The 144,179-nt window shown below is 28.4% G+C and overlaps 5 protein-coding genes and 2 long non-coding RNA genes across 9 annotated transcripts; 3 read left to right on the top strand and 4 right to left on the bottom strand.

The window, feature by feature from the left end:
* Positions 1-9,536: 9,536 nt before the first annotated feature.
* hebe lies at positions 9,537-60,377 on the bottom strand. Of its 3 annotated transcripts, none has more exons than XM_075309473.1 (2): positions 60,191-60,377; positions 9,537-12,321 (listed from the first exon to the last, which is right to left on the bottom strand). In XM_075309473.1, coding segments are annotated over exons 1-2 (1,548 nt in total). In that variant the 5' UTR covers positions 60,192-60,377; the 3' UTR covers positions 9,537-10,774. The 3 variants fall into 3 exon arrangements, with proteins under 3 accessions (XP_075165588.1, XP_075165589.1, XP_075165590.1); XM_075309474.1 differs by lacking the exon at positions 60,191-60,377 and adding an exon at positions 48,358-48,510; XM_075309475.1 differs by lacking the exon at positions 60,191-60,377 and adding an exon at positions 48,087-48,220.
* Positions 60,378-66,029: 5,652 nt separating this feature from the next.
* Positions 66,030-68,953, top strand: ND-B14 (NADH dehydrogenase (ubiquinone) B14 subunit). Its single transcript, XM_075308935.1, has 3 exons — positions 66,030-66,228; positions 66,331-66,446; positions 68,704-68,953. The coding sequence occupies exons 1-3, from the start codon at positions 66,099-66,101 to the stop codon at positions 68,830-68,832; spliced, it is 375 nt and encodes a 124-aa protein (XP_075165050.1). The 5' UTR covers positions 66,030-66,098; the 3' UTR covers positions 68,833-68,953.
* LOC142239507 (uncharacterized) lies at positions 68,841-91,451 on the bottom strand. The gene is made up of 24 exons (XM_075311298.1): positions 90,917-91,451; positions 90,747-90,855; positions 86,821-87,387; positions 86,553-86,756; positions 84,454-84,591; positions 82,603-84,075; positions 82,407-82,535; positions 82,289-82,342; positions 79,506-79,598; positions 79,423-79,440; positions 79,058-79,336; positions 78,089-78,565; positions 77,753-78,005; positions 77,554-77,679; positions 73,560-73,563; positions 72,940-73,453; positions 72,475-72,882; positions 72,146-72,283; positions 71,955-72,080; positions 71,855-71,890; positions 71,685-71,795; positions 71,493-71,633; positions 69,336-69,864; positions 68,841-69,283 (listed from the first exon to the last, which is right to left on the bottom strand). Exons 1-24 carry the CDS (start codon positions 91,250-91,252, stop codon positions 69,019-69,021), a joined length of 6,528 nt encoding a protein of 2,175 aa, XP_075167413.1. The 5' UTR covers positions 91,253-91,451; the 3' UTR covers positions 68,841-69,018.
* A 2,207-nt stretch (positions 91,452-93,658) lies between these two features.
* Positions 93,659-94,216, top strand: LOC142241426 (uncharacterized). The gene is made up of 2 exons (XR_012723629.1): positions 93,659-93,945; positions 94,003-94,216. It is a non-coding gene; the product is annotated as an uncharacterized LOC142241426 (long non-coding RNA).
* A 2,630-nt stretch (positions 94,217-96,846) lies between these two features.
* LOC142241178 (uncharacterized) lies at positions 96,847-97,332 on the bottom strand. Its single transcript, XR_012723516.1, has 2 exons — positions 97,117-97,332; positions 96,847-97,060 (listed from the first exon to the last, which is right to left on the bottom strand). It is a non-coding gene; the product is annotated as an uncharacterized LOC142241178 (long non-coding RNA).
* A 4,256-nt stretch (positions 97,333-101,588) lies between these two features.
* LOC142239091 (uncharacterized) lies at positions 101,589-110,605 on the bottom strand. The gene is made up of 10 exons (XM_075310853.1): positions 110,470-110,605; positions 110,341-110,403; positions 110,029-110,277; positions 109,602-109,965; positions 109,334-109,525; positions 106,647-106,835; positions 106,014-106,145; positions 105,883-105,936; positions 104,003-104,131; positions 101,589-103,947 (listed from the first exon to the last, which is right to left on the bottom strand). The coding sequence occupies exons 2-10, from the start codon at positions 110,376-110,378 to the stop codon at positions 102,046-102,048; spliced, it is 3,249 nt and encodes a 1,082-aa protein (XP_075166968.1). The 5' UTR covers positions 110,379-110,403; positions 110,470-110,605; the 3' UTR covers positions 101,589-102,045.
* A 14,168-nt stretch (positions 110,606-124,773) lies between these two features.
* LOC142239508 (uncharacterized) lies at positions 124,774-130,083 on the top strand. The gene has a single exon (XM_075311299.1). It carries the CDS (start codon positions 124,774-124,776, stop codon positions 130,081-130,083), a length of 5,310 nt encoding a protein of 1,769 aa, XP_075167414.1.
* Positions 130,084-144,179: the final 14,096 nt, after the last annotated feature.

Here is a 144,179-nt window from a genome sequence, read left to right on the forward strand (position 1 = left end):
AAATCTATGTTTCAATTTGAAATTTATCCCTCCTACCTAAATCACCTGACTTATCAAATTATGTTGGAAGATATGTATTTTTTTGTATTAGAACATAAATCAAAATCCCATGATTTCATATGAGTAGTACCACACCTTCGTCATCTATGAGTCCCCGTTGGAGGAAAAAAACTACTACCATTCCCATAACTTGTTATCGGCGAATCAATGACAATGATAATCAATCAAAGGCATTTTAACTCTTTTGACCTCGTGCAAAAATAGAAACAAACCGTTTCAACAAAAAGAAAAGACGAAGAAAAAACGCATTTAACCTTAGCTAGGAATTCTTCATAGAGAGAATTGAAATGTACGGGCTCAAACTAAAAATTAACACCAACAAATTAAGACATAATGTTTAAATGTTGTGGCTCTACCACAAAATTGAACAAAAAAAAACAAAAATGCACAATAAATACCCCCAATTAGATTACAGTTTTATTCTATCGCATACGAATAAAGTGTTTGAAAAATCTCATTTTTTTTGTTACTTCCGATAACAAACCATGACCAAGACCGCTATCTGCTCAGTAAAGATCGCATAGTATTCAACTACATAAGTAATCGAAGGGAAGGTAGGTAACAACAATCCATTGACCATAAAATTCAAAAATCAAATCATCACTGTCAATGTCAGAGTCAAATTGAAGCAGGCTATTGATTACCTATAATATCGTAATGAATGTAGTAACCAAGTGTGAGAACTAAAAAACTTAGATTTTTATATTCTTCACCATAGGATGGGGGATATACAAAGTTTGTCATTGCGTTTGTGACACATCGAAATATATGTCTCAGATCCCACATTTTGAGGTGAAATTCGGAGCCGATCTAGCAATGTCCGCCCATATGTATGTTGAAATCAGGCTATCTTCCAAAACAAACAGAGCCTGAAACTTAGCACAGTTTCTTATTATTGATGTAAGTCGGATGGTATTGCAAAAAAATAGGGCCACTACCTAAAATAGTCCTCATATAAACTGATCCCTAGATTTGATTTGAAAAATTTCCTTTAATTTTGAAAAGTTATCCTATAAAAATGAAATTTTGACAAAATTTCTTATAAGAAAGAAATTTTGAGAACATTTCGAATATGAATGAAATTTTAGCAAAATTTACTATAAAAATAAAATTGTAACAAAATTTCCTATAGAAATAACATTTTTAGAAATTTTCCTATAGAAATGAAATTTTAATAAAATTACTTATTGAAGCAAAATTTTGACAAATTTTCCTATGAGAATGAAATTTTGATAAAATTTCTTATTAGAATGAAATTTTGACAAAATTTTCTATAGAAATAAAAATTTGACAAAATTTTCTATAGAAATAAAATTTTGACAAAAATGTTCTATAGAAATGAAGTTTTGGATAAAATTTCCTGTAAAATGAAATTTGGACAAAAATTCCTATATAAATAATATTTTGAAAAAGTTCTTATAAGAATGAAATTTCGACAAAAAATTTTTATAAGAATGTAATTTTGACAAAATTTTTTATAGGAATGACATTCTTACAACATTTTCGATAGAAATAAAATTTTAAGAAAAATAGAAGTAAAATTGTGAGAAAATTTTCTATAGAAATACAATTTTGAAAAAGTTCTTATAAGATTAAAATTGTTACTATACTTTCTATAGAAATAAAATTTAAAAAAAAATTTCCTAAAGAAATTAAATTTTGCAAAAATTTTCTATAGAAATAAAATTTTCAGGAAATTTCCTTTAGAAATGACATTTTCTATAGAAATGAAATTATCAGAAAATTTCCTAAAGAAATTAAATTTTGCAAAAATTTTCTATAGAAATAAAAATTTCTGAAAATTTCTTATAGAAATGGATTTTTCAGAAATTTTCCTATAAAAATGAAATTTTCAGATAATTTCATATGTAAATGAAATTTTCAGAAAATTTCCTATAGAAATGAGGAAATTTCCTATAAAAATAAAAATTTCAGAAAATTTCCTATAGAAATTAAATTTTGGAAAAATTTTCTATAGAAATGAAATTTTAATACAATTTCTTATTAAAACAAAATTTTGACAAATTTTCTTATGGAAATGAAAGTTTGATAAAATTTCTTATAAGAATGAAATTTTGACAAAATTTTCTATAGAAATAAAAATTTTACAAAATTTTCTATAGAAATAAAATTTTGACAAAAAATGTACTATAGAAATGAAGTTTTGGATAAAATTTCTTGTAAAATGAAATTTTGGAGAAAAATTCCTATTTAAATAATATTTTGAAAAAATTCTTATAAGAATGAAATTTCGAAAAAAAATTTCGTATAAGAATGCAATTTTGACAAAATTTTTTATAGGAATGACATTTTTACAACATTTTCGATACAAATAAATTGAAATAAAATTTTAAGAAAAGTTTCTATAGAAGTAAAATTGTGAGAAAATTTTTTATAGAAATACAATTCTGAAAAAATTTGTTATAAAATTAAAATGTTTACTAAACTTCCTATATTTTAAAAAAATTTCCTAAAGAAATTAAATTTTGCAAAAATTTTCTATAGAAATGAAATTTTCAGAAAATTTCCTTTAGAAATGAAATTTTCAGAAAATTTCCTATAGAAATAAAAATTTATGAAAATTTCCTTTAGAAATGAAATTTTCAGAAAATTTCCTATAAAAATGAAATTTTCAGATAATTTCATATGTAAATGAAATTTTCAGAAAATTTCCTATAGAATGAGAAAATTCCTATAAAAATAAAAATTTCAGTAAATTTCCTTTAGAAATTAAATTTTGAGAAAATTTCCTATAGAAATTAAATTTTGAGAAAATTTCCTATTGAAATGAAATTTTAATAAAATTTCTTATTGAAACAAAATTTTGACAAATTTTCGTATGGAAATGAAATTTTGATAGAATGTCAAAATTTATAAGAATGAAATTTTGACAAAATTTTCTTTAGAAATAAAAATTTGACAAAATTTTCTATAGAAATCTAGTTTTGGATAAAATGTTCTTGTAAATATGAAATTTTGGACAAAATAGAAATAAAATTTTGAATAAATTCTTATAAGAATGAAATTTTGAAAAAAAATTATAGGAATGACATTCTTACGACATTTTCGATAGAAATAAAATTTTAAGAAAAATTTTTATAGAAGTAAAATTGTAAGAAAATTTTCTATAGAAATACAATTTTGAAAAACAATTCTTATGAGATTAAAACTTTTACTAAACTTTCTATAGAAATAAAATTTAAAATGAAATGAAGTTTTGCAAAAATTTTCCATAGAAATAAAATTTTCAGAAAATTTCCTTTAAAAAAATTTTTTCAGAAAATTTTCTATAGAAATGAAAATTTCAGAAAATGTTCTATAGGAATGATATTTTCAGAAAATTTCCTATAGAAATAAAAATTTCGGAAAATTTCTTATAGAAATGGAATTTTCAAAAAATTTTCTATAGAAAAGAGGATATTTCGTACAGAAATAAAAATTTCAGCAAATTTCCTATAGAAATGAAATTTTCCGAAAATTTCTTATAGAAATGAAATTTTCCAAAAATTTCCTATAGAAATGAAATTTTCCAAAAATTTCCTATAGAAATGAAATTTTCCGAAAATTTCCTATAGAAATGAAATTTTCCGAATATATCCTATAGAAATGAAATTCTCCGAAAATTTCCTATAGAAATGAAATTTTCCGAAAATTTTCTATAGAAATGAAATTTTCCGAAAATTTCCTATAGAAATGAAATTTTCCGAAAATTTCCTATAGAAATGAAATTTTCCGAAAATTTCCTATAGAAATGAGAGAAATGAAATTTTCAGAAAATTTCTTATAGAAATGAAATTTTCCAAAAATTTCCTATAGAAATGAAAATTTCCGAAAATTTCCTATAGAAATGAAATTTTCCGAAAATTACCTATAGAAATGAAATTTTCAGAAAATTTCTTATAGAAATGAAATTTTCCAAAAATTTCCTATAGATGTGAAATTTTCCGAAAGTTTCCTATAGAAATGAAATTTTCCAAAAATTTCCTCTAGAAATGAAATTTTCCGAAAATTTCCTATAGAAATGAAATTTTCCGAAAATTACCTATAGAAATGAAATTTTCAGAAAATTTCTTATAGAAATGAAATTTTCCGAAAATTTCGTATAGAAATGAAATTTTCTGAAAATTTCCTATAGAAATGAAATTTTCTGAAAATTTCCTATAGAAATGAAATTTTCCGAAAATTTCTTATAGAAATGAAATTTTCCAAAAATTTCCTATAGAAATGAAATTTTCCGAAAATTTCGTATAGAAATGAAATTTTCAGAAAATTTCTTATAGAAATGAAATTTTCCAAAAATTTCCTATAGAAATTAAATTTTCCGAAAATTTCTTATAGAAATGAAATTTTCCAAAAAATTCCTATAGAAATGAAATTTTCCGAAAATTACCTATAGAAATTAAATTTTCCGAAAATTTCCTATAGAAATGAAATTTTCCGAAAATTACCTATAGAAATAAAATTTTCAGAAAATTTCTTATAGAAATGAAATTTTCCAAAAATTTCCTATAGAAATGAAATTTTCCGAAAATTTCTTATAGAAATAAAATTTTCGGAAAATTTCTTATAGAAATGAACTTTTCAGAAAATTTCTTATAGAAATGAAATTTTACGAAAATTTCCTATAAAAATGAAATTTTCATAAAACACCTTATAGAAACAATTTTTTCATTAAATTTGACATAAAATTAAAATTTTCATAAAACCGATCTGTTTTCAAATTTGGTTCGTTATGTCAGCATTCTTCCTAAACCATGTCATAATTGTTCCATATGGGTCCACAATTATACATGTAAACTAAGCCTCAGATTTTATTTTTGCAGCCTTCTGAGCGAAGTTTTAAGAGATCTTGCCAATCTTGTATATGTATTCTTCAATAAATTAAGAAATTGAACTTTGATTGATGACAAATACCATTTATTGCAGTTTTAATGAATACCTTTTTTTATTATTAGTTAAACAATGTCTTCCGTTTCAGATTTAATATGTCGGAGTTAATTACTTACCACGGGTGTCTATAAATAACGAGCATTTAATCAGTTAACCACGAGACTGCAATTTATATATTGTTATATTTTTATATTTGTTGACAATCAATTTTTGAATAATCGTTTATATGAGTTACTAATTGAATGGATATTTTTCAAGGGGATTTTTTTTTATAAAATTGGAAAATTGAGTTAGAGTAATTTATTCGATGTACAAAATTCATTTTTGTGTTGTTTTTTTTTCTATTGATTTCAATTAATTATTTAATTGATGTAATTAATAAAAAATTAAACAAATAATTTTTCCTATCATTATAATTTTATACGAGCTTATTGGTCAAGCAAATTGGTTTAATTACGTTATTGTAAAGAAGATGCAAGATACAAAACTACACAAGCCTAACTATACATTTTTCATCGCAGGTTAAAACGAATTTCCATAGTCTTTAGTATAGATCTGGTGGACAAGAGATGACTGATTTTGAGTCTTATATGTTAATTTCTAATGGAAATTACATATGCGAATTATTCTTCCCGAATTGAAAAAATTCTACTACCATTGTACATAACATTTCCATATAATTACAACCCCTTACAATTAAAATTGAAAAATTATTTGTTAGACAGCTATGACAACTAATGCCTTAAGGTCGATTTTAGTTTACAATACGACCGAATTTCATTACACCGCTCTCATTACATCCGAACCGTGCAAGTAAGCCCCTAAGAGAGTTATAGAATGCGAAGATACATTTCTACCCTAATCCGATGTAAGTGAATAACATCAAAAAGATATTGCAAAGGGAATCCCCAGAAATAGAAACGATCGTCTTGCGATTACTGTTTGCCGCTCGAGCCAAAAATAATCTACCCAAATTTTGAAGAAAATTTGACCAAACAACTACCAAATAAAAAATCCTATTTTCAGGTTTTGATCACATTTTTGTGGTGGTTATGAAAATAATTTTTTCTGCGAAATAAATATTTTATTATTTTATTTTAGAATGTAATTAAATATTTTATAAGAACTCTTAACGACAAGAAATTATTTGGGCTATAATTATGCCTTGAACTGTAAATGTATCTAAGTTTTAAATATTTGTAGCTTTCACCAACAAGGGATAGTTAATATTTCTACAAAAGTAAGAACTTACCCAATGGACTTCTACAAAAGTAAGAACTTACCCAATGGACTTAGATGGTATGAAAATTTTATTTTCATATTTTGTCAAAATTTTATTTCTAAAAAAAATTTTGCCAACATTTTATTTCTACAGAAAATATTGTCAAAAATTTATTCCGATAGAAAATGTTGTCAAAATTTTATTTCTATAGAATATTTTGTCAAAATTTTATTCCGATAGAAAATTTTGTCAAAATTATATTTCTATAGAAAATTTTGTCCAAATTTTACTTCTATAGAAAATTCTGTCAAAATTTTATTTCTGTAGAAAATTTTGTCAAAATGTTATTTCATTAGAAAATTTTGTCAAAATGTTATTTCATTAGAAAATTTTGTCAAAATTTTATTTCTATAGAAAATTTTGTCAAATTTTTTTCTATAGAAAATTTAGTCCAAATTTTATTTCTATAGAACATTTTATCCAAATGTAATTTCTATAGCCATTTTTATCAAAATGTTACTTCTATAGAAAATTTTTTCAAAATTTTATTTCTATAGAAAATTTTGTCAAATTTTTTTTTCTATAGAAAATTTAGTCCAAATTTTATTTCTATAGAAAATTTTATCCAAATGTAATTTCTATAGCCATTTTTATCAAAATGTAACTTCTATAGAAAATTTTGTCAAAATTTTATTTCTATAGAAAAATTTTGTCAAAATTTTATTTCTATAGAAAATTTTGTCAAAATTTTATTCCTATAGACAATTTTGGCAAAATTTTATTTCCATAGAAAATTTTGTCTGTATTTTATTTCTATAGAAAATTTTGTCAAAATTTTATTTCTATAGAAAATTTTGTCAAAATTTTTTTTTTCTATAGAAAATTTTGTCAAAATTTTATTTCTATAGAAAATTTTGTCAAAATTTTATTTCTATAGAAAATTTTGTCAAATTTTTATTTCTATAGAAAATCTTGTCACAATTTTATCTATCTATAGAAATTTTTTTCAATAGAAAATTTTGTCCAAATGTTATTTTTTTTGTTAAAATTTTATTTGTATAAAAAATTTTGTCAACATTTTTTTTCTATTTTTTCCATTTGGTCAACATTTTTTTTCTATAGAACATCTATCAAAACCTTATTTCAATAGAAAATTTTGTCCGAATGTTATTTCTATAGAAAATTTTTTCATAATTTTATTTCTATAGAAAATTTTGTCAAAATTTTATTGCTGTAGAAAATTTTGTCAAAATTTCATTTCTATAGAAAATTTTCTCAAAATTTTATTTCTTTATTTAATTTTTTTATTTATTTTATTTATTTCTATTGAAAATTTTGTCAAAGTTTTATTTCTATAGAAAACTCTGTCAAAATTTTATTTCTTAGAAAATTTTGTCAAAATTTTATTTCTATAGAAAATTTTGTAATTTTTTTTGTCTATAGAAAATTTTGTCAAAATTTTATTTCTATAGAAAATTCTTTCATTTTATTACTATAAAAAATTTTTTCATAATTTTATTTCTATAGAAATTTGTTTTCAAAATTTTATTTTCATAGAAAATTTTGTCAAAATTTTATATCTTAAAAAGTTTTTTCAAAATTTTATTTCTACAGAAAATTCTGTCAAAATTTTATTTCTATAGAAAACTTTGTAAAAATTTTATTTCTATAAAAATGTTCTCAAAATTTTATTTCTATAGAAAATTTCGTTCAAAATTTTATTTCTATAGAAAATTTTGTCAAAATTGTATTTCTATAGAAAATATTGTCAAAATTTTATTTCTATAGAAAATTTTTTCAAAATTTTATTTCTATAGAAAATTTTGTCAAAATTTTATTTTTATAGAAAATTTTGTCAAAATTTTATTTCTATAGAAAATTTTGGCAAAATTTCATTTCTATAGAAAATTTTGTCAAAATTTTATTTGTATAGAAAATTTTGTCAAAATTTTATTTCTGTAGAAAATTTTGTCAAAATTTTATTCCTATAGAAAATTTTGTCAAAATTTTATTACTATAAAAAATTTTTTCATAATTTTATTTCTATAGAAAATTTTCTCAAAATTTTATTTCTGTAGAAAATTTTGTCAAAATTTAATTTCTATAAAAAATTTTGTCAAAATTTTTTTTCTATTGAAATTTTTGTCAAAATTTTATTCCTATAGAAAATTTTGTCAAAATTTTATTTCTATAGAAAATTTTGTCAAAATTTTATTTGTATAGAAAATTTTGTCAAAATTTTATTTCTGTAGAAAATTTTTTCAAAATTTTATTCCTATAGAAAATTTTGTCAAAATTTTATTACTATAAAAAATTTTTTCATAATTTTATTTCTATAGAAAATTTTCTCAAAATTTTATTTCTGTAGAAAATTTTGTCAAAATTTTATTTCTATAGAAAATTTTATCAAAATTTTATTTCTGTAGAAAATTTTGTCAAAATTTAATTTCTATAAAAAATTTTGTCAAAAAATTTTTTTTTTATAGAAAATTTTTTCAAAATTTTATTTCTATAGAACATTTTTTCATAATTTTATTTCTATAGAAAATTTTGTCAAACTGTTATTTCTATAGAAAATTTTGTCAAAATTTTATTTGTATAGAAAATTTTGTCAAAATTTTATTTCTGTAGAAAATTTTGTCAAAATTTTATTCCTATAGAAAATTTTGTCAAAATTTTATTTCTATAGAAAATTTTGTCAAAATGTTATTTCTATAGAAAATTTTGTCAAAATTTTATTTTTATAGAAAATTTTGTAAAAATTTTATTTCTATAGAAAATTTTGTAAAAATTTTATTGCTATAGAAAATTTTGTCAAAATTGTATTTCTATAGAAAATTTTGTCAAAATTTTATTTCTTTAAAAAAATTTGTCAAAATCTTATTTTTATAGAAAATTTTGTCAAAATTTTATTTCTATAGAAAATTTTGACAAAATTTTATTTCTATAGAAAATTTTGTCAAAATTTTATTTCTATAGAAAATTTTGTCAAAATTTTATTTCTATAGAAAATTTTGTCAATATTTTATTTCTATGAAAATTTTTTTCAAAATTTTATTTCTATAGAAAATTTTGTCAAAATTTTATTACTATAGAAAAATTTGTCAAAATTTTATTTTTCAAATTTCTGGGCCAAATTACCACAGAGGCACTTTCGTACAGCTTGTAATGGCTTTGTCGCCAGTTTGAAGGCCATAGTTCGTGCCACAGAACAAATCTAAACTGATACGTAGAGCCCTCCTTGTGTATCGAACTGGCCTTGTATTTTGAACCCGCCAGGTCGGTACTGTCAGTCCAATCTGTCATTGGTTGGCTATCCAGCACTAAAATCTGGTCTAATGTCCATCCGCCTTATATAAAACAATTTCTGGTTTTATTTTTATAAATTTTATTTAAATAATAAATTTATTATAATTTAAAAATTTGGCAACAGTTTAAACTTAAAAACTAAACAAAAATAATAATAAAATACATACAAATATAATAATTGTCGTACATAATAATAAAATAATAAAAATAAAACAATAGACTAATGCTTTATATCAGGGGAAATCGAGATCTCATATCCATTGAAGAATCATATATAAAAAATATAGATTTTCATAGGAAATATTTTCACTCGATATTCTTCTCGTCATTATATTTATACAAATTTAAAATTAATTCATTTAACTTAATAATTAAAGGGAATTATAAATTTATAAAATGCCAATTTCAAATGGTTTCTGGCATAAAACTATGGAAAAGGATGGATTTTTTGTAATAAGTAAATAAAAAAAATTAAATTTATACTACACACAAAAAAACATTTTTTGTCTTTAATCACGAAATTAATTGATCCAATTTTTAATTGAAATGTCTTTAATTACGGAAATGATAGTATCAATTAAAAAATTCATTGATCCAATTAAAAAATTAGTTGATACTATTAATTTTTGTGATTGATTTTTGTTTCAATTAAACAATTTATTGAATCAATTAAATTTTTTATTGAATATTTTTAAAACTCATTTAAGACTATAATTGGAAAAATTTTCGTGATTTTTTTTCTATGTATATTAGGAAAGCTGTAGAAGGAGACTTAAGTTAATCTGTCAGCTAAAGAATTTCAAATTATGGGTTTTTGTATGGAATTGCAAAGAAATTAATTTTTATATCTTTAAATGGCTTTACAACCATTGCAATGGAATGTAAAAAAATCTGTAATTGATAACAGAATAAAAAAATTCTATCAAAAACTATCCAGCGCCATCTAGAGATAGCTTTAATTAAAGAATTTTTATATTTGGAAAATTCCCAGATTTTTTTAGGATTTCAATCCAAGCTATCAATTTATATATTTTTTTACGAACAATGGGAATTGTATCTAGAAAGGCCACTGAATGGAATATGAAAATTTTCCAATAGATAACAGACTAACTAATTTCTATTCAAGCGACATCTAGGAAAAGCTTTGGAACCAAAACTATTATATTACAATTTTTCTATTTCCATTTTTTTTTTTTAATTTTCCCAACAAAAAAAATTGGAAATTTTTTTATTATTCCTTTTTCTATTATCTTAGGCTATATTTTTTACTGTGTAAATATCTTTTGTCCCCTTCTATTCAACCTTCAAAACCGGTGTCACTTCTATGTCTGCTGTTTCATCTCCCTTAATTTCGAATTTTAATTTTGCCAATTCCTTCAGTTCATCACTACTCGAATTATTTGACTCAACTTCTTTAACAACTTTTACGGTATCGGGATATTTATTGGGTTCACCTAAATCTTTGGAAAAGGAGACAACAGTTTTAGGTTCATAGTTGACACCCTTTTCTCCACTGGGATCGGGTGATGGTATACTGGGTGTACTCAAGGCATTCGTATGGGAAATTGTGATTTCATCATGACCATTTTGTTCAGAGACACCATTGGTTTTGGGTACTTCCTCGGTAACAAGGGCGCTAGTTACCACAGCTTCAACATGGCCATTTTGTAGGGGTTTTTCCACTTCTTCTTCTTCTACCATTAAAGCTGAGGTGACAACTGCTTGGACAGCGGCTATAGGTTCCTCGATTTTCGATTCTTCTTCTAAGGTCAATGAAGTAACAACAGCTTGTACAGTAGCTTCACTGGAGTCTTCAACTTTAGTTTCCTCCTCGGGGGCTGAGGTGACAACAGCAGTTTGCACTGAGCTTTCACTTTGAGGTTCCTCAACCATAGCTGAGGTAACAACGGCAGCCTGAACAGGGGTTTCATTTTGGGCTGATGATTCTTCCACCATAGCTGAAGTAACGGCAGCAACTTGCTCGGGAACCTTATCTTCTTCCACTACTTCTTCCGGCTTAACATCATCATCTTCGCCAGCCACAGCTTTGTTAACCTCTTCAATGGCTTTGTTCACCTCTTCTTCTTCTGCATCATCATGACCATTTTGTACAACAGGAGCAGCTTCTACTACCTCTCCGTTTTTAGGTTCTTCCACTATCTCTTGGGCTATTTCCTTCAATAACTCATCCTTCTGCTCCTCATGTTTCTTTTCCTCTTCAGACTCTTCAATTTTAGCTGGTTGTACAGGAGGAGGAATTTCAAGACCTGGTACTATAGCCGGACTGGACATGGTCTCCACAAATGATTTACGATTGGGCGAAGAAGGCGATATAACAACATGGGTAAAGTAACCGCTGCGTCTATTCTCGAAATCCAAATTCTCTTTGGCCAAACGTTCTTGAATACGACGTTGACGTCTTATGAATTCTGGAACATTTTCATCCTCGCCCTCCTTTAGTGGTGGTTCAGGTACCTTGGTGCGTCTCAATACAACTTTGGCGGCCTCATTATCATCACCATTTTGTTTAAGGGAATTTTTAGAGGCCACACTAATATTCGAGGGTTTAAAGACTCCATTGAATGTGGTACTCTTGACGACAAATTCATTTTTCGTAGAAATTTGATTCGACAAAGGGCTAACACTACCATTGCCATTTTGTATTTTAGGTGATCGTTGTATGGTGAAATTTGGTTTGCCATGACTGATCAAAAGTTTGGTAGCTGGTGAGGGACTTTTATCGCCATTAATCGATAGAGTGGGGCGTAACTGAATTTTGGGCTTGTTATTGATATCAGCCATGTTTAGGTTGTAGTAGCTACGTTGATAAACGGGCAACACTGTAATGGTAAAGGAAATAGGAGAATACTAAATTATTTTTATTATAATAATAGGGGTTATAGAAAATTAATATGGAAGTTTTAATAAAAATCTCCTTGATTGCTGATGATAATTGAAATTATTTTAATTGGTAGAGTTAATTATTTAAATTGCAAGTTTTACAAAATAAATAAATAAGATTAAGATTATTGATTATAATACTGATTATAAGATATATATCTTTTATATACTACCGACTGACGGACGTACTAAATCGAAAATATTTATATAAATCTACCGACTGACGGACAATCTAAATCGAAAAAATTTATATAAATAGGATCTACCGACTGACGGACGGACTAAATCGAAACAAGTATATACGGCCGTAAGTTCGGCCAGGCCGAATCTTATGTACCCTCCACCATGGATTGCGTAGAAACTTCTACGAAAGACTATCATCCACAAATTTCAACTCACTCGGATGAAATTTGCTCCTCCAAGAGGCTCCAAAACCAAATCTCGGGATCGGTTTATATGGGGGCTATAAATGATTATGGACTGATATGGACCACTTTTGGTATGGTTGTTAACTATCATATACTACCACCACGTAGCAAATTTTAACCAGATCGGATGAATTTTGCTTCTCCAAAAGGCACCGGAGGTCAAATCTGGCGATCGGTTTATATGGGAGCTATATATAATTATGGACTGATAGTAACCAATTCCTGCATGGTTGTTGGATACCATATACTAACATCACGTACCGAATTTCAACCGAATGGGAAGAATTTTGCTCTTCCAAGGTGCTCCGGAGGTCAAATCTGGGGATCGGTTTATATGGGGCCTATATATAATTATGGACCGATATCGACCAATTTTTGCATGGGTGTTTGAGACCATATATTAACATCACGTACCAAATTTCAACTCAATCAGATGGTCAATCAATTCAATCAATCAGAGGTCAAATCTGGTGATCGGTTTATATGGGGGCTATATATAATTATGGATCGATATGGACCAATTTTTGCATGGATGTTAGAGACCATATACTAACACCATGTACCAAATTTCAGCCGGATCGGATGAAATTTGTTTCTCTTAGAGGCCTCGCAAGCCAAATCGGGGGATCGGTTTATATTGGGGCTATATATAATTATGGACCGATATGGACCAATTTTTGCATGGTTATTAGAGACCATATACTAACACCATGTACCAAATTTCAGCCGGATCGGATGAAATTTGTTTCTCTTAGAGGCTCTGCAAGCCAAATCAGGGGATCGGTTTATATGGGGGCTATATATAATTATGGACCGATATGGACCAATTTTTACATGGTTGTTAGAGACCATATACTGACACCATGTACCAAATTTCAGCCGGATCGGATGAAATTTGCTTCTCTTAGGGGCCTCGCAAGCCAAATCGGGGGATCGGTTTATATAGGGGGGCTATATATAATTATGGACCGATGTGGACCAATTTTTGCATGGTTGTTAGATTCCATATACTAACACCATGTACCGAATTTCAGCCGGATCGGATGAAATTTGCTTCTCTTAGAGGCTCCGCAAGCCAAATTTGGGGGTCCGTTTATATGGGGGCTACACGTAAAAGTGGACCGATATGGCCCATTTGCAATACCATCCGTCCTACATCAATAACAACTACTTGTGCCAAGTTTCAAGTCGATAGCTTGTTTCGTTCGGAAGTTAGCGTGATTTCAACAGACGGACGGACATGCTCAGATCGACTCAGAATTTCACCACGACCCAGAATATATATACTTTATGGGGCCTTAGAGCAATATTTCGATGTGTTACAAATGGAATGACAAAGTTAATATACCCCCATCCTATGGTGGAGGGTATAAAAATGTATATAAATAGGATTTACCGACTGACGGACGGTCTAAATCGAAAAAATTTATATAAATAGGATCTACCGACTGACGGACGGACTAAATCGAAAAAATTTATATAAATAGGATCTACCGACTGACGGACGGACTAAATCGAAAAAATTTATATAAATAGGATCTACCGACTGACGGACGGACTAAATCGAAAAAATTTATATAAATAGGATCTACCGACTGACGGAACGTCTAAATCGAAAAAATTTATATAAATAGGATCTACCGACTGACGGACGTACTAAATCGAAAAAATTTATATAAATAGGATCTACCGACTGACTGACGGACGGACTAAATCGACAAACTTTATATATATAGGATCTACCGACTGACCGACGGACTAAATCGACAAACTTTACATAAATAGGATCTACCGACTGACGGACGAACTATGATGAGCACTGATATATCGAATCATAAAGAGATTGGCAGTCATTTTTAATACAACACAAGCTGCCTTTTATACCCATTTATAAAGAAAAATAATAGAGAAAGTTCTTAACCAGAAACTATATCAATTACAAGAATCAATTCCATCTAAGATTTTTTCCACAATTGGTTTCGACGAACGGCCAGATGAGCATCTATAAACTCAATGAAAAAATAATTCTGAACCCCCCATAATATGATATCATAGGTCTATTTGTCTTCCTGCTTGATTTTGCAACTTTATAATACCTGTGCAACAAGATAAATCTTGCAAACATTTCATACCAAAAATTCGTCTCTCTCTATATGTTATCTTATATTTCCTAATTATACCCGCAACATTTTTGTGGAAGATTAAAATATATTTAATTAACAGAGAAATTAAGTGTTTGATGTTCCATTTTCGTATTTGCAAAGTTCAAAGACCTTTTTGCCGAATAAAAACAAATATATAATTTGAGCTTATATTCTTATCACTTAAAAACAATGCGTAATGGCGATGTATCATCATTGGAAAGGTTTAATTGTCTGTATGGATTTAAATAAAATCGCACATTTTAAATATGAGGGTAATTTTAAAAGGGGAAGGGATGTCAAGAGATGATAATGTTTGAACAATTTCGAGAAAAAAAAAATCTGAAAAAAAATCCAAAACTCTTCGATTTATATCAGATTTTAAGATTGCTCATCACTTCGATGCAAATTTGAAAGAAGAAATGAATTGATTTTGAAAAAATATTTACTACAAATGGTCTTCTGTAAAGTTTTTCATACAAATGTTTTAAAATTTTCTATGTGTGCAATATTTGAAATACAAAATTTTAATTACGAATGAAAAATTTGATATTTACATATATATATATAGGATATTGTAAACATAATGTTGAGATTTCTAAAATTTAAAGAAAAATTATCTCAGAGCAAATACCAAAACTATTCAATTTATAAAGATTTTAAAATTGTCCATCACTTCGTTTCAAATTTAAAAGAAGAAATTAATTGATTTTTACTACAAATTACTACAAATAATTACTACAAATGGTCTTCTGTAAAGCGTTGCATACAAATGTTTTAAAATTCTTTATGTGTGCAATATTTGATACTCCAAAGTAATATCAAAAATTTAATATTATAATTAAAAATAAAAAATCTGATATTTACATATATAGGATGTTGTAAACATAATGATAAGATTTCTAAAATTTAGAGAAAAATAACTAAAATAATAATAAATATTTAAAGATTGTCCATCACTTCGTTTCAAATTTAAAAGAAGAAACTAATTGATTTTTTAAATAATTATTAAATAAAAATGGTCTTCTGTAAAGTGTTACATACAAATGTTTTAAAATTCTTTATGTGTGCACCATTTGATATTCCAAAAATACAATTTTATAATTACGAATGAAAAATCTGATATTTAGCATACAAACAATCTATGATCTTGTATGAAATCATTTAAAATTAGAATAAATAATGCTTTTAATCAGCCAGAATAATTAATACTATTGATTTACAAGCTAAAAAAATATTAATTTCGGCGCAAAAAAATCAATTAGTTGTCATAAATACTTTAATTAGAATGATTTAAAAATTGTTTAAAATTTATATAAAATTTTAAGATTGTCCATCACTTCGTTTTAAATTTGAAAGAAGAAATGAATTAGAATTATTTAAAAATTGTATATCCATTAATTTCAAACCTAAAGGAAGAAATGAATTGATATTGTATTGGTAATTCATACCAAAGGGTTGCTATAATATGTAAGTTTCAGCCGCGTTATATTTCATTATGTATGCAAAACTATATGTACTAACCTATAATAAAATTAATTGATTTAGTCAAAGCAATTAATAGAAAGGTTTTACTACAAAATGGAAGATACAACTATGTTTTATTCTTTCATGTGTGCAAAACTAAATGTACCAAAATAAGGCAGTTACTGAAACTTGGACCCTCTGAAAATCGGACACCTCCCAAAAACAAAACTTTATATAAAATTTTAAGATTGTCCATCACTTCGTTTTAAATTTGAAAGAAGAAATGAATTGATTTTTAAAAAATAACTACAACAAATGGTGTTCTGTAAAGTTTTTCATACAAATGTTTTACACCTCTTGATGCGTGCAATTTTTAGAACCCCAAAGTAACAAAAAACTATAGTATTATAGTTACGAATGAAAAAACTGATATTTATAAACAATCCACGATCTTGTATGAGATCATTTAAAATTAAAACAAATAATGGGTTTAATCCGCCAGAAGGTGGACAACCTCGTTGATGTATATTTTCGAAGCTAAAAAATATATAAACCACCATTAATTATCATAAATCTTCTGATTAGAATGATTTAAAAATTGTTTATCCATTAATTTCAAACCTAATGGAAGAAATGAATTGATATTGTAATAGTAATTCATACCAAAGGTTTGCTATAATATGCAAGATTCAGCCGCGTTATATTTCTTTATGTGTGCAAAACTATATGTACTAACCTATGATAAAAAATAATTGATTTCGTCAAAGCAATTAATAGAAAGGTTTTACTACAAAATAGAAGATACAACTATATTATATTCTTTCATGTGTGCAAAACTAAATGTACCAAAATAAACTTGGACACTCTGAATATCGCACACCTCCCAAACAAAATTTATAGAAGATTTTAAGCTTATCCATTACTTCGTTTCAAATTTGAAAGAAGAAATGAATTGATTTTTAAAAAATAACTACAACAAATTGTGTTCTGTAAAGATTTTCAAACAAATGTTTCACAACTCTTGATGTGTGCAATTTTTGGAACCCCAAAGTAACATAAAAATATAGTATTATAGTTACGAATAAAAAATCTGATATTTACAAACACTCTATGATTTGTATGAGATCATTTAAAATTAAAACAAATAATGGATTTAATCCGCCACAAGGTGGACAACCTCGTAGATGTAAATTTTCGAAGCTAAAAAATATATAAACCACCATTAATTATCATAAATCTTCTGATTAGAATGATTTAAAAATTGTTTATCCATTAATTTCAAATCTAAAGGAAGAAATGAATTGATATTGTAATAGTAATTCAAACCAAAGGTTTGATACAATATATAAGATTCAGTCGCGTTATATTTCTTTATGTGTGCAAAACTATATGTATCAACATATGATAGAATTAATTGATTTCGTCATAGCAATTAATGAAAATGTTTAACTACAAAATTCAAGATAAAACTATGTTATATTCTTTAATGTGTGCAAAACTAAATGTAGCAAAATAAGGCAACAGTATATATCAAAAAGATTTTAAAGTTGTCCATTACAAAAATTTATAAAATTAATTGATTTCATCGTAATATTTAATACCAAGATTTTTCGATAAAATAGAAGTTACATCTATATTATATTCCTACATGTGTGCAAAACGAAATGTATCAAAATAGTATCAAACATTTTATAGTTGGAAAATAAAACAACATTACACAGAACAAATTTTCACCAAATTAATCAAAATTCAAATTTTAATTGATTTTTTAAAAATATTCAATAAATTTTTTAATTAAAACAAAAATCAATCACAAGAATTAATAATACCAATTAATTTTTTAATTGGATCAATTAATTGTTTAATTGACTTTGGTGACTGATATTATCATTTCTGTGATTGAAGATATTTCCATTAAAAATTAATTGGATCAATTAATTTTGTGATTGTATCAAAAAATTATTTTGTTTGTGTGTATATATCAACAAGATTTTAAAATTCTTTATCCATTAATTGCAAACCCATATGATAATAATAATTGATTTCATCATAGCAATTAATAGCATGTTTTTGCTATAAAATATAAGTTACAACTATGTTAGATTCCTTCATGTGTGCAAAACTAAATGTACCAAAATGGTACCCAAAATCTTATAGTTGGAAAATAAAGCCAGAATATATAAACTTGAGATATACTCTAAAATTCCCTCAAAACAAGACAAATCCTGATGATTTGTAAATGGTTTAACCACTATTTTAAATTTATTTATAACACAAACAAAAATTTATTTATAACACAAACAAAAATTGATAGTGAAAAAATACTGGAATATTTCAATTCTAAAGGGTGATTTGTTAAGAGCTTGATAACTTTAAAAAAAAAAAACGCATAAAATTTGCAAAATCTCATCGGTTCTTTATTTGAAACGTTAGATTGGTCCATGACATTTACTTTTTGAAGATAATTTCATTTAAATGTTGACCGCGGCTGCGTCTTAGGTGGTCCATTCGGAAAGTCTAATTTTGGGCAACTTTTTCGAGCATTTCGGCCGGAATAGCCCGAATTTCTTCGGAAATGTTGTCTTCCAAAGCTGGAATAGTTGCTGGCTTATTTCTGTAGACTTTAGACTTGACGTAGCCCCACAAAAAATAGTCTAAAGGCGTCAAATCGCATGATCTTGGTGGCCAACTTACCGGTCCATTTCTTGAGATGAATTGTTCTCCGAAGTTTTCCCTCAAAATGGCCATAGAATCGCGAGCTGTGTGGCATGTAGCGCCATCTTGTTGAAACCACATGTCCACCAAGTTCAGTTCTTCCATTTTTGGCAACAAAAAGTTTGTTAGCATCGAACGACAGCGATCGCCATTCACCGTAACGTTGCGTCCAACAGCATCTTTGAAAAAATACGGTCCAATGATTCCACCAGCGTACAAACCACACCAAACAGTGCATTTTTCGGGATGCATGGGCAGTTCTTGAACGGCTTCTGGTTGCTCTTCACTCCAAATGCGGCAATTTTGCTTATTTACGTAGCCATTCAACCAGAAATGAGCCTCATCGCTGAACAAAATTTGTCGATAAAAAAGCGGATTTTCTGCCAACTTTTCTAGGGCCCATTCACTGAAAATTCGACGTTGTGGCAGATCGTAAGTCTATTCATGATGAAATGTCAAAGCATACTGAGCATCTTCCTCTTTGACACCATGTCTGAAATCCCACGAGATCTGTCAAATACTAATGCATGAAAATCCTAACCTCAAAAGAATCACCCTTTATCTTCAAACACCTATTTCGAAATTTTTAAATATTCCTTGTGTGCAAAGGCAATATGGGATTTTGAAAGCTAATTACATTGAAATTGAATTGTAAAACCTATTGACCCTCAACCAGAGTTCATTGCCAATGATATAGTAGAGTATTCATATCATTTCATTGTAATTTGATAATCTATTTTGGTAAAACACACATTGTTTTGCCAAATAACAAATCTTTATTGAACACATTTAGCCTTTACTTTAAATTGATTATTTTTATTGTCAACAAACCATGTTGGCAATAAAACCAAAATGCATTCCATTTTGCCCCTGATATTATTGCTTCTATGCCAACAATGATTTAACCGATAAGAACCAATGGCTTACCTCAATGAAAACAAATGTCTGTAAAAGCTTTTAAATAAAATGCCTCAAGAAAAAAGGTTTTAAAGGGAATAATTACTTTGAAACTCTAAAGGTATTGTCCATTAAAATCATTAATGTGATCATTTTTTGTATGACTGTCAACCGCGTTTTTGGAAAACCCTTACTTGCTTCCGAATTGTTTTCTGAAACCTTTATCTGATCACTCAACTTGCCTACTCACATGTTCATAAAAATATAATTAGAATTTAATTCATTACATTTATTTAATTTTGTCAACATAAAATGATTAATTGGCAATGAAGTCAAAGACACGTGATGATTGGTAGGCTAACACTATCGCCTGATGTCTGGTCACCTATGCATAATGGTTTTAATGGCCATGATTTCGATATTAACTCATATGAACTGTAGCGAAACACATGCCAATTTTTCATGCCAAAATAAAAATGATGGAGTTGGCTGACCACTACCAATCGATCGTTCAATCCATCTTACGATTGACAAAATTATTGTCCCGCCACATGACTATACTGTCACGTTGAATTCGAAAATTCAATCAGTTTATCTGTCAAGCTACATTTCGTTTAAAATTCATAGCATTCGTGTCACAATCTATGTTATTGTGAATGATGAGGCGATAATGTTGGGCGCCAATTATTGTGGTTTGATTAAAAATTTGACTTTATGGCATTTGGATCCCATGGAATGGAAATGGAATTTATGTTAATTTTTTTTAAGAATCAAAGTATAAAGGAAACCCTCGGAAGTCAACAATAGAAAATTTTCTGGGGTTGGCTTCAATATAACGGAAGACTTCTGACGTTGCCTCTAGTATAAAGAGAAACATATGAACACGACTCTAATATGCGAGGAAGAAAGATTCCAGTACAGAGAAAGATCTATAAGCGCGAGTCTAATAGACAGAAACACATCTGAAGTTGACTATAATATAGGAGGAAGACCTCTAAAGTCGATTCTAGTATAGAGGTAATCTCTGAGTTGTTCTAGTATAGAGCAAGACCTCTGAGATTAATCTTAGCATAGAGAGTCTGATCTGGGAAGAAGATCTCTCATGGCAACTCTCGTTTTGTAGAATTCTTTCTACAGAGGTAGATATCTCATATCAACTATTGTATAAAGGAAGGTCAACTCTAGTATAGAGGAAAATTTCTGGGAAGGCTACTCTAGTTTTGTAGATATCTCTCCCAACAGAGGAGGATCTCTCAGATCAATTGTAGTAAGAGGAATACCTCTGCGATCGATTCTAGTACCGAGGATGGCCTCTGTCGTCGACTCTAATATGGAAGGGAGACATCTCAAGGCGACTCTAGTATAGTGGAAGACCTCTGAGGAATTCTACTCGATCCTAATATAGAGGAAGGCCTCTGTGGTCGATTCTATTATGTGAAGAAGACTACTCAAGTTGATTCTAGTTTAAATGAAAATTTCTGAGGTCGACTGCGGTATAGAGGAGTACCTCTTATGGCCACTCTAGTTTTGTTTCTTTACCGAGGTAGACATCTCATATCAGCTATAGTATAAAGGAAGGTCGCTGATATCGATTCTAGTACAGAAGATGACCTCTGTCGTCGACTCTAATATGGAAGGGAGGCATCTCAACTCTAGTATAGGGGGAAAGCCTCTGAGGTATTCTAGTCGATCCTAATATAGAGGACGACCTCTGAGATCAATTCTAGTTTAGAGGATGACCACTGACGTTGACTCTAATATGGAAGAAAGGCATCTCAAGGCGACTCTAGTATAGGGGAAGACCTCTGAGGTATTCTAATCGATCCTAATATAGAGGAAGACCTCAGTGGTCGACTCTGATATAGAGGAAGACCTCTGTGGTTGATTCTATTATGTAAAGAAGGCTACTGAAGTTGACTCTAGTTTAGATGAAAAATTCTGAGGTCTTAGGTCTCAGATCAACTGTAGTATAGAGAAATAGCTCTGAGATCTATTCTAGTACAGAAGATGACCTCTGTCGACGGCGCTAATATGGAAGGAAGGCATCTTATGGCGACTCCAGTATAGGAGAAGACGTCTGAGGTATTCTAGTCGATCCTAATATAAAGGAAGACCTCTGAGATCAATTCTAGTTTAGAGGATGATCACTGACGTTGACTCTAATATGGAAAAAGGGCATCTCAAGGCGACTATAGTGTAGGGGAAGACCTCTGAGGTATTCTACTCGATCCTAATATTGAGGAAGACCTCTGTGGTCGATTCTAATATGTAAATAAGACCACTCAAGTTGACTCTAGTTTAGATGAAAAATTCTGAGGTCGACTATAGTATAGAGGAATACTTCTCAAGGCAACTCTAGTTTTGTAGATTTCTCCCAACAGAGGAAGACCTCTCAGATCAACTGTAGTATAGAGGAATTCCTCTGAGATCGATTCTAGTACAGAAGATGACCTCTGTCGTCGGCGCTATGTGAAAGGAAGGTATCTCCTGGCGAGTCTAGTATAGGAGAAGACCTCTGAGGTATTCTAGTCGATCCTAATATAGAGGAAGACCTCTGAGATCAATTCTAGTTCAGAGGATGACCACTGACTTCGACCCTAAGGAAGGCATCTCAAGGCGACTCTAGTATAGGGGAAGACCTCTGAGGTATTCTAGTCGATCCTACTATAGAGGAAGACATATGTGGTCGACTCTGATATAGAAGAAGACCTCTGTGGCCGACTCTAATATGTGGGAAAGACTACTCAAGGTGACTCTAGTTTAGATGAAGATTTCTGAGGTCGACTATAATATAGAAGAATACTTCTCAAGGCGACTCTAATGCAGAGAAAGACATCTGAGGTCAATTCTAGTACAGAAGATGATCTCTGTGGTTGACTTCAATATGTGAGGGATACATCTCAAAGCATTTAGAGGAAGACCTCTGTGGTCGATTGTTATATAGATTCTCACCTCTGAAGTCAACTCTATTATAGAGGAATACCTCTGATGTGGACATTAAAATGGGACAAATATCTCTCAGGTTGACATTACTACAAAGGAACGCCTTTGAGGGCGACTCTAGAACAGAGAATATCGACTCTAGTATAGAGCAAGACATCCTAGATCGAATTTATTAAAGAAGAAGGCCTCTTTGGGCGGCTATATTTGAGAGAGGGTCGACTCTAGTATAAAGGAAACATTTGAGGTCGATTTTAGTCCATAGAAAAACATCTTCAGTCGATTCTAATATGGGAGCAAGACCTGTCAGCGGCGATAGTATAGAGAAGACATCTGAGGTCTGCACTGAAATGGGACGAAAACCGCTCATCTCGACCCACTACAGAAGAAGACCTCTGAGGACAACGTTAGTACAGAGAAGGTTGACTCTAGTATAGAGCAAGACCTCTGAGGTCGGTTCTAGTACATAGCAAAACGTCGGTGGTCAAGTCTTATATGGGAGGAAGACCTGTCAAGGCGACCTAGTACGGAGGAATACCTCAGTGATTGACCATAGAATGAAAGAAGACCTTTGAGGTGAACTATAATATGGAGATAGACCTCTGAGGTGGCACTAAAATGGGACGAAGACCTCTCAGGTCGACTCTACTACAGTGGAAGACCTCTGAGGACAAATTTAGTAGGGAGAAGGTTAACTTTAGTATGGAGGAATCCTCTGAGGTCGACTCTAGTATAGAAGAAACCTTTGAGATAGATTCGACTATAGTATAGGGAAGACCTCTGAGGTCAACTATAGCATGGGGGTAAACCTCTAAGATGGGCACTGAAATGGGACGAAGACTTCTCAGGTCGACCCTACAGAGGAAGACCTCTGAGGACGAATTCAGTAGAGAGAAGGTTAACTTTACAGAGCAAGACCTCTGAGGTCGATTTAAGTATATAGAAAATCGCTGTGGTCGACTCTAATATGGTAGGAAGACCTAACTACGACAATAGGTAGTATAGGGAATACCTCTGAGGTCGACTATAGAATGGAGGTAGACCTCTGAGGTGGACACTGAAATGGGACGAAGACCTCTCAGGTCGACTCTACTTCAGAGGAAGACCTCTGAGGACGACTTTAGAAGAGAGGGTTAACTTTAGTATAGAGGGTACCGCTGTGGCCGACTCTAGTATATAGGAAACCCTTGAGGTCGATTCTAGTACATAAAAAAGTCTTCAGTCGACTCTAACATGGGAGTAAGACCTGTCAACGACTATAGTATAGGAAGATCTCTGAGGTCAACTATAGTATGGAGGTAGACCTCTGAAATGGGACGAAGACCTCTCAGGTCACCTCTACTACAGAGGAAGACTTCTGGGGACGACTTCAGTAGAGAAAAGGTTAACTGTCAACGACTATAGTATAGGAAAGACCTCTGAGGTCAACTATAGTATGGAGGTAGACCTCTGAAATGGGACGAATACCTCTCAGGTCAGCTCTACTACAGAGGAGAACTTCTGAGGACGACTACAGTAAAGAGAAGGTTAACTTTACGGAGCAAGACATTTGAGGTCGATTCCAGTATATACAAAATCTTCTGTGGTCAACTCTAATATGGGAGAAAAATTTGTCAAGTCGACTATAGTATGGAGGAATACCACTGTGATTGACTATAGAATGAAGGAAGACCTCTAAGGTCGACACAAAAAATGGGATGAAGACCTTTCAGTTCGTCTCTACTGCGGAGGAAGACCTCTGAAGTCGAATATAGTATAGAGGAAGGCATCTGAGGTCGAATATAGTATAGAGGAGGACCTTTGAACTCTAATATAAAAAAAAATCTGGGGCTAATTGATTCAACAAATTTTTTAATTGAAACAAAAATCAATCACAAAAATTAATAGTATCAATTAATTTCTTAATTGATACTATCATTTATGTGATTGAAGACATTTCAATTAAAAATTAATTGGATCAATTAATTTCTTGCTTGAAGACAAAAAATATTTAGTGTGTAGAATAAAAGAAGACCTCGAGGGATTTATATAGAGAAAGATCCTTCTGAACGTTTCTGATATCAAGGAAGTGGTACAAATTGGATTCTAGTATTCGGACAAACTTTTGTGATCTCCTTTATGGTCATTACTACTTTAATTAAAGACATCTGAAGTTATTAATAATTAAGTTGCCTTATATTTACAACTTTCAAACATTTGTTTGACTATGGATTGAGAATTCAAATTGTTGTGCAACTTTGTATTGCTTTTATTTTGATTTTTTTTATATAATTATCTTAAGTGCTCGTCTTTTTCTATAAAGCCATGCTAACAATGTATAAATGTAACTTAATGGGAATAGCAATGAATATGGATCTGCCCTCCCTCCTTTGCAAGATAGGTATTTACTGTAAATATTTATAAATATGGTCGTTAAGTAACCTTAAACATGTGGCTTTTAGCACACACCCAAGGAAAAATGGGAAGTAAGTCATTTTAATTATTGGCAAATATTTGTTCTAGCTAAATGATTTCCATTTTCACATGAACGCCTAGCGCAAAATTGCTACATTTTATGTAGAAGACTAAGGGAAAATAGAAACATTCCTTTCCTAGGTGGAATAAGAAAATTTTTGGCAAATTTAACAATAGACTTGGATAATTTTAGAATAATCTAATCAGGAATCTAATTTTTAAATTTCGAAGTTAATTAATAAACGGATATGCTAGAAGTGTGTTCTACATATTTACTCTTAACTAATTTTTAACCAGGAAAACATTATTGTTATTTACAAGTTTATTGTAAATATTCATAGACCATTTACCTTTGAACTGTATTTTATTATATTTTATATTTTGCCGGACATAAAACGTGCTTTGATGCTAACTCATGCCTGTAATTCCCCCATATAATATATAACGAGGAATGCAATACATTTATTTAATAATAATAAAATTCAAAATAAATTATTTACGAAATGATTCACTTGAAGTTATTAGGAAATATTCAACATTAAAAAAAAAACAATAATAGACTTTATCACTTCCTAAGATTATGAACTGTGACGTCAATAGATAATAGCTTTGGAAGTAAATTAATTGCCATAACTAAGCAGTTATTAAATTTTTATTTTTTTATTTAAGAACATTAAAAATGAATAAAAGAAGCGAAATTTTATAACCCATCAACCACAAATTGAAGATGAATTTGCTTAAAAATATGAAGACAATGTTGAAGGTTTTATCTGACATTGGATGAGTGAATGCAATAAATCATGTTGTATATCATAAGAAGTGAATAAATTTGACAAAAATGAATCATCTTCAATCCATTTTTCTCAAAGATTTTAACCATATTTTTGTATAACTAAAATATATAATAAATATAATAATAATAATAATAATAATAAACATAATAAACATAAGTGTCCATATGCGAAACAATTTATTGACATTTTATCGAATGAATTTATATGGTAAAAGTTGGCTTGAAGTTTCTTTTACTTTTGTGTATGGGGGAAGGAGTGAAAAGGTTTTCTTTTTTTTATAAATTCTTAAGAAGTGAACAGTAAAAATTCATTTTTAACAAAATCATTTATAAATTGCCTTCGTGAATAAAAAAAGGTTATATACTTATGCTTTCAATTTGTTTTTTCGTCCATTAGGTCGTATGAGAATTTTCAATTAAGTATATACTTATTTTTAGAATCATATGAATTGATACAGCAAATATGCTAAAATTTTCTTTAATAAAACTGACCTGCAAATTATCAATAACCTCTTTCGTCTTTAAAGGAAAGGAATACACAGGAAAAATATTACCTACATTTTTCCAATTAAAATCTTAATTGAATTGTAAAAATTTTCGAATCTACAATTTATTCATTTAATTTTATAATTAAAAAAAACTCATTAAAAATATAAATTGTGTGAATTAAATTTTTAATTGACTCAATCAATTTTTTTACGTTGGTGATTGATACAATTTCAATTAAAATTTAATAGGATCAATTAATTATATGATTGAAGATAAAAGTAATTTTTTCTGTGTGGTTTTCTTGTTTTTTTAAGGAAAAATATTACCAAAATTTTTCCAATTATAATTTTAATTGAATTGTAAAAAATTTCGTGTCTAAAATTTATTCATTTAATTTTATAATTAAAAAAAAAATCCATTACAAATATAAATTGTCTGCATTACATTTTCAATTGACTCAATCAATTTTTTTACGTTGATGATCGATACTCATAATTTCTTGTTTTGTTTTAATAGAATCAATAATTTTTTTTAATTTTTATTTTTTCTGAAACTTTAGTATTTAAAAATAGCAACATATCACACAAACAATTTTTTTTTCATATTCAATCACAAAATTAATTGATCCAATTGATTTTTAATTGAAATGTCTTCAATCAAAGAAATGATAGTATCAATTAAAAATTAATTGAAAGTCAATTAAAAAATTAATTGATCCAATTAAAAAATTAATTGATACTATTAATTTTTGTGATTGATTTTTGATTCAATTAAAAAAATTGTTAAATCAATTAAATTTTTAATTGAATATTTTTTTAAAACTCAATTAAGATTTGAATTGGAAAAATTTTCATGAAATTTTTTTCTGTGTATAAAAAATATATTGTATTCAAAATTATTGTACGTATTTAAATTCGGCAATATATTGTATAATATAATTTAATAAATCAAATAAAAAATATAATAGAAAACCTAGAGCGAAAAGGAGCTTAATTCATGACTACCCCCAAAAAATTGAAAATTCCATTAAAATCCCGAAAATTTTGAAATTTTTATATGAAAAACTTGTTTTGCTCATATCTCCTAAACTATGCGTCCTAGAGCTAAAAGGACCTTAATTCATGAACAACCCCAACAATTGAAAATTCCATTCAAATCTTGAAATTTTTATATGAAAAACTTGTTTTGCTCATATCTCCTAAACTATACATTCTAGAGCGAAAAGGACCTTAATTCATGACCACCCCCAAACAATCGAAAATTCCATCGAAATCCTGAAAAAATTGAAATTTTAATATGAATTGATTTGAGAAAATGTAAAGAATTTGTAAGCTTTTATAAAATGTTTAGCTATCGGTTCTTTGGATCAAATGAAATTAGGGAAATATATTTCTTCATAAATAAATTAATTGATAAAGCTTCAGAATAAATTTTGATATTTTATACTTAAATTTTAAAATCAACGAAAATTTAAATTGGTCATGTGTGCAAACTTAGTCACGATTTCTAAGGGCATGGTTATACCAGGACCATCACCAAAATGAGTATTAAATCTTCTTTCCAAGAAATATATTTTTTGAAACCTTTTTTGAAAAAACTCCTATTGTAATATTATTTATCCCAAATTTGAGCAAAACGTTTTGCTGGTTTGGCTGTGGTGACGAATATTTTTTCCATTACTGTCAAATATTCGCCTAGTGTGACCGTACCGTAAATTCTCAAAATTTTGAATCAATGTAAATTCAAATTAGTCATGTTGTGCGTACCTGACTAATTTGAATTATGAATATACAATTTTCATAATTTTGGAAATATTCTTCGTATCAGATTCCCTAATAATTGGAATTTTTTCGAATTTGCCAATAAAATTTAATTTTTTTTTTTTAATACTATCATTAAAGCCAACATAAATTATTTATTTAGTAGGATGTAATTTATATCAAATTTATTATTCGAAAATTAAAAAAAATATATTGTTTCCAAATTGTCAACTGCTATTAATAAATTTCAATTCATTTTTTTATGTTTCTTAATTTATATTTTTATAGAGCTATTGTGATAAATGGGGGTATTTATTATGGTTTTATTTTCCCAGTTTTTATATGAATTAAAACATTTTTAATTAACTTTAACAATAAAACTCTTAATACATTATTCGCATTTTAATCTAAATTACGTGGAGTTTATAACAACAAGTATGTCAGTGTGTTTTGTTTACCATAATAAAAACCATTAAAAAAAATTAAAACAAAAAATATGGCAAAAAAACCTTAAAGAGGTTTCACACTCCATACATTACGCCTCTCACACGCCTCACTTACCCTCCATCATTCTCAACCATCTTAGAAAATATTAGTTCACATACTGTTTCATTATTATTGCCTGGAGCAGGGGTATTGGCATGAAGGAGTTAAGTTGTGGGCAGTAGCGGTGAAGCGTATAACAGGGCAGACTATACGCTCGTCATACCTCTTTTTAGTATAATATCCAGTAATTTATGTGACCTTCAAGGTATTGTAGCGTAGTTTATGTTGTCGTTGTTTTTTTTTTTCTTCATTTCGCTTATAAATACTTTTCCTTATTTCAAGCTGTTTACTTCATAAACTAAGTTTATTTGTTGTGTGATGAAAGCAAAAAAATAAAAATTATACATAAGAACTACATACATCCATTGATCAAGGGAGAGGTATTTCTAGAATATAAGGTAGTGTGCCAATTATCAAGTTCAAATTATGATACGAGTAACTAAGTGGGTGTGAGTGAAATATAATTATTGTATAAATACTGTTGATATACTCTACAATATAAATAAGTTTTTCCCCATAAATTTCTAATATTGGAACGACGAAACCTAGGTTAATTAGGCAAAAACTTATAATCCTTGACCCATGAGTTTGACTCATCTGGTTGGCGAAATACGACCATATTTGCTAAGGTCATGCGTAGCCATTTTAGAGCCTATTGGCTTGGAATGGAGTTTGGCTAAATTCATACTTTAATTTATACTCAAATTAGATTTCTTTTTATGCGCTTTTTTTGGTATCAATTTTTATCGGTATCAGTTTTATTGAGACAAAATCGAGTATATAACTCAACATTAAAAATATTCTTCAACAAATTTTCTACATTGCACACATAATAGGTATGAAATGCTAAATACTTCACGTTTCAATGTGATCGATATAAGCTAAAATTCATGCCCAAATCAATTTTCTACTTCATTTAAATTAAAGTTATTTTAATTAATATTACTTATACGACCTATAGGACTATTCAAGGCCCTAGGGTTTGACTAATCTGGCTGGCGAAATGGGACCATCTTTGGTATGATCATGATAGGCCATAAACTCATTGTACCGAATTTATGTTGAATAGCCATTTTAGAGCCTAACATATTGAGAACAATATGAAAATCTTTAATGGAAGGTGAAAAATTGATCTAAGTATATATTTTTTTGAATATAGCTGATTTCATAGTTTAATGTGTACTCAATGTCTACTCAGAAATAAAATTTTAACAAAATTTTCTATAGAAATAAAATCTTGACAAAGTTATCTATAGAAATAAAATTTTGACAAAATTTTCTATAGAAATAAAATTTTGACAAAATTTTCTATAGAAATAAACTTTGGCAAAATTTTCTATAGAAATAAAATTTTGATAAAATTCTCTATATAAATAAAATTTTGACAAAATTTTCTATAGAAATAAAATGTTGACAACATTTTCTATAGAAATAAAATTTTGATAAAATTTTCTATAGAAATAAAATTTTGACAAAATTTCTAAAGAAATAAAATTTTGACACAATTTTCAATAGAAATAAAAATTTTGACAAAATTGTCTATAGGAATAAAAATTTTGACAAAGTTTTCTATAGAAATAACATTTTGACAAAATTTATTATAGAAATAAAATTTTGACAAAATTTTCTATAGAAATAAAATGTTAACAAAATTATTTATAGAAATAAAATTTTGACAAAAATTTCTAGAGAAATAAAATTTTGACAATTTTTTTTTTTTAGAAATAAAATTTTGATAAAATTTAGCCAGCTTATGCCGAACCCTTTTTTCGGAGGGTTCAAGTGTGGTTCACTTTGGGTTTAATGAACTGCCTGAATTTATTCTGATAATTGGTTGATAGTTTTGCTGCAAGTAGAGGATGCTGATGAGGAGCGTGGTAATTCCGAAACGTGCGTCCATCCAACCATCTTGCAGTCTATAGGGCTTTGCCCAAATAAATTTGACAAACATTCTTTTCCTCTGTTGGTTAAGCTACACTTGTAGTTTAGTCAATGCATGGCTTTAAGCTGAAATCAAAAACCAACAACAATGAAATAAAATTTTGACAAAATTTTCTATAGAAAAAAAAAATTCTCTATATAAATTAAATTTTGACAAAATTTTCTTTAGAAATAAAATTTTAACAAAATTTTCTTTAGAAATAAAATGTTGACAAAATTTTTTATAGAAATAAGATTTTGACAGAGTTATCTATAGAAATAAAATGTTGACAAAAATTTCTATAGAAATAAAATGTTGACAAAACTTTCTATAAATATAAAATTTTGACAAAACTTTCTATAAATATAAAATTTTGACAAAATATTCTATTGAAATGAAATTTTGACAAAATTTTCTGTAGAAATAAAATTTTGACAAAATTTTTTAGAGAAATAAAATTTTGACAACATTTTCTATAGAAATAAAATTTTGATAAAATTTTCTATAGAAATAAAATTTTGACAAAATTTCCTATAGAAATAAAATTTGGACAAAATTTTCTATAAAAATAAAATTTTTACAAAGTTATCTAACATATAGAAATAAAATTTTGACAACATCTTCTATAGAAATAAAATGTTGACAAAATTTTCTATAGAAATAAAATTTTGACAAAATTTTCTAGAGAAATAAAATTTTGATAAAATTTTCTATAGAAAAAAAAATTTGACAAAATTTTCTATAGAAAAAAAAATTTGATCAAATTTTTTATAGAAATAAGTTTTTGACAAAGTTATCTATAGAAATAAAATTTTGACAAAATTTTTTATAGAAATAAAATTTTGACAAAATTTTTTATAGAAATAAAATTTTGACAAAATTTTTTATAGAAATAAAATTTTGACAAAATTTTTTTTAGAAATAAGATTTTGACAGAGTTATCTATAGAAATAAAAATCTGACAAAATTTTCTATAGAAATAAAATTTTGACAAAATTTACTATAGAAATAAAATTTTGATAAAATTTTCTATAGAAGTAAAATTTAGACAAAATTTTCTATAGAAATAAAATTTTGACAAAATTTTCTATAGAAATAAAATTTTGACAAAATTTTCCATAGAAATGAAATTTTGACAAAATTTTCTATAGAAATAACATTTTGACAAAATGGCAATAAAATTTGGCAAAATTTTCAATCGAAAAAAAAATTTGACTAAATTTTTTATTGAAATAAAATTTTTTCTATATAAATTAAATTTTGACAACATTTTCTTTAGAAATAAAATTTTAACAAAATTTTCTTTAGAAATAAAATGTTGACAAAAATTTCTATAAAAATAAAATGTTGACAACACTTTCTATAGAAATAAAATTTTCTCTATATAAATAAAATTTTAACAAAATTTTCTTTAGAAATAAAATATTGACAAAATTTTCTATTGAAATTAATGTTGACAAAAATTTCTATAGAAATAAATTGTTGACAAAATTGCTATAGAAATAAAATGTTGACAACACTTTCTATAGAAATAAAATTGTCTCTATATAAATAAAATTTTGACAAAATTTTCTATAGAAATAGAATTTTGATAAAATTTTCTATAGAAATAGAATTTTGACAAAATTTTCTATAGAAATAGAATTTTGACAAAATTTTCTATAGAAATAAAATTTTGATAAAATTTTCTATAGAAAAAACAATTTTGACAAAATTTTCCAAAGAAATAAAATTTTGACAAAATTTTCTATAGAAATAAAATTTTAACAAAATTTTCTAAATTGTGTGTTGTTTTCTCGGTATTAAGTTTATTAAAATAAAAAGGAGTATTTAACACACTGTTAAATATATTCCTTAACAAAATTTTCTACATTGCTCGCTGCACACATAATGAGTGTAAAATGCCAAATATTGAACTTTTCAATATGATCTTTATAAACTAAAATTCGTGTCCAAATCAATTTTCTACTTCCTTTAAATCAAAGTTTTTTCCTCATTAATATCACTTATACGACCTATAGAACTATTCAATATCCATAGATTTGATTGATCTGACTGGAGAAATATGAAATAAAACTTAATGTATCAAATTTCTATTTGATAGCTAGAGCCTATAGCGAACACGTAAGCTAATAGGCAAAACATCAAATTAAATACTATAAAATATAATTTACCAATGATACTACCTACATAAACCAAGTGACCTTTTTCTAAAAATCCTAAACTTGATGTAGCAAAGTAGTAAAACGTTTAAATAATTCGTTAGCTTAAATAAAAGTATTTATTCAACATTCACTTTTTTGAAGTTTAAATTTTGAGATTATTCTATGTTATATAGTGGTCAAGTATTAACGCATTTGTAATATTGTATTAACTGGAGGAGATCTTGTCTAATGGTATAAATCCTATTACACAATAATCATTAGAAAGAGAGTGCGATTGAAAAAATGAACGAGAAAGAGAGAGAGAAGATATTCGAAAACAGCTATCGAATTAGCAAATAACATATAAATATTTAAATAAATGAAATGTATTTAACTGAATACTAATTGAAGCCGGTAAAATATTAGCAACAAAAAATATAGGCAGCTACAATGACGTTTAGCTACGTTAGTCGCTAAGCAAACAAAAAAAACAGCTTTTTCTCATTTAACAAAAGCTGAAAATGTATATTTTTTGTTAAATAAAACAAAAAGGAAAAAAAAGTTAAGTAATTATAATATAAATGAAAACTTTAACAGCTAATATAGTATGAATACAGATCTGTATTGTTTTCAGGTGAGTCATATATTTTCTGGGGAAAAAAATTAAAAGGTTTAAATAGGTTAATGGAACATTTAAGTTATCGTTAAGGACAATTAAAATTTTATTTAATTATTATTTTTTTTTATTACTTTGATAATTTTTTATTTTTAATTTTATTGTATAGGTTAATTAAAAATAATAACAAAGTAAATTAATTATAATATAAATGTGAACCAAAAAACGTCAACAGCGAAAACATTTATGTTTTATCAGGTGCATCATACATTTTCGGAGAAAAATTTTAAGGGTTTAAATTGGTTTATCGTTATGAAAATTTTAATAATTCTTTTTAATTGTTATTACTTAAATAATTATTTTTTATTTAAATTTTATTGCATATTTTTCTTAATTAAAAATAGTATATAAGTAAAGTAATTATAATATAAATGTAAACCATAAACTTCAACAGCAAATATAGCTCTTATGAAGATCACATTTAAGTAATCGTTAAGGGCAAGTAAAATTTACATCATTTTTTTTAATTACTTAAATAATTTATTTTTTATTTTAATTTTAAGAAAATTGTAATTAATAAGTAAAGTATAATATAAATGTAAACCATAAATTTCAACAGCAAATATAGCTCTTAAACAGATCGCATTTAAGTAATCGTTACGGACAATTAAAATTTACATAATTTTTTTTTAATTACTTAAATAATTTATTTTTTATTTTAATTTTAAGAAAATTGTAATTAATTTATTTTATTACTTAAATATTTTTTTTTTAATTTTAAAAGAGGCGCTATAAAGTTTTATTTAATTTATTTTTTATTACTTAGATATTTTTTAGATATTTAATTTATATAAGTAATCGCTAAGGGCAATTAAAATTTAAATAATTTTTTTTAATTTAAAAAAATGTAATTAATTAATTTATTTTATTATTTAAATACTTTTTCAATTTCAAAAAAAGTTTTATTTAATTTATTTTTTATTAGTTACATATTTTTTAATTTAATTTTATTGCATATTTTTGTAAAAGTAGTATAAAAGTAAAGTAATTATAATATAAATGTAAACCATAAATTTCAACAGCTTATATAGTAGGAATACAGATCTGTACTGTTTTTAAGTGAGTCATATTTTCTAAGACAAAATTAAAGGTTTTAAACAGGTTTATGAATTATTTAAGTAATAGTTGAGGGCAATAAAAATTTTAATAATTTTTTTTTTTTTTAATTACTTAAATATTTTTTTTTCTAATTTTATTTCTATTTTAATTTTATTTCTATGTTAAAAAATTTTAATTAATTTATTTATTTTATTACCTAAATATTTTTTTTTATTTATTTTTTTTTATTTTTAAAAGAGGCACTGTTTTAATAAATATGTGTCGCTAATTTGCAATAATGAAAAATAAATATTATTTTTTTATTTTTTATTACTTATTTCTTTATTTTATTGTTTTATTTTATTTTTAAAGAGGTGCTATTTTAATAATTATGTGTCACTAATTTGTAATAATGATAAAATTATTTTTATTATTTATTTATTTATTTATTTATTATTTTTTTTTTTAAATTTTGTCATGCTCTATTTATTATTTAATTTCTTTTATAGGCCTTTACAACTTATTGCTACAATGCCATTTATAATATTGTATTGTATTTACACGTACAAGTATACAAAAAATTTAATTATTATTATTTTCACTTCATTTGCGAGAATACTGTGTGGACGCTGAATGATTCAAAGCTCAAATTCTCGAATATTTCGTTAATCAAAAGAACATGGAAAACTTTGTTGATTTACACGAGACCACATGAAAGCCACGTAAATTTGTTTTATTTAATTTATACAGAATTGTGACACTAATAAATATGCTAATTAGTTAGAAAAATAAAAAAATTGACAGATATTATGAATCCCATCTTATATATGTTTTTCTTGAGTGAGAAATTAGAACGACATTTATTTAAAATGTTTTATACAAATAATAATTTACTAAAATTCGATGGATTTATTAAATTCTTTTAATAATGTTAGAAAATTGTTGTATTTAGTAGTTTGCAAAATGTCATAATTTTGTTATGTCTTAATCAAAACTTTAAACAAATTAAATCATCTATCAACAAAAAAATATTTTTAAGAATCGTTGCACAAATTTATCTCATAGTCATAGTATTATGGAGATTTATAAAATAATATGTTTTATTTTGGAAAGACAAAAAAAGCACATGAAAAATATATTTAATAAAAATGAAAAATGACAAATTAAATTTTTGGGGCTCTCAATTTACACAAAATTCCTTTAGCCTGAAATTTAGGTTGTTATTTTTCATTTTTATTAAATAAATTTTCAGTTTTTTTTTTCAAAAAAAAAATATTTTATGAATCTCCATGACTACGGGTCATAGTAGTCTGAATTCTTTATTTTTTTTTTTTTTGCTTGATGATTTAATTTCTTTAAATATCTGTGTTAAAGTCGTATGTCCTTGAAGTTAATCAAATTTTCATTAAATAAGAAACAATTGTTTTTGATATAAATAAATAATCTTTAAGTTGCTTGACTATTGAATAGTTGTAAAAAAAAACTATAAATATGTTATAGACCTAGGCTTTTTTAGGATTTTGCATGATTGGTTCAAATTTTTGTTTTGATATTTTATACTGAATCTTTCCATCTGAATAAATCGCAAAGAGAGAAAAAAATCTATGTTAAATATTTTCCTCAAAAATGTTCTGTATTTTTCTTTGCACACATAGTAGTTACGAAATGGCAAATATCGCATATTTCAATGTGGTCTTAAAAAACTAAAATTCGTGTCGAGATCAATTTTATATTTCATTTAAATAAAAGTTAATTTAATTAATATCACTCATACGACCTAATGGACTAGTCAAATAACTGTGAAAAACAAAAATAAGTTATGGACATTTTACCAATAAGAACTATGGTAAGGAATCTATAAAATGGAGCAATTGTAGTGGAAATTGTTGCCATGTTCGATCAAAAACCAAAAAAAAAAATCAGCGGTGGATTATTCAAGTCATTTTCGGAATTTCTGGAAAATTCTGGTCGGTATCTTGCAAACAACCAAACCATTGGCTCAGAATCAACTTCTGGTTTCAGGGAGATACATTTAGATATAACAGTTAATATGGCTTTACCATTTAAGAGTTTAAGGTACACACATAAAATAAAAACTATAAATATTTCATATATACTTTTTTAATTTTGACATTTGTTTATTTCAAAATTCCTCTTTAAATAAAACTTAAAACAAAAATAGAAGTTGCCTTTTTATTTGTTATACAAAGAAGACCATCTAATTATGAATCCAAAAAAAAAAAATAAATTTCCGCCAAAAAAAAGTTTCTCAACTTAAAACATTTTTAAATTATCGATTGCAAACAACCATTACTAATACGTCCGTAATTATTGTTTACCCAACTATATTACACTCGTAGAAAATTTGCCGTTAATGTGACATAGTTAGCGCATGAAATAATGGAGAATCGACATTAGTTAATCGATTTTGTGCAAAAAAAGTGTATATCATTCAAATGATGAATATATTTCTGAATTATCCACACAAATATATTTCAACAGCCCTTGTGAAAATGTCTTAATGAAGGGTATGAAGTTCAATATTGTATAACAAATAAACACAAGAAAATGATACTAATTTGTTTTATATAAACAGGTGTTTATATTTTTGAAGTGTATCTGTTTCAAGTGGGTAAATGTTTGCATTTTTAAAAAATAAAATTAATAATTATACCCTCATCTTTCAAGGTATAAGGCCATAATTTATGTTTTTGTTTTTCAAAGCGACATATTCGTATAATGCCCTTTGAGTGTGAGTGTGTATTAGGGAAATTAAATTAATGGAATTTGAAAAAATACAAATCGTTTTAAGATAAAGTTTGAAAATTGCAAAATTTGTATAACAAATAGAAATCATAATTCGGCAAATTCGAATTTAGAGGAAAATTCTGATTATTATAACAAAATTTGCAATATGTTGATATAACACAATGTATAAGTGTTATAAACAAACATCCTCTTGGTTTTCTATCAATATATTAGATTAGAATTATGTTGTAAGATCAAACCAAATACAAACATGAGTATAACACTTTATAAAACTGTTATACATTTGTAGGAGTTAAAAAAATTTACAATATTTCGAATTTAGAGGAAAATTCTGATTATTATAACGAAATTTGCAATAAGTTGATATAACACAATGTATAAGTGTTATAAGAAAATATCCTCTTGGTTTTCAATCAATATATTAGATTAGAATTACGTTGTAAGATCAAACCAAATACTTTATATTTGTATTATAACAGTACACGAATATAACACTTTATAAAACTGTTATACATTTGTGTAGGAGTTTAAACATTTTTAAAACATTTCGAATTTAGAGGAAAATTCTGATTATTATAACAAAATTTTAATAAATTGATATAACACAATGTATAAGTGTTATAAACAAACATCCTCTTGGTTTTCTATCAATATATTAGATTAGAATTACGTTGTAAAATCAAACCAAATACTTTATATTTGTATTATAACAGTTTATGAAACTACCATACACGAGTATAACACTTTATAAAACTGTTATACATTTGAATATGAGTTTAAAAAAATTTACAACATTTCGAATTTAGAGGAAAATTCGTATTATTATAACAAAATTTGAATAATATATTGATATAACATAATTTATATGTGATATAAACAAACATCCTCTTGGTTTTCTATCAATATATTAGATAAGAATTACGTTGTAAGATCAAACCAAATTAAAATATAAATTATAACAGTCTATGAAACCACCATACACAAATATAACACTTTATAAAACTGTTATACATTTGTAGGAGTTAAAAAAAAATTACAATATTTCGAATTTAGAGGAAAATTCTGATTATTATAACAACATTTTAATACATTGATATAACATAATGTATAAGTGTTATAAGCAAATATCTTCTTGTTTTTTTATCAATATATTAGATTAGAATTACGGTGTAAGATCAAATAAAATACAAACATAAATTATAACAGTCTATGAAACCACCATACACGAATATAACACGTTATAAACATTTGTAGGAGTTAAAAAAAACATTTCGAATTTAGAGGAAAATTTTGGTTATTATAACAAAATTTTATTAAAATGGTATAACATAATGTATAAGTGTTATAGGCAAACATCTTCTTGTTTTTTTATCAATATATTAGATTAGAATTACGTTGTAAGATCAAACCAAATTGAAATATAAATTATAACAGTTTATGAAATTACCATTCACGAGTATAACACTTTATAAAACTGTTATACATTTGTATAGGAGTTTACAAAATTTTTTGAAAACATTTATTATACAATACTGAAGCAAATCTGTTATATTCTTGCATTTTATTAGCTTAACTTTTTTTCTATCTATACTACAAATATTAAAAACAAATATTATACAATATTAACGGCGTTTTCAATTTGGGAAAAAGTGCGACATTCTCGAAATTGACACTATCTTTTGGACGAAAATGCAATGAGTGAAGAATGTAGTGTAACACCAAGGCAACATATTGTTTGCGAAGCAAAAACATCATAAATGAAAATTGTTATACTCTTGTATTATTATTAGCTATTAAATTTTTACTATCACCAAAACTTTATGGAATTCGGAGACTCATCATTAGTCCATGAATTTTTTAATTTCTATAAAAAAAAAACAAATTCAATTGAAAACCCTAAATTCCACCTTCTCTATTACAAAATTTATTGTAAATATATTTTAATGGATTTTATAATCCCTCATTAAATTTCTATCTCCTCCACATGTTATGGGAAACTACACAAAATATTTATTCAAAAAAAATATATATATTATGTAACGAAATTTATTCAAAACCCCCCAAAAAAATTAAATCTTTCACCACAAAAACAAATATTTAATCTGGCAATGAATTAAATTCCTGTTTAATATTCCATAAGTCTCACATTTTCCACCCACTCCACATTCTCTGAAATATTAATGACAGGTCATTGATTTGTCTCTACCTCTTTGTTAGGTATATGACCTGTGAAAGGCCGCAAAAATACATACCAAAGATGAGGCATAAAAAAGTAAAAGTGTCTTAATATTTTGTATTGTATTACAACATTTTTTGAAAAAGATCTTTCACCTAGTTTTTGTGGTTAATTAATAAAAACCAGAAATATACAAAAACGAGGTAAAAAGTCAACATAAACAAAAGTAACAATTTTTTTATAACGATTTGTATACTATACGCAGTAGCAAGGCAATATCCCAGATGAACTTCACTATTCGAACTATAGAAATTTGAGATGGTCGCGGAAGAAATAAAAAAAAATCACATTGATGATTATGATCATACAACAACCACAATATAAGGGGAACTTAATATTGGGTGACGATTTTCTGCATACAATTAGTAAGGTTGAAGCAGCCCAGACATAATTTACAACCTCTTTTATAATGATTCGTTTATAGATCTTTAAATCTCACTGAACTGTACACCGTGCCGTTACGGTGAAAAATTTATTCATTGTCAGCTATCGTATTTCCCAAAAGGGAGATGGAATACACTAAGCGTAAAAATGTTGATAAAGGGGAAAAAATAAAAGATTAAATATTTCTAAGGATTAAAAAAAAAAAATATTTATATTTAGAAGTTTCAAATCGTATCACAAAACTATTGTATTTTTACATTTTGAATGTTGATATAAAAATTATAACAGTTTACAATTTTTCTGTATTCTTTATGTATATAAATATAATGACAATTTTGAGGATAGAAATCATTTGGAAAACTGCCATACAGTGATGTACATTTACATACAATGATTTCAAGGTATTTTATATGGTTGCATAAGAGTTATAACACTTATAAAAAATTATAACAATTTGTGATACTTCTGTACTTTTTGTGTATATGTAAAAAAAAATCACATGGAAAACTGTCATACTGTGATGTATACTTCTATGCAATGTTTCCAATGGATTTTATGTGCTTATAGAAGAGTTATAACACTTATAAAAAATTATAACAGTTTATGATACTTCTGTATTTTTTAGATATATGTAAAAAAATCATATGGAAAACTGTCATACTGTGATGTATACTTATATACAATGCTTTCACAAGATTTTATGTGCTTATAGAAGAGTTATAACACTTATAAACATATTCTCTTATCTACCCCCATTGTTGCTTCTAATATTATACGTTATAGCTAACAACAAAATCCTTGCATTTTGAATTTCCTAAAAGCTCTTAACGATTCTGTAGAGCTATAAATTGTTTATTCATAGCATTCCCCTTAATCTAAGTGTACAACTGTTTTTTTTTTGTATTTCCCATAATCTTTTTATTAGCCGGCTTGGTCTCAACTAATTTAAATATACAGATTTATAAATATCCATGCAGCATACACAAAAAAGATAGAAATGTGCATTTTTCATTTGTATAGTTTACGTCACAAGTTTCCGAACCCTAATTATTTTGTCCGTCCGTTCGTCCATATATCTACCGCCAGTTCAAATGATGACCATTCAAACAAAGGCATAAGGTTTTATCAGAAAACCTAAAACCAATGTAAATTTCACTTTCTATTTCGATTGGATTCTATGGGATTCATGCATTCGCTATAGTTGAGTTTTATGTTAATTTTTCGTTCATCAATACATTTTCATCTATAGTTTAAGCAACAAGTTTTTGTTTTTTTTTTTGTATTTTGACGAAGAGGATTTTCGGTTTCTTAATCACCTGCAAGTATTTTATATTCAAAGAAATTAATCACATGATTAAAATAATATTTCTTCCGTCATATTATTATGGTGATGGCCTGTTTGTATTGAGTTTGTTTAATGAAATTTTTATTATCTTTATATTAGGTACGTACCTTTCCCTATATACGTATATGTGTGGCAGAATATGCCACAACCCTATACTCTAAATTTTTATTGAACAGTAAATATTAAATTTAGTTTTATTAAGATATTTTTTTTTTTGCACAAATATAAAAAATTAATGGAAAAAAATTTACAACTTTCTAGTGATTAGATTAGCCCATAGAAAAAAAAATTATTTTCGATTATTTAATAAAACTCTGAGTTGTTATCACATAGAGTTGGGGTTTTTTTCTTGTTTTGCAGTCAATTTTTGTCGATGGACTTTGCTATTTGAAAAGAAGTTTAGAAACTTTTATAAAGTTAAAAATATGAATACCCCTTCATGCAGATAACTTTAATCTGTATGGAAATTTACTTGCCTAAATTCACACACATTGTATATACTGACCGATTGAAATTAGACCAGCTATCAAGAAAACAGATCTCCTCATTTTTACTATTTTTTAATTCGATTTGCAACACGACTGCCACTCGAGCCAAAAATAATCTACCAAAATTTGGAGAAAACTTTATCAAAAAACTACCATTTCAATCAAATGTTATTTTGCACACTTTTGTAAAAATTTTTGTCAAAATTTCATTTCTATAGAAAATTTTTTCAAAATTTATTTCTATAGAAAATTTTGTCAACATTTTATTTTTATAGAAAATTTTTGCAAAATTTTATTTCTATAGAAAAGTTTGTCAACATTTCATTTCTATATAATTTTATTTCTATAGAAAATTTTCTCAACTTTTTATTTCTATACAAAATTTTGTCAAACTTTTATTTCTACAGAAAATTTTGTCACAATTTTATTTCTATTGAAAATTTTGTCAACATTTTATTTCTATAGAAAATTTTGTGGCACGCGCTTGTCAAAATTTTATTTCTATAGAAAATTTTGTCAACATTTTATTTCTATAGAAAAATTTTATTTCTATAGAAATTTGATCAAAATTTTATTTCTATAGAAAATTTTGTCAACATTTTATTTCTATAGAAAATTTTGTCAAAATTTTATTTTCATAGAAAATTTTTGCAAAATTTTATTTCTATAGAAAATTTTGCCAAAATTTTATTTCTATGAAAAATTGTTTCAACATTTTATTCCAATAGAAAATTTTTGTCAAAATTTTATTTCTATAGAAAATTTTGTCAAAATTTTATTTCTATAAAATAATTTCGTCAAAATTTTAATTCTATAGAACATTTTGTCAAAATTTTATTTCTATGGAAAATTTTGCCAAAATTTTATTTCTATGGAAAATTTTGTTAACATTTTATTTCTATAGAAAAATTTTATTTCTATAGAAATTTGATCAAAATTTTATTTCTATCGAAAATTTTTGCAAAATTTTATTTCTATAGAAAATTTTGTCAAAATTTTATTTCTATAGAAAATTTTTGCAAAATTTTATTTCTTTCCTATTTTGCCACAATTTTGTTTCTATAGAACATTTTGTCAAAATTTTATTTCTATGGAAAATTTTGCCAAAATTTTATTTCTAAGGAAAATTTTGTCAACATTTTATTCCTATAGAAATTTTATCAAAATTTTATTTCTATAGAAAATTTTTGCAAAATTTTATTTCTATAGAAAATTTTATCAAAATTTTATTTTTATAGAAAATTTTTGCAAAATTTTATTTCTATAAAAACATTTCGTTAAAATTTTAATTCTATAGAACATTTTGTCAAAATTTTATTTCTATGGAAAATTTTGCCAACATTGTATTTCTATGGAAAATTTTGTCAACATTTTATTTCTATAGAAAAATTTTATTTCTATAGAAATTTGATAAAAATTTTATTTCTATAGAAAATTTTTGCAAAATTTTATTTCTATAGAAGATTTTATCAAAATTTTATTTTTATAGAAAATTTTTGCAAAATTTAATTTCTATAAAAACATTTCGTTAAAATTTTAATTCTATAGAAGATTTTGTCAAAATTTTATTTCCATAGAAAATTTGGTCAACATTTTGTTTCTATGGAAAATTTTATCAACATTTTATTTCTATGGAAAAATGTGTCAACATTTTATTCCTATAGAAAACTTTGTCAAAATTTTATTTCCGTTGGAAATTTTCCCAAAATTTTATTTCGATAGAAAATTTTTGCAAAATTTTATTTCTATAGAAAATTTTTGCAAAATTTTATTTCTATAGAAAATTTTTACAAAATTTTATTTCTTTTTTATTTTACCAAAATTTTGTTTCTATAGAACATTTTGTCAAAATTTTATTGCTATAGAAAATTTTATCAAAATTTTATTTTTATAGAAAATGTTTGCAATTTTTTTTCTATAGAAAATTTTGTCAAAACTTTATTTCTATAGAAAAATTTTGCAAACTTTTATAACTATGGAAAATTTTGCCAAATTTCACTTCTATGGAAAATTTTATTTCTATAGAAAATTTTGTAAAAATTTTATTTCTATAGAAAATTTTGTCAACATTTTATTTTTATAGAAATTTTTTGCAAAATTTTATTTCTATAGAAAATTTTCTCAAAATTTTAATTCTATAGAACACTTTGTCAAAATTTTATTTCTATAGAAAATTTTGTCAAAATTTTATTTCTATAAAGACATTTCGTCAAAATTTTTATTCTATAGAACATTTTGTCAAAATTTTATTTCTATAGAACATTTTGTCAAAATTTTATTTCTATAGAAAATTTTGTCAAAATTTTATTTCTATGGAAAATTTTGTCAAAATTGTATTTCCATAGCAAATTTTCTCAACATTTTATTCCTATAGAAAACTTTGTCAAAATTTTATTTCCTTTGGAATTTTTTTTTTCAAATTGTATTTCTATAGAAAATTTTGCCAAAATTTTATTTCTATAGAAAATTTTGTCAAAATTTTATTTCTATAGTAAACTAACTGATTCCATTAATTTTTTATTTAAATTTAATTGAACATTTTGTGATCCAATTAATTTCTAAGTTTGAATTATTTTTATCAACTTCAGTTGCAATCGCAATTACTAATTTTTCTACAGAAATATTTTTCTGTGTACTGCAACTTATCTAGCAAAATTGGTCCTTCAGTTCACAAGTACTTGGAATTTCAAAACTTATTGTAAGTGTCATTTCCCCAGGTATTGCTACATTCTTCATCATCATATAATAACACTTGAGAATAGAGCACAGAAAAACAACCCCATATCTTTTGATTTATCAGTTCGATAACATAATTTTATCATATCATCAACATTTGTTTATATATTAGCCAATATGATAGGTCATAAAGATGATATGATAAAAAAATAATTAGCTCATCATAGACAATACGAATAATTTGCTATATTTGTAGGTTAAGAGAAGGATTTTTTGGGGTTTAGATATTTTTGTTTTCGAACGTATAACATAGAATTGGGAATCAGAAACGACTTTTTAAGTATTAGACATTTTTCCAAATTGACTTTGAAAGTTTGCCGTCGACATTTAGGCCTTTTTCAAAATTTGGAATGCAGATGTTTTTTTAGCATTTTGCATATTATATATTTTTTCGGAGGAATCGATGATATTGTGCACTACTAAGGATTAAAATTAAACCATCGAAATCATTTCAAAAATACAATGCAAAGTTTCGTCAATACAATTGTTCTTATTTTAATTAACGAAACATTTCATTTTATTAATGAAAATGTTCATTGTCTCAATGAAAATTTTTCGTTAAGCCTATGAAAAAAAATCATTTGCTGAATTTTAATGCAATTTTCTTTTTGAGTACTCTCTGAATTACCACAAAAAATATTAGCAGCAAATTTAACTTTCAATTTAATATCGACATTTCGACTTTTTTTCTAAAAATTGGTTTAAAACAAAACCAAAAGCCGAATTGCGTCGATTTTCAAAAAACTCAAAATTCGATTTTGAAGATTTTTAAAAGCAGTCTTCCTCTTACAATTTGAAAAAAAAAATCGAAAAAATCGATTTTGAAGATCACCAAAAGGTGACTTCGACTTTTCGATTTTTGTTGTTTTTAACAAAATAATCGATAAAAATCGTTTTAGAGGGTTACGTTTTAGAAGATGACTTCGACTTTTCGATTTTTGTTATTAACAAAATAATCGAAAAAGTCGATTGAAAAGATTACTGTACTGTATTCGAATTTTTTAACAAAATATTGATTGGCCCAAATATCGATTTTTACATCTTTAGGGTTTTACAAAAAAAATCGATTAGTCGAAAAATCCAAAAAAATCGATTTTAAAGATTACCAAAAGGTGACTTCGACTTTTCGATTTTTGTTTTTAACAAAATAATCGAAAAAAGCCAATTGAGAAGATTACTAAAAGTCGATTTTACTCTTCGAATTTTTTAACTAAGGAATTGATTGGCCCAAATATCAATTTTGTACATCTATTGTTTTTTTTTTTTTACAAAAAAATCGATTGGTCGATTTTTGAAGATTACCAAAAAGGCGACTTCGACTTTTCGATTTTTTGACGATGTTTATCGACGATAATAATCGAAAAAAGTTAATTGAGAAGATTATTGGATTTTTTACATTTTTTTGAAAAAAAATTGGATTTTTCGAAAAATAGAAAAAAGTCGATTTTGAAGCTTACCAAAAAGGCGACTTTCACTTTTCGATTTTTTGACGATGTTTTGAACATAATAATCGAGAAAAGCCAATTGCGAAGATTACTAAAAGTCAATTTTGACTTCGAATTTAAAAAAAAAAAACCTAATTGGTAATTATCGATTTTTTACATATTTTTGAACAAAACCAAATCGAAAAAAGTCGCTTGAGAATATTACCAAGAGATGATTACTATAAGTCGATTTTGACTCTTCGAATTTCTTAACTAAGAAATTGATTGGTCCAAATATCGATTTTTTACATTTTTTTGAAAAAAAATCGATTATTCGAAAAATAGAAAAAAGTCGATTTTGAAGATTACCAAAAAGGCGACTTTGACTTTTCGATTTTTTGACGATGTTTTGAACATAATAATCGAGAAAAGTCAATTGAGAAGATTACTAAAAGTCAATTTTGACTTCGAATTAAAAAAAAAAAAACCTAATTGGTAATTATCGATTTTTTACATATTTTTGAACAAAAACAAATCGAAAAAAGTCGCTTGAGAAGATTACCAAGAGATGATTACTATAAGTCGATTTTGACTCTTCGAATTTCTTAACTAAGAAATCGATTGGTCCAAATATCGATTTTTTACATTTTTTTGAAAAAAAAAATAGATTATTCGAAAAATAGAAAAAAGTCAATTTTGAAGATTGCCAAAAAGGCGATTTTGACTTTTCGATTTTTTGACGATGTTTTGAACATAATAATCGAGAAAAGTCAATTGAGAAGATTACTAAATGTCAATTTTGATTTCGAATTTAAAAAAAAAAACCTAATTGGTAATTATCGATTTTTTACATATTTTTGAACAAAAACAAATCGAAAAAAGTCGCTTGAGAAGATTACCAAAAGTCGAATAAGACTTTTGGAGTTTATAAAGAAACAATCGATTTTTTACTTGTTTCTATCTAATATAAAACTACGTGATTTTAATATATACCATAATTTTATTTATTAAGTCTACGTTTTTTCCTCATACTACAATAAAAAAAACATCCATTACAACAAATTTTATAAAATTTTATAAAAATTATTTAATTATTTTTTTAATTAATTAACTAAATTTTTGAACTAGGTTAGGTTAGGTTAAAGTGGCAGCCCCATTAAGATTTTTTAACTAAAATCTTCATAATTACATTTGAAAAAGAATTCAAAAAAACCTCATTGATCCATTTCATTTTTTAATCACTAAAAAATTAAATAAAATCAAAATAAATTAAATGAATACAATTTTTAATCAAATCAATTAATTTTTTAATTAACATCTGAGAATGTTATTATCATTATCATCATTAAAACAATTTCAATTAAAAATTAATTAGGTCAATCCATGATAGAAGCCAAACAAAAAATATTGTCCTATATATACAAGTCACATAATTTCTAAATATCAAACTAAAGTCCATCTAGTTTGTTATAAAAACCTCTCATTTAAGTACTAAATTTTTCTAGTAATTGTAACATTTTTTTTTTTTTCATTGTAGTTACGCTTCAGTTCCAAAGATATTAGTTACTTAATTGAAAAATATAGTTCAACACCTTACAAACGTAACGTTTCGAAAAAAAAAAAAAACAAAATAAATAAAACCCCCATTTACTCATAAAATTTCACACAAAACACCTTCGGAACACATTTTTTCAATAACCGTTAATTACTTTGGTTTGCCAAGAGTCAAAGTCATGGTCATAAGATAGTTTAGTTCTAAATTTTTTTGACCATAGTTTTCCGGCATTTTTTTTCAACTTCTAAAAATTGTTGATGTTATTAGGGGTATATGTGGGACAGAACACTCATATATAAGTTTTTGACTCCAAGATATATAAAAAATAACAACAAAAAATAACACATTGAAAGCTTACAAACTAAGGTGTGAATTGGAAGTTAATAGATTGCTAGGTATTCTCTTTTTTTCTAATAAAATTTTTAGTTTTACACTCATAGGCATATTTAGCACGAAGTCGTTATGTTTTCATATTTAAGATATTTGTTATTTTAAATAACGTTTTTTTTTATTTTTAAAAATTTCCGTTTGTTCTTTTTTTGTGGTCACTGTTTATTCCGTTTTTTTTTTAGTTTTTTCTATATTTGTTTTTGTTTTAGTTTTTTTTGCACCATGCCAACTTTACTAACCGTCAAAATTCGTTTATTTCTATTTAAAAAGAAAATGTGTTCTACAAAACACAGCAGAAACGTAACTGAAATAAATTCTCTGAAAGGTATTGCTTGCTGCTGGCAGCAGACTTGTAGACTGGTATTGACTATCGCTTATAGTATGCTAGGCGCTTTGTTGAATGACTGGCGGCGTTTGAACAATACGAAAAAGCTACACAATTATGATAAATAAATGAGCGTTCCAGAGAGCTCCTACACTAGGTCGAATAGACATAGAACATGGGTAGTTAGGAATAATTCACGGAAGTTTGGCAAATTTTTCTTCAATGACAAAAATGAAAATTCTAAAAAATAAGAAAAAAGTCCATCTGTTTAATCCATTGTAAAACCACTGAAAACAAAATTCTATAATGAGAAAATTTAATACTGGGCATCGTTTGACTTGAAAAAGTATCAGACTTTTTGTTTAAATTTTTGCAGGCACGTTTTGGCTCAACCTTAACCAATATTCATGCACAGAAAAAAATTATCACCATAATATTTCCAAATAAAAATTTTTATTGAATTTTCAAAAATATCCAATAAAAGATTTAATTGATTCAAAAATTTTTTTAATTGAAAAAAAAAATCAATTACAAAAATTAATAGTATCAATTAAATTTTTAATTGGATCAATTAAATTTTTAATTAAGGTTGGTGATTAATACTATAATTTCTGTGATTGAAGACATTTCAATTAAAAATTAATTGGATCAATTATTTTGGCGATTGAATCCAAAAAATATTGTTTTTTTGTGTGTGAAATACTGCAAAGTCCAATTAAAAATTTAATTCAATTCTACAACAGTTTCAAACAAAAAATTATAATTGATCCAGCAATTTGTTAATAAAAACAAAAATCAATCATAAAAGTTCATTATATCAACATTTTTTTATTGGATCAATTAATTTTTTTAATAGCTATTTCAATTGAAAATGAATTGGATCAATTTATTGATTCACCAATTTTTTTTAATTAGAATAAAAAATCAATTACAAAAATTAATAGTATCAATTAATTTTTTAATTGGATCAATTAATTTTTTTGGTGATTGATACTATGATTTCTATGATTGAAGACATTTCAATTAAAAATTAATGGGATCAATTAATTTCGTGTATTTTTGTCTGGCATACTGCAAAGTCTAATTACAAATTTAATTGAATTCTAAAACAGTTTCAATCAAAAATTTAATTGATTCAAAAATTTCTTAATCAAAACAAAAATCAATCACAAAAGTTTTTTTTTATTTGGATCAATTAATGTTTTAATTGTTATTTCAATTATTTTATCACAATGGACTGAATAGTCTAAGTGAGCCTGAATCTTAATTGGGCTGTCACTTTAACCTAACGTATTTCAATTAAAACTTAATTGAATAAATCAAATTCGTTATTGAAAACAACATTTATTTTTCTGTGCAAAACAATTTTCTAAAATGGTTTCTGCTATTTCAGCAAATTTTTTTTATTAATAATAATTTTTTTTATTGTGTAATGACTTATTTCCAAATACTTTCTAAATAAATTACAAAATTGAAATCATGAAAACTATTTTAAGAAATTTCTCTAAGACCGGAAGTGAAAAGACTTCCACCCCCAATTTCCTTTTGCGTTATGATCTTGAAAAAATCTCCCTCTTATCTTTTGTTGTTTTTTCATTACCCAACAGAGTTTTATTCAAATATTCTCCCAATAACACTTGTCTAACAAGAATTTGTTTTTATTAGGATTTTTTTTAAGATAAGATTCTTTTTTTCTATTTTTGGGTTATTTTTGACACCAGCTAAATTTACTTTGTAATATGCCTTCAAGTGTAGAAGCATTTAATAACTTCACTTTTTATCATGAAATATGTTACTATCACCCTCAGTTGAAATACGAAACTATGAGGGTGGCTGGAATTTTTTAAATAAAACTTTTAAATAAAACTATATAAAAATAAATATAAAATATGAAAATAAAATACTGTGTTGCCAACACACGAAAACAATTACTAGTTGCTCGTGAATTCCTAAGCCTTTTAGTAAAAGTACAAATCGAATTAATTGTCGCACATAGAAATAAAATTTTGAAAAAATTATCAAGAGAAATAAAATTTTGAAAAAAAATTATATAGTAAGTAAAATTTTACAAAATTTTCAATAGAAATAAAATTTTGATTAATTTTTTACAGAAATAAATTTTTGAAAAAAATTTCTATAGAAATAAAATTTTGAAAAAAAAAACAATAGAAATAAAATTTTGACAAAATTTTCTATAGAACTAAAATTTTGACAAAATTTTCTATAGAACTAAAATTTTGACAAAATTTTCTATAGAAATAAAATTTTGACAAAATTTTCTATAGAAATAAAATTTTGACAAAATTTACTATGCAAATAAAATTTCGACGAAATTTTCTATAGAAATAAAATTTTGACAAAATTTACTATAGAAATAAAATTTTGACAATTGATGACAAAATTTTCTAAAGAAATAAAATGTTGATATATTTTTTTAAAGGAATAAAATTTTGACAAAATTTCCTATAGAACTAAAATTTCGAGTAAATTTCCTATAGAAATAAAATTTTGAGAAAATTTTCTATAGAAATAAAATTTTGAGAAAATTTTCTATAGAAATAAAATTTTGAAAAAATTTTCTATAGAAAATAAAATTTTGACAAAATTTTCGATAGAAATAAAATTTTGACAATTGATGACAAAATTTTCTAAAGAAATACAATATTGACATAATTTTCTAAAGAAATAAAATGTTGACATAATTTTCTAAAGGAATAAAGTTTTGACAAAATTTCCTATAGAACTAAAATTTTGAGTAAATTTTCTATAGAAATAAAATGTTGACAAAATTTTCTATAGAAATAAAATGTTGAAAAAATTTCTATAGAAATAAAATTTTGAGAAAATTTTCTTTAGAAATAAAATTTTGAGAAAAATTTCTAAAGAAATACAATTTTGAACAATTTTTTAAAGAAATAAAATTTTGACAATTGATGACAAAATTTTCTAAAGAAATAAAATGTTGACATAATTTTCTAAAGGAATAAAATTTTAGCAAAATTTCCTATATAACTAAAATTCTGAGTAAAATTTCTATAGAAATAAAATTTTGACAAAATTGTCTATAGAAATAAAATTTTGACAAAATTTTCTATAGAAATAAAATTTTGAAAAAAATTTTTATAGAAATAAAATTTTGACAGAATTGTTTATAAAAATAAAATTGATGACAAAATTTTCTAAAGAAATAAAATGTTGACATAATTTTCTAAAGGAATAAAATTTTGACAAAATTTCTTATAAAACTAAAATTTCGAGTAAATATCCTATAGAAATAAAATTTTGACAAAATTTTCTATAGAAATAAAATTTTGAAAAATTTTCTAAAGAACTAAAATTTTGACAATTGATGACAAAATGTTCTAAAGAAACAAAATGTTGACATAATTTTCTAAAGGAATAAAATTTTGACAAAATTTCTTATAGAACTAAAATTTCGAGTAAATATGCTATAGAAATAAAATTTTGACCAAATTTACTATAGAAATAATATTTTGAAAAATTTTCTAAAGAAATAAAATTTTGAAAAATTTTTTAAAGAAATAAAATTTTGACAATTGATGACAAAATTTTCTAAAGAAATAAAATGTTGCGATAATTTTCTAAATAAATAAAATGTTGACATAATTTTCTAAAGGAATAAAGTTTTGAAAAAATTTCCTATAGAACTAAAATTTCGAGTAAATTTTCTATAGAAATAAAATTTTGACAAAATTTTCTATAGAAATAAAATTTTGATAAAATTTTCTATCGAAAATAAAATTTTGACAAAATTTTCTATAGAAAATAAAATTTTGACAAAATTTTCTATAGAAATAAAATTTTGAGAAGAATTTATACAAGTAAAATTTTGCAAAATTTTTTATAAAAAAAAACAAAATCTTCTATAATTTTGACAACATTTTCTATAGAAATAACATTTTGAGAAAATTTTCTATGGATATAAAATTTTTACAAAATTTTCTATAGAAATAACATTTTGACAAAATTTTTTATAAAAATAAAATTTTGACAAAATTTTCTATAGAAATAAAATTTTGACAAAATTTTCTATAGAAATAAAATTTTGAGAAAATTTCCTATAGAAAATAAAATTTTGAGAAAATTTTCTATAGAAATAAAATTTTGAGAAAATTTTCTATAGAAAATAAAATTTTGAGAAAATTTTCTATAGAAATCAAATTTTGACAAAATGTTTATTTCTATAAAAGTAAAATTTTGCACAATTTTCTATAGAAAGAAAATTTTGAGAAAATTTTCTATAGAAATAAAATTTCGACGAAATTTTCTATAGAAATAACATTTTGACAAAATGTTCTATATAAATAAAAGTTTGACAAAATTTACTATAGAAATAAAATTTTGAAAATTTTTCTAAAGAAATAAAATTTTGAAAAATTTTCTAAAGAAATAAAATTTTGACAATTGATGACAAAATTTTCTAAAGAAATAAAATGTTGACATAATTTTCAAAAGGAATAAAGTTTTGACAAAATTTTCTATAGAAATAAAATTTTGACAAAATTTTCTATAGAAATAAAATTTTGACAAAATTTTCTGTAGAAATACAATTTTGACAAATTTTTCTATAAAAATAAAATTTTGACAAGATTTTCTATGAAAATAAAATTTTGACAAAATTTTCTATAGAAATAAAATGTTGACAAAATTTTCTATAGGAATAAAATGTTGACAAAATTTTCTATAGAAATTAAATTTTGAGAAAATTTTCTATAGAAAATAAAATTTTGACAAAATTTTCTATAGAAATAAAATTTTGACAAAATTTTATTTCTATTTATTTTGTCAAAATTTTCTATAGAAGTAAAATTTTGCAAAATTTTCTATAGAAATAAAAAAACAAACTCTTCTATAATTTTGACAAGATTTTCTATAGAAATAAAATTTTGACAAAATTTTCTCTAGAAATAAAATTTTGATAAAATTACTATGGAAATAAAATTTCGACAAAATTTTCTATAGAAATAAAATTTTGACTAAATTTTCTAAACAACTAAAATTTTGACAATTGATGACAAAATTTTCTAAAGAAATAAAATATCGACATAATTTTCTAAAGGAATAAAATTTTTAAAAAATTTCCTATAGAACTAAAATTTCGAGTAAATTTTTTATAGAAATAAAATTTTGACAAAATTTTCTATAGAAATAAAATTTTGACAAAATTTCCTATAGAACTAAAATTTCGAGTAAATTTTCTATAGAAATATAATTTTGACAAAATTTTCTATAGATATAAAATTTTGACAACATTTTCTATAGAAATAAAATTTTGAAAAAAAAATTTGTATAGAAATAAAACTCCAAGACTCTGACTCCACATCCCTGATTGTAACACAACTACCAATTTTAGGGTACATTTCCACAGCCAATCCATATTTAATCAAAAATACTCAAAAAACAAAAACTGTTTCAAGAAGTTTTTATATATAATTTTTATTAAAAAAATTTTCATTTTCACCTCAATAAAAATGTGTTCCATATTCTTGTATTTATATAATAATATTTCTACCTGAATTTGTTATTATTATTATTATGAATAAACTACCAATTGTAGGGTACATTTTCACAACCAATTCAATCTCAATCAAAAATAACAAAAAAACAACTCCAAGAAGTACAAGAGAAAACAAAATTATACAATAATCGAAATTTGCCAAACTTAAATATCCAAAGCTTTTTCACAGCTTTTTGTTGTTGTTCTTGCTATTATTTTTGTCACTGATATTGATTTTGATAACTTCGCTTTTAAGCAGTTTTCATTACGATTTTTTTTGGTATTTTTTTCTTTATGGGTTGATACTCTTATTAGAAACATATCAATTTCCCCCATACGTTCATATATAGAGGGAATAACACTTATGGGCGCAGACTATCAACACCACTAATAACACCCCCACCCAATCAACTCTTTTGTTGTTGGTATTTGTTTGTTGTTGTGAATTGTTTTGTGATGTTGTCTTCACTACCGTTGACATGCCACTGCGCATTGGAATTTCGAATCAAAAATCAAAAAGACAAAAAAAACTATTAATATTTTTATGAATTCCTTTGCAAGTTCCTATAATTTGCCATTTAATAGGAGAGGAGAGTAAAAAGGTGTGTTCAGTCAATGTAGCTTATAATTGTCCTGTGAAGTTCCTGTGGTATATATTAGGGTAGTTCGTTTCGAATATATCACTTGTTTATATCCTAGGAAAATTTTGGCAATATTGTTCAGGGTGAACACATTTTTGTGATCAATGTCTAGGTCGCAATTTTAGTCCAATTGACTTCAAATTTGGTACAAGTTTCTGTTTTTGGTCAGAATAGAACCATATTGATTTTGGAAGAAATCGCATATATATGTTTCGGCCCCTGACTCATTTGACGGATTTGATATAGTATCGAAAATGTGGATCCACAAACTGGTGCAGGGTATAATATAGTCGGCTCCGCCCTACTTTAGACTTTCCTTACTTTCTTTTTTTAATAATTTCTTATTACGAAGTTCGGATAGGTCGAAAGTTCGAAATCGATTCCTTGAAAGTCGTTATACGAACGAACTATAAAATATTTTCCACCATCACCCTATTAAATATCCCCAATAAATATTTTCCAACAATTTATTATGACTTCTATGCAGGTATATTACAAACGTTGTTGCCTTGTTTTGGTGTTATGGACAGGTATCATCTACCTATCTATCTGACAATTCAAACAATTTAACAACGCAGGAACTTTGATATGTCTTCTCATTCACCTGTACAGGATGGGTAACGCCCTGGCAATTAGACCCAAAAATATCAATAATTATTATCAGCAGGTCAAAAACGACAATAGAAAGTAAAACTAAAACCAAAATGTTTACTCCAATTTTTAAGAAAAGAATATGGTATTATATACAACATTTATTTACAACCAAGTGATATGTAAAATATTGTTATTGTTTTGTCTTTTTACAAATTTGTTTAAGTTTTGGCATTCATTTGCTTTTTGTGACAAATTTGGCTTTGAAATGAAATTTCGTATGAATTTCACTGTGTTCATTAGAGAAAGATATGGTAACAGACGATAGACGATTGTTAACATATTAATGGCATTTTGGTTGATATGTTATCGAAATACATATTTACTAAATTTGTATTAAATTAATTCCATGGAAATCCACTTGATTAGTTAAATGGCCATTATAATTGCTTTTATTTTCATAGGTATCGTGGTGGTGGTTTATGTTTCTATTTCCAAGTGATTATGAGGCTATAATTAGTGAAATAAGAATTGAATAGTTTGTCATATTCAATGTTGGGAGACAAATAAGTTTTTTTATTTTATTGTTAAAATTTTATTTCCATAGAAAATTTTGTCAAAATTTTATTTCCATAGAAAATTTTGTCAACATTTTATTTCCATAGAAAATTTTTGTCAAAATTTTATTTCCATAGAAAATTTTGTCAAATTTTTATTTCTATAGAAAATTTTGCAAAATTTTAGTTCCATAGAAAATTTTGTCAACATTTTATTTCTATAGAAAATTTTTTCATAATTTTATTTCCATAGAAAATTTTGTCAAAATTTTATTTCCATAGAAAATTTTTGTCAAAATTTTATTTCTATAGAAAATTTTGTCAAAATTTTATTTCTATAGAAAATTTTGTCAAAATTTTATTTCTATAGAAAATGTTGTCAAAATTTTATTTACATAGAAAATTTTGTCAAAATTTTATTTCCATAGAAAATCTTGTCAACATTTTATTTCTATAGAAAATTTTGTCAAAATTTTATTTCCATAGAAAATATTGTCCAAATGTTATTTCCATAGAAAATTTAGTCAAAATTTAATATTCATAGAAAACCTCTGTCAAAATTTTACTTCCATAGAAATTTTTGTCAATATTATATTTCTATAGAAAATGTTGTCAAAATTTTATTTCCATAGCAAATTTTGTAAAAATTTAATTTCATAGACAATTTTGTCAAAATTTTATTTCCATACAAAATTTTGTCAAAATTTTATTTCCATAGAAAATTTTGTCAACATTTTATTACTATAGAAAATTTTGTCAACATTTTATTTCTATAGAAAATTTTGTCAACATATTATTTCCATAGAAAATGTTGTCAAAATTTTATTTCCATAAAAACAAATTTTCAAAATTGTATTTCTATAAAAATTTTTGTCAAAATTTTATTTCTATAGAAAATTTTGTCAAAATTTTATTCCTATAGAAAATTTTGTCAAAATTTTATTTCTATAGAAAATTTTGTCATAACTTTATTTCTATAGAAAACTTTATCATAATTTTATTCTATAGGAAATTCTGTCAAAATTTTATTTTTATAGAAAATTTTGTCAAAATTTTATTTCTATAGAAAATTTTGTCAAAATTTTATTTCTATAGAAAATGTTGTCAAAATTTTATTTACATTGAAAATTTTGTCAAAATTTTATTTCCATAGAAAATATTGTCAACATTTTATTTCTATAGAAAATTTTGTAAAGATTTTATTTCCATAGAAAATTTTGTCAAAATTTTATTTCTATAGAAAAAATAAGAAATTAATAATTTTTCAAGCTTCAAATATAGAATTTGATTTCTATAGAAAATTTTGTCAAAATTTTATTTCTATAAAAAATTTAGTCAAAATTTTATTTCCATAGAAAATGTTGTCAAAATTTTATTTCCATAAAAAATTTTCAAACTTGTATTTCTATAAAAATTTTTGTCAGAATTTCATTTCTATAGAAAAATTTTGGCAAAATTTTATTTCTATAGAAAATTTAGTCAACATTTTATTTCTATAGAAAATATAAAAAAATAATAATTTTTAAAGCTTCAAATATAGAATTGGATTTCTATAGGAAATTTTGTCAAAATTTTATTTCTATAGAAAATTTTTTAAAAATTTTATTTCTATAGAAAATGTTGTCAAAATTTTATTTCTATAGAAAATGTTGTCAAAATTTTATTTCTATAGAAAATTTTGTCAAAATTTTATTTCTATAGAAAATGTCGTCAAAATTTAATTTCTATAGAAAATGTTGGCAAAATTTTATTTCTGTAAAAAATTTTGTGAAAATTTTATTTCTTTAGAAAATTTTGTCAAAAATTTATTCCTATAGAAAATTTTGTCAAAATGTCCATAAAAAATGTTGTCAAAATTTTATTTCTATAGAAAATTTTGTTAAAATTTTATTTCCATAGAAAAGTTTGTCAACATTTTATTTGTATAGAAAAAATAATAAAATTAATAATTTTTAAAGCTTCAAATATAGAATTGGATACATTTCCAGAATGTTCCATTCTTGATTTAATGGTTTATTGGTATTAAGAAAATTTGTTTAAAAAACTGGGCCGATATCCTTAGCTGCTAGTGCTTTTTGTTTTATACAAAAAGTGCATAATGTTTAGATGGTCCTATCTAAACACAATGGGCCCTCTATGTTGTGTTAAAGATTATTTGTTTAAATCAAATATATTTTTCTTTACACTAAGGAAAATTGTCCATGATGAGTGTTTTAAATTTAATGAAAAACGATTAAAGAACTATGATTATAAACTTTCATTTAATTAAAATTTCTTTATTGAGTGAGTTTCCTAAAATTTAACAAATTGATCTAATATAAAAAATAAGGCAACCTAAATTTTAGAACACGCAATTTACCTAATATCAGGTGCAAATTTATTTAAAATAAACACATTTTAACTTTCATTTAATTAAAATTTCTTTATTTTTAAGAAATTTGTCCGTAATATGTATGAGTATAGTTTCCTAAAATTTAACAAATTGACATAATATAAAAAATAATGCCACCTAAATTAGGACACGAATTTTCGAAATTTGCAACTTTTTCTAATTATTTTTATTTTAATAATGAAGGAATTTGTATTAAAAGAAAGTTCAAATCTTTGCTTTAAATTGTTTTCCTTTAATTTTTTCTAAAAGTAATGAAACAAAATTTGTTTCAATGAAATGATTATTAAATTAACTGAGGTATTGATGTTAGGTTTAAAGATGCTAAGCTTCAAATATAGGCTAAAACTTATTTTGAGGCTTTTGTATTTGTGGTTTAATTTTTTACTAAAGAAAACATTTCTTACTTTGAAGTATTTTTCGCAATTTAGATTTTTTAAATGACTTTAAAACTTTGACTGAAAAAAAAATATAATTTCGCTAACTGAAGTCTGAATCCTAATTTTTTTAAGATGCTGTATCTTCAAAATCCTTGGATCCAAGCTAAATTTTTGTTTTAAGTGTGGACATAGTAACAAATTCTAGTCCCCCTATATAAGGTAGCTTCTAGCCTTGCTATCTCCGCTGCCAAAGGCGAATTTTTATAAAAAGGAATAAGATGACTTTTTTTCCAAAATTCGAAATTTTGGCTCTTAAAAATATTTACTAAATACTATTTTCGACATTTTCGTTTATTAAACATTTGACTATAGAGATACAAACTTTTTGGGGAATTTTCGATTTGTAAGATTTCAAAAAGTCCTCAACCTTGACTTTTCGTATTTTTTTTTTGACAAAAAAGTTAACTTTTTGTGTCCCTACCTTTAATGCATAGAAAAGCTACAATTGTGTATTTGTTTTAAGGACATCTGTACTTAAAACTATGTTGATATTCTGTTTAAAATCAGTGCGGAGTTCGTGGGAAAAATTTTAAAATTTCCATTAATAGTTTTATTTCTCTAGAAACATCGTAATTTGTTCAGTGTACCCTTCTAATTAAAATATAAAATAACTTTACTAGGCAATCTACCATTTAAACTTCATTGTTTTATAAACGTTTAGTTTTTGCAATAACGTATGGGAAATTCCTATTCGTCATACCAAATCTGTGAGAGATTTTTGATGGGATTGTTAGACATCAATCTAAGTTCAAAAGTAAATCTATCCTATCTATCTTCACTCTCACAATATTTTTAATTCAAATGTTAATTTATTTAACTTTCCGTTTTAATTCAAACCTAGTTTGAAGGTTTTTAACAATCACCCCATTAAAATGTTTTCAATACTCAAACAAATGGCAACTTTCTTTTTTCCTCGAATAAAAAAAAAACTCCCAATGAAATGAACAGTATTCATTTATTGTTAATTTGCTGGATGGTCATTTGTCGCATATACATAATTTTTTAATAATATTTATGACATATATATAAACCGCATAGAAATGTATGCTTTGGGTTATGGATATAGCTGGTCAATTTTGTTGGTTGCTAATTAAAAAAATCAACAGACGCCACAAAAATGGGCATATTAAATTTTTGGAAGCAAAAAAAAAAAAAACATAAAAACAAATGTCTTCAATATGATGTTATGTCATATGTACAATTTATATGAATAAATGTCTTTTGTTTAGAAATAATTGTATTTTTTTTTCTTTTTTTGTTTAAATTTTTTTGTGCCTCGATTTTTTTTGTTTATTATTATTTTCTTTTTTTTTTTCTTCTTTTGAAAATAATTCTTACTTATATATGACCCAGAATTTATACGAATAAATATTAATTGCTTAGATATTTTTTTTCTTTTTAATTTTTATTTTTTATTTTTCATTTTTTTTTTTGCTTTTATTATTGAGTCTGTTAGTTTAGATTTTTTAATGTTTTCATTAAAGTTTTTTTTTTGTAACCATTTTCATATCTTTTGTCTTTGTAAAAAAAAATCTTTTTATTATTTACATAAAATATTTATACAAATGTGGGAGAAACAATGTACACAATGTATTCTTTTCATACACTAACTTTTTTTTTTCAAATTGATTTCAAAACAATGCCTTCCTGGCTCTCGTTTCACTACGATTCGCTAATAATAAGCAAAGACAATATCTCGCGTATGTTCAACTGAATTTGTCGTTGTCGTTACAAAGTTTACACGCATGCGCACTTAACCGCTTGAGTTAAAAACCAACGTTTTAACACTTCAACGTTTCAAATCAAACTCAATTCAGAAAATATTGAACCGTAAAAACTCACAACTTAAACTTAAACAGTATTGAAATACACATGCAGGTAGATCAGTAGGTAGTAGGGCTGTAACCAAAGCCTCACCCCCCAAGCCCCATACATGTAATAAACAATCTGGAGGTAGGGAGGAGGGGAGAACACACTAAAGCTTTAGACAAAGCCCAGCTTCATGCTGAGCTTTTGTTTTCATTATCGCCAAGTTTTGTGGCGATAATATCACCAATGTAGACCGTCACATTCATTCAATTCTAACATGCAAGACAAATGGTCTCCAGTCTCTAAATCAAACCCAAGAAGGTGTGAGAAATAGGGGAATTAAACGATTTGAATTTGACATTGTTTGTTCGGGACAATCATTGTCATTGTTGATTATCTTAGAAATTGCTGTCATAATATTTCTGTTGAGATGAATAAGTTTGTGTTTGTTTTTTTTTTTTGCCTCTCTAATTTTGTTTTTACCGTGCACCTTTCCAGAGCAATCGAAAAAAAGCACAAGATTGTAAATTATAAAAAAAAATATTAAATGAGTCATAAAAATGCCGGTATATCAACTAAACCGCAAATTATTCTATAAAATTATGGTTATGTTTTAATTAAAATATTACACTCAAAAAAATTTTTATTAGGAACCGAAAAAAATAATTGAAAATAATAGAAAATAAAATAAAATAAAATAAAATAAAATAAAACAAAATAAATCAATACAAAATAAATCAAAATAATTTATATATTTAATTATAGGATCCATTGTTTGCTATAATAAAATAAATTTAAAACCAAGTACATACGGCCGCAAGTTCGGCCAGGCCGAATCTTATGTACCCACCACCATGGATTGCGTAGAAACTTCTACGAAAGACTGTGATTTAGTCCATACATGGTATATATTAGACAAAAAAGTTATGTATAGTTAAGTCTACAAATAATAACGAATCGATATGGACTTTTTGTACGTAGAGAGCAAGAATTTAAATATGGGGGTCGCTTATATGGGGCCTATATACAATTATGAACTTGATATGGACCAATTTTTGTGTGATTGGGGATCGATTTATCTGAGTGCCATATATAACTATAGACCGATATGGACCTAGTTAGGCATGGTTGTTAACGACCATATACTAGAACAATGTACCAAATTTCAACTCACTCGGATGAAATTTGCTCCTCCAAGAGGTTCCAAAACCAAATCTCGCGATCGGTTTATATGGGGCTATGTACAATTATGGACTGATATGGACCACTTTTGGCATGGTTGTTAAATATCATATACTACCACCACGTACCAAATTTCAAGCTGATCGGATGAATTTTGCTTCTCCAAAAGGCACCGGAGGTCAAATCTGGGGATCGGTTTATATGGGAGTTATATATAATTATGGACTGATAGGAACCAATTCCTGCATGGTTGTTGGATACCATATACTAACATCACGTACCAAATTTCAACCGAATGGCAAGAATTTTGCTTATCCAAGGGGCTCTGGAGGTCAAATCTGGGGAGCGGTTTATATGGGGCCTATATATAATTATGGACCGATATCGACCAATTTTTGCATGGGAGTTTGAGGCCATATATTAACACCACATACCAAATTTCAACTGAATCAGATGAATTTTGGTCTTCCAATAGGTTCCGGAGGTCAAATCTGGTGATCGGTTTATATGGGGGTTATATATAATTATGAACAGATGTGGACCAATTTTTGCATGGTTGTTATAGACCATATACTAACATAACGTACAAAATTTCAGCCGGATCGGATGAAAATTGCTTCTCTTAGCGGCCTCGCAAGCCAAATCGGGGGATCGGTTTATATGGGGGCTACATATAATTATGGACCGATGTCGACCAATTTTTGCATGGTTGTTAGAGACCATATACTAACACCATGTACCAAATTTCAGCCGGATCGGATGAAATTTGCTTCTCTTAGAGGCCTCGCAAGCCAAATCGGGGGATCGGTTTATATGGGGGCTATACATAATTATGGACCGATGTGGACCAATTTTTGCATGGTTGTTAGAGACCATATACTAACACCATGTGCCAAATTTCAGCCGGATCGGATGAAATTTGCTTCTCTTAGAGGCCTCGCAAGCCAAATTTTGGGGTCCGTTTATATGGGGGCTATACGTAAAAGTGGACCGATATGGCCCATTTGCAATACCATCCGACCTACATCAATAACAACTACTTGTGCCAAGTTTCAAGTCGATAGCTTGTTTCGTTCGGAAGTTAGCGTGATTTCAACAGACGGACGGACGGACATGCTCAGATCGACTCAGAATTTCACCACGACCCAGAATATATATACTTTATGGGGTCTTAGAGCAATATTTCGATGTGTTACAAACGGAATGACAAAGTTAATATACCCCCCAACCTATGGTGGTGGGTATAAAAATAGGTAACATGCCAGGGTATGATAAGTTTGACGCGGATGAAAACTGCTGGCCAACTACACTCATGGAAAACAATCTGTCATATAAAAACAATAGCAATGATTGTCCGCTAAAATAATAATAATAATAATAATAACAAAATTGCTATTTAAGCCATTCACACCCCAGTGAAAAAAGTTGAAAGTTGTTCTAAAGACACAACTTTGAACGCACTTCCAACCCAGCAAAAATACTTCAGAAGTAAGAGTGTAGTTGCGCTTTTTGGTATGCGATGAAGTAGGCAGTGCATCCACTCTGCATGAATCGGTGGCAATAACGTAAACGAGTAATCAAACAAGTATATGATCATTCGTTTACATTATTGCAATCAATTCATGCAGTATAGTTGCATGGAAGGTATTGCTGTTTTCATTCACGGCAACATTATATCACTTCTGAGCAATATTGCTATTAAAATTAGCAATTATATCAGCGCTATATAGAAGCTGCTCTAACATAAATCGCGACATCGCCCACAAAAACCAGAGTTGATTCGGTTGTTTTGTGAGCAGTTGATACTGCCTCTCTCCATTACAATCCTGCTGAAATAGTGCTCCATTTTTTGCTGGAAAAGTGTCCTCCCACAGATGTTCATTCTCTTAAAAACACAGGAAGTTATTTTAATTCATTTTTTTTTAATAAAATTTTTCTATAGAAATAAAATTTTGACAAAATTTTCTATAGAAATAAAATTTTGATAAATGTTTCTATAGAAATAAAATTTTGACAAAATTTTCTATAGAGATAAAATTTTGACAAAATGTTCTATAGAAATAAAATTTTGACAAAAATTTCTAACGGAAATAAAATTTTGATAAAATTTTCTATAGAAATAAAATTTTGAAAAAAAATCTAACGGAAATAAAATTTTGACAAAATTTTCTATAGAAATAATATTTTGACAAAATTTTCTATAGAGATAAAATTTTGACAAAATTTTCTATAGAGATAAAATTTTGACAAAATTTTCTATAGAAATGAAATTTTGAAAAAAAATTCTAACGGAAATAAAATTTTGATAAAATTTTCTATAGAAATAAAATTTTGAAAAAAAATTCTAACGGAAATAAAATTTTGACAAAATTTTCTATAGAAATAATATTTTGACAAAATTTTCTATAGAAGAAAAAATTTTACAAAATCTTCTATAGAAATAAAATTTTGATAAAATTTTCTATAGAAATAAAATTTTGAAAAAAATTCTAATGGAAATAAAATTTTGAAAAAAATTCTAATGGAAATAAAATTTTGACAAAATGTTCTATTGAAATAAAATTATGACAAAATTTTCTATAGAAATAAAATTTTAACAAAAATTTTTATAGAAATACAATTTTGAAAATTTGTTTTTTATGGAAATAAAGTTTTGACAAAATTTTCTATGGAAATATTATGTTGACAAAATTTTCTATAGAAATAAAATTTTTATAAAATTTTCTATAGAAATAAAATTTTTACAAAATTTTCTATAGAAATAAAATTTTGACAAAAATTATTTGTATAAAAAAAATTTTGACAAAAAATATCTATAGAAATAAAATTTTAAAAAGAAATTCTTACGGAAATAAAATTTTGACAAAATTTTCTAGAGAAATAAAATTTTGACAAAATTTTCTATAGAAGAAAAATTTTGACAAAATTTTCTATAGAAATAAAATTTTGACAACATTTTCTATAGAAATAAATTTTTGACAAAATTTTCTATAGAAATAAAATTTTGACAAAATTTTCTATAGAAATAAAATTTTGACAAAATGTCCTATAGAAATAAAATTTGGACAAAAATTTTCTATAGAGATACAATTTTGACATAATATTCTATAGAAATAACATTTTTCACAAAATTTTCTATAGAAATAAAATTTTGACAAAATATTCTACAGAAATAATTTTTTCACAAAATTTTCTATAGAAAAAAAAATTTACAAAATTTTCTATAGAAATAAAATATTGCTAAAATTTTCTATAGAAATAAAATTTTGGAAAAAATTCTAACGGAAATAAAATTTTGACAAAATTTTCTATTGAAATACAATTTTGACAAAATTTTCTATGGAAATAAAATTTTGATAAAATTTTCTATAGAAAAAAAATTTTGCTAAAATTTTCTATAGAAATAAAATTTTGCTAAAATTTTCTATAGAAATAAAATTTTTACAAAATTTTTTATAGAAAAAAAATTTTGGAAAAAAATTCTAACGGAAATAAAATTTTGACAAAATTTTCTATTGAAATAAAATTTTGACAAAATTTTCTATAGAAATAAAATTTTGAAAAAAATTCTGACGGAAATAAAATTTTGACAAAATTTTCTATAGAAATAAAATTTTGAAAAAATTTTCTATAGAAATAAAATTTTGAAAAAATTTTCTATAGAAATAAAATTTGACAAAATTTTCTATAGAAATAATATTTTGACAAAATATTCTAAAGAAGAAAAAAATTTTACAAAATTTTCTACAGAAATAAAATTTTGACAAAATTTTCTATTGAAATAAAATTTTAACAACATTTTCTATAGAAATAAAATTTTGATAAAATTTTCTCTAGAAATAAAATTTTGCGAAAATTTTCGATAGAAATAAAATTTTGAAAAAAAAAATTCTAACGGAAATAAAATTTTCTATAGAAATAACATTTTGAAAAAAAATTCTAATGGAAATAAAATTTTGACAAAATTTTCTATAAAAATAAAATATTGAAAAAAAAATTCTAACGGAAATAAAATTTTGACAACATTTTCTATAGAAATAAATTTGCAAAATACGATTTTCCCCCAACGAAACAATCTATCGACTTGAATCTTGGCGCAAGTAGCTCTTATTGATGTCGTATGGTATTGCAAAAGGGCCTGGAGGAGCATATTTTATCCCAACCGGTTGAAAATTGGACCTCTAATTTCCGTGCCAAAATTGGTTCATTGGTTCATGGGTATTAAATCTGTCTTTTTTGTAAGAGATTTAAGATACCTTTCCAACTTTTACCATAAAACATAATAGGAAACACCGACTGTTTTTATTAGCAGACTTTTTCCTATGAGTGTATTATAAAATGCTGTACTATGTAAATCTCATTTTGTATATTGGGTTTTGGTGTACAGCTGTTGTTGTTTTGTAGTGCTGCCAAGTTCACCACACATGGACAACAGCTGTGTTTGTCAAAGCACAAAATTTTGACATTTGTCATTTTTCCCATATTTTCGTGGTAACTAGAGGAAAACTATTAGGAGTAGATTGTAATCATGGCTGGTCGTGAAGCTGTTAAAAGAGCCGTACAACAAGTACGTCCAATTCTATCTGTTGACCGCGAAGAGGCCCGCAGGCGTGCATTGAATTTATACAAAGCCTGGTACCGTCAGATTCCCTACATTGGTAAGTGTGTGGTGGACAAACATCTGTTATGTCATAGACCACTTTTTTAAGATTTTATGGATGGAGCATTTAATCGATACCACTTTGTTTTACATATTTCAGTCAATGACTATGATATTCCCTTGTCTGTGGAACAATGCCGCGAGAAATTGCGTGAGGAATTCTTGAAGCATCGCAATGTCTCTGACGTGCGGGTCATCGATATGTTGGTTATTAAGGTATGTTTGATGGAATGAAATTTTACGATACTATGACGAATTCAAACAAATTAGACCAGCCGGGATAGAAGTATATAAATATTCAGTTAATAAAATTACTATAGCATGGGAACAAACGCCAGACAAACTAAACACAGAAATAAACGTGCGTCTTTCGTTCATTGTCGTACGCCATTTAATTGCTATTGGAGGTTTAAAATTTCAAGCAAATCCTATTTTCAATTAGTTACAGCGCTAGAGATCCGTTAAACTTAACCTGATAAAGTCTGGTGATGAGCCGAACATTTGCCTAGAGACGCCTACCCTTGATTACAAATAGGACAATGCTTCCAAACTCTAGTCTACCGTGGCAAGTATAATTGCCCCGGTAGTTCGAAGTTTATTACTTGTGGCACCACAATGGACTGAATAGTCTCAGTACCACGGTTCTACCAATTGGTAGATTTTATACTGTTTGGTAGATTGGTAGAATTTTTGACGTTTTGGTAGATTTTACAAAAAATATTCCTCTCCAACTAAGAGGTATTACAAATATTTCATTTAGGACTAAAAATTTAGACCAAAATTTCGAAAGAAATAAAATTTTGACAAAACTTTCTAAAGAAATAAAATGTTGTCACAATTTTCTAGAGAAATAAAAATTTTGACAAAATTTTCTATAGAAATAAAATTTCGACAAAATTTTCTATAAAAATAAAATTTTGAGAAAATTTTCTATAAAAATAAAATGTTGACAAAATTTCATTTCTATAGAAATAAAATTTTGACAAAAAAATGTCTATAAATTCCATATTATTAAAAGTTTTACTTATCGAGTTTCGATCAAAGTCCATTGTGAGTAAGTTCTAAACAAAAATAAAATAATAAACCATTTCTTTCGAAGAAAAAACCTTTTTTCATACTAACCACAAAATTTTGATCAAAAAATTTAAGATAGGACTTTTTATTTGGTAGATTTTTGGTAAAATTTTGGTAGATTATTTTTGGCACGAATGGCAGCCGTGCTCAGTACGCCTAAAATAATTAACTGATGCTCTATCTAATCTAACTTAACCCGAACTACGTAAAGAGAATTAATATTACAGCTCTTCACTGCTTCCTCTAAAGTATATACATAAATCTAGTTCAGATCAGTCTGGATCCTGTCTACTTTTGAATAGAAAACTGGATCTGTACCTCTTTATAGTGACGATCGACAGCGACCTTTCTCGTTGATGTAAAGCTATCCACAAATTAGTTATCAAAATCACCAAATTGCATCGAAAAGAGGTAATGCTTTGACCCTATGAAACACAGGGAGGCTTCGAATGGCCAGCGTACTGACAGGTCTGGACGTTAGTCCATTCTATTGTTAGTTAAACTGTGTTTACTGCATATTTTACAACTGCCCTTCCGATTGCATTATATGTAGCCAACAAGGTTTGTTTGTCTGTACCGCTAATGCTGAAGACAAGATAATTGAGGACTTTTCTTCTGCTTAGTTTATCAGAAATACGCCATAGAAGTATGTCATGATCATGAGATCATCTTCCGAAGAAGCTTGTTATTGAGGGTCTTTGGGGAAACCCCACACGAACGCGGTTCAGTGAGCATTTTCATCCTATCTGTGCAGTATAGTACTGGTCGAAAGGCCACTACTTGTTACGAATGATGAAGGACGACTGCCTAGAGACATCATATAGCTGCTGGTGAAAATTGGCCGATACTTAAATTAGGTATAATGTCAGCCCACGCTAAGCCATTGCTTTGCCGCCTTGCATAGAATGGCAAATCACAGCTAGATCGATTCAGGAAGTGATTTTGGTTCCAGAACAAGAACTTTATGTTTTTGTAGGGCTTTCAATATTTGCTAGAGGGCTAGCTTTTTCCTAAAATTTGCAAATTAACGATACACTACAATATAAGTAACGAAAGATTAATATACACACTAAAAAATATTTTTTGTCTTCAATCACGAAATTAATTGATCCAATTAATTTTAAATTGAAATGTCTTCAATCACAGAAATGATAGTATCAATCACCAAAGTCAATTAAAAAATAGGATACAATTAATTTTTGTGATTGATTTTTTTTTTTTCGATTATAAAATTTGTTGAAACAATTAAATTTTTAATTGAATATTTTTTCAAAATTCAACTAAAATTTTAATTGGTAATATTTTTTTCTGTGTACACGATATGTGACAGACAAATCCCTCATTATTTCTTTATTAAAATTTTTTGAGTTGTATCATTTATTTACTTATTTATTTACAGGGCCAAATGGAACTTAAAGAATCAATTGAAATTTGGAAACAAAAGGGCCATATTATGCGCTACTGGAAGGAATCCCAAGAACCCAAGCCAACTGATTTCTTATCGAAATTCATTCAAGGTGTAAACTAAAATATCGATTTCAATTTCAAAACAGTAGTATAATTTTCAACAACAAAAAAGTAAATTACAAGATGTTATAAGTGATATTAATAACAAGTGAATAAACAATTCAAAAAAAAAAAAAATACAATTCATTTATATAATTTTTTAAAGCAAATGTCCATATATACAACCATATATAATACATTGTCATCTTTAAACGAAATTTTCGGTGACCTCCATGCTATTATCCTTTTTATGTAGCTTAATCAAATCATTTATGATATCCTCAATGGATATATTAAATTCCTTCAATTCCTTTTCCAAATCCATTTCATCGACAACGTCTAAATGCAAATCAATAGGCTTTTGGGAAAATGCATCAAAACGGCTTACAAAGCCATGTTTATCAAAAAACATAGCGGCAAGCTCTTCATCGGGTAAGTCATAGTCATGAATCTTTTGGCAATGTATTCGTATACTATACACAAGAATAGTTTAAAAAACGGCTAAAATAACTAAAATTTACTTACTCATTTCTCAGGACATATTGTTTTGTACAAAATTTGCATTTATATGGTTTTCCCGTATGTCTATATAGATGTACTTCCATTGCATACTTTGATGTAGAAGAGTAATCACAATATTTACATTTAATCGACTTCTTTTTATGCTCCATCTTCATATGCTCTCTTAACTCTTGAACCTGGCTAAAAAATTTTTTACATATAGGGCACACTTTTGATTTGTTTCCATTATGGATTCTTTTCAAATGGACCTGTAATTCAGCATTGTTTATGTATGTTTTCGGGCATAATTTACAATTGTAATAACGCTCGTTGTGTCGTCTTCTATGCACAGCCAAATATGAGGATGTTTTGAATGTTTTGTGACATATTTCACATTCGTGTTTGATTACGATAGAATGTTCACTCTCCAAGTGTTTTTCATAATTGAAAACTGAAGAAAATTTCAATTTGCAAAAATCACAAGATACAGATTGACGTAAGTCACAGTAACGTTCGTGAGTGATGAGAGCACTTTTCCGTTGGAATTGTTTTCCTAAAAATGAGAAGAAACAAAACGTTCTATAGAAAATTAGGTTTTCTCTAGGAAAACTTCAATTCAGCCTTGCTGAATTAACTTTTCTATAAGAAAAATGCAATTCAGCCAGGCTGAATTAGGTTTTCTATAGGAAAACTTCCGCTCAGCCCGGCTGAATTAGGTTTTCTATAGGAAAACTTCAATTCAGTCTGGCTCAACTAGGTTTTGTATTGGAAAACTACAATTCAGCCCGGCTGAATTAGGTTTTCTATAGGAAAATTTCAATTTAACCTGGCTAAATTAGGTTTTATATAGGAAAACTTCAATACAGCCTAGCTGAATTAAGTTTTATATAGGAAAACTTTAATTCAACCTTGCTGAATTAGGTTTTCTTTAGGGAAACTTCCATTCAGCACGGCTGAAGTGGGTTTTCTATAGGAAAACTTCAATTCAGCCTAGCTGAATTAGGTTTTCTATAGAAAAACTTCAATTCAGCAAGGCTGAATCAGGTTTCTTATGTGAAAATTTCAATTCAGCCTGGGTGAATTAGGTTTTCTTTAGGAAAACTTCAATAAAGCCTGGTTGAATTAGGTTTCTTATGTGAAAACTTCAATTCAGCCTGACTGAATTAGGTTTTCTTTAGGAAAACTTCAATTCAGCCTGGATGCTAATTCATCCTATAAGAAAACTTCAATTCAGCCAGGCTGAATTAGGCTTTTTATTGGAAAATTTCAATTCAAGCTTGCTGAATTAGGTTTTCTATAGGAAAACTTCAATTCAGCCTGACTTAATAAGGTTTTCTATAGGTAAACTTCATTTCAACCGGGCTGAATAAGGTTGCCTATAGGAAAACTTCAATTCAACCTGGCTAAATTAGATTTTCTATAGGACAACTTCAGTTCAACCTTGCTGAATTAGGTTTTCTTTAGGAAAACTTCCATTCAGCCCGGCTGAATTAGGTTTTCTATACGAACACTTAAATTCAGCCTGACTTAATAAGGTTTTTTATAGGAAAACTTTACTTCAGCCTGGCTGAATTGGGTTTTCTATAGGAAAACTTCAATTCAACCGGGCTGAATAAGGTTTTCTATAGGAAAACTTCAATTTAACCTTGCTGAATTAGGTTTTCTTTAGAAAAACTTCCATTCAGCCCGGCTGAATTAGGTTTTCTATAGGAAAACTTCAATTAAGCCTGGTTTAATTAGGTTTGCTATAGGAAAACTTCAATTCAACCGGTCTGAATAAGGTTTTCTATAGGAAAACTTCATTTAGGCCTGGTTAAATTAGGTTTCCTATAGGAAAACTTCAATTCGGCCGGGCTGAATAAGGTTTTCTATAGGAAAACTTCAATTTAGCCCGGCTGAATTAGGTTTTCTATAGGAAAACTTCAATACAGCCTAGCTGAATTAGGTTTTCTATAAGAAAACTTCAATTAAGCCTAGCTGAATTAGGTTTTCTATAGGAAAACTTCAATTCAACCTGGCTGAATTAGGTTTTCTATAGGAGAACTTCAACATAGCCTGGCTCAATTAGGTTTTCTATGGGAAAACTTCAATTCAGCATTGCTGTATTAAGGTTTCTTTAGGAAAACTACAATTCAGTCAAGCTATGTTGTAAAAAATAAACAAAAAATCAATATTACTAACCACATTTATCACATTTATGTTCGATAGTATTTCCTCCTTCCTGACGATTGTGAGTAGTGGTTATATGGATTTTCAATGCGGTTTTATCAACAAATCGACGGTAACAGCATGGACAATTATGGTAGGTGGTAGTAAAATTCCCTGTAATAAAATCACAAGATTAAAAGTATAAATCTTATGGATTTTCCTTACCTTTAACCTTACCTCTTTCTTCAGCTCGTAAGCCATGTCCCTCCAAATGATTTTCAATATCAGTTTGTGAATTAGTTTGAAATTCACATTGAGAACATTCATAGGTTACATCTAATTATAAGTTATTACAAATTTTAATTAAACATGCTTGATTTGTATAACCACATTACCTTGAAAAGGTTCCAATTCAGCTGATAAAACCAAAACTTTGAAACGATAGATAGATGGAAGATTTCTTAGAAAATAAACGATTTTGAGGATACTACTTACGTTCTTTGGTTTTATATAAACGATTTTCCACATCATCTAATTTATGAATATATTCATAATGTTTCCTTAGACTTTCAATGAAACATGTATAATACCGACACATCTTACATTTGAATGGGAGAATTTCTGTAATAGTATTCTCTGGACAATGAAATGTGGTCTTTAAGAATTTTGTTGATATTTTTGTTTACTTTTGTGTATACGTTGAGTGTGCTCTATTAGCGGTTCGTGAAAGTCGAAAATGTCCTCGCAATAACAACATTTGAATTTCCTAGGCAATGGTGATGCTTTAGTCCGAGGAATGATGATAGCCTCCTTTGATCCATGACCTATTATTGGCAAGATCGAAAAAATGCATTAAACTTTCATAATATAGCATAAGGATTTAAGAAGATTATTTAAGGGAATTACTGCATCTCACATTAAAGTTATTGAGGGTAAAAAAATATGTGACTTTACCCCTCATGTAAGATGTAGACTATTCCCATATATAGAAGCAATAAATTTCTTGGCTATTTACCCTTTTCTTGTTGTTGATAATCATATTCTATCTCTTTTTTCCACACGATCTCTTCTTTTGTACTCATATTTGTTTGTTCCAATTTCCATTCACATTCGTCCAATTCCATTATGGTTCGATCATCTGGTTTGGTATTAAAATATTTCTCCGGATAGATTGCTGTCTTCTTCCCATCCATTTTCCCATTATTTGCCTTATAGATAATATCATCTTTCCGCTTAAATTCCGATTCCAATTCATGCGTCACTTTATCATTCAAAACTCCGTCTTCATTATTGAGCCAAATTATGGAAATGGCGTTTTCAGCGAGATCCTCTTGTTCCATCAAGCTTTCCCGGACAATTTCCTTAAAACTTCGAAGTTGTGAATCCGTGTTCACCTCTTGTTCTACGGATTGTCCTTGAAAATCTGGCAAGAAAAATAAGCACTCCCTTAACATAGTTTCTTTTTCTCCCAATCACTTACCTTCTTGCTTAGAGTTTTCAGTAGGCTTTGTATTCCTTTGATGACTCAACTCTTGTTCCACAACAACAGTTTCTTCATATTCACAGATAATAAACTCTTCTCCTTCATAATTTTCTGGACTATTTACTGGATCTGGACTATATTCTCCACTATTTATCTCCGAATCGGAATTCTCTTCACTTGGTCCACTCGGATTCCCCATATTGTCATCAAGCCATATGATCTTAATAGTATTTTTTGATTTCTGTTCTGTTTGCCTTTTACTTTCCAAGGACATTTTAATGAAATGATAAGCTACCCCTAAGGCTTTACTACATCGTAAACAGATATGATCAGAATGGATATCATCCTGGTAATCAATAAGCCCATTCAAATAGTCATGCAATGTTTTATTATCATTAAAAGAAGATGACGTATGCACTGAGATCAATAGACGATCATTGGATAGACAACAGCGACATGTACTACTTTGAAACACTTGTTCAGATGGCAAAAATTTAATATTGACCATTTTCTAAGCGAGGAAAAATAAACTCTTCGTTCTCAATGGATGATCAAACCGATATGAATGAAATAGCCTTAAAAAAGATTTATTTCTTCACATTATCTTCAGAACTAACGGTTCTAGGCAAAGCATAAATGAAAATAATAACAATCGGTACAAAGAAAAGGCAAAACTAATAAGCAAAAAACAAACTTTTACAAGAAATCTAGGAACTGTATAATAGTAAAGTTTTCCAACAAAAATTGAAGTTTTCTAATAAAATCCCAAATTCAGCCAGGCTGAATTGAAGCTTTCCTACAGAAAACCTAATTTAACCGCGCTGAATGTAAGTTTTCCTATAGAAAACCTCAATCAGCCTGACTGAATTAAAGTTTTCCTATAGAAAACCTAATTCAGCCAGGCTGAATTGAAGTTTTCCTATAGAAAACCTAATTCAGCCAGGCTGAATTTTAAGTTTTCTTATAGAAAACCTAATTCAGCTAGGCTGAAATTAAGTTTTCCTATAGAAAACCTAATTCAGCCAGGCTGAATTTTAAGTTTTCTTATAGAAACCCTTATTCAGTCAGGCTAAATTGAAGTTTTCCTATAGAAGCCCTTATTAAGCCAGGCTGAATTTAAGTGTTCTCATAGAAAACCTAATTCAGCTAGGCTGAAATTAAGTTTTCCTATAGAAAATTTAATTCAGCTGGGCTGAATTGAAGGTTTCCTATAGAAAATCTTATTAAGCCAGGCTGAATTTAAGTGTTTTTATAGAAAACCTAATTCAGGTAGGCTGAATTTAAATTTTCCTATAGGAAACCTAATTCGACCGGGATGAATTGAAGTTTTCCTATAGAAAACAAAATTCAATTCAATTCAAACATTTATTTAATCAATTAAGCCCACTTGGACCATACATAATTCAGGCAGGCTGAATTTAAGTTTTCTTATAGAAAAGCTAATTCAGCCAGGCTGAATTTAAGTTTTCTTATAGAAAAGCTAATTCAGCCAGGCTGAATTTATGTTTTCTTATAGAAAACCTAATTTAAGTTTTCTTATAGAAAACCTAATTCAGCCGGACAGAGTTGAAGTTTTCCTATAGAAAACCTAATGCAGCCAGGCTGAATTGAAGAATTTTATTTGTATAGAAAATTTTGTCAAACTTTTATTCCTATAGAAAATGTTTATCAAAATTTTATTTCTGTAGAAAATTTTGTCAAATTTTTATTTCTATAGTAAATTTTGTGAAAAATTTTATTTCTATAGAATTTTTTTTTTTTCAAAATTTTATTTCTATAGAAAATTTTGTCAAAATTGGATTTCATTAGAAAATTTTGTCGAAATTTTATTTCTATAGAAATTTTGTCAAAATTTTATTTCTATAGAAAATTTTGTCAAAATTTTATTTCTATGAAAAATTTTGTGAAAAATTTTATTTCTATAGAATATTATGTCAAAATTTTATTTCTATAGAATATTATGTCAAAATTGTATTTCTATAGAAAATTTTGTCAAAATTTTATTTCTATAGAAAATTTTTGTTAAAATTGTATTTCTATAGAAAATTTCGTGAAAACTTTATCTCTATAGAAAAATTTGTCAAAATTTTATTTCTATAGAAAATTTTGTCAAAATTTTATTTCTATAGAAAATTTTGTCAAAATTTTATTTCTATAGAAAATATTGTCAAAATTTTATTTCTATAGAAAATTTTGTGAAAAAATTATTTCTCTAGAAAATTTTGTCAAATTTTATTTCTGTAGAAAATTTTTATCAATATTTTATTTCTATCGAAAATTTTGTGAAAAAATGATTTCTGTAGAAAATGTTGTCAAAATTTTATTTCTATAGAAAATTTTGTGAAAAATTTTATTTCTATAGAATATTATGTCAAAATTGTATTTCTATAGAAAATTTTGTCAAAATTTTATTTCTATAGAAAATTTTATGAAAAATTTTATTTCTATAGAATATTATGTCAAAATTGTATTTCTATAAAAAATTTTGTTTCTATAGAAAATTTTGTCAAAATTTAACTTCTATTGAAAATTTTGTCAACATTTTACTTCTACAGAATATTATGTCAAAATTTTATTTCTATAGAAAATTTTGTCAAAATTTTATTTCTATAGAAAATTTTGTCAAAATTTTATTTCTATAGAATATTTTGTCAAAATTTTATTTCTATAGAATAGTTTGTCAAAATTTTATTTCTATAGAAAATTTTGTCAAAATTTTATTTCTATAGAAAATTTTTGTCAAAATTTTATTTCTATAGAAAATTTTTTCAAAATTTTATTTCTCTAGAAAATTTTGTGAAAAATGTATTTCTGTAGAAAATTTTGTCAAAATTTTATTTCTATAGAAAGTTTTGTGAACAATTTTATTTCTATAGAATATTATGTAAAAATTGTATTTGTATAGAAAATTTTGTTAAAATTTTATTTCTATAGAAAATTTTGTCAAAATTTTATTTCTATGGAAAATTTTGTCAAAATTTTATTTCTATAGAAAATTTTGTCAAAATTTTATTTCTATAAAAAATTTTGTCAAAATTTTATTTCTATAGAAAATTTTGTCAAAATTTTATTTGTTGTTGTTTTTTTATTTCAGCTTAAAACCATACATTGACTAAACTACAAGAGTAGCTTAACCAACAGAGGAAAAGAATGTTTGTCAAATTTAATAAAAATAAATTTGACAAACATTCTTTTCCTCTGTTGGTTAAGCTACTCTTGTAGTTTAGTCAATGTATGGTTTTAAGCTGAAATAAAAAAACAACAACAATGCTTAAAGAACAAAACCAACAATAACAAAACAAAACAAATGGAAAATTTTATTTCTATAGAAAATTTAGTCAAAATTTTATTTCTATAGAAAATTTTGTCAACATTTTATTTCTATAGAATATTATGTCAAAATTTTATTTCTATAGAAAATTATGTCAAAATTCTATTTCTATAGAAAATTTTGTCAAAATTTTATTTCTATATAGAAAATTTTGTCGAAATTTTATTTCTATAGAAAATTTTGTTAAAATTTTATTTCTATAGAAAATTTTGTCAAAATTTTATTTCTATAGAAAATTTTGCCAAAATTTTATTTCTATAGAAAATTTTGTCAAAATTTTATTTCTATAGAAAATTTTGCCAAAATTTTATTTCTATAGAAAATTTTGTCAAAATTTTATTTCTATAGAAAATTTTGTTAAAAATTTTATTTCTATAGAAAATTTTGTCAAAATTTTATTTCTAATCTAAAAATTTCTAAAAATTTTGTGAAAAAATTTATTTCTATAGAAAATTTTTTCAAAATTTTATTTCTCTAGAAAATTTTGTCAAAATTTTATTTCTATAGAAAATTTTGTCAAAATTTTATTTCTATAGAAATTTTGTCAAAATTTTAATTCTATAGAAAATTTTGTCAAAATTTTATTTCTATAGAATATTTTGTCAAAATTTTATTTCTATAGAATATTTTGTCAAAATTTTATTTCTATAGAAAATTTTGTCAAATTTTTATTTTTATAGAAAATTTTGTCAAAATTTTATTTCTATAGAAAATTTTGTCAAATTTTTATTTCTATAGAAAATTTTGTCAAATTTTTATTTCTATAGAAAAATGTGTCAAAATTTAATTTCTATCTTATTTGGAGAGGAATAACTTGCAAAATGTACTAAAACATTAAGAATTCCACCAATTTACCATAGAGTAAAAAATCTAGCATTTTTGATAGAATTCTACCAACTGTGACAACCGTAAATCTAATTCAGTCACAAATTTAAAGAATTACACCATATGCTTTGGTAACACCAACGGGGTTTTATTTGAAAAATTAATTAATTAAATTATTTATTTTTTTATAAGTTTTCGTAACTAAGTATACATTAAATAATTTGGTACAAAAATAATTTAGAGCTTTGGGTGTGAAAATCGAACCTTGTTGTTTAACACAAGTATTAAAGCAATAAGATTATCCATTAGAATTTCAGGGAAAAATATAAGGTGAATATAGCTTGCAGAGTGCTATATAAGCTATAAACAGAAAACGTTGGAAATGGAAGTTTACTTTTTTTTTGAAGAGGAGGAAGAGGTACTGCAACAACATCTATACTACTACTACTCATAACGAATTGGTATTTGTTGGTGATTCCTTAGATTCCTCTGGGCCATGTTCCTCAGTAATATCCAAAGGGGAAGATATTTCATCATCGCTTAGATTCTTTTTATGCAGTGACACACAATGCTTACGCAATCTAATGTAAGAAAATAAATTTTAATTAAAATTTCACAAAAATTTTAAATCAACTGTTGAATAATAAAACTTACAATATACGTCTCTTGAATGTACTCGGACAATATTTACATGTGTGAGCTATAATTCCATGGGTTAATTTGTGCTCCTTTAATTCCTCCAATGTATTGAATTGGCGATTACAATTGACTTCGGAACATAGATGACGTTTACCAAAGTGTATTATGTCATAATGCCGTTTCAAATGATAGGCGAAACGAAAACTATTGGGACATTTATCGCATTTATAAGGTCGCCCAGTATTGTGTATTGTCCTTAGATGTAGATCTAATTCAATTTTGCATATATACGATTTGGAGCAACCAGGGCATTTATATTTACGTTCAATGTGACGTCTGAGATGACGTTTCAGCAAATACATATTTGATATTTTGCATCGCATACTTGGCATTTTAAGAAGGGATTGCTTGATTTCGATTGTTTAATAAGATCGCGACATTCGGGATTTTTAGAGTGTAAACCAACTTGTTCCAAAGTGGTACAAGTTCCTTCACATGCTCCACATTTGTAGAGAATTAAATCTGATGTAGCATTTGTTCCTTGAATATTATCCGAGGAGTAGGAAGAATCAGTTTCGGTCTTAAAGATATCCGCATTTGTCGTAATATCCGTATTAACCAGATCCGGTGAGAGGAGATCACTTGACGATAAATCGTTAATGTTTGTAGGAGAAACTGTAACAGAAAACTCATCTTCCAAGCCTGGACAAGTCATAGAAAAGGTGGAGGAAACCAGATCTCCCAAATTGGTTTTGTCATTTATGGATTCAATATTTTCGATATCTTTTGTTTGCATTTCATTGTTAAACCCTTCCCCAGGATCCAGATCTTATAGATTTTTTGGTAGCGTCCACATATATATGTATTTTTTTAAAGGTTTATAAATCAAATAAAAATAAATGAAAAAAGGGATACAAATTTGAGGGTTTGGGGTGGAGAAGAATAAGACAGAAAACCATACCCATTAAATCATTGTTTATAACAATATTTTTTTTTTCATTTCAAGACACATAGAATCCAAATACTATTAGTCAAAATAATAAACAAAAAAGGCTACACAAATAAAAAGGTGCTTCCCATCCTTAACATTTTAATTTGTGCTATTAGCAAACAAACACTGATCTTTGGATGTTTGTTAAAAAAATATATATTTTGTTTTTCTTTCTTTTTTTCCTATCTCTTTCTCGCTTGATCTCTAATCATTAGAGTTATTGATTATATCACTATTAACAATATTGATCGAATTTCCAGGTGCATCATTATTATAATTATTATTATTATTGTTCACATTACTATTATTATTGACCTGGAAAATCTTACCGCTTATATCATTCACTTGCAACATATTTACAGAATCTACATTTAATGCTGATGTAGGAGGAGGCGAAGGATTAGGATCCGTGTTGATTGTTGTGTTTGTTGTAGATGTTGTGGAAGTTGTTGTCGTTGGGGATGTGTTGATGGTTTGAGAATCTGTGACATTTCTTTGATTTTGGGTTCCATTAATGGGTATTGATGAGTGATTACGTTCTAAATGTCGTATGAGTTTTACTTTGGTTGAAAATGATCGAATACACCGGGGACATTCAAAGGGAAGTTCTGGAATAAAACAAATTAGTTAGTAATTTATCACATAAGAAATTTGGTTTGAGAAAACAACAAAATACTCTAACAACATAACTTACTTTTTAAAATATAAGAATCTGAAAATACAAAAGAAAAGATAGAAAATTAATGGAATGGAATATCCAACTAAGTGCAATCTCACCTTCATGTATGCTGTGATTTGTATTTAAATGTAATTGAACACTGGGAAAATCTGTTGACTCATATGTACACTTGGCACACATCAATGTTGTAACTGAAAGTAAGAAAAAAAAATAATTAGTTAGCCAATAGTTAAACCAAAAACTAATGGGTATTCCTTTTGACACAATTTTCTTAAGCAACGAAATTTTGACAAAATTTCTTAAAGAAATGAAATTTTGACAAAATTGCCTAAAGAAATGAAATTTTGTCAAAATTTCCTATAGAAATAAAATTTTGACAAAATTTCCTATAGAAATGAAATTTTCAGAAAATTTCCTATAGAAATGAAATTTTGACAAAAATTCCTATAGAAATGAAATTTTAATAAAATTTCCTACAGAAATGAAATTTTGGCAAAAATTTCCTATAGAAATGAAATTTTCAGTAAATTTCCTATAGAAATGAAATTTTCAGAAAATTTCCTATAGCAATGAAATTTTCAGAAAATTTCCTATAGAAATGAAATTTTCAAAAAATTTCCTATAGAAATGAAATTTTTAGAAAATTTCACATAGAAATGAAATTTTTAGAAAATTTCATATAGAAATGAAATTTTGATAAAATTTCCTATAGAAATGAAATTTTCAGAAAATTTACGATAGAAATGAAATTTTGACAAAATTTCCTATAGAAATGAAATTATAACAAAATTTCCTATAAAAATGAAATTATGACCAAATTTCCTATAGAAATGAAATTTTGCAAAAATTTCCTAAAGAAATAATATTTTGACAAATTTTCCTATAGGAATGATATTTTGACAAAAATTCCCTATTAAAATGAAATTTTGAGAAAATTTCCTATAGAAATGAAATTTTGATGAAAATTCCTATAGAAATATTTTGACAAAAATTCCCTATAGAAATTAAATTTTGCAAAAATTTCCTATAGAAATGAAATTTTGCAAAAACTTCCTATAGAAATGAAATTTTACAAAAATTTCCTATAGAAATGAAATTTTGACAAAATTTCCTATAGAAATGAAATTTTGCAAAAAATTCCTATAGAAATGAAATTTTACAAAAATTTCCAATAGAAATGAAATTTTGACAAAATTTCCTATAGATTTGAAATTTTGCAAAAACTTCCTATAGAACTGAAATTTTACAAAAATTTCCAATAGAAATGAAATTTTGACAAAATTTCCTATAGAAATGAAATGTTGCAAAAATTTCCTATAGAAATGAAATGTTGCAAAAATTTCCTATAGAAATGAAATTTTGCAAAAATTTCCTATAGAAATGAAATTTTGCAAAAATTTCCTATAGAAATGAAATTTTCAGAAAATTTCCTATAGAAATTAAATTTTGACGAAATTTCCTATAGAAATGAAATTTTGACAAAATTGCCTATAGAAATGAAATTTTGACAAAATTTCCTATAGAAATGAAATTTTGACAAAATTTGCTATAGAAATGAAATTTTGACAAAATTTCCTATAGAAATGAAAATTTGCAAAAATTTCCCATAGAAATGAAATTTTGATAAAATTTCCTATAGAAAAGAAATTTTGATAAAATTTTCTATAGAAATGAAAATTTGCAAAAATTTCCTATAGCAATAAAATTTTGACAAAATGTCCTATAAAAATGAAATTTTAACAAAATTTCCTGTAAACATGAAATTATGACAAAATTTTCTATAGACATGAAATTTTGATAAAATTTCCTAAAGAAATAATACTTTGACAAAATTTCCTATAGAAATGATATTTTGACAAAAATTCCCTATTAAAATGAAATTTTGAGAAAATATCCTATAGAAATGAAATTTTGACGAAATTTCCTATAGAAATGATATTTTGACAAAAATTCCCTATAGAAATTAAATTTTGCAAAAATTTCCTATAGAAATGAAATTTTCAGAAAATTTCCTATAGAAATGAAATTTTCAGAGATTTTTCTATAGAAATGAAATTTTCAGAAAATTTCCTATAGAAATGAAATTTTAATACAATTTCCTATAGAAATAAAATTTTGACAAAATTTCCTATAGAAATGAAATTATAACAAAATTTCCTATAAAAATGAAATTATGACAAAATTTCCTATAGAAATGAAATTATGACAAAATTTCCTATATAAATGAAATTTTGCAAAAATTTCTTATAGAAAATAAATTTTCAGAAAATTTCCTATAGAAATGAAATTTTGACAAAATTTCCTATAGAAAAGAAATTTTGATAAAATTTTCTATAGAAATGAAAATTTGCAAAAATTTCCTATAGAAATAAAATTTTGACAAAATGTCCTATAAAAATGAAATTATAACAAAATTTCCTATAAAAATTAAATAATGACAAAATTTCCTATAGAAATGAAATTTTGCAAAAATTTCCTATAGAAATGAAATTTTCAGAAAATTTCCTATAGAAATGAAATTTTGACAAAATTTCCTATAGAAATGAAATTTTGACAAAATTTCCTAGAGAAATAAAATTTTGACAAAATTTCCTATAGAAATGAAATTTTACAAAAATTTTCTAAAGAAATGAAATTTGGTAAAATTTCCTATAGAAATGAAATTTTGCAAAAACTTCCTATAGAAATGAAATTTTGCAAAAATTTCCTATAGAAATGAAATTTTACAAAAATTTCCAATAGAAATGAAATTTTGACAAAATTTCGTGTAGAAATGAAATTATGATAAAATTTCCTATAGAAATGAAATTTTTACAAAATTTTCTATAGAAATGAAATTTTGCAAAAATTTCCTAAAGAAATGAAATTATTATGAACTTACCCTGTGATTCCTCTAAATTCGTATAATCTGTAGAAGCTTTGTCATTAACGTATACTGAAAAAAATAACAAACATTTAAATAAACAATCAAAAAATATTATATATATGGTAGCAACAACCTTTATCTCCCTTCGCCTGGATCATATCCCGAGAGGGAATCTTTTTATGTACAGCTCTATAATGACGGATTAAAGCACGCTTGGTGTTATAGAGATTCGTACACATTTCGCAACGATAAGGAGCCAGCCCTAAGAAAAAACAAGAATACAAATAAATATAATGTTTGGAATGACCATTTCATACGTCTTATCTTACCTCTATGCAAGAACATGTGATTTTCAAATTGATATTGACTTATAAATGATTTTTGACATTGTGCACAATATGATGTAGCCGTTTGGGTTTGTGTTTCTCCCTGTTCCTTTAGCATATCATCGAAATCATCATCTGATGTCAAGACAATATCATCGGCTTCATTTTCCACATCGACATCATCAAAATCTTCAAATAATGCATCACCATTAAAATCAAAATCCATATCAGTTTCAATGGTTTGTTCCATTTCTACTATCTGTGGTATGGCATCGGATGGCAGAGTATATGTTGAACTTGATGAGGGAGTAAGGGGGGCTGCGGAATGATTATTTAAGGTGGTATTATTCGGTGTAAGTACCAATGATATAGGATCGACATTATTGAATGTCTGTAAGGAAGATGTGTTGTCCAAAGGAGTTGTGGTTATAACAACTTCCTGATGTGGTTGGGGTAATAGGGGTTGGGGTAATATCGCTTGTAGAGCTGTTTGTTCCGGATATTGTATTTGTATATCTGTTGGATTTTGTAATTGTAATTGGGTATCTTGTTGCTGCCGGTGTAATTGGACATCTTGTTGTATTTGTAATTGAGTATCAGCTGGTTGTTGCACCTCCAATTGCAGGTCGGAATGCTCTGGTTGTTGTAGCTGTATATTTGCAGGAAGTTGTAATTGCAAATGCAAAGAATCCGTCTGCTGTTGCTGTGGATTTTGAGTGTTGGCTTCAATTGTATCCTGGATTTGTAGACTTAATTGTGTCTCACTGCTTATTGTTGGTTGGATTTGAACCGCCTGTTGTGGTATACAATTAATTTGTGTCTGTTTCTGAATTTGTTTTGCTACTTGTTTCTGTTGTCTCAAAGCTTCCTCTGCAGCACTGTGCAATTTATAATGCTCATAAAGTTTATTACGATAAAAGAATACCTCATTACATTTGCGACAATTTAGACCATTTATATAATCTGGCATTTGAGGCTCCTCCACAGAACTTACTGGCGTCAAATTCTTATTACAATTTACTTTAACCTTAGCATTTGTCACCGTCAGTGATTGCGTCTGTGGCGTTTCATTTACTACTGACGCTGCAGTAGAAACTGGTACAGATGTAGTTAATATCGATATAGGTTGAATATTTTTAGCACAGCTACGTGTTAGTCTCTGTTGTATATCTTGTACTTGCATTCTATGTTTGGCAAGATAATGTCTACGAATTTCGTACTTCAAATCGCATTCATAAAAGCATATATCGCAACTGTAAACCAATCGTGGTGATCTGGCATATCTTTCGATTTTCTGTACAATAGCATTCTTGGTTTCGGGATCCATGTCAACTTCGGAAGTTCTATTTTGTTTATTTTTCGGTTGTAATTGTTTACTTGTTGGTTGTATGTTATGTTTATTTTTATAGTGCTGATGTAAATCGATTTTGAAGAATGTATAGAAATTACATTGTTCACAAAAGAAATGAGGAATTTCTGAAATTGTATTTAAAAAAAAGAAACAAAATTACCATCGAGAATAGAGGGAGGTTCAGTTTTAAAACTTCTACACTGACATAAAATCACAAAAAAATTCCATTTAAAATTTTAATTGAATTTTAGAAAATATAATTGTCTTAACTAATTTTTTAATTAAAATAAAAATAAATCACCAAATTTAATTAATAATAATTAATTTTTTTCAATATTTTTAATTTTCATTAATTTTTTTAATTGACGCTGGTCATATTTTGGCCCCTGTGATTGAAGAAATTTCAATTAAAAATTTTTAGGATCAATTAATTTCGTGATTACAGAGAAAAAATATTTATTTATGTGTAGATTTCAAAAAAAAAATGCAAAACTAAAACATACCACTATGTGTCAGCATATGATTCTTGAGCTCCAATTGTGTATCGAATTCTTTGGCACATATCTTACAATTATTCTTTTTTGGTTGCTCAATAAAAGTGGCGGGTATCATATCCTCATCGATTGGGGACGGAGGAACATCTGTAAGAAAATATTCAGGTCATTTTGGGGAAAATATTTATGATTTAAAAAAACAGCTTCATTTTAATTCCTTTTGTTTTTGTGATGACAATTCAAAAGTTGACTTTTTTGCTATGGAAAAGTCAACTTTTTGATTTTTTTTCAAAATTTGGAAAAGTCAACTTTTTGATATTTTTCAAAATTAGGAAAAGTGAACTTGTCGATTTTTTTTTTAATTTGAAAAATATCCATTTTTTAACTTTTTGATTTTTTTTTTAATTTTTAAAAGTCTACTTTTTCGTCTATTTCCACATTCGGAGGCGTCGATTTAAATTTTTTTAGAAAGTCGACTTCAGTTTTTGGCATTATTGAAAAGTTGACTTTTGATGAGATGATCCATTTTCAGCATAAAAAATCATATTTCAAGTTCGACTTTTTCGTTAAAGTTCGATTAGTCGATTTTAATCAACATCAGGCTGTAAAGGTCGATTAGTCTATTTGATGGCTAGAGGTATACCCACATAATCTAGTTCAGGTGGAATATGTTGGTTAGGCTAGGTTTGAAACAGTGATACTCACTTAGAATATTCAGTCCAGCACAATAACTCTGTGCTGGGTACCTGGGCACTATGGGATAATAGGAAATGAGGAAGCGGATGTGCTGGCTAGCGGACGTTTTTCCTCCACTGTCTTCTTATCATTACAGGATAGAGGTAAAATATGACGAACTATGACGAAGACGCTGGATTTCTTCGGTTGGTTGCGAGCAAACCAAGTTGATATGGGACGAAAAGAAACGTAGGAACTGCGAAATTTTGATGTCGATGAACAGAGAAGAATTGTGGCCACTGATTGGTATCATAACAGGACATAACACACTTGGGAAACACACGGTAAGAATAGGACTTAAAGACGATGATATCTGTAGATGGTGTCTGGATTCGGAAGTTACGGAGGACTCGTACCATTTCCTGTGGCAGTATCCAGCTTTATCCTTTAGAAGAAACGAGATACTGAGCTCCTTTTTCTTTCAGACTCTCACTGATCTGCGGAAGTGCAGCTTAAGGGACATACTTGCATTCATCATGTCATGTCCATGTTCATTCATGTTCTACGATTTCTTTCAAAGAGAACGAGCAGGAGGAAGCTCTGGGACAAAGCGGACCGCATCGAAAGGAAGAAGATTGAAAGATCACATCGAGGAATCACATGAACCTATACTGGTCTAAGTGGACATCAATTTCAACACAAAAATTGATGTCATACCCCACAACCTAACCTAACTTAACCATTGAGATGAATTTCTAGGAAATATCACCAGCATTACTGAGATGGAATAATTCACCAATGAAAAATTTGTTGGTGTTTGATCGAAACTGGGACCTAACCCATGACATTTTGTATGCAAGGCAGACATGATAACCATTGCACTACAGTGGCTCCCTGGAACATCACATTTTTTTTGTTAATTTATTCCCTTTACAGGCTTATACCAGACATCCCGCGAATATTGAACTGCTCGGCTATCTTGTTGGGAGATACAGTAGATTTTTTTATATCGCCATCAACCATGGAATAATTCTACCAGGCACTGCTTGCATTTATTTCGGAGTAATTCCATTAGGTCCGGAGGATCTCAAAGGGTTGAAAGCAACTTAAAGGCCATATTACTATGACTTTATTCCATTTTACTCTCAATTGATATAATTTCCCTTTAAATAAATTACCGTTGGGTCTATATGTCGCTCTATGTTGGTCACAATTATTTAACGATTTTCATGAAAATTTTGTGTATCAAAATATTTCCATAAATATGCCCAATCCTATTCATATTTGATGCAATGAAATCCCATAAGGCATCATCTGATTTTATAAAGCAAAAATTGCAGCCACATCGGTTAATATTTGAACATAGCTTCCACGCTCCCCAAAGACTCTTCCCTTTATATTTTTTGATCTTCTCCATTCATTATTATACCTACCTTGGGTTTGTTCTGGTGAATTCTCTGGATCTTCAATAATCAAATCATCCACATCCATTTGAACCACATCATTTTGTCCCATTAATACATTTGAATTTTCATTAGTGGGATTTTGCACCTGCAAAATGGTATTATCCAAAACTATACCATTTTCTAAAGATATAGTACCATCTTCTCCAGAATTTATATACTCTATGACAACACCTACAATAAAAGCGAGTATTTATTAAAGATACAACTTATCTCTCTCCAATAAGTATAAGCTTACCTTTACCCATAACATTTTCCACAGCCCCATCAGCCATGACAATGAACTCATTACTAACAATATTCGGATCATTTGGACCATTAAGGTGATCCCCTTCAAATGTATTAAATGTAAAATTATCTGTATTTGTGGGAGCAAAAAGTGACGTTGTTGTTGTTGAATTTAAATTTCCCTCCATGGAATTTCCAATAGCTGATGTAGCATTTGCACTAGTATCAGTAGTCGCCGTCGTCGTCGTATATATAAAATTTCGATTGGTTTGTGACTGTGACTGGTGTAATGTTGTGGTATATATAATATCTTGGGTATTTTGTATTGTTGGTGCTTCAACATAAACTTGACATGCTTGCGGTTGTGTTTGCAATTTGATTTGTTCCCTTATTGTACTATCACATTGGCTGGTTGTAGTTGTTAAGGTCACACTTTTATTGGGAGGTGAAGTTTTTGTTGTGGGCTTCAATTGTTCCGGTGTAGCTTCAACACCGTGTACAAGCAGATAATGTTCCATTAAATTGTGACGCTGATGATGTTCAAATGTACACAATTGACATATATATGCGATTATATCTGGAAATGAGGGGAATTTATTACTATGGTATTTAATATTCTAGGTAAAATGTGGGAGTATATCCTGATAATAAAAGCACTCATGTTTATATGTCCACACCAGCGTTGTCACAATGAATTTTTATTTTGGACCAACATTTTTCCAAAATAAGACCAAAATTCGTATCAGCGGACAATTTTTCCAAATTAAATTAATATCATTTAAAATTTTTCCAAAATTTTATCAAATTTTTATTTCTCTTTATTTCTATAGAAATTTTTGTCAAAATTTTATTTCTATAGAAAATTTTGTTTAAAATTTTATTTCTAAAAAAAATTTGCTAAATTTCATTTCTATAGAAAATTTTATTTCTATACAAAATTTTGTCACAATTTTACTTCTATAGAAAATGTCGTCAAAATTTTATTTCTTAGAAAATTTCGTCGAAATTTGATTTCTATAGAAAATTTTAACAAAACTTTATTTCTGTAGAAAATTTTATCAAAATTTTATTCCTGTAGAAAAATATATTAGAATTTTAGTTCATTAGAAAATTTTGTCAAAATTTCATTTCTATAGAAAATTTTGTCAAAATTTCATCTCTTTGGAAAATTTTGTCAAAATTTTATTTCTATAGAAAATTTTGTCAATATTTAATTTGTATAGAAAAATTTGTCAAAATTTTATTTCTAAAGAAATTTTGTCAAAATTTTATTTATATAAAAAAATTTTGTCAAAATTTTATTTCTATAGGAAATTGTATTTATATAAAAAAATTTGTCAAAATTTTGTGAAAATTTTATTTATATAGAAAATTTTGTCAAAATTTTATTTCTATAGAAAATTTTGTCAACATTTTATTTCTATAGAAAATTTTGTCAAAATTTTATTTATAAAAAAAAATTTGTCAAAATTTTATTTCTATAGTAAATTTTGTCAAAAATTTTATTTCTATAGAAAATTTTGTCAATATTTTATTTCTATAGAAAATTTTGCCAATTTATTTCTATAGAAAATTTTGTCAATATTTTATTTCTATAGAAAATTTTGCCAAAATTTTATTTCTATATAAAATTTTGCCAAAATTTTATTTCTATCGAAAATTTAGTCAATACATATTTTATTTCTATAGAAAGATTTGTCAAATTTTTTTTCTATAGATAGTTATCGCTTCTAATGAAAAAAAATTGTATCTAAAATTAAACTTTAACTTGAATTTTTTTAAGTTTATTTCTGCACAAAATTTTGGGAAAATTTTATTTCTATAAAAAATAGTGTTAAAATTTTATTTCTATAGAAAAGTTTTTGTTCAAATTTTTTTTTTTCAACAGAAAATTTTGTCAACATTTTATTTTTTTTTTATTTAGAATTCATATTTGCTACAATTCACATAATTTAACTTATAGCCTCAGCGCCCATAGTGGCATATTTGAGGCAAGTAGGCAATCTTACATATCTGGTGCAATTTAAAATTTATATAATTATTATTTTTATATAATACAAAAATAATTAACTATGGTGGTATATTTCATAGAAAACTGAAAACTTATTATTCGATATTACTTTAAATTACTTTCTTTCATATCAAAAGTGTTTCTATAGACACAAAAAGATACTTCATAGAAGCTGATTTTAATAATGCAATATTAGGAATATTTTTAATAGTATTGGGTAAATCATTATATAAAACACTTCCCGCAAAATATATTCTTTGCTTGGTTCTCTCCAATCTACAGCGGGGCACTCTCAGATTTTGTCTATTTCTGGTATACAAGATACTTTGATTCTGAGAGAATGATTAATTGACTTATACACATATAGTAACAACTGGTATTTCTGTAGAAAATTTTGAAAAAAATACCAATTTTACGAAAATGGACCAAAATCAACCAACCCTGGTTCACACGCAGATTAGTTTCTTTGAAATAGGTAGTAAGTCATGATGAAGTTTAGGAGAAATTCAAGTATATATGTTTCACTAAAAGCTTTCGGTTTTAATGAGGGCCGCAAAGTCGGCCAGGGGTATTAGAGAGTTAAACATGATCTCCTTCGATGCCTAAATTAAAGATCCTTTTAATGGCGTCCGATATCTAATTTCTATTTGGTAAACTAGGACAATTGGTTGCCAAATACATACTACGGAAACAGATGTTTAAAAAATTATTTGAGAGGACATGAAGAATACAAAGGAACGGCCCAACAACCTACGAATAAATTGTATGGCCTCTTGCAGATTAAGTTTCCTAGTTTTGCAAGCAGATTATTAAGAAATTAATTAAGACGACATTAGGAAGACAAGGGAAAGGGAACGGTTAAATAACCTATGCAGCCTCTTATAAATTATGGGCAGCTTCTTACAGATTATGTGGCGTAGTTTTGCAAGCAGATGATTAAGAAATTAATTAAGACGACATTAGGAAGACAAGGGAAAGGGAAAGGGAACGGTTAAATAACCTATGCAGGCTCAACACAGAAACAGCATGGGTCTACGTTGCAGAAATTTTTGTTCCACCAGTATCTGTTCAAGAAAGAAATTATTATGAATAAATTGGATGGCCTCTTATAGATTATGTGGCCAAGTTTTGCAAGCAGATGGTTAAGAAATTAATTAAAACGACATTAGGAAGACAATAACCTATGCGGCCTCTTATAGATTATGTGGCCTAGTTTTGGGTTATGGATCCATAACAGCTTTGAGTAATAGCTTCACCCACAAACTGAGGAGATACAACGCTGAGAATTGTTAGCTTAAGAACAGCATGGATCTAACGGTATGGTCACACTGGGTAAATATTTGAAATCGTCGCCACAGTCAAACCAGCAAACATATCTAGCTCATATTGAATGCATTATATCACGATACGAGTATTTTCCAAAAACTTTATCAAGATATTTCGAAGGGCTCCTGGAAAAAAGTTTGACGCACGTTTTGTGCAAATATTTGTCTAGTGTGACCATACCCTAAGTTACACAAATTAATGTTCTGCCAGCATCTATTAGCGGTATACACCAAATGGAAAAGGCGAGGGCCATGGGGTCCAGCAATCGAAATTGTGCTACAACTGTAGTCTACTATGAAGAAAGTTAATCAGCTGCCCAAATATCCCCACTACAATGCAAGGTAGTTAGTCTTCACTAATATCTAAAAATTTGGGTAGTTAGAAGATAACTTTATCGCCTGGATGGTTAGGCATACTCTATTCACCAGGTAATCACAAACCCTTTAATTGCACACACGCTTTCGTAAAAATGACAAAGATCAATAATGAACTAAATATTGGCAAAAATCACTGACGAATTATTTGAGGTTTTGTATACCATACCCCACTCTACTGTTCAGCTGGGCAAAAAAAATATGACTCACTTTTGCATCACTTACCTAAATGTAACTTGACGTGATCTTTCAAAGATCGCTTGGTCTCCAATTTTGTATTGCATATTTTGCAACGATACCTCTTGGGCTTCTTTATTTCCTGGGTAATAGCCGCCTACGAAAATAACACAAAGGATTAATCAATTTATTCTTTGTCATCATTAATTCTCACTCACTTGTTTTTCCAATTGTTTTTGTTTCTCCTGCAATTCCTTTATACGATTTTTAAGCACTTCCTGAGCTTTAGTGGCATTTTTGAAAAACCAATAGGCCACCTGTAAAGCTGTGGCACAATCTGCACATATTTTGCCGGGCATATCATTCCCGTCTTCTTCCCAACTACCTTGAGGCAGGCAGTAAGCCAAACAATCCATATACGATATTTTATCATCGTCATGACGCACACTTTCATTAATAAGGGTGGTCAAATGTCGCAAATCCCCAGTATTAGAAAGACAGGTTCGACAGACCGATGAATAGTAGTCCTGTATACTATTCTTCTTATCATCCATGTTTTCATTGAGTAAATGGGGTTTGCTTAGCCAGTTAGCTTACTAGCTTAACATTAGTTAGACAGTGTTGTTGCGATTTTTCTTTGTTTGTTGTTTTTTCGAATGGAAAATATACTTCTAACAACAAATTCTATGAAATTCTTGTTGTTTCTTGATATTTATCAAAAAAAAAAAGGTTATGCTTCTTGTTCTTCTTATTTTTAGTTTAGTGTTAGTGAGATATAAAGGGTGATTCTTTTGAGGTTAGGATTTTCATGCATTAGTATTTGACAGATCACGTGGGATTTCAGACATGGTGTCAAAGAGAAAGATGCTCAGTATGCTTTGACATTTCATCATGAATAGACTTACTAACGAGCAACGCTTGCAAATCATTGAATTTTATTACCAAAATCAGTGTTCGGTTCGAAATGTGTTTATCGACAAATTTTGTTCAGCGATGAGGCTCATTTCTGGTTGAATGGCTACGTAAATAAGCAAAATTGCCGCATTTGGAGTGAAGAGCAACCAGAAGCCGTTCAAGAACTGCCCATGCATCCCGAAAAATGCACTGTTTGGTGTGGTTTGTACGCTGGTGGAATCATTGGACCGTATTTTTTCAAAGATGCTGTTGGACGCAACGTTACGGTGAATGGCGATCGCTATCGTTCGATGCTAACAAACTTTTTGTTGCCAAAAATGGAAGAACTGAACTTGGTTGACATGTGGTTTCAACAAGATGGCGCTACATGCCACACAGCTCGCGATTCTATGGCCATTTTGAGGGAAAACTTCGGAGAACAATTCATCTCAAGAAATGGACCGGTAAGTTGGCCACCAAGATCATGCGATTTGACGCCTTTAGACTATTTTTTGTGGGGCTACGTCAAGTCTAAAGTCTACAGAAATAAGCCAGCAACTATTCCAGCTTTGGAAGACAACATTTCCGAAGAAATTCGGGCTATTCCGGCCGAAATGCTCGAAAAAGTTGCCCAAAATTGGACTTTCCGAATGGACCACCTAAGACGCAGCCGCGGTCAACATTTAAATGAAATTATCTTCAAAAAGTAAATGTCATGGACCAATCTAACGTTTCAAATAAAGAACCGATGAGATTTTGCAAATTTTATGCGTTTTTTTTTTTTAAAAAGTTATCAAGCTCTTAACAAATCACCCTTTATTTCACGCGAATGTCAGAATACAAGCATAATGTCAAAACGTAACAAGGGATGAAAAAGTCTGAGAGCAGCAAAGTGCAAAAGTACTTTAGTACCCAAACGTACTAAATGCGTTGGGCATTGGTGGAAATGGGTTATGCGAAGCCAGAGAGGAGAAAATTCAAGATAACGAAACTGTGAAGTAAAACTGCGTCAGTAGGTGGCAGTCATGAGAAAAGATTCTCTAATATCATGCAGTTTTTGTCAACGTTTCTCTCAAATATCATACAGCTTGCGTCGGCACCACCCAGTTCTCTTCACTGTCGGCTTTACGAAACTTAAGGAAAATAGGATTTAGAACATAATGTTCTTTTTTATAAATGTTTTTTGATAGATAATTTGAAATTCCCTGCCAGCATTTCAAAGTTCCATTTCAACCTCATCGTTACCACAGACTCGTAAATGTCACTTCAACCATCATGAAAAGGTACATCAAAAAGTACATGCATATCATTCCCGTCTTCTTCCCAACTACCTTGAGGCAGGCAGTAAGCCAAACAATCCATATACGATATTTTATCATCGTCATGACGCACACTTTCATTAATAAGGGTGGTCAAATGTCGCAAATCCCCAGTATTAGAAAGACAGGTTCGACAGACCGATGAATAGTAGTCCTGTATACTATTCTTCTTATCATCCATGTTTTCATTGAGTAAATGGGGTTTGCTTAGCCAGTTAGCTTACTAGCTTAACATTAGTTAGACAGTGTTGTTGCGATTTTTCTTTGTTTGTTGTTTTTTCGAATGGAAAATATACTTCTAACAACAAATTCTATGAAATTCTTGTTGTTTCTTGATATTTATCAAAAAAAAAAAAGGTTATGCTTCTTGTTCTTCTTATTTTTAGTTTAGTGTTAGTGAGATATATTTCACGCGAATGTCAGAATACAAGCATAATGTCAAAACGTAACAAGGGATGAAAAAGTCTGAGAGCAACAAAGTGCAAAAGTACTTTAGTATCCAAACGTACTAAATGCGTTGGGCATTGGTGGAAATGGGTTATGCGAAGCCAGAGAGGAGAAAATTCAAGATAACGAAACTGTGAAGTAAAACTGCGTCAGTAGGTGGCAGTCATGAGAAAAGATTCTCTAATATCATGCAGTTTTTGTCAACGTTTCTCTCAAATATCATACAGCTTGCGTCGGCACCACCCAGTTCTCTTCACTGTCGGCTTTATGAAACTTAAGGAAAATAGGATTTAGAACATAATGTTCTTTTTTATAAATGTTTTTTGACAGATAATTTGAAATGACTATGCCCTGCCAGCATTTCAAAGTTCCATTTCAACCTCATCGTTACCACAGACTCGTAAATGTCACTTCAACCATCATGAAAAGGTACATCAAAAAGTACATGCAAGTAATTTGCCATCCCTACTGTTAAAAAAGCCCTTTTTTTGTGAAACGCCAAGCGCAACCAGCTTGTTATATTTTAATTAAATAAAAACGAAAATAAAGTTCTGAAAACATAGATTATACGCTTAAAAATGTGAAAGGTATATTGGTGAACAATTTGGTGATTTTCCAAATGGAATAAAGTGATTGTTTTTCAGATATTTTACAGACACGCTGCCTCCATGGAATAAAAACACTGGTTGATAGACGCAGCAACATGTAACTCGCTACTTGTAACTCAACATCATCATTAATGCCAAAAATTATGTTAAATGTAATGTGATAGTGGTATAAATGTTATATTTTTAAGAATTTGTAAATGTTTAATCAAATTAATAAATATCTAAACAAACGTGTTTTACTCGACCACAATGATTCTTTTACAACTATCTTAAAATGCACTTTTTCTGATTGTTTGGAGGGTCCCTTATTGGCGTCGTTCTAAATTGATCTATAAAGGCACCTAATAATTGCACTCATGCGAAACATTTTTGTAGTAACTTGGCGTGGTACTACTTCTCAATAGTGACGGCGCTTTTCCGACGAGTTTTTGATGTCGTATATGATTGTTTTCGACGTAGTGGGGATTCTCAAAAGAGTCCCCAAATTCAAAAAATGTTGGCAGGGTGTCTAACCAAATTATCAAAACCGCGTTGGCAGTGTTGGGGAATTTTCCCCGAATTGGGGATATTTTTTCGTGAATGGGGACGGAATTTATGAGTTGGGGACTTGGGGATTTGGTGGGGAATTTCCATAAATTTGGGAATTTTTTTCGATAAATCGGTTTAATATTTTTTAACAACATTTTATTTATAAAGGAAATTTTGCCAAAATTTTAATTCTAAAGGAATTTTTGTCAAAATTTTAATTCTAAAGGAAATTTTGCCAAAATTCTATTTCTATAGACAACTTTTCGAAAATATTATTTCTATAGAGAGTTTTGTCAAAATTTTATTTCTATAGAAATTTTTTCAAAATTTTATTTCTATAGAAAAATTTGTCAAAATTTTATTTCTACAGAAAATTTCGTCAAAGTTTTATTTCTATAGAAAATGTTGGCAAAATTTTATTTCTATAGAAAATGTTGTAAAAATTTTAATTCCAAAGGAAATTTTGCCAAAATTCTATTTCTATAGACAAAACTTTTTATTTCTATAGAAAGTTCTGTCAAAATTTTATTTCTATATAAAAAATTATGTCGAAATTTTTTTTCTATATAGAAAATTTTGTCAAAATTGTATTTCGATATAGAAAATTTTGTAAAAATTTTATTTCTACAGAAAATTTTATCAAAACTTTATTTCTATAGAAAACTTTCACAAAACATTATGCCTATAGAAAATTTTGCACATTTTTATTTCTATAGAACATTCTTGCAAAAATTTATTTCTATAGAATATTTGGCAATTTTTTTTTTCATAGAAATTCTTGCAAAATTTTATTTCTAAGAAAATGTTTGCAAAATTTCATTTCTATAGAAAATTTTATTTCTACAGAAAATTTTGTCAAAATTTTATTTCTATATAGAAAATTTTTTTCAACATTTTATTTCTATAAAGAAAATTTTGTCAAAATTTTATTTCTATATAGAAAATTTTGTAAAAATTTTATTTCTATAGAAAATTTTATCAAAACTTTATTTCTATAGACAACTTTTACGAAACATTATGCCTGTAGATAATTTTGCACATTTTTATTTCTATAGAACATTCTTGCAAAAATTTATTTCTATAGAATATTTGGCAATTTTTTTTTTCATAGTAAATTCTTGCAAAATTTCATTTCTAAGAAAATGTTTGCAGAATTTCATTTTATTTCTACAGAAAATTTTGTCAAAATTTTATTTCTATAAAGAAAATTTTGTCAAAATTTTATTTCTATATAGAAAATTTTGTCAAAATTTTATGTCTATATAAAAAATGTTGTCAAAATTTTCTTCCTGTATAGAACATTTTGTCAACATTTTATTTCTATATAGAAAATTTTGTCAAAATTTTATTTCTATCTAGAAAATTTTGTCAAAATGTTATATCTATGTAGAACATTTTGCCATTTTGTTTTTCTATATTGCCAATTTTTGTCAAAATTTTATTTCTATCTAGAAAATTTTGTCAAAATTATATTTCTATATAGAACATTTTGTCAAAAGGGACTCCGAACTCCCATTTATATATCTCCAGCATTTGGAAGACGATCACCAGTCTTTTGGTGTTGTGGTTCGAAATCTTGATCTTATTGCAGCTTGCTGGATTATTATTACTGATTTTCTATTGCAGAGCCTTTTTCTTTATTTATTTTTTTTTTTGTCAAAAAAAATTGTTTAAAATGTATTGGGGATTTTCGTGAGGAATTTAAATTGGGGATTTTTGGGGACGAGAACATCATAATTTGGGGACAAGAGCCAGAAAAATACTGGCAACACTGATCAAAACAGCTCCAGTGAGAATAAAAAGACAAGAGGACGAAACTGCCTCAGTAGGTGGCAGTCATGAGGAAAATGTCTCTAATATCATGCAGTTTTTGTCGGCCCTTCTCTCAATTATCATACAGTTATCGTCGGCGTCACCCAGTTCGGTTCTCTGCCGGCATTACGAAACGTAAGCACAATAGGATTTAGATCCTACTTTGTAATAACAAATGTGCTTTTATATAAATCTTTTCATTCTATTAAATTTTTTGGCAGACAATTTGAAATTATAACTGCCGATGCCTTTATAAAGAACCCAACAAACACAAGGATGAGCATCCCTGCCAACATTTTTGGAATTTGACGACACTTCTGAGAATCTCCACCACGTCGAAAACAATCGTATACGATATCAAAAACTCGTCGGAAAAGCGCCGTCACTATTGAGAAGTTGTACCACGCAAAAGTTACTACAAAAAGGTTTCGCATGAGTGCAATTATTAGGTGCCTTTATAGATCAATTTAGAACGACGCCAATAAGGGACCCCCCAAACAATCAGAAAAAGTGCATTTTAAGATAGTTGTAAAAGAATCATTGTGGTCGAGTAAAACACGTTTGTTTAGATATTTATTAATTTGTGTAAACATTTACAAATTCTTAAAAATATAACATTTATACCACTATCACATTACATTTTAAATAATTTTTGGCATTAATGATGATGTTGAGTTACAAGTAGCGAGTTACATGTTGCAGCGTCTATCAACTAGTGTTTTTATTTGATGGAAGCAGCATGTCTGTAAAATATCTGAAAAACAATCACTTTATTCCATTTGGAAAATCAAAAATTGTTCACCAATATACCTTTCGCAATTTTAAGCGTATAATCTATGTTTTCAGAACTTTATTTTCGTTTTTATTTAATTAAAATATAACAAGCTGGATGCGCTTGGCGTTTCACAAAAAATAAAATCGTAGTAGGGATGGCAAAATACTTTCATGTACTTTTTGATGTACCTTTTCATGATGGTTGAAGTGACATTTACGAGTCTGTGGTAACGATGAGGATGAAATGGAACTTTGAAATGCTGGCAGGGATTTTTCATAGGTAACGCCATATCAATTTGATAGTGAATCCCATCTTCAACATTACAACAACAAATTTTCCAATAGGGTTGAAGCATTAAAATGAAATTTAGTTTGAAAAGTTGTTGCTAATATGTTGAGAAATTGTTGCTAACGTTTTGAATTCTACTGTTGAGGGTAATGTCTGTTTGTTGAGAACGCGATTTTCTCAACAATTTCTCAAATTGAATTCTAATCTAATTCTTTGAAAAAATGTTTGAAAGCGTATTGAATATAAGCATTTCTCCAATGCTTGTGTTTATTGGGAATTTATCAAAACAGCGCTTCGACCGCAACGTCGGTAATACAAAAGCTGTAGGCATTGTGCGACATCTATACGGTTGACATTTGTTGTTTTTGTAGAAGAGAAATTTTCGTCCTCTTGTTATCTTAATACTCTCTGACAGCACTTCGACCGCAATGCTGGTAACGCGCTTTACAGACTATCAGTTATTCCGGACGGAATGTCGGTGTTTGTAATGCTTAGTAATAAGTTCGTTTCTGCGAAAAACGAATATCTTCATCTATCTCCGTATATAGGATCTCAAACCCACAGATGTTACCTTATATATGCGAAATAATATGCCTGCCTATTTTTTCGTGCGAAAAATCCAGGGTTGTATGAATATGTGCTTTAAAATGCTTAAAACAAAGATTTCGCATTTATTCCGCGCTAACGTTTTTTATATGGAATATAACAGTTTTTCGTGCGAAAACGTCATCTTAGTACTAGGCTTAAAGAATCATACAGTGTGTCGGATAATAGGTAAATGCGCTTTTTACATTTATGCGCTTTACAGTTATTCCGGACGACAGTGCTCAGTTATTCCGGACGACAGTGTCGAACACATCCAATATATTGTGCACATTATAAGTTAAGTCCGAAGGCATTATCGATACTGCTGCATGTTTATGGGATCGATAACACATTTACTGATTATTTAGTCATCGCCGACTAGTCGTATCGATCCGACACATTGTAAGATTCTTTACAAACACCGATATTCCGTCCGGAATAACTGATATTCTGTAAAGCGCACAATACCAAACGCTGCAGGCATTGTGGGACATCTATACGGTTGACATTTGTTTTCTTTGCAAAAGAGACTTTTTCGTCCACTTTTATTTCCTCCTCTCTGGCGAACCAATTTGTTTAGTTATTGGTAAATTTCCAATAATAAAATGAAATGCATACTAAAAAATTATAGTAGAACATAATGTAATCTTAAAAGACAAAATTTACCAATCAAATTATTTCTGAGGGAAAATAAATCCGTAGATTCAGCGCCACCTATATGTGAAAATGCGGTACAACCTCCATAAAAATTGGCATACATTGGCAAACGGGAAGGTAAAGGGTGATTTGTTAAGAGCTTGATAACTTTTTAAAAAAAAAAAACGCATAAAATTTGCAAAATCTCATCGGTTCTTTATTTGAAACGTTAGATTGGTCCATGACATTTACTTTTTGAAGATAATTTCATTTAAATGTTGACCGCGGCTGCGTCTTAGGTGGTCCATTCGGAAAGTCCAATTTTGGGCAACTTTTTCGAGCATTTCGGCCGGAATAGCCCGAATTTCTTCGGAAATGTTGTCTTCCAAAGCTGAAATAGTTGCTGGCTTATTTCTGTAGACTTTAGACTTGACGTAGCCCCACAAAAAATAGTCTAAAGGCGTCAAATCGCATGATCTTGGTGGCCAACTTACCGGTCCATTTTTTGAGATGAATTGTTCTCCGAAGTTTTCCCTCAAAATGGCCATAGAATCGCGAGCTGTGTGGCATGTAGCGCCATCTTGTTGAAACCACATGTCAACCAAGTTCAGTTCTTCCATTTTTGGCAACAAAAAGTTTGTTAGCATCGAACGATAGCGATCGCCATTCACCGTAACGTTGCGTCCAACAGCATCTTTGAAAAAATACGGTCCAATGATTCCACCAGCGTACAAACCACACCAAACAGTGCATTTTTCGGGATGCATGGGCAGTTCTTGAACGGCTTCTGGTTGCTCTTCACTCCAAATGCGGCAATTTTGCTTATTTACGTAGCCATTCAACCAGAAATGAGCCTCATCGCTGAACAAAATTTGTCGATAAAAAAGCGGATTTTCTGCCAACTTTTCTAGGGCCCATTCACTGAAAATTCGACGTTGTGGCAGATCGTAAGTCTATTCATGATGAAATGTCAAAGCATACTGAGCATCTTTCTCTTTGACACCATGTCTGAAATCCCACGTGATCTGTCAAATACTAATGCATGAAAATCCTAACCTCAAAAGAATCACCCTTTACTAGGCTCAGTGTTGCCAGATGATTTTTGATTCTTCCCCCCAAATCTTAAGAAAAAAACCCCTAAATTGATCTAGACTTTTTTCAAAAACCCCCAAAAAATTTAAGAATGTTAATAAGCCAAAAAGGTGTCCCAAATTTCGTTAAAAAATCCTGCAGTGATACACTTTACAAATTAAATTTAACACAAATATATTTTTTTTTTTCTGAAGAACAAAATTTCTTTTGAAGTAAATAAAAATCAGTAGATAACGTCATTATACCACTATTCACAAATTCGGGTTTATTTGTCTAAAATTTCGTTCATGAGGAAAGTAATTTTTCTATGGGTATAATAATAAAATGTATATCAATATAAAGGGCAGACAAAACAATATAATTCAATGTATAAATCTTTCAAATCAAATTAATTAAAACCACAGCTTATAAAATATAAATAAAAAATAAACAAAAATTAAAGTTCAGTAAATATATACATTATTCGCCAAAATTGTAGGCGTGAAATTATGAGACCAATAATTTAATGTTACAATACCATTTCTTAATTTGTTTTTAATTGTATCAAATATTAAAAATGCTCCTTCAACAGATGCGTTTAAAATAGAATGTCATTGCTTAACATACTTGCTTGTATTTAAGAACATGGGTTGACATCCCTCATTTTTTGTTCAAAATTCGTGCCAGAATTATTTCTAAATTTTGTTGATAATTGCTCCACTTTATAGGGTCTAAAATAATTTTTTACCCCCAAAAATCCCCCCAAATAAATGTTACCCCTAAAAATCCCCCTAAACGTGTAAAAAACCCCTAAATTTGGGGGGAAAACCCCCAACCTGGCAACACTGACTAGGCTTAAAGAATCATACAGTGTGTCGGATAATAGGTAAATGCGCTTTACAGTTATTCCGGACGACAGTGCTCAGTTATTCCGGACGACAGTGCTCGTGTCGAACACATCCAATATATTGTGCACATTATAAGTTAAGTCCGAAGGCATTATCGATACTGCTGCATGTTTATGGGATCGATAACACATTTACTGATTATTTAGTCATCGCCGACTAGTCGTATCGATCCGACACACTGTAAGATTCTTTACAAACACCGATATTCCGTCCGGAATAACTGATATTCTATAAAGCGCACAATACCAAACGCTGCACGCATTGTGGGACATCTATACGGTTGACATTTGTTTTCTTTGCAAAAGAGACTTTTTCGTCCACTTTTATTTCCTCCTCTCTGGCGAACCAATTTGTTTAGTTATTGGTAAATTTCCAATAATAAAATGAAATGCATACTAAAAAATTATAGTAGAACATAATGTAATCTTAAAAGACAAAATTTACCAATCAAATTATTTCTGAGGGAAAATAAATCCGTAGATTAATATCCGTTTCAGCGCCACCTATATGTGAAAATGCGGTACAGCCTCCATAAAAATTGGCATACATTGGCAAACGGGAAGGTATATAAAAAATCAAATTTCCAAACAAAGATACTCTGGAACGATAGATTGGTATTAAAATCATTTGCCAAAAAAAATTCTAAATAGTAGTAATACAACATATACGAAAAAGAGAGAAATGTTTCCACTGTGGTCAAATGGAAAAAGGAGGACAATCAGTTTTATATGTGAAAGATAGATCTATTAGTCCCCTATTCGATGGTAAAATTGTGTTTGAAATTCCCAATATATGGCCTATAAACCAAGTGAAGGCATTGCTCTTTGAGAAAATCTCACCACTGAGCATGCAGATTTACATATATGTAAAAGATAGATCTTTTAGTCCTCTATCCGACTATAAAAGCTGATATTGCAAAATGTGTTTGTAATTCCCAATATATGGCCAACTAAAACGGGGACACAAGGAGCAGTGCCTGTGATCACTGTGGCCAAATTGAAAACAGATGGACATCCAGATTTATATGTAAAAGTTAGATCTTGTATTTTTTTATCCGATGGTAAAAAAATTATTGCAAAATGTTTTTTAAGATTTTTAATATATGGCATAAAAAACAAGTAGAGGTAATGCTCCTCAAGAGAAATGTTTGCACTGTGGCCAAATGAAAAAATATGGACATTCAGATTTATATGTCTAAGATAGATCTTCTAGTCCTTTATTCGATGTTAAAAACGGATATTGCAAAATGTATTTTGGATTCCCAATATATGGCCAACTAAAACGTGGCCGCATTTTTATCAAGGAGCAGTGCCTCCACTTTTTTGTAGGAGGCTATATAATTATGGACCGACTTTTTTTTTGTTGAATTTTTTGTGTTTCACATTTGGTTTAACAAACTTTACATAATTTTTGAAATTGCCATTTAATTATAATTTATCTGTACATGAAATGGGGCTACGATTAGATATTTTCTTATCACTCAAAATAATTTTCAATTATATCATTATCAAAATCTTCTTCTTCAATAATATCTTCAATCTCATGATGATCTTGTATATTTTCATTTATAACAAAAATATGCTCGATATTTTGTGAGTGAGGATTTTCTTCTTCTTCTTTTACAATATCTAATGATGATTGATTTGGATCATTGTTGGTTCCAAGATAATTATTGCAAAACTCATTTTTATCTATACACATTTCTAAATTTGCCGTCTGATTTTCTATATCATCTTTACTCATATCGATTCCAATAGGATCTTCAATTTTTATATCACTATTGGGAGCTTTATATAGACCACACAATTCTTCATAACCCTGATCAACTTCTTCCCATAAAGTTGATTGACCCAGATCATCAATGGACTCATCATCATCATAATGGCCTATTACCTCCAGATTTCTTCGCTGACACATCATTTCCTTGTAATAATCCGAATTCATATCGGATAAAAATTCCTCGGGCTTCATACGAGGCTTGGTAGCTAAAATCTGAGCTAAAACCAAATTATGATTTTCTGCAGTCTGCAAGTCTTCCACTTCTTCTTCAGTTAGTGTTTCCATTAAAGGCTTTACATGTTTCAGCAGGGAATCTACACCTTCAGGTGCTACTCGATGTATTTGGAGGTAGTGTCTTCGTAGATTTTTCATATTCGAGAAGAGGACATTTTCATGATGGCAAAGGAAACATATAACAGTTGTTGCACTAATAGGATGTTCCCTTTTATTGTGCATGTTTTTCTCCTGACGATTACGGAAAATTTGTTTACATCTATAACAGCCGAAAAAGGGCTCTGTGGGTTTTTGTGCTTTCATTTCTCGAAGCCACAAATATTCACGACGTCCCTCAGCTGTAAAACGTATCTTGGGTAATGGCGGCCTCGTGCGTTTTGCAATTTCTCCACATGTACCAAATTCAACCACATGATATCTTTTTTGATGATGTTCCAATAGGGTCTTTTTGATAGTCGAATATCCACATATATCGCATTTGTGACGTTGATTGAAATGTTTGTCCTTTTTATGATAATTGAGGTATCCCAAAGATTTGTAAGTGGCTCCACACAATTCACACATGTACAGCCCGTCTTTGTTAGGCTTGGCTTTAATCTTCGTTGCTGAACTAGCTGGTGTATCTTTGTGTTGGCATTTTTTTGCCAAATTTTGTGTATAATGTTTTCGAAGGCAGTATTGGCATGCATGTTTCGGAGGGAAATGTCTAAGTCGGTGTTGTCTCAATTCTACAGGTCGACTAAAATCTACAAAACAAATATCACATATAAGGGGATCAGGTGGAGTAAAACCATCATCATCCATTTCACTAGGTTTCTCCTTTTCTTCACATTCCAAATGTACTTCATCATCCATCAAATCTTTATATGTAATTTTAGTAACCTCCAATTGATTTTTACGCTTTCGTCCAAGTTTTACTCCACGTTTAGAAATTGCTCCTTTTTTACGTAACATCCAGGTGGGATAGCGTGTCAATTCATTTGTTTCTTTTTTCGCATAACCACTCTCTAGTAAAAGATCCCGTGAATATGTGACGTCAGAAGGAAGATATGCCTTCATTATATTAAAATATTCCGGAAATGTATGTTTAAATATTCTACCATACGCCTTTTTATCCTCTATGGTTTGAATTGTTCGGGCATACCAATGTTTTATTCTTTGTATACTGAGGCGAGTCTCTATGTCGGTCATATCGATATTGAAGGTGGTATTAATGTGTGTACGTAATTTTACAATGCTTTCTTGAAATTTTGCCGAATTGAAGGGTGTGCCTTTATATTTTCGAAATTGATATAAATGAGGATATTTTTCCAGATGTTCAAGAAATTCAATAACAATTTTTCGATTGGTTAAACCGAAGAGAATCTGAAAATCAAGACTTTAATCATTTTTAATAGTAGAATTTGTTTGGGAATCTTACCCCACAGCCATTAGTTGAGCTAGGCTCTAAATCTTCGTTTTCATCATTAGAGGGCATTTCATCTTCTGAATCCACATATCGTGAGAGTTGAATCGATGGATTGGGAGATTTTAGTTTGTCGGCAATAATCTTTGTTTTATGGAAATAGAGAAAATAATTTTGATATAAAAATTGGTGTTCTAATTAGGTAAGTCCTTAAGAAGAACAAGTATATACGGCCGTAAGTTCGGCCAGGCCGAATCTTATGTACCCTCCACCATGGATTGCATTGAAACTTCTACGAAAGACTGTCATTCACAATCGAATTACTTGGGTTGTGGTATCTTAAAATTTCTTAACATCGTTTTCTAAATTGTGAGTTAGTCCATACGTGGTATATACTACAAAAAAAAAAAGGTATGTATAGGTAAGTTAAAAAATAATTACGTATCGATATGGACTTTTGCACGGTACGGAGAGACCCAGAATTGAAATATGGGGGTCGCTTATATGGGGGCTATATACAATTATGAACTTAATATGGACCAATTTTTGTGTGATTGGGGATCGATTTATCTGAGGGCTATATATAACTATAGACCGATATGGACCTAGTTAGGCATGGTTGTTAACGGCCATATACTAGCACAATGCACCAAATTTCAACTGACTCGGATGAAATTTGCTCCTCCAAGAGGCTCCAAAACCAAATCTCGGGATCGGGTTATATGGGGGCTATATATGATTATGGACCACTTTTGGCATGGTTGTTAAATACCATATACTACCACCACGTACCAAATTTCAACCAGATGTGATGAATTTTGCTTCTCCAAAAGGCACCGGAGGTAAAATCTGGTAATCGGTATATATAGGGGTTCTATATAAATATGGACTGATATGAACCAATTCCTGCTTGATTGGTGGATACCATATATTAACATCACGTACCAAATTTCAACCGAATCGGATAAATTTTGCTCTTCCAAGGGGCTCCGAAGGTCAAATATGGGGATCGGTCTATATGGGGGCTATACATAATTATGGACCGATTTCGACCAATTTTTGCATGGGTGTTTGAGGCCATATATTAAAACCACGTACCAAATTTCAACTGAATCAGATGAATTTTGGTCTTCCAAGAGGCTCCGGAGGTCAAATCTGATGTTCGGTTTATATGGGGGCTATATATAATTATGGACCAATTTTTGCATAGTCATTAGAGACCATGTCCTACACCATGTACCAAATTTCAGCCGGATCGGATGAAATTTGCTTCTCTTAGAGGCTCCGCAAGCCAAATCGGAGGATCGGTTTATATGAGGGATATATGTTATTATGGACTGATATGGACCAATTTTTGCATGGTTGTTAGAGACCATATACTAACACCATGTACCAAATTTCAGCCGGATCGGATGAAATTTGCTTCTCTTAGAGCAACCGCAAGCCAAATTTGGGGGTCCGTTTATATGGGGGCTATACGTAAAAGTGGACCGATATGGCCCATTTGCAATACCATCCGACCTACATCAATAACGACTACTTGTGCCAAGTTTCAAGTCGATAGCTTGTTTCGTTGGGAAGTTAGCGTGTTTTCAACAGACGGACATGCTCAGATCGACTCGGAATTTCACAACGACCCAGAATATATATACTTTATGGGGTCTTAGAGCAATATTTCGATGTGTTACAAACGGAATGACGAAGCTAATATACCCCCATCCTATGGTGGAGAGTATAAAAATATGTAATTGGTTTTCCGATTGAGAATTAAAAAAAATCAAAGCGGTTAATTCATCAAAATCGATAAGCCGTTAATCCACTTTTTGTCAAAAAAAAAAAAATAATAAAAGAATGAATGATCAAAATCGATAAGCTATGAAGCTCAAAAATCTTACCTTTTTTGTGGGTGAAGGGGATTTATCTTCGTTACTTACAGACCCGGATATTGCCTTCGAAAAAAAAAATTGAAAAAAATCTATAAAATGAACTTTGTGTAATAGAGATATTACTATTATCGGAGACTTACCTCATTGTTGACCGGGGGTTCGGTCTGATTCCAATCGCATTCAATATCAATTGAACAAATTTCTTCTTGTCTATCGTTAACAGACGATTTATCCGGGATCTCTGAATAGGCTGGTGATAATTCAATCAATTGCTGTAAATGAAAAATTTGTTAATGCGAGACTTTTTTTAACTTTTATATATCGATGTCCTCATTCCAGAGTACGCTAAGTCGAATTAGCATGTTTTGATTGAATTCGTTGGTTTTTATTCGGATTGATGTGAATTGCATCCTGTTAAAAGTTCGAATTTATTGGACACTTCTATCAAAAGTTATGGTTATAAAAATTTCCAATCCAAAAAGGGCAAAAAGCTTTGTTCGGTCTAAAGTGGTATATGTCATTTATAGCCATGTTCTATTATCACTATTTTGAATTCGTACATACTAAAAAAATCTATAACAAAAATGATTTTAAGACCGAAAAAAGTGAATTTATATCATATACGGAAATTCCAAAAAAAAAAACTTTGAACTTGGTTTTTGTAAAATTCACTTTTTATACTTAGCGTACTTTAGAATGGAGACTTCCATATCAAAAAAGCAATTTGCTGTAATATACATTTGATTGGGTTATTTGATATTTCTGTAACTAACCTCTACATCTTCATAGTCCATTGAATTTTGTTCTTCTTTTATATCCAAAAATTCATCTGTCTTAGTTTTCTCAACCGTAGTCCAAGTAGATGTTGATCCCATGGGAGATGAAACCATGTCGTCCAAATGTTTGTGTTCTTCTGATGCTTGTGTGCTTACATGTTCTGTACATTCCGATGCTATTATATGCTGGAATAGAGGAAATTAAGAAATTGGAAATGGGAAAATTTTATTCGATTTGAAAAAAGGTTTCATTTGATTAGAAAAAGGATTCGTGTTATTTGGAAAAAGGTTTCAATTCAAATGAAAATGCATGTATAGTGAAACCTCTCACTAGTGCACTAGGGTGGAACAGAATGTTAGTAAAAAAATATGGGAAACATTTAAATCTGAAGCAATTTTAGGGAAACTTCGCAAACGTTTTTTTATGATTATCGCTCGATATATATGTATTTGATGATAAGGAAAATTACAGTCTTTTTTACAAGTTTTCGACTAAGCAGAGGCGATTTTAAAAGGGAAAATTTTGGTATTTTGACCATTTTTGTCGAAATCAGAAAAACATATATATGGGAGCTATATCTAAATCTGAACCGATTTCAACCAAATTGGGCACGCATAGCTACAATGCTAATTCTACACCCTGTGCAAAATTTCAACCAAATCGGAGTAAAAAATTGGCCTCTGTGGTCATATGAGTGTAAATCGGGCGAAAGCTATATATGGGAGCTATATATAAATCTGAACCGATTTCAATCAAATTTGGCACGCATAGCTACAAAGCTAAATCTACTCCCTGTGCAAAATTTCAAACAAATTGGGCCAAAACTCTGGCTTTTAGGACCATATTAGTCCATATCGGGCGAAAGATATATGGGAGCTATATCTAAATCTGAACCGATTTCAATCAAATTTTGCACGCTTGACTATACTACTAATTGTAGTCCTAGTCCAAAATTTCAACCAAATTCGGCCAAAAATCTGGCTTCTGGGGCCATATAAGTCCATATCGGGCGAAAGATGAATAAGGGAGCTATATCTAAATCTGAACCGATTTCAATCAAATTTTGCACACTTGACTATACGACTAAGTGTTATGTTTGTACAAAATTTCAAGCAAATCGGTATAAAACTCTGGCTGCTGGGCCCATATTAGTGCATATCGGGTGAAAGATTCTGACCCAAATTAGGAACATGTGCCAAATTTGAAGGCGATTGGACTTAAATTGCGACCTAGACTTTGATCACAAAAATGTATTCACAGACAGACGGACGGACGGACGGACATGGTTATATCGACTCAGGGACCCACCCTGAGCATTATTGCCAAAGACACCATGTGTCCATCTCGTCTCCTTCTGGGTGTTACAAACATATGCACCAACTTATAATACCCTGTTCCACAGTGTGGCGCAGGGTATAATCATCACAAAAAGTGAAAATTAGAATTCGGCTACCAAAAGCTACTCAAGTAATAAAATTAGGTTGTAGGTCAATATAAAGGCCTTCATCTTCATAACTTCTTTATTTATGGAATATATGGCCCAAATCAGTGTTGAAAACTGATGAGCGACAACATTTAAGTCCGAGTCCTCACAAAATGATATCACAATTGTAGAAAAATGTATTAGCCAAGCTGAGTAAAATTATAAATTAGTGCTAGGGCCTCCAAAATAAAATCCTGTGCCCGTTTCTAGCCCAAATGCTGTATTTGTACCCTATTGAATGCCGTGGAATAAAGAGGGACAATTTTTTTTAATATTGTCTATCCGATGTGTTTCTAAATGTTATTTTTTATACTGAAAAATCCTTAAATTTCGCGAAATTCCCCAATTCAAAAATTTCGTCTCCGTCCACAAAAAAATATCCCCAATTAACGTAAGTTCGCTTTTCAAGTTGAAATTTTCGCGGTTACTTTATTAAAATAGATCAATATAAAGCAAATATATTAATTCAATTGATGCGCAGTTTTTTGTTCCTCTAAATTTCGACAAGACAATATGGGAGTATGTTTGTTTTCATTTATAATTGTGATTATTTCAGGAAATGTATAATAAGTCTATTGATTCCACTTATTTTGATTTCCGCCTTAAGGTGAGTATTAAGTTCGAGTTTAGCCGCTAAAATCGCTAAAGTGAAAACTAAATCAGTAAGAAAAATGCATAAAATTATACATATTTGTTGCAAATTCTATTATTATTACATGATGGGGAAAAGCCCAAAGCAAATTTTCACAAAGTTTGTATTCCTTAAAATGGATTATTAAAGAAAAGTAATCTTGAAAAAAAATTACTTTTTTAGCGGCTAAACTCGATCTTAATACCCACCTTTAGTGAATTTTTGGGTGATTTATGCAACCCAGCTGGTTACAGAAAAGTTCAAAAAAGAATCTGGAATTAAGAACACCAAATATCCACGTTCGTGGTTTTATCGTGAATAAAGGAATTGAAGTGGATATCGGAACATGGCTATACTAAAGTGATTTTCAACTCGAAAACTGAACATAGTACACACCTTTAGGGGAAAATCCCCAATACTGTCAACAATGTGGATGAGACCATTTTACCCATCTTTTAGAGGTGATTCTGTATAATTGCATTTGCTTTAATAGGAATAAAATTTTTGTCTATGAAGGGGCAAATTAACCAAAACCTCAATTACAATTTAATTATGGGCATGAACCTCACCTCTACAGCTTCACAATCCAATGATTTCTGTTCTTCGCAGCTATCAAACATAGCATCCGTCTTAGTTTGATTACAAAATTTCGAAGTTAATGTCGTGGCCTGGGAAGATGACACTATTTTGTCTACCTTTTTGTACTTTTTTGAATATTGTATGTCAACATTTTCTTTACAAGGCACGGAGTCCGTAGAAATCTGGAAAAATATAAATGAATCACTAACATGTTAACCAAATGTTGCATCGTATGTATTTTTAATTAACAATACTTACATTACTTTCAGAATTCGATTCATCTGATGAATCCGATTTCCAATTTTTTTGTTTTCCGTCCGTATTATTAATATTTCGATATTGATCGTCATTGGTTAAAGGACGTTTTAAATTATTTTGGCAAGTATTAGCTTTTGGATTTTCTTTTATAGTATTCACATGTTTCTCATTTACAATTGATGGTTGAGATTTTTCTTTATCATCTACACCTGTGGTGGGTTTACTCGATGTATAATGCATCAGTTTAACATGATTTATAAGGAAAGGCCATTTCTTAATGGGAAATGTTTGAAAGCAATAAACACAGATAACCTCGTATTTTGAAATATCAACTAAGCCACATATATTTAAACTAAACGGAAGACTAAATAGAAAGGACATTAATTACGATAAATTCTTTAAGTAAATTATTTTATAAAATACATACTCCGTCTGTACCGATTTTGGTGGATTGTCTGGTGTAATAGGTAATTTTGAAGATCCAGTCAATTGATTTATGGGACTTTTTACAGACAATGCTTTTGTACAGTCTTCCTCCAAACCAGAAGTGTCTTCAACTTCCGACTGTATTAAGTCAATGAATAAATGTGGTCTGCTTTCCGTATCTTTAATGTTTTTTACTTTAGACACCATAATCATTTTGGGTTTGGCACTATTACAGACATTTACAACAGATCTAAATGGATGCATAATTTAATTACCAATAATACTTAATTTCGATATAATATAGTTTACTTACTTGATTATTGTCTTGCCGCCTTTCGTTTTGCTGGACATCTTGTATAGCGTTCCTCTTCCAATACTGTAAAGAAAGATTTTATTTTCCTAATACAGGGTGAACACTTCCTATTGTAATAACTTCACTTACATGGAATGATGTCCTTTACGTTGTATATCCTAATATAAGACGATATTTAAATTCAACTAAACCCAAACAATGCTTTCCAACAAATTGTTTACAGATTTCTTGTCAGGGTTGCCATTTTACATAAAGTGCGAATGAACAGCTGTTTTTACAGCTCAGAGCAGTTATGTCGTTTCTTATGGTCACTTAGCACTTTGAAATATGTTGCATTGAAATTAACAAGACAAAGTTAGAAAATTAACCCGTTAAGAAGAGTATGAAGACGACCTTGTGATGACAAAAATGTGTTTACCACAAAAAAATATATATGTTTACCAAACCTGATTTTTTCTAAATAATTATAGAATCGAGTACGTGGATTGCCTTTTCTATTTCGGGATTGGGGAAGAGAAATAATAATTAATAATCAAATAGCTTTATTATTTTTCAAAGTATTCCCTATTAAGATTGTCGAAGCATTTTTGCTTCTATATTTGGAGGATTTCTTTCCACTAATCTTCTACAAAAATAAAATTTTGAGAAAATTTTCTATAGAAATACAATTTTGACAAAATTTTCTATAGAAATAAAATTTTGAACAAATTTTCTATAGAAATAAAATTTTAGAAAATTTTCTATAGAAATACAATTTTGACAACAATTTCTATAAAAATTAAATTTTGAGAAAATTTTTATAGAAATAAAATTTTGAAGAGATTTTTTACAGAACTAAAATTTTGAGAAAATTTTCTATAGACATCAAATTTTGAAAAAATGTTCTTTAGAAATAAAAGTTGGGAAAGTTTTGATTAGAAATAAAATTTTGACAAAATTTTCTATAGAAATAAAGTTTTGACAAAATTTTCTATAAAAATAAAATTTTGAAAAAATTTTCTATAGAAATAAAATTTTGACAAAATTTTCTATAGAAATGAATTTTTGAAGCATTTTTGCTTCTATATTTGAAGGATTTCTTTCCACTAATTTTCTACAAAAATAAAATTTTGAGAAACTTTTCTATAGAAATACAATTTTGACAACAATTTCTATAAAACTAAAATTTTGAGAAAATTTTTATAGATATAAAATTTTGAGAAAATTTTCCATAGAAATACAATTTTGACAACAATTTCTATAAAAATAAAATTTTGAGAAAATTTTTTATAGAAATAAAATTTTGACGTGATCTTTTACAGAACTAAAATTTTGAGAAAATGCTCTATAGAAATAAAATTTTGAGAAAATTTTCTATAGAAATACAATTTTGAAAAAATAAAATTTTGACAACATTTTCTATAGAAATAAAATTTTGACAAAATTTTCTATAGAAATAAAAATTTGACAACAATTTCTATAGAAATAAAATTTTGAGAAAATTTTCTATAGAAATAAAATTTTTGTTTTCTTTGATTTTTCTTCGACCTTTTTTATGTTATAATAATAAATTAACGATTTTTAAGCTATTTTTATGAAATAAAATTTTGAGAAAATTTTCTATAGGAATAAAATTTTGAGAAAATTTTTTTTAGAAATAAAAGTTGGGAAAAGTTTTGTATAGAAATAAAATTTTGACAAATTTTCTATAGAAATTTTTGTCTGAATTTTCTATAGAAACCAAATTTACAAATTTTCTATAGAAAAAAATTACAAAATTTTTATAAAAGTTTGACAACATTTCTTTAGAAATAAAATTTTGCTAAAATTGTCTACAGAAATAAACTTTTGACATCAATTATCTATAGAAATAAAACTTTGACAAAATTTTCTATAGAAATAATATTTTGACAACAGTTTCTACAGAAATAAAATTTTGATAAAAGTTACTATTGTCAAAATTGCATTATTATGAAATAAAATTTTGAAAAAATTTTCTATAGAAAGAAAATTTTGACAGAATTTTCAATAGAAATAAAATATTGACAAAATTTTCCATAGAAATAAAATTTTGACAAAATTTTCTATAGAAAAAAAATTCGAGAAAATTTTCTATGGAATGAAAATTTTGACAGAATTTTCAATAGAAATAAAATATTGGCAAAATTTTCTATAGAAATAAAATTTTGAGAAACTGTTTTACAGAAATAAAATTTTGAGAAAATTTTTTATATAAATAAAATTTTGAGAAATTTTTTTATAGAAATAAAATTTTGAGAAAGTTTTCTATAGAAATAAAAGTGTGACAAAAGTTTTATATAAAAATAAAAGTTTGACAAAAGTTTTGTGTTTTTGCAAAAATTTTCTATAGAAATAAATTTTTGACAAAATTTTCTATAGAAATAAATTTTTGACAAAATTTTCTATAGAAATAAAATTTCCTAAAGAAATAAAATTTTGACAAAATTTTCTATAGAAATAAAATTTTGACAAAAGTTTCTATAGAAATAAAATTTTGACAAAAGTTTTGTATAGAAATAACATTTTGACAAAAGGTTTTTATAAAAATAAAATTTTGGCAAAATTTTCTATAGAAATAAAATTTTGACAACATTTTTGTATAGAAATAAAATTTTGGGAAAAATTTCTAAAGAAATACAATTTTGACAACAATTTCTATAGAAATAAAATTTTAAGAAAATTTTGTATAGAAATAAAAATTTGACAACAATTTCTATAGAAATAAAATTTTGAGAAAATTTTCAATAGAAATAAAATTTTGAGAAAATTTTCTATAGGAATAAATTTTTGAGAAAATTTTTTATAGAAATATAAGTTGGGAAAAGTTTTGTATTGAAATAAACTTATGACAAAGTTTCTATAGAAATAATAGTTTTGTCTAAATTTTCTATAGAAAAAAAATTACAAAATTTTCTATAGCAATAAAATTTTGACAACATTTTCTATAGAAATAAAATTTTGCCAAAATTGTCTATAGAAATAAACTTTTGACATCAATTTTTCTATAGAAATAAAACTTTGACAAAATTTTCTATAGAAATAATATTTTGACAACAGTTTCTACAGAAATAAAATTTTGATAAAAGTTACTATTGTCAAAATGTTATTATTATGAAATAAAATATTGATAAAATGTTCAATAGAAATAAAATTTTGACAAAATTTTCAATAGAAATAAAATTTTGACAGAATTTTCAATAGAAATAAAATTTTGACAAAATTTTCTATAGAAAAAAATTCTCTATGGAATGAAAATTTTGACAGAATTTTCAATAGAAATAAAATATTGGCAAAATTTTCTATAGAAATAAAATTTTGAGAAACTGTTTTACAGAAATAAAATTTTGAGAAAATTTTTTATATAAATAAAATTCTGAGAATTTTTTTTTATAGAAATAAAATTTTGAGAAAGTTTTCTATAGAAATAAAAGTGTGACAAAAGTTTTATATAAAAATAAAAGTTTGACAAAAGTTTTGTGTTTTTGCAAAAATTTTCTATAGAAATAAATTTTTGACAAAATTTTCTATAGAAATAAAATTTCCTAAAGAAATAAAATTTTGACAAAATTTTCTATAGAAATAAAATTTTGACAAAAGTTTCTATAGAAATAAAATTTTGACAAAAGTTTTGTATAGAAATAACATTTTGACAAAAGGTTTTTATAAAAATAAAATTTTGGCAAAATTTTCTATAGAAATAAAATTTTGACAACATTTTTGTATAGAAATAAAATTTTGAGAAAATTTTCAACAGAAATAAAATTTTGACGAAATTTTCTATAGAAATAATGTCTTATTCAGAAGAGGCGTAGTATTTTTAAATTTTGGGAAGCTCCTCCGTACTGTCCTAGGCACTCTTGGACCTTACGTTTTCAAGTCACTGCTCATTGTCTTATAATTAACAATTATTATTATTTTTCCCTAGAAAGATGCCCTCCATCAACCTATCTTTTAGGGAATTTGATTTTTGCATCAACAATTATTGGATTTATAATTTGAATTTTGCTTCTAAGTGGTTTTTAAATTAAATATTAAACGAAAAATGAATTTAAATTATAAAGCAATTTATATAGCTTTACTTGTTGGCGTATGTTCATTTGTTATTAATTAATTGCAAAATAGTAATCCAACACATATTTTTTACAACAACATAGAATAGCTGTACGTTTTAATAAAATTGTCGTTTATGTGTTTAAATCGTTTTTGGATGGATTCGAATCAATTACAAATCATTGGCTTTATACGTATGACATATACACTATGTAAGGCTCCTGGAGTTCAAAAGGGTAAGAAGAATAATATGACAGGCCTTGAGGTATTGAAAAAATATATACCCATTACTAAAGGCCATGCTTTTGACGAGCAGAGATTTACGACCAATTTTGCAAAATCAGTTACTTAACAACCTTATGCCAAGTTTCTACGAACTGCAGCTCCATCCTCTTATTATGCTGAGTTGGACCCGTTCGACTTATATGTGTTCGAACTGAAAAATTGATTGAAATTATCAGTAAGGAGTTCAGATATCGTCGTACAATTCTTTTGTCAACATTTTATTTCTATAGAACATTTTTTTCAACATTTTATTTCTATAGAAAATGTTGTCAAATTTTATTTCTATAGAACATTTTGCCAAAATAGTCTATAGAAATTTTTTATCAAAAATTTATTTCTTTACAAAAGTTTTGTCAAAATTTTATTTCTATAGAAAATTTTGTGAAAATTTTATTTCTATAGAAAATTTTGTGAAAATTTTATTTCTATAGAAAATTTTGTCAAAATTTTATTTCTATAGAAAATTTTGTCAAAATTTTATTTCCATACAAAGTTTTGTCAAAATTTTATTTCTATTTTATATTTATAGAAAAATTTTTGTAAATTTTTTTTCTATAGAAAAAATTTTTTAAATTTTTTTCTATAGAAAAATTTGATAAATATTTTTCTATAGAAAATTTTGTTAAAATTTTATTTCTATAGAAAATTTTGTCAAAATTTGTTAAAATTTTTTTTCTATAGACAATTTTGTCAAAATTTTATTTCTATAGACATTTTTTATCAAAATTTTATTTCTAAAGAAAATTTTGTCAAAATTTTATTTCTATAGAAAATGTTGTCAAAATTTTTTTTCTATCGAAAATTTATTCAATATTTTATTTCTAAAGAAAATTTTGTCAAAATTTTATTTCTATACAAAATTGTGTAAAAATTTTATTTCTATACAAAAATTTTCTCAAAATTTTATTTCTATAGACAATTTTGTCAAAATTATATTTCTATAGACAATTTTGTCAAAATTATATTTCTATAGACAATTTTGTCAAAATTGCAAGTAGAGGATGCTGATGAGGAATGTGGTAATTCCGAAACGTGCGTCCATCCAACCATCTTGCAGTCTATAGGGCTTTGCCCAAATAAATTTGACAAACATTCTTTTCCTCTGTTGGTTAAGCTACTCTTGTAGTTTAGTCAATGTATGGTTTTAAGCTGAAATAAAAAAAAAAACGACAACAATGCTTAAAGAACAAAACCAACAATAACAAAACAAAACAAATGGAAAAAGAAGAGGAGGCACGCTCAAAATAAACCCAGCCATGTGAATTCAAATCGATGATTTGACAGTGGCATAGGAAAAGAGATATGTTTGTTTCGAATTCATTTGGCATAAGCCGGCTATCAATGTAAAACCTTTTTTCGGAGGGTTCAAGTGTGGTTTTTGTTGGGTTTAATAAACTGCCTGAATTTATTCTGATAATTGGTTGATAGTTTTGCTGCAAGTAGAGGATGCTGATGAGGAATGTGGTAATTCCGAAACGTGCGTCCATCCAACCATCTTGCAGTCTATAGGGCTTTGCCCAAATAAATTTGACAAACATTATTTTCCTCTGTTGGTTAAGCTACTCTTGTAGTTTAGTCAATGTATGGTTTTAAGCTGAAATAAAAAAAAAACGACAACAATGCTTAAAGAACAAAACCAACAATAACAAAACAAAACAAATGGAAAATTTTATTTCTATAGAATTTTTTTGTCAAAATTTTATTTCTATAGAAAATTTTGTCAAAATTTTATTTCTAGAGAAAATTTTGTCAAAATTTTATTTCTATAAAAAATGTTGTCAAAATTTTATTTCTATAGAAAATTTTGTCAAAATTTTATTTCCATAGAAAGTTATGTCAATATTTTATTTCTGTAGACAATTTTATCAACATTTTATTTCTATAGAAAATTTTGTCAAAATTTTATTTTTGTAGAAAAATTTGTTAAAATTTTATTTCTATAGAAAATTTTTTCAAAATTTTATTTCTATAGAAAATTTTGTCAAAATTTTATTTCTAGATTAAAAATTGCTTCTATAGAAAAATTTTTTAAAATTTTTTTCTATGGAAAAATTTTTTAACATTTTTTTCTATAGAAAAATTTGTTAAATTTTTTTCTATAGAATAATTTGTTATATTTTTTTATAGAAAATTTTGTCAAAATTTTATTTCTATGGAAAATTTTGTCAAAATTTCATTTCTATAGAAAATTTTGTCAAAATTTTATATCTATAGAAAATTTTGTCAAAATTTGATTTCTATAGAAAATTTTGTCAAAATTTTATTTCTATACAAAATTTTGTCAAAATTTTATTTCTAAAGAAAATTTTGTCAAAATTTTATTTCTATAGAAAATTTTGTTAAATTTTTGTTAAAGGGCTTACTATAAGGCCCCCAATTGCCCCTATTGTTTATATAACAAAAAACTGCTTTCTATAGGATATGTACGAATATGTGCATCCACAATCGCATTTCATAAGCAGTATATATGTATACACGTGTGTGTTCATTTACATACACACAAATGTACGTTCGAATACTATCAAAAATTAATAATGTCAATCAAACATGTATGGATTTAATTAATTTTCGTCCTCCTCCATTTGTTTATATTAGAATCAATTAAGTAAAACAACAATTTCATTTAATTTACATACCACAATTTGTAAACACACAAACTCAAATGAGAAAAAAACACAACTCTTTTTCTCTCTCTCGCACACCAACACCCAGAACACATTCTGGATATAGTGGTATGGAAAAAAGACCTTACAAATGAAACATATTTTGTAACAATTTAATATAATCTACTTAGGCTTTGGTCACGCAATATGTTGATGTAAGCCAAAGAGGATAATGTGGCTTAGGGGACTCGGAACAGGACAATGGCCTAGAAGTAGGAGATGGTGAATATGGTTCCGACTAGACCATGTTGTCCAAAAATATTTGCTTCACCACATTCACAACAACTAACAACATTAGTTGCATTAAATGAACTATTAAAAATCGGAAATTAGAATAAAACTAGTACAAGACTACAAGTATGTTAATAGTCATATGGCTTAGAGTGAGTATGAAATAGTTATTAATGTGTATTAGGGTGTAATGAAAATTAAATGGAAAATGTGGAAGTTTTTTATAATTATTTAAAAGAAATATTTAGATTAAGTCATATTTCCATCGTGTTCCAATGCGATTAGCATAAACGCCCCCTCAGCAAGGCTGGTAATATTTCTTATTGTTTCAAAGCTTCTCTGAGTAATTTCACCGCAATGTGAAACACCATTCGGACTCAGCTATGAAAAGTAGGACACATGTCATTGAGTTTAAATCTAGAATCAGGTAGCACACATTGATAAGAGAGTGCTACCTGAGTTTTGACAAAATTTTCTATAGAAATAAAATTTTGACAAAATTTTCTATTAAAATAAAATTTTGACAAAATTTTCTATCAAAATAAAATTTTTACAAAAAAAAAAAAGTTCTCTAAGAATAAAATTTAGACAAAATTTTCTCTAGAAATAAAATTTTGACAAAATTTTCTCTAGAAATAAAATTTTGACAAAATTTTTTCTAGGAATAAAATTTTGACAAAAAATACAACTTTTGACAACATTTTGTATAGGAAAAAATTTTGGCAAAATTTTCTGTGAGAATATAAAATTGACAAAATATTCTCTGAGAATAAAATGTTGACAAAATTTTTTTCTGAGAATAAAATATTGACGAAATCTTCTCTAGGAATAAAATGACGACAACATTTTCTCTAGGAATAAAATGTTGACAAAATTTCAATAGAAATAAATTTTTGACAAAAAAACTTTTTCTAGCAATAAAATTTTGACATTTTCTGTGAGAATAAAAAATTGACAAAATTTTCTCTGAGAATAAAATGTTGACAAAAATTTTCTCTGAGAATAAAATATTGACAAAATCTTCTCTGAGAATAAAATATTGACGAAATCTTCTCTAGGAATAAAATGTTGACAACATTTTCGCTAGGAATAAAATGTTGACAAAATTTTCTATAGAAAAAAATTTGACAAAATTTTCTATAGAAAAAAAAAAAATGTTGACAAATTTCAAGAGAAATTAAATTTTGACAAAAAATAAAACTTTTGACAAAATTTTCTATAGAAATAAAATTTTGACAAAAAATAAAACTTTTTCTAGAAATAAAGTTTTGACATTTTCTGTGAGAATAAACAAGTATATACGGCCGTAAGTTCGGCCAGGCCGAATCTTATGTACCCTCCACCAAGGATTGCGTAGGAACTTCTACTAAAGGCTGTCATCCACAATCGAATTACTTGGGTTGCGATAACACTTGCCGATGGCAAGGTATCGTAAAACTTTTTAACACTGTCTTCTAAATTGTAAGTTAGCCCATACGGGGTATATATTAAACAAAAAAAGGCCGATTAAATACGTATATAATATAGTTTGACAAAATTTTCTATAGAAATGAAAACTTGACAAATTTTCTATAGAAATAAAAACTTGACAAAATTTTCTATAGAAATAAAATGTTGACAAAATTTTCTATGGAAGTAAAATGTTGACAAAATTTTGTATAGAAATAAAATGTTGACAAAATTTTCTACAGAAATAAACTTTTTACAAAATTTTCTATAAAAATAAAATTTTGACAAAACTCTCTATGGAAATAAAATTTTGACAAACATTTCTATAGAAATAAACGTTTGACAAAACTTTCTATAGAAATGAAATTTTGACACAACTTTCTATAGTAATAAAATTTGACAAAATTTTCTATGGAAATAAAGTTTTGGTAGATTATTTTTGGCGATATGGACCAATTTTTGTGTAATAAGTCACTGGCTATATATAACTACAGACCGATATTGACCAATTTCTAAAGGGTGATTTGTTAAGAGCTTGATAACTTTTTTTAAAAAAAAAACGCATAAAATTTGCAAAATCTCATCGGTTCTTTATTTGAAACGTTAGATTGGTCCATGACATTTACTTTTTGAAGATAATTTCATTTAAATATTGACCGCGGCTGCGTCTTAGGTGGTCCATTCGGAAAGTCCAATTTTGGGCAACTTTTTCGAGCATTTCGGCCGGAATAGCCCGAATTTCTTCGGAAATGTTGTCTTCCAAAGCTGGAATAGTTGCTGGCTTATTTCTGTAGACTTTAGACTTGACGTAGCCCCACAAAAAATAGTCTAAAGGCGTCAAATCGCATGATCTTGGTGGCCAACTTACCGGTCCATTTCTTGAGATGAATTGTTCTCCGAAGTTTTCCCTCAAAATGGCCATAGAATCGCGAGCTGTGTGGCATGTAGCGCCATCTTGTTGAAACCACATGTCAACCAAGTTCAGTTCTTCCATTTTTGGCAACAAAAAGTTTGTTAGCATCGAACGATAGCGATCGCCATTCACCGTAACGTTGCGTCCAACAGCATCTTTGAAAAAATACGGTCCAATGATTCCACCAGCGTACAAACCACACCAAACAGTGCATTTTTCGGGATGCATGGGCAGTTCTTGAACGGCTTCTGGTTGCTCTTCACTCCAAATGCGGCAATTTTGCTTATTTACGTAGCCATTCAACCAGAAATGAGCCTCATCGCTGAACAAAATTTGTCGATAAACATATTTCGAACCGAACACTGATTTTGGTAATAAAATTCAATGATTTGCAAGCGTTGCTCGTTAGTAAGTCTATTCATGATGAAATGTCAAAGCATACTGAGCATCTTTCTCTTTGACACCATGTCTGAAATCCCACGTGATCTGTCAAATACTAATGCATGAAAATCCTAACCTCAAAAGAATCACCCTTTACATGGCTGTTAGAGGCCATATATTGACAAAATGTACCAAATTTCAACCGCATCGGATGACTTTTGCTATATATAATTATGGACCGATATGGACCAATTTTTGCATGGTTGTTAGATACCATATACTAACACCATGTACCAAATTTCAACTGGATCGGATGAATTTCGCTCCTCCAAGAGGCTCCTGAGGTCAAATCTGGGGATCGGTTTATATGGGAGCTATATATAATTATGAACCGATATGGACCAATTTTTGCATGGTTGTTAGAGACTATATACTAACACCACGTACTAAATTTCAATTGGATCGGATGAATATTGCTCCTCCAAGAGGCTCCGGAGTTCAAATCTGGGGATCGGTTTATATGGGAGCTATATATAATTATGAACCGATATGGACCAATTTTTGCATGGTTGTTAGAGGCCGTATACTAACATCAGGTACCAAATTTCAACAGGATCGGATGAATTTTGCCCCTCCAAGAGGCTCCGGAGGTCAAATCTGGGGATCGGTTTATATGGGGGCTATATATAATTATGGACCGATATGGACCAATTTTTGCATGGTTGTTAGAGACCGTATATTAACATCAGGTACCACATTTCAACCGGATCGGATGAATTCTTCCCCTCCAAGAGGCTCCGGAGGTCAAATCTGGGGATCGGTTTATATGGGGGCTATATATAATTATGGACCGACATGGACCAATTTTTGCATGGGTGTTAGAGACCGTATACTAAGACCACGTACTAAATTTCAACCGGATCGGATGAATTTTGCTCCTCCAAGAGGCTCCGGAGGTCAAATCTGGGGATCGGTTTATATGGGAGCTATATATAATTATGGACCGATATGGACCAATTTTTGCATGGTTGTTAGAGGCCGTATACTAACATCAGGTACCAAATTTCAACCGGATCGGATGAATTTTGCTGCTCCGGGAGGCTCCCCAAGCCAAATTTGGGGATCGGTTTATATGGGGGCTATACGTAAACGTGGTCCGATATGGCCGATTTTCAATACCATCCGACCTACATCAATAACAACTACTTGTGCCAAGTTTCAAGTCGATAGCTTGTTTCGTTCGGAAGTTAGCGTGATTTCCGCAGACGGACGGACAGCCGGACAGACGGACAGACGGACGGACGGACGGACATGCTTAGATCGACTCAGAATTTCACCACGACCCAGAATATATATACTTTATGGGGTCTTAGAGCAATATTTCGATGTGTTACAAACGGAATGACAAAGTTAATATACCCCCATCCTATGGTGGAGGGTATAAAAATTGACAAAATTTTCTCCGAGAATAAATTGTTGACAAAATTTTCTCTGAGAATAAAATATTAACAAAATCTTCTCTTAGAATAAAATATTGACGAAGTCTCCTCTAGGAATAAAATGCTGACAACATTTTCTCTAGGAATAAAATGTTGACAAAATTTTCTATAGAAAAAATTTTGACAAAATTTTCTATAGCAAAAATTTTGACAAAATTTTCTATAGAAAAAATTTTGACAAAATTTTCTATAGAAAAAATTTTGATAAAATTTTCTATAGAAAAAAATTTTGACAAAATTTCAATAGAAATAAAATTTTTACAAAAAATAAAACTTTTGACAACATTTTCTATAGAAATACAATTTTGACAAAATATTTTCTAGGAATAAAATTTTGAAAAAAAATAAAATTTTTGACAACATTTTGTATAGGATAAAATTTTGACAACATTTTCTGTGAGAATAAAAAATTGAAAAAATTTTCTCTGAGAATAACATATTGATGAAATCTTCTCTAGGAATAAAATGATGACAACATTTTCTATAGGAATAAAATGTTGACAAAAATTTCTATAGAAAAAAATGTTGACTAAATTTTCTATTTGTTTGTGTCACAGAATTGCATCCCTAATTGTAATAAGCGACTCTTTAAAGCTAAGATTTGCCATAAGTTCAAATGCAGGTGGCGTTGCCCTGCATTCGTTAAGATAATGAATACATCAAACAAATGTTAGTTGTTAAGTTCTTGCCTAAATAAAGTGTTACTTTGTATTTAACATCGAAACGAACAACACGGTAATTTCCATCATTTCAATCAGGGATACTTCCACCATTCTAACCCTTTTGTTTCCACATTTTCTTTTTCTATCCTTCTTCGAGGAAACATTTGGTCCAAATCGAGTGGTTTCATAAATTATTATTGGTGTTTTGCAGCCATCTAGACCTTTATCCAGCCAATTTCTCTTCGAATCATCCCCTAAACATTTTTGGTCCATCCGAACCGGATTTCTGCAAGAAGTTGGTACCGGTTGCATAACAGTAATCCCTAGACACTACTTGATTTAATCACTCAGGAGCATATCCCACATTCCCATCTGTCCCAGGTTTGCATTTGTCTCTATATTGTCTTCAATGGTATGTACGTTTCGATTAAGCAAATAGTATTGTGTTGAACGGCAATAGAAAAGGCGCGAATGAATGAGTCAGTCGAATTATTCTTTTTTTTGCGATTTCGTTTTTTAACGAGAGTTCCCCAAATTCTAAATGTGCAAAAGTAAAACGCATAATACAAATTTTATAAATGCTATAAAAGCTTAAATTCCAAAGAAAAAATTGTGCGGTTCAAAAATTCCATAAAATCCACGAGCATTTCTAAGCGAACCGAATATTACTAAGGTATTTTAGATATTCGCCATTTTCCGAGCAAAAGAAAAAAAAAATCGTTTAAAATTCTCAATTCATATAAAATTCATATGAAAGCTTTAAAAATTAAACGAGTGTCTTTCCCAATGTTACCATTTTCCATGTTCTGAAAAAATAATTTCTATCTTAATTCTTTAAGAGTTGCAATAAATGGCAAATACAAAAAGAAAATAAAAAAGGAGAAAGTGAAAAAGGCGTCAAAGTGATCACATGTGTGCTTTACGTATATTTCTTTATGTGTGATATTTTTGCCACATTGGTACAACTAGAAAAAAGAAAGAAGGGAATAATAAGTATTTTGCTATGATATGTTCGAAAACATAACCTGAAATATTAAGTGTCCATATATACACGTTAATTTTTTATATACATATATATATAATATTGTGCGAAGGAACAACCAAAAGATAGAAAAGTTCAAGTCTCCACATTGGCTGAAACCGTTACGTAAACCAAAACCTGTTTCTTAATTGGTACGTACATACATACATATATTTATTACTTCTCTCCCAACATATTTCTTTCCCGCTCCCGCTTTATTCTCATTTTACATTATACCCATGTTCCTTCTCCCATATCAACGTACAAAGATGGAACGAGTGAATTTGTTTGAGCTAAACTAAGTCTAACTTATCACACTCAATTGCTCTTACCATAGAAATGACAATTGGTTCATTTCCATATTCCCTTCGATAATTAAATAGCTCGGTGATCGATAATTCACAGATTCAACATGAATATGAGATAGTCATCGACAAGAATAACTATGACATAAAAAAAAAAAAAATTGGTTAAAGACGATTAAATATTCCTTGAAATATTGGTAATTTAGATTGCTGGTTATTTTTTCCCATAAATCCTTACATCCAAAATTGGTATTCAGGCCCATACGTTCATGGATGAATAAGAGTGCAAAACAGAGTAAATTTTAATGCTATCATATTAAGGTGACCAGCTTGGCAATCCAAAAAATAAAATATTGTTGCACAATTTACTACCATTCTAATAAAATATTTTTTCGATAAAAGAAATACATTTTCTAACTATTTTTTTTAAATTTAATTTGTTGCATGTAAACATATATTAGAAACAAAATTTCTTAAAAATAGTTGGAACACTCCTACATTTGTTAAATATATTGAATATGAAATAATTCGTATTTCTCTTTCATTGTTCGATGTTTTGAAGTGTGTTAAGATATTTTGAACGGCGATCGGCTTTTCATTTCTAAGATCTATGAATCAATGCGTTTTGTTTCATACAAATTATATTGTGGTTACCCTGTCGTCCAATTTTATGGGTTTAAGGTGTAATACTTATAGTATTTTTGCTTTATTTCAAAAATTGGCTTCTTTGGAATCTATGATTGACTTTACGGTTTTGTGTTAGAGAAGTGATCTAACCCAAGGTTGTCACATACGTTTCATAACGCTGATGAAATATTAACTTGTCCGACTACAATAGTCAATATATTTCGAATATTTTTCCTTTTCTTCTGTTTTTTGGAAGTTGTTACAAATCTTTAGTTTCTTTTGGTCAGTATCTTTATTTGTACCCGTTTTCTGCCTATTTTTTCGTTCCTTTGCAGTTCTGAATTACCATGAGCGCATTGGAAAAATTTATTCGGGCCAATGATAAATTGGTCAAATTCGAACAGGAATTGACCGATGCAGTCATTTCCGATTCGACTATTTATTCTCTCGAAGTCCATCGAGAGGAATTAAAGTCTATGTGGTCCACTATTAAAGGTCTTTACGACAAATGTATTGACCACTTTGATAAAGAGGAAAAGAAGGAAGATAAGGCAAAGGGCAAAGGGGATAAATCATTGGATACTGACTCAGAGGAAGGGAATTCCCTTCAAGATAGTGTAAATGCTAGATTTCACAGTTCCTATGATACTTATGTCCGAGTTGTTTCCAAAATTAGTTCCGATATCCATAATCGATCTGAAGTTCCAAGAACTACTGTCCAAAATTCGAATTTCCATTTGCCTGCTTGCGATACGGAGTCGTTTCGGGGTGACTATCAATCATGGCCTTCTTTCCGAGACATGTTCTCCGCCATATATGTTAATAATTCCAGCCTCTCAAAGGTTCAGAAACTTTTTCATTTGAGAAAGAAAACTGAAGGAGAGGCGCATGACATCGTCAAGAAATGTCCCTTAACCAATAGTGGCTTTGATATTGCATGGGCTAATCTAAGGGATAGATTCGAAAACAAAAGGATGCTGGTCCACAGCCAGCTCCGACAGCTTTTCAATCTGACACCGATTAATACCGAATCGAGCGAGGAAATTAAATGCATTCAGAGGGACATTAATTCCTGCATTTCATCCTTAAAAATGTATGACATTGATGTCTCCAGCTGGGATGCAATTTTTGTATACATTTGCTCAACGAAGCTACCTCGTGTTACTCTTTCATTGTGGGAACAATCAATTCTGAACAAAAAGGATTTGTCGAGTTGGAATGACTTGGATTGTTTTTTGTCTAGTCGTTATCAGACTCTGGAAACCATCAGCGAAATTAATGGACCTTCTAAGACTGAGAAATCTCCTTCCTATTCTAGGAAAGTAATTTCATCGATGAGCAAGAAGGTTAATAGCAACCATACAAAAATTTCTTCTTCCTCATCGAATCCTTTATGTAATTTATGTTCCAACGAATCTCATACGATCCGCAAATGTCCGAAGTTTCTTAACATGAATGTCGAGGATAAAGTCTCGTACATTCGTAGACAGAACTTATGTCTGAATTGTTTTGCTAAAGCCCATGGTGTAAAGGATTGCAAAAGTCCACATAACTGCTTCTCATGTGGAAAAAGGCATAATACGCTTTTACACCGTGACTTTAACTCATCGCAGGCTGTGCGGTCCATACCGAACCCAGGCTGTCAAGTTCAGGTTCCAAATCCCCATCCAATACAGTCCACGGTTCCTCCGACAGCCACTAATTATGTGAATACTGAGCCTATATCTTTACAGCCTTCGACATCTGGCAGAATCCAATCGTGTTTTGCTTCACATTCTCACCATGTATTGCTCGGCACAGCTTTAGTTCAAATCACCCATATCGGGGTGAAATATTTCGTTAGAGCCTTGATTGATTCCGGATCTCAAGGTTCTTTTATTTCTGAACGCGTTTTCAATATCCTTAAATTACCATTTCAATCTATTGACGCCGAAATTGCTGGCCTTAATGGTGTCACATCCGCAAAAGCTAGAAAATTGGCAACATTTTCAATATGCCCCCGTTTTACCTCAGATTTTGAGGTAGACGTTAGGGCTTTAGTTGTTCCGCGACTTTCAGGCGATCTTCCAAGTACTTCCATTAATCGTTCCGTTCTAACAAATTTCCCTGATATTCAACTCGCTGACCCAAAGTTCTACGAAAGTGACCGAATCGATTTATTGATTGGTGCGGATTTATTCAACAGTATTATGTTGGAAAATGTTCATCGTAATATTTGTGGCTCTCTGATTGCTCAGGAGACGGTATTTGGGTGGATAGTAACTGGACCTGTTCAGTCACATCCCAAAATATCATCATTTTCCACAGTTGTATCCTTTTGTACAGAAACAAATTTGGAAAAACAGCTGAAGCGTTTTTGGGAGGTGGAGGAAGTTCCACAAAAACCTCACATTTCTGATTCGGATTCATTTTGCGAAAAATTATATTCTGATACCACTACACGGGATGTAAACGGTCGGTATATAGTGTCTCTTCCGTTTAAGCCATCGTTTACAGAAAGTTCCCTTTCAATAGGTCCATCGAGATCTATCGCAAAAGCTCAATTCTTGAGAAATGAATCTCGGTTATTGAGAAACATGGACCAGAAAGAGCAATACGATTCGGTTGTACACGAATATATAGATTTGGGTCATATGGTGAAAGTTCCTACGCCTGCCTATGAAAATTTTCCTACGCACTACTATCTTCCTCATCATGCTGTGATTAAGCCTGATAGGACCACTACAAAGGTAAGAGTTGTATTCAATGCCTCTTGCCCCAGCTCTTCAGGTACATCATTGAATGACGTCCTATATCCAGGACCAATCCTCCAAAACGATTTGACGTTACTTCTCTTACGATGGCGATTTTATCGCTTCGTTTTTAGTGCGGACATCGAAAAGATGTACCGGCAGATACGTGTTAATCCAAAAGACTCAAGATTTCAAAGAATTCTTTTTCGTTCCAATCCCAATGACCAAATTGAGGATTTTGAATTACAGACAGTCACTTTTGGGGTTAATGCGGCACCATACTTGGCAATTAGAACGTTATTACAACTGTCAAATGATTGTAGTGATTCACATCCTATGGCTAGTCAAATAATTCGTGATGACATGTACGTTGATGATGTTCTTAGCGGATGCCATGATCTCCAAACGGCCTTTGAGGCAAAAAATCAACTGGTTTCCGCTCTGAATTCCGCGTGCTTTCCTTTAAGAAAATGGACATCAAATTCAGCCAAACTTCTACAATCATTGCCAAAGGAACATGTTCTGAAACAAGATTTCCTAGTCTTCGATGACTCTAGTCAAATCAAAACCCTAGGAGTTAAATGGAATGCCATGTCCGATTGTTTCCTTTTTGACATTCAGGCTTTATCACCAAGAACGAGGTATACCAAAAGGCAAGTACTTTCGGAGATATCAAGGATATTTGATCCAGCGGGATGGCTATCTCCTATTGTAATCCTCGCTAAGATTCTTATGCGAAATGTGTGGCTTTCCAAAGTTGCTTGGGACGAGGATATCACACCCAAGTGCTTTCAAGACTGGGTACAGTTCTTACAAAATTTTTCGTCCACCAATTCCATTCAAATACCTCGATGGATTTCCTACTCCCCCATATGTAGCCTTCAATTTCATGCATTTTGTGATGCATCAGAAAATGCTTATGCTGCGGTAATATATACCCGCATCCAATTAGAAAACGACTCTGTCTGCATCAATTTGTTGACTTCCAAATCTCGAGTGGCTCCGGTTAAATCACTTTCGATTCCAAAACTCGAACTTTGTGGAGCTGCCTTATTAGCAGATGTCGTCGAATCTGTTGTTCCATCTATGAAGGTAACGAACTACGAGATTTATAAATGGACCGACTCCTCTATAGTCCTAGCCTGGCTACGAAAACCTGCATGTCATTGGAAAACTTTTGTTGCCAATCGTGTGTCGCTGATATACAACAAAGTAGGTGTGGACAACTGGTTTCACATAGATACCCGATCAAATCCTGCGGACTTGGCCAGCCGAGGTGTTTATCCGAAGGACTTAGTCAACAATTCATTATGGTGGTCAGGACCGCATTGGTTGGTAGAACCACCAAACTGTTGGCCTTTATGTAATGACTTTCCATCTGAGACTGATTTAGAGCAAAAAGTTGTAAGGGTACACTTTGTTGCTGATTCCAGTGACATAGATCTTCTTGAACGTTTTTCGTCTTTCCAACATGCCATTCGAGTCATATGCTACGTTTACAGATTTTTCCTCAGAACCCATCCAAAATATCGCCATTCATTCTCATTTGATTCAACCGATTTAACTGCTACAGAGGTCACGAAAGTAAGAGACAAATTAATTGTTCTTTCCCAAGTGAAATATTTCCCTGACGTTCATGAAGCTTTACTTCAGAAGAAAACGATTCCAAAATCATCCTCTATCAACAGTCTTAACCCTTTCCTAGATGGTCATGGCATTATTCGTGCATTTGGTCGATTAGCTTATTCACCAGCCCTGAGTTATAATGAACGTTATCCAATCATTCTTCCGTACAACTGTCCTTTTAGCCGACTTTTAGTCCAATTTACTCACGTCCTAAGTCTCCACGGCGGTAATCAACAGGTCCTCAATATTGTTAGACTCCAATTTTGGATTCCGAAGTTAAAAAACTTGATCAAAACTATCATTCATAAGTGCAAAATATGTGTCCTTCACAGAAGAAAACTTCAAACTCAGCTCATGGCTGCTCTTCCTCCCGCCCGAACTATCCTTAAGCGTCCATTTCATAATACGGGTGTGGATTTTGCCGGCCCGTTTGATATTAAGAGTTTTTCTGGACGAGGTTCAAAAATTTCCAAAGGCTATGTATGTTTGTTCGTGTGTTTTGCTACCAAAGCAATTCATCTGGAAGCCACTTCCTCGTTATCTACTTCCACTTTCTTAGCCGCTTTTCAACGTTTCATAGCCAGACGAGGGTGTCCCCTTAACATTTATTCTGACAACGGAAAGAATTTTGTTGGGGCATCACGGGAAATTGTTAAGGATTTCCTAATAGCCTCTCGATCTAATATTGTGTCACAATTTGCCCACCAGCAACTCTCCTGGCATTTCATTCCTCCCGGTGCACCACACATGGGTGGTTTATGGGAAGCCGGAGTGAAAAGTTTTAAGAACCATTTCAAGAAAATTTCCGGGGGTTTCACTTATTCTTTTGAAGAATTTTGCACTCTCTTATCAAAAATCGAATCCTGCCTAAATTCCAGACCAATATCCAGAATGTCAGAAGATCCCACGGATCTGAATCCGCTTACGCCAGGACACTTCCTTACTGGTGGACCCTTATTGGCCCCTCCAGAACCTTCTTATGATACTCATCCCGAATCGGTTGTTAATCGTTGGCAGCGCGTCAAAGTTCTTCAGCAACACTTCTGTCAACGATGGAAAACCGAATACTTAAGGGAACTCCATAAGAGAAATAAATGGAAAAATCCCGAAAAGGATATAGAAATTGATTCTGTCGTTGTCATTCGTGATGAAAACCTTCCACCCAACGAATGGCGAATTGGTCGAGTTGTAAAACTATACCCAGGAAAAGACAAGCGAGTAAGAGTAGTTGATGTATACACAGCGAAAGGTGTAATAACTCGACCCATTGTAAAGCTGGTAATTCTTCCAACAATTTAGCTAAGTGGCACACTCACTTCTCCCAAATCAAGTCCTTCCTACCGTCTCATTAAATTTTCTATAAACGTTTATTTGTAGCTTATTTTAATTTCAGGATGCCTAGAATCATAAAAAATAGGTCTTTGACACCAAAGCGACCCACAACGTACAAGCGAGCCTTCCAGTGTCGGATCTGCAAAAAATATCACCCATTGCGTCTTTGTAAACGATTTCTATCCATGGGTCCCTACCAACGGAAAAAAGCTGTAGAGAAGTTTAACTATTGTACAAACTGTTTAGCGCATGAACACTCAAGCTCTGGATGTTTTTCCAATACTGGATGTCACATTTGTCGAAAACTGCATCACACGCTTCTCCACCAAAAGCTTCCAAGTCGATCACGTAAAACTGACTCTGCAGTTTCAATAGTAACACATACTTTGCCGTCTCAAACTGTCACCATTCTTCCTACAGCTATTGTGAAAATTGCACACGGAGGTCGTCTACACCCAATTCGTGCCCTTATTGACACTGGCTCTGCCATAAGCCGCATTTCCCAGACAACGGTCACAAAGCTTGGTATTTCTACCAGCCGTGTGGAAAATACATTTATCTGCCAAATATCAATTCGAGCCATGTCTGATCCGAAAGCTAGATTTTCATCGAGTTTCCGTGTTGACAACAGAATTGCAATGAAAACCCCCTCAAATTCCTTGCCTTCTACATTTAAGGAAAAGTTCGTAAATTTGATCCTGGCGGACCCAACATTTTATGAGAATGCGCCGATTTCGATGATATTAGGAGCAGATGTTTACCCTAAGCTTATCCTCGGCGGTGTGATGCCCAATCAAGAAGGCAGGCTGATGGCACAGAACTCCATCTTGGGATGGTTGGTTTCCGGAACGTGCCCGCTTTGAAAATCTTCTCTAATATCAAATGATTTTTTTTTTATTGAACTCTTTATTCGAACTTTCTATATATACTTTTAAATAACTTTTTTTTTTTTTTTTTGATGGTACCCATCAAGGGGCCCGAAATGTTTGTGTCACAGAATTGCATCCCTAATTGTAATAAGCGACTCTTTAAAGCTAAGATTTGCCATAAGTTCAAATGCAGGTGGCGTTGCCCTGCATTCGTTAAGATAATGAATACATCAAACAAATGTTAGTTGTTAAGTTCTTGCCTAAATAAAGTGTTACTTTGTATTTAACATCGAAACGAACAACACGGTAATTTCCATCATTTCAATCAGGGATACTTCCACCATTCTAACTCTTTTGTTTCCACATTTTCTTTTTCTATCCTTCTTCGAGGAAACATTTGGTCCAAATCGAGTGGTTTCATAAATTATTATTGGTGTTTTGCAGCCATCTAGACCTTTATCCAGCCAATTTCTCTTCGAATCATCCCCTAAACACTATTGAAATAAAATTTTGACAAATAGAAATCAAAAACTTCAGTTTTTGTTAGTTTTTATAGTAAAACTTTCTTCAAATTGTTGGTAGATTTTTGTTTGCCTCCTGTGGCAATCTTGATTGCAAGTGGTCCATATCGCACAATTTTTAGGTATAAGCCCCATATAAATCATCCGATTTATTTGAAATTTGGCCCCTATCGGTCCATAACTATATATAGCTCAATATAAATCGACTCCTCGATTTGACTTCCGGAGCCTATTGGAAGACCAAATTCCACACGATCCGGTAATATAACTATACATCCTTGAAATACTATGGAGAAATTGGTCGATATCGATTCATAATTATATAGCCCTCACAAAAATGAATCCACGATTTGACCTCCGAGACTATGGGAGGATTAAATTCCATCCGGTAAAGTTGATATTTGTTACGTGATGTTAGTAATAATCATGCAAAAATTGGTCCATATCGTCCCTATCGGTTCATAATTAGAAACCGATCCCCAGATTTGATCTTCGAAGCGTCTTAGAGGAGAGTAAATTTCATCCGATCCGGCTGAAATGTGACCCTCACATTAAGAAGAAAGAAATATTCTTAGCACTAAGATTAGAATGCAGAATCAATCACATGGTAATTGATTTTGTCGGCACTTGAAAAATATTCTAGAATTTCCTAATGTAGACTCTAATAACATTTATTGCATGTTCTAACACAATTTTTTATAATAAACACTGGTTTTGGTTTCGTTTGAATGTAAAAATGGCCGGAAATGTTTGGTGTTGTTTTTATATATAAACCACTGATGTAATTAAAGGCAAATGTTGTCGGACATCGGAAGGAAATAGCAAAGTTTTATGGGTGACAATGGTAATGGAATTTGAAATGCTTTCTTTTGAGGGTTTATAAAATTTAAAACAAAAAAAATATAATTGCCTAATTCTGTGGTTGGGCGAAAGGCTGAGCGAAAAATTAATTTATACAAATATCATGGCCAAGGACAAATTGTGGAAGGGTTGTGTAATAACATAAGCATATGTTAGTTATGAGTTATGAGTAAGTCGAGATTTATGAACACAACTTCGCTTCAAGAGAATATAGTTCTTACGAAAAAATAATGAGTTAAAAATAGTAGAAATTGTCTATATAATAAATTATCGAAGGAACATTGGCCTATCACCACCTCACAAGGTATCTCGTAATCTAATTTCAATATTAAAATTAAGCTTTACTTGCCAAATCCATAGAAGTAGCTCTTAAAGTTAAATATTATTCATCATACGCATGGCCGAACTAATAAGGTAATAAAAATAAAATAAATCATACGCATGGGTGGACATTATAAATTTATAATTAATATTATTCATACGCCCTTGGAGATCAGCATTGAAATTTGTAATGTTGTTTTTTCATTTCTTGTTGAAACTTTCAGTTAAAAAATTCAGTGAGATATTCCAACAATTTTAAATGTTTAATTAAAATCTTTTAGTATTGGAAAAAAGTTAGGTCATTTTAAGAGAACGTTTCTTCTTTACACCATCTATAGCTTTAATCACCCTAATCGATTTATAATTCATCAGCTATGTTTCCAATTTAAAGTTAATAATATATTTGTGTAGTCTTTTAATTATATGCTTTCACATATTCTTTGATCTAGAATTTCAAATTAGGCAACGTTATATATGTCACGTTTCTCGTGTAATTGGAGGCCATTGCGGAAAAGTATGACGAGAACATATGAAACTTTTTTTTTTGATATTCAATATGCCATCAAAAACCATTCAAAACTCAGTTTCCCCTTCATTCCTCCATAAAACGACTTCAGAGGTTGTTTGTTTCCTCTAAAGCGAACTAAAAAAAAACGAAACTACTAAAAATAAATGCTACCAATTTCTCGTAGTCCTTGGCAAAAGAAGCTGCTCCTTCTCCTCTCGAATAGAAGTAAGAGTAAACTCACGTTTATATTTGCTTGGCATAGAATTCCATGGACTATGACCACCCTTACATTGAATTCATTTCATGCAGTACTTACATATCCACCATATCCATCCGCATCCACATCGATATCCACTTTCATTTCTACTTGGTAAACAAACACTTTGAAGTTTTCGTTTCGTTTCAATTTTTTTTTATGTTGACTTTGGGTAATTTTCAACGTTTTTGGATTTTGGTGGAAGGACAAACCCACACATATACATACCTACACATATAAACACACTTGTTTTAAGGACTCACTAGCGAGTTTCTAGTAAACATTGCTGCAAAGTGAAAGTTTACATAAAATGATATTAAGTAAAGACTTTTTGATCTTTTTCCATGAAACAAAAAATTCGATAGCTAAGTGAAATCAAAATCCTAGTAACAAAGCTTTCTAAGCTGCCATTCAAAAAGGGGTAAAAATCAATTTGTTTTTGTGCTAGTTAATGGTAGCGTAAAATCCAACCACAAACCTTGCTTGATTCACTTACTGATAAGATATGCTCGAGAAAAAAATGAATATGAAATTTTCAATAAGAGCCTGTGCTGGGAACTGGGTTATGTTACAATAACAAAATATCACCCTTTTATACCCGGAAATTTTGTCATTCCTGTACAAAAACATCAAAATATCTGGTCTCAAAAATTGTATTCAAAATTTTATTTCTATAGAAAATTTTGTCAAAATTTTATTTCTATAGAAAATTTTGTCAAAATTTTATTTCTACAGAAAATTTTGTCAAAATTTTATTTCTACAGAAAATTTCGTCAAAATTTTATTTCTTTTAAAAAATTTTTTCGAAATTTTATTTCTATAGAAAATTTTGTCAAAATTTTATTTCTACACAAAATTTTGTTCTAATTTTTATTTCTTTTAAAAAATTTGTCAAAATTTTATTTCTATAGAAAAATTTGTTCAAATTTTTATTTCTTTAAAAAATTTTGTCAAAATTGTATTTTATTAGAAAATTTAGCAAAATGTCATTTCATAGAAAGTATTGTCAACATTTTATTTCAATAGAAAGTTTTATCGAAATTTTATTGAAATTTTATTTCTATAGAAAATTTTGTCAAAATTTTATTTCTATAGAAAATTTTGTCAAAATTTTATTTCTATGAAAAATTTTGTCAAAATTTTATTTCTGTAAAAATTTTTGTGAAATTTTTATTTCCCAAAGAAATTTTTTCAAAATTTTATTTCTATAGAAAATTTTGTCAACATTTTATTTTTATAGAAAATTTGGTCAAATTTTTATTTCTATAGAAAATTTTGTCAAAATTTTATTTTTATAGACAATTTTGTCAACATTTTATTTGTATAGATAATTTTTTCAAAATTTTATTTCTTTTGAAAATTTTGTCAAAATTTTATTTCTATAGAAAATTTTGTTCAAAGTTTTATTTTTATAGAAAATTTGGCCAAATTATTTTCTATTGAAAATTTTGTCAAAATTTTATTTCTATAGAAAATGTTATCAAAATTTTATTTCTATAGAAAATGTTATCAAAATTTTATTTCTACAGAAAATTTTGTCACAATTTTATTTCAATAGATAATTTTGTCAAAATTTTATTTCTATAGAAAATTTTGTCAAAGGTTTTTTTCGGTAGAAAATTTTGTCAAAATTTTATTTTTATAGAAAATTTAGTAAAATGTAATTTCTATTGAAAGTATTGTCAAAATTTTATATCTATAGACAATTTTATCGAAATTTTATTTCTATAGAACATTTTGTGAAAACTTTATTTTTATAGACAATTTTGTGAAAATTTTGTCAAATTTTTATTTCTATAGAAAATTTTGTATAATTTTTATTTCTATAGAAAATTTTGTCAAACTTTTATTTCTACAGAAAATTTTGTCAAAAATTTTATTTATATAAAAAAATTTGTCAAAATTTTTTTTCTATGGAAAAATTTGTTCAAATTTTTATTTCTTTAAAAAATTTTGTCAAAATTGTATTTTAATAGAAAATTTAGCAAAATGTCAGCTCATAGAAAGAATTGTCTACATTTTATTTCAATTGAAAATTTTATCGAAATTTTATTTCAACCGAAAATTTTATCGAAATTTGCTGCAAGTAGAGGATGCTGATGAGGAATGTGGTAATTCCGAAACGTGCGTCCATCCAACCATCTTGCAGTCTATAGGGCTTTGCCCAAATAAATTTGACAAACATTCTTTTCCTCTGTTGGTTAAGCTACTCTTGTAGTTTAGTCAATGTATGGTTTTAAGCTGAAATAAAAAAAACAACAACGAAATTTTATTTCTATAGAAAATTTTGTCAAAATTTTATTTCTATAGAAAATATTGTCAAAATTTTATTTCTGGAAAAATTTTTGTAAAATTTTTATTTCCCAAAGAAATTTTTTCAAAATTTTATTTCTATAGAAAATTTTGTCAACATTTTATTTTTATAGAAAATTTGGTCAAATTTTTATTTATAGAGAAAATTCTGTCAAAATTGTATTTCTATAGAAAATTGTCTATTTTTATAGACAATTTTGTCAACATTTTATTTGTATAGATAATTTTTTCAAAATTTTATTTCTATGGAAAATTTTGTCAAAATTTTATTTCTGTAGAAAATTTTGTCAAAATTTTATTTCTATAGAAAATTTTGTTCAAAGTTTTATTTTTATAGAAAATTGGGCCAAATTTTTTTCTATTGAAAATTTTGTCAAAATTTTATTTCTATAGAAAATTTCGTCAAAATGTTATTTCTATAGAAAATTTTGGCTACATTTTATTTCTATAGAATATTATGTAAAAATTTTATTTCTATAGAAAATTTTGTCAAATTTTTATTTCTGTAGAAAATTTTGTCAAAATTTTATTACATCTAATTGTACAATTATTATATAATTATATAATGCATTTGGACGTCAATTGCCTGTTTCGATATCAGGCTAACATGAAATATAATAAATTGTATTACTATAGAAAATTTTGTCAAAGGTTGTTTTCTGTAGAAAATTTTATTTTTATAGAAAATTTAGCAAAATGTTATTTCTATAGAAAGTATTGTCAAAATTTTATCTCTATAGAAAATGTGGCAAAATGTTATTTTTATAGAAAATCAGGCAAAATGTTATTTTTATAGAAAATTTTGCCAAAATTTTATTTCCATAAAATTTTTGTCAAAATTTTATTTCCATAAAAATTACTTTTATAGAAAATTTTGTCAAAATTTTATTTCTACAGAAAATTTTGTCAAAATTTTATTTCTATAGAAAATTTGTCAAAATTTTATTTATACAGAAAGTTTTGTCAAAATTTTATTTCTATAGATAATTTTGTCAAAATTTTATTTCTATAGAAAATGATGTCAAAGGTTTTTTTCTGTAGAAAATTTTGTCAAAATTTTATTTCTATAGAAAATTTTGTCAACATTTTTTCTATTGAAAATTTTGTCTACATTTTATTTCTATAGAATATTATGTAAAAATTTTATTTCTATAGAAAATTTTGTCAAATCTTTATTTCTGTAGAAAATTTTGTCAAAATTTTATTACATCTAATTATACAATTATTATATAATTGTTTAATGCATTTGGACGTCAATTGCCTGTTTCGATATCAGGCTAACAAGAAATATAATAAATTTTATTACTATAGAAAATTTTGTCAAAGGTTGTTTTCTGTAGAAAATTTTGTGAAAATTTTATTTTTATAGAAAATTTAGCAAAATGTCATTTCTATAGAAAGTATTGTCAATATTTTATCTCTATAGAAAATGTGGCAAAATGTTATTTTTATAGGAAATTTTGCCAAAATTTATTTCCATAAAAATTTTGTCAAAATTTTATTTCCATAAAAATTATTTTTATAGAAAATTTTGTCAAAATTTTATTTCTACAGAAAATTTTGTCAAAATTTTATTTCTGTAGAAAATTTGTCAAAATTTTATTTATACAGAAAGTTTTGTCAAAATTTTATTTCTATAGATAATTTTGTCAAAATTTTATTTCTATAGAAAATGTTGTCAAAGGTTTTTTCTGTATAAAATTTTGTCAAAATTTTATTTCTATAGAAAATTTTGTCAACATTTTATTTTTATAGAAAATTTGGCCAAATTTTATTCTTTAGAAAATTTTGTCAACATTTTATTTCTATAGAAAATGTTATCAAAATTTTATTTCTATAGAAAGTTTTGTCAAAATTTTATTTCTATAGAAAATGTTGTCAAAATTTTATTTCTATAGAAAATTTTGTCAAAGGTTATTTTCTGTAGAAAATTTTGTAAAAATTTTATTTCTATAGAAAATATTGTTCAAAGTTTTATTTCGGTAGAAAATTTTGTCAAAATTTTATTTCTATACAAAATTTTTCCAACATTTTATTTTTATAGAAAATTTGACCAAATTTGTTTCTATAGAAAATTTTGTCAAAATTTTATTTCTATAGATAATTTTGTCAAAATTTTATTTCTATAGAAAATTTTGTCAAAGGTTTTTTTCTGTAGAAAATTTTGTCAAAATTTTATTTTTATAGAAAATTTAGCAAAATGTCATTTCTATAGAAAATTTTGTCAAAATTTTATTTCTATAGAACATTTTGTGAAAAAATTATTTTTATAGACAATTTTGTTAAAAATGTATTTTTATATAAAATTTTGTCAAATTTTTATTTCTATAGAAAATTTTGTAAAATTTTTATTTTTTTTTTTTGTCAATTATTTTATTTCTATAGAAAATTTTGTCAAAATTTTATTTCTTTAGAAAGTTTTGTTAAAATTTTATTTCTATATTTTCTTTTATTTATAGTCAATCTAGACCGAATACTTGTTTTTATCTAACATAGACACCGTACGGACAAATATCCAATACTTTCTTGGATATTTGTTTAACTGAAAATCTCCTTATTTCTTTGAATTAAGATATTTGCTCGAGTGTATTACAATCTGTTTATCAACTTCAAGAATCAACTACCAATGCGATTAATACTAATTGGATTTGGTGTGCCAGTGCCAGTAAAGGGTACTACACAAAAAAGTAATTGTAATAAACTTGGAATTTTTTTTAAACATTCCGGGAAAAATGGGAAATAAGAAAACTTGTGAAAATCCAACTAAACAAATACGGAGAAATTAATTGTTTTTCTTTTCAGGTTTGGTTAAAATTTACCAAAAACTAAAATTTAAAGAAAAAAAACTCGATGGTAAAACCATTAACAGCTCAATCATTAATCAAGAACCCTAGAAACAGTCACAGTTTGGTTTTCTTTGTGTTTGTGAGAGAAGAAAAATCAGCGTAAAACATTAATTCTGGGTAAAGGTTTTGACATTCTCAAAGTGAGCTCACACATACTTACACACAAGTATAGCAGAAATCACTCACTCTGCCATCCGAAATGTGGTGAACATTTTCATCATTCAAACATTTCTTCATTAAGTGTTAGACATAAAATGCCAATAGGAGGCTAATTAACAACTTTATTTCATCCAAAAACTCCTCCAAGTCATCTGAAACTTTTGGTACTATTCAATGACCTCGTCCTTTGTATTTCCTTTGTTGTTGTTGTTGGATTTTTGGTGTGTTTGCTTGAGAGAACAAAATAAAAAAAATACAAAAATAAGGAAAAAGGGAAAAAAATCCTTTCGAGTACATCAATGTCCTTTAGATGTTGTTTTTTCGGCTTCTAGTTCTTCCAACTTTTCCACGAGAACCTTGTCGAAATGTAAAGTGCGGGGAATAGAGGAAAATGAATGATTTTTTCCCGCCTTTGTTTTAAGACTTGTCGAAACTTTTGTAATAAAGTTTTGCGGCTAAAGGAAGGAATAAAGTTATACATTTCTATGGTCCGTTCTATACTGCTGTAGCCTCCTTCCGACCATATTTATGGTGATTCTGTAATTCTTAGTTGTTCATTTGTAAATGGCGGTTTTATTTTATTTTCTTCCAACTTTGAGGTATTTTAACCTTACCAACTTTACTTTGAGAATTAAAAAAAAGGGAGTTGTGAAAAAACGCGCAGATCGAGTGTTAATGATTTTTTAAGGAATTATTAATGTTATGTTTGAAAGTTGCTTCTGTTTGATATGGAAATTAGATGAATTGTAGCGGATGGAGAAAGTTTGGTTTTGTTTGAGGGTGGTCCTTTTGATTGGCCAACAGAAAGGGAGGTGTACATTAAGAAAGTTTCAATTGGAGAATTATATATATAAAAAAAACTGTAAAAGGGGAAACATCCAAGAGGGTTTATATTCTTTTTGTAGTTTGTGGTTATATTCAACGTTTTAATACAAAGCAACACCGAAAAGCTGATGACAATACGAAATTTGAAAAATTTCGTTTGCCCATATCTCCTAAACTAAGAGCGAAAATAAGGTTAATTCGTGATCACCCCCAAATTTAAAATCCCATTCAAATCCCAAAAAAATCAAATTTTATATGGAAAACTTATTTTGGCCATATCTCCTAAACTAAGCGTCATAGAGCGAAAAGGACTTTAATTCGTGACCACCACCAAAAAATTTTAAAATCCACCGAAAACCTAAAAAAAATTGAAATTTTTATATGAAAAATGTATTTTGGCCATATCTCCCAAACTAAGCGTCCTAGTGCCAAGAGGACGTTAATTCGTGATCACCCCCAAAAAATTTAAAATTCCATCCAAATCCAAAAAAAAAAAATTAATTTTTATATGAAAACATTGTTTTGGCCATATCTCCTAAACTAAGCATCCTAGAGCGAAAAGGACTGTAATTCGTGACCACCCCCAACAAATTTAAAAATCAACCCAAAATCTAAAAAAAAAAATTAAATTTTTATATGAAAAACTTCTTTTGCCTAATCCTCTAAACTAAGCGTCCTGGAGCGATAAGGACTTTAATTCGTGACCACCCCCAAAAAATTTAAAGATCCACCCAAAACCTAAAAAAATTGAAATTTTTATATGAAAAACTTCTTTCCCCATATCTCCTTAAATATGCGTCCTAGACCGAAAAGGAATTTAAATCGTGACCATCCCCAAAAAATTTGAAACTCCACCCAAATCCTAAAATAATTGAAATTTTTATATGAAATTCTTATTTTGGCCATATCTCCTAAACTAAGCATCCTAGAGCGAAAAGGACTTTAATTCGTGACCACCCCCAAAAAATTAAAAAATCCACCTAAAACCTAAACAAATTGAAATTTTTATATCAAAAACTTATTTTGCCCATATCTCCTTAAATATGCGTCCTGGAGCGAAAAGGACTTTAATTCGTGACCACCCCCAAAAATTTAAAAATCCACCCAAAACCTAAAAGGAATTTAAGTCATGACCACCCCGAAAAAATTGAAAAATACACCCAAAATCTAAAAAAATTGAAATTTTTATATGAAAAACTTCTTTTGCCCATATCTCCTAAACTAAGCGTCCTAGACCGAAAAGGACTTTAATTCGTGACCACTCCCAAAAATTTAAAAATCCACCCAAATCCTAAAAAAAATGAAATTTTTATATGATAAACTTGTTTTGGTCATATCTCTTTAAATATGCGCCTTAGACCGAAAAGGACTTTAATTCGTGACCACCCCCAAAAAAACTGAAAAATCCACCCAAAACCTAAAAAATTAAAAATTTTTATATGAAAAGCTTCTTTTGCCAATATCTCTTAAACTAAGCGTCCTAGAGCGAAAAGGACTTTAATTCGTGACCACCACCAACAAATTGATAAATACACCCAAAACTTAAAAAAATTGAAACTTTTATATGAAAATTTTTTTGCCCATATCTCCTAAATTAAGCGTCCTAGAGCGAAAAGGACTTTAATTCGTGACCATCCCCAAAAAATTGAAAAATCCACCCAAAACCTAAAAAATTAAAATTTTTATATGAAAAACTTATTTTGCCTATATCTTCTATACAAAGCGTCCTAGAGCGAAAAGGACTTTAATTCGTGACCACCACCAAACAATTGAAAAATCCACCCAAAACCTAAAAAAATTGAAATTTTTATATGAAAAACTTCTTTTGCCCATATTTCCTTAAATATGAGTCCTAAAGCGGAAACGACTTTAATTCGTGACCACCCCCAAAAAATTTAAAAATCCTCACAAAACCTAAAAAAAATTGAAATTTTTATATGAAAAACTTCTTTTGCCCATATCTCCTAAACTACGCTCCTAAAGCGGAAACGACTTTAATTCGTGACCACCCCCAAAAAATTAAAAAATCCACCCAAAACCTAAAAAAATTGAAATTTTTATATGAAAAACTTCTTTTGCCCATATTTCCTTAAATATGAGTCCTAAAGCGGAAACGACTTTAATTCGTGACCACCCCCAAAAAATTTAAAAATCCTCACAAAACCTAAAAAAAATTGAAATTTTTATATGAAAAACTTCTTTTGCCCATATCTCCTAAACTACGCTCCTAAAGCGGAAACGACTTTAATTCGTGACCACCCCCAAAAAATTGATAAATCCAACCAAAACCTAAAAAAATGAAATTTTTATATGAAAAACTTCTTTTGCCCATATCTCCTAAACTAAGCATCCTAGAGCGAAAAAGACTTTAATTCGTGACCATTCCCAAAAAACTGAAAAATCCACCCAAATCCTAAAAATTGAAATTTTTATATGAAAAACTTCTTTTACCCATATATCCTTAAATATGCGTCCTAAGCGAAAAGCACTTTAATTCGTGACCACCCCCATCAAATTTAAAAATCCACCCAAAATCTAAAAAAAAAATTAAATTTTTGTATGAAAAACATCTTTTGCCCATATCCTCTAAACTAAGCGTCCTAGAGCGAAAAGGACTTTAATTCGTGACCACCCCCAAAAAATTTAAAGAACCACCCAAAACCTAAAAAAATTGAAATTTTTATATAAAAAACTTATTTTCCCATATCTCCTTAAATATGCGTCCTAGAGAGAAAAGGACTTTATTTAATTCGTGACCACCCTCAAAAAATTGAAAAATACACACAAAACCTAAAATAATTAAAATTTTTATATTAAAAACTTCTTTTGCCCATATCTCCTTAAATATGCGTCCTAGAGCGAAAAGTACTTTAATTCGTGACCATCCCCAAAAAATTTAAAAATCCACCCAAATCCTAAAAAAATTGAAATTTATATTTGAAAAACTTCTTTTGGCCATATCTTCTAAACTAAGCATCCTAGAGCGAAAAGGACTTTAATTCGTGATCACCCTCTAAAAATTGAAAATTTCACCCAAATCCTAAAAAAATTTAAAATTTTATATGAAAAACTTCTTTTGGCCATATCTACTAAACTAAGCATCCTAAAGCCAAAAGGACATTAATTCGTGTCAAAATTTGGCTCCTTTTTAAGATTTGGACTTCTTGTATGCTTTTTCGAAAAAAAAAACACTGAATTTGTGTATTCCACAAATTAGCCTTTTCGAAATATTACCACGTTTCTGGCATTTGCCATTTCGACATATTTCTCGAAATTTCAATTAGGAACTTTTAATGGATTTGAAATACAGTGTCATTAGTTTTTGTTAAAAAGGTGACTTGTGAATCGGAAACATCTTAATTATCATCTCCAACTGAAAATTACAAACTACTCAGTCTAACAAATTCATATGCAATAATTCCTATGTAGATTCAGTGCTTTTGAAAGCAAATATGTCATTCAACTTCTATCAAAGTTGTATGATAAGTATTAAAATTGTTGTTGTTTTTTTGCATTATTCTTCCTCAATGATAGGCAGGTATTGTGATATAAATAGTGTCTACGCAAATGTTCGTGACAACACTTTAACACCCATGCACTCCCTCGCAACTATCATAACAGTAAGAAGAGCAATGTAACACACGTACGGCCTAACAGTAAGAAGACAATGTACTTTTCTATCATCAAGTCTACTCTGTTTAGAGAGAATCCGAGAAAAAAAACTTTTGAGAGTAAAGAGTGTGAGAGGGTAGTAGTATATCATGATAATAAAGACAATACTAACAACCATGTTGATGACAGCGACAACGGCAACGACAATGATGGAAAAATGTTAAGTAAGCAAAAACAAAAACAATACAATTTCACATCAACAACACAGAAGAAGAAGAATACATTTTGAAACTATACTCACAGAGTGATAGAGTAGGTATTTGTGTGTGTGTGTTCAAAAAAGCCTAACAGCATGTGAGATATTTTTCCATTCTAATACTTTTCCCATACATACATAATCATCAGCATCCTTTAGCAAGCAACTAAAATGAGAATGCAAAGACAACAGGCCTTAAACTGTTGTTTAGAAACTACTCAGGAAATTGTTAATCTTCTTAACAATGGTGCAACATGCAGCTACATTCAGAAGCAGCAGCAGCAGCAATTACTAAGACAACAAATGCTACAGTTATATGACAAACAAAATGCTATGTTAGAATATAGCAAGAAAAACAAAAAACTCACGGCATTTGTGCATATTGTCTTGCTGCTGGTGACTTAGTTTATTCAAATCACTGAAGAGTTATTGTGCAACAAACACTACGCTCTTTGTCTGTTGATGCACAAATGTAAAATAATAATGATGGCAAAAAGAAAGACAACAACAACAAAATATGAACATTTGAAATTGTAAACGTTTGCAATTTAAAGAAAATTGCTTGTCAAATGCTGGCACAAGGAGCAATAAACTGCAACTTGGGATTTTTTTTATTTTTATAAAAATCAAGGAAGTCATCTTCAAGCATTGCAGATATGATATGAGAGCTATGACTTTATAAAGAATTGTTGTTTTATTTTAGAAAGATAAAAATA

Source organism: Haematobia irritans, chromosome 5, assembly GCF_050003625.1.
Source record: "Haematobia irritans isolate KBUSLIRL chromosome 5, ASM5000362v1, whole genome shotgun sequence".
NCBI classification, from domain to species: domain Eukaryota; kingdom Metazoa; phylum Arthropoda; class Insecta; order Diptera; family Muscidae; genus Haematobia; species Haematobia irritans.

Excerpts from the sequence above, each read along its gene's own strand:
- ND-B14 (XM_075308935.1), top strand. The coding sequence starts at position 66,099 with ATGGCTGGTCGTGAAGCTGTTAAAAGAGCCGTACAACAAGTACGTCCA. Across the intron at positions 66,229-66,330 it reads CCGTCAGATTCCCTACATTG|TCAATGACTATGATATTCCC; the intron begins GTAAGTGTGTGG and ends TACATATTTCAG. Across the intron at positions 66,447-68,703 it reads TCGATATGTTGGTTATTAAG|GGCCAAATGGAACTTAAAGA; the intron begins GTATGTTTGATG and ends ATTTATTTACAG.
- LOC142239507 (XM_075311298.1), bottom strand. The coding sequence starts at position 91,252 with ATGGATGATAAGAAGAATAGTATACAGGACTACTATTCATCGGTCTGT. Across the intron at positions 86,757-86,820 it reads GGAAAATGTTATGGGTAAAG|GTGTTGTCATAGAGTATATA; the intron begins GTAAGCTTATAC and ends CTTTTATTGTAG. Across the intron at positions 82,343-82,406 it reads CCAGGCGAAGGGAGATAAAG|TATACGTTAATGACAAAGCT; the intron begins GTTGTTGCTACC and ends TATTTTTTTCAG.
- LOC142239091 (XM_075310853.1), bottom strand. The coding sequence starts at position 110,378 with ATGTCCAGCAAAACGAAAGGCGGCAAGACAATAATCAA. Across the intron at positions 109,966-110,028 it reads CCAAAATCGGTACAGACGGA|TCTTCCGTTTAGTTTAAATA; the intron begins GTATGTATTTTA and ends CTTTCTATTTAG. Across the intron at positions 104,132-105,882 it reads CCCCTTCACCCACAAAAAAG|ATTATTGCCGACAAACTAAA; the intron begins GTAAGATTTTTG and ends CATAAAACAAAG.
- LOC142239508 (XM_075311299.1), top strand. The coding sequence starts at position 124,774 with ATGAGCGCATTGGAAAAATTTATTCGGGCCAATGATAAATTGGTCAAA.